Consider the following 144,179-nt stretch of genomic DNA (forward strand, 5'->3'; position numbering starts at 1 on the left):
AAGCTTGGAGTTCTTTTGGGCTCATTTTCCTCAAACATCTTACCTGCAAACTTCCAGGAAAATATGTTCGCTGTACCATTGAAATATATACAAAATTTGACCACTTCTCCTTACCTGCATTGTTGCTAAACTCGTCCAAACCACCAATTTATATGGCCTGGTTTTCTGTAATTGTTTTCTACTGTATCCCTTAGCTTCTGTCCTTGTCTACTTACAATCCTTTTTAATGCAGCAGTCAGGGCAAACTTTTAGTATCTAAGCCATATCACGTACAAGTAGAGTATTCAAAGAAGTACTAATTGTTGACTAATATAGAAGGTTACCTTACCTACCCATACAAGTGAATATAATTTGAGAAGCCTTAAGTAGGGTCTCTGACAAAAATTACGTCCTTTTACATTTTATAATTTTAAATACTATGCTTTTTAGTCCTTTTATTTCTATATAAGCACACACACTTATTATGTGTTTATTATATGTCATGCACTATGTCACCTGCTGGAAGTATAAATATATATCATATTGACTCTTTTTGAGGAAGCCATCATCTGGGTAAATACCTAATGAAGGAAGAAAATCAGCAGGAGCACCTGTTATCTGGCAGGTGCTTTGACATCTTACTTCCTCATCACAAACCGTGAAGATTTGAATTATTTCACCTACGTAACAAGAGGGGAAGGGAGTAGGAAAGTGAGGTGCAGAAAACCCAGCTAGTAAAGAGAACAGTGCAGTGATCTTAAGTCAAACATCTTGACTCTAAGACCAGAGAGTCTCCAAGGTGCTCCACACCTTTCTCCCACCCTGCCGCCTCCCTGCTTCACCACTCCCATTGGAACGATGTTACAGTGGAAAGTAATAAATGGTCACACTGTTCTGTTTAGGCATCTCATGTCAACCACACTAACAATAAAACCTCTCATGAAATGTTATATTTGTTAACTCTTTGGGACTCTGGTTTCCCACTATAGTTAATAACTCACCCTCTAAGGGAATTCCCACTGAAATAAATATTACTTCATGCATGATTTAAAAACATATCAGAGAATGTGAAAATGAGGTTTTTATGCTATCTAAGACATAAATGGCTTTCCTTCATATTTTGGGACACAATTTTAAATACACACAAGCAAGTACTGAACTGTAAAAAAGGAACCAAAGGCAAGTAAAATTTATCAAAATAGAAACATACAATGGCAGTTTTAAAAGGAAAATCAGACTATTTTTATTATTAACTAATAACACACAGTTTTTCTAGAAGTAATTCTTAGATGGCGTTCTTCAAAATTAAGTTTTAAGAAGGTAAATTATAGAGTTAATTATTTTGTCAGTATCCAGAAATACCCTCAGTCACTTCTGATTGACAATGAACTCTTTCTCATTGTCCTGGGTGAAGTGGAAAAATACCTGCCTTGATTACTGAGGTTGAAAACATTTCAAAATACCTACTAAGTACCCTGCGTTTTGTCTAAACAACAAATCTTTGATACATGTTCTCTGAGTCCTGCACACTGTCCTCAAAGGTTTAAGCAATTAGCCTGTCCAGTTATCCAAATATTTATAGAGCTTTCTTTAAACATTTCTTGTTTTTGCTTTTTGATATCAACATAAAAATTAATGACATTTTTTTCTAATATTTAGAATTCGTTGTTAATAAGATCAAGAAAATTCTGAGTAAAGTATCTCAAATCCACATTAATCCGAGAATTTATCAAACAACGTTTACTGAGATTATCCTAAAAAAATTAAGGCAAGCATTTTAAAAATGAATTTAGAAACATTTTGAATATACTAGGATTAGAGTGATCATGAAAGGGTTTGGATTTTAAGTGTTCTCACCACAAAAATGGTACCTATGTGAGGTGTGAGGTGATGCATTTGTTAATGGGCTGGATTTAACCATTGTGCAAAGTGTATAGACTTCAAAATATCTATGCTGCACATGGTTACAAAAAAGAGTTAAACAAAATTACCACAAAACCCAGTAAGAAATAAGGAAACTTGTTCACACCAAGACTTGTACCTGAGTGTTCATGCAGTATTATTTATAACCACCCCAAAATGAAAATAATTTACATGCCCATCAACTGCTGAATGGATAAATAAAATGTGGTATTACGATACAATGGAATACTATTAAGAAATGAAAGTAGAATAAATTATTGACACGTGACATCATGAGTGAACTTCAAAAACATTATCAACAAAGAAAGAAGCTAGACACAAGAAATCACATTTTATATGAATCCATTTCCATGAATTTTGCAGAAAAAAAACAAGTGTATAACAACAAAGTAGATTAGTGGGGCTTGAAATGGGGATGGGGAGTGACTATAATTAGGCATGAGGGATCTCACTGGGAGGATAAAACATACTAAAACTGAGTTATGGTGGTGGTTGCACCACTCCACTTGGCAAAGTTACACAAAAATCATTGCATTTTACACTTGAGATAGATGAATTTTATGATATGTGGAAAATGCCTCAATAAAGTTTTTTACAAATCTGGTCAATGGTTTCCAATTCTTCTTAGAATAGAGTTCTAACTCCTTCTAGTGTCTGAGAAGGCTCTTGACGTTCTGCACTTAGTCCAGGCCTTTTCCACCACGGTTTTCATTCCTTTAATGTGCAGTCTTCTTCAACCACTCAGCCTGCTTAAAGTTATTCCCTCTGCTTGGTACACTCTTCTTATTTCCTTTTCCTCATCATTTGTTCTTAGTTTGCTGAATTTTTAGGTCTCCATTTGGATGTTACTTATTGCATCTACACTTCAAGGCTTGAAATACCTAACGTGTTATTAAAGCATAGAAGATACTCAGCAAATACTTGCTGAACAAATAAATGACTGAATATATGACTCATTAGGTCATTTTAAAAGGACATGTTATACATAAAGCTCTTTCGATGATGTAGATATAAATCGTGTTTGGATATGTAAATTTGAAAATTTTACATAGTAGATAATTACACATTTTGTCCTTATTTCAGCCATCATTTTCTTTCAGGCAGATGTTGCACTGTGGTAAATATATTTATGTACAGTACCAACAATCAAACGTGTTATTTTCTTTGCATCATTACTTTTTTTGGCAGGCCTTTTTTTGTGTGTGGAAGAAGTTGCCTAAATTCAAAAAGCTTGCCTTTACATATCATGATTTAAGATGATCTCATTATGAACTGAAAAGCAATATAAGTTGAAACACAAGAAGAGCTGTTATTTTAGATCTTATCCACCAACCCCTTCAATCATGGAAGCTATTATTTCATACACTTGTTGGTTATTCATGTGTCTTCTTTAGAGGAATGTCTATTCAGCTCCTTTGCCCGTTTTTTAATAGGAATACTAGTTTTTTCCAACTGAGTTGAGTTCCTTGTATATTTTGGATATTAATCCCTTGTCAGATGCATAGTTTGCAAATATTTTCTCCTATTCTTCAGGTTGTCTCTTCACTCTGTTAATTGTTTCCTTTGCTGTGCAGAAGTTTTTAGTTTGATCTAGTCCTATTTGTTTATTTTTGCTTTTGTTGCCTGTGTTTTGAGGTCTTATTCATAAAATCTTTGCCTAGTCCTATGTCCTGGAGCATTTCCCCTGTGTTTTCTTCCAGAAGTTTTATTGTTTCATGCCTTACATTTAAGCCTTTAATCCATTTTGAATTAATTGTTGTATATGGTGAGAGGTAGGGGTCCGCTGTCATTCTTCTACAGATGTCAAGAAAGGTAAATTCTTATACATTGCTGGTGGGATTGTAAATTAGTACAGACATTTTGGAAAATAGTACAGAGGTTTCTCAAACAACTGCAGATAGAACTGCTATGTGATCCAGCAAGTCCTCTACTGGGTGTATGTCCAAAGGAATGGAAATCATCATATCGAAGGGATACGTGCTGCAGTGGATTGAATTGTGTCCCTCCAAAGTTTAATGTGTTGTAGACTTGGTCCCCACTGTGACAGGGTTAAGAGGGTGAGAAATCTTGTGATAATTGAAAGGCAGGGCTTGAAGATGTGATTAAGTTGATGGTTGAATGGTGGTTGTGGGTGTGGTTCTGAGGGTTTTAAAAGGAGAGCACACCAAGAGCTCTCTCTGCTTCACCATTTTCTGCCATGTGAAACCCCTGCAGTGCTCTAAAGCCACCACAAAAAAGACCCTCACCAGATGTGTTCCCTGGACTTTGTACTTCCTAGCCTCCAATACTGAAGCAATAAATTTTGTTTTCTTTATAAAATACCCAGTTCCACATATTTTGTTATGGGCAACAGAAACGGGCTAAATAGCTATACTTCCATGTTCATCACAGCTCTACTTACAATAGCCAAGAGTTGGAACTAACCTAAATGTCCATCATCGGATGACTGGATAAGGAAAATATGGTACATACACACAATGGAATACTACTCAGCCGTAGAAAGAATGAAATTCTGCCATTCCCAGGAACATGGATGAGCTTGGGGAAAATTATGTTAAGTGAAATAAGCCAAGCACAGAAAGACAAATACCACATGTACTGACTCCTATGTGAGAACTAAAAAATAAAATAAAACAAAACAAAACAAAAGCAAATTTATGATAACAGTAATAAGTTGAACTGTTAAAAGGAGAGAGAAGACCTGTGGTTACTAGAGGAGGGAAAGGGGAGGAGAAAGGATATAGTGAAAGGCTGGGTAATGGACACAAAATTACAACTAAATAGGAAAAGTAAGTCCTGTTGGTGTAGAGTGGACCCAAGAATCTATAATTAACAATGATATTGCATGTTATCAAAGTACTAGAAGAAAGGAGATCAAATGTTTACATTAAAGAGAGATGATTAAGTTTTTCCATGATGAATATGCTAATTATCCTGCACAGATCATCATACATTGTACACATGTATTGAAATACAACCCTGTACCCCATAAATATGTACAATCAATATGTTCCAATAAATTAAACAAACAAAAAAAACACTTGAACTCTTTATTTCTCTATCTTATTCAGTGTATAACGCTCTTATGCTGCAACTAGTCTCAGAATCTCAAAAGCCTTGACCTAAGGTCACAACACACGATCTTTAAATGGTAGGATCCCTCGACACTGAGTCGTAGACCTCAACCATTCTCATTTTACATACAGGCTGTTGATACTTTCCATACATAGTTTAAAGTCTCCATCCTTATACCATGTCATTTATTTCTGAAGCTTCAGCTCTATCTATGTATGCCTATGACTGGGAACCAATCTACAAGACAATACCTTTTCATCTAACGTCCTCTAAGGTATATCTAATTAGAAATGTCATAGGCATCTTACACTCAAATGTTTAAAGTTCAACTTTTAACCAACGCTTAACTCAAATAAAATCCTCTTCTAGAATATCCTACCTCGGGAAATAGGACCTCAAGCCACACATGGCTTTTATTCAAAGCTAGGAGTCATCTCTCACATTTCCATCTCTTCCATTACCTAACTCATTGCTGCGCACGGTGAATTCTTCCTCTCAGATAGATAATGAACCTAATCACTCTCTCTCTCTCCAGCTACTGCCTTACTTTGGACCTTCATCTTTCACCTGGACTTCTGCACCCTTCCCTCATGTCTCTCTTGAATTTATTCTTAGAATGCAGACAAAACGAGTCCCTTAAGAATCTAAACTTGTTTACCTCAGATTCTTCTAAGAACTTCTCATAGCCCTTAAGGTACAGGAAAAAGTCCTAAATATAGAAAATTGTATCAATTTACCTGTACCTACCTCAGCTATATATTTATTTATTATATTAATTTCCTCCCCTCCAATGCCTGACTACATTCTACTTATCTTTTGATTTCAGCTTTGATGTCACTTCCTCAGGGAACTGTTCTCTTACACTCCAAAGTAGGTTGTTTCCCCATGTTACATATTCTTATATTTTTCTGTAACTATCCTTCATATTGATATTCACAATTTCATTAAATATTTGTGCAATTATTCAAATTTTAAGAACATGAAAAATAGTTCCCTACTGATCATTAGTGCCTAGAGTATATTCAGCACTCAGTGAACATCTGTAGAATTTTTTTTTAAAAAAGAAATCTGTAGATGGATTCTATCTTTGGCATAGTCTTTAAAAATAACTTCCCCAGTACACAATATTAAATTCTATTTTTATTAACTTTATAATATCTTTAATTTTTTAAATTAATATGGAATATTTCTTGATACGTTATGTAAAATTGTGAATTGACTTGACTGAATTTTGTTAGCAAATGAAAACTATTTATTGAAAAGCTGAGTTCTTCCTCTCTAATATACCATGACATTTTCATCATTTTATAGTTATTTTAATGTTAAAATTTTTAAAAATATTTTTGTTCTGTTCTCTGGTGTTCATAATACATTCTTAGAATATTGTAGCTTCATAATATATTCTAATGTCTGATATGATAGACTCATTTGTCAACTTTTCTCAAAATGTTAACATATTTAATTTTAGAACTACATCATAACATTTAAACAAAATTATCCTGAGATTTTCTGGAAGTTGCATTTAATTTATATTTAAAGGAAATAGATCTATTTACTATGCAGAATATTCACGTAAAGAAACTTATTTCTCCACTGATTCATGATTTCTCTCATGCTTTTTTTTTTTTTTTTTTTGTAATTCTGAAGGCTTATTCCTGTAAGCCTCATGGATTTCTTTTTATATTTATATCCAAATGTTTTTCATTATACTATTTAACTGACTATTATTGTTTTATAAGAAAATGATTGCATTTTTTATAATTATTTTATAGCTAACTGGAGGGCTTACTGAACTCCTGTGGTTTCTAATAGCTTTTCAGTGGATTCTTTTGTCTTTCTACATGAGGTCACCAGTAAATAATTTTTTCTACCTCTAACCAATATTTTCACCATTTGTGACTTCAGATGGTTACGTTAGTTTTCATTTCTGGAATGATGATTCAAATAGTGACAGAAGGCAGCCTTGGCTTGTTTCTCATCAAGGAAGAGACTGCTATGCATTTACCAAACTCCATTTCCTTTCCTCCTGGGTGCACAGCTAGACTATATTTTCTATCTTACTTTGCATAAAGGAGGGATCATAGAATTTGAATGGATGCGGGGAGAGGTATGTACGTCATTCCCAAGCCTGCTCCCTAAAAACTTCCCAAGTGATCTTCCTTACTCTTTCTCTTTTCCCATCTGAGGTTAGGGGCCAAAAGTTCTGATTCTTTAGTGAATTTTGAGGCCAAAAAAAGGAGGAATCTTACTCTTAAGTAAACACTTAGAGGAGAACAGCCAGACCAAGAAATCTCACACGGCAAAGGTGTATGAGCAACTTTCATGGGGTGAGCACTAAATATGGGAGCTGTTTGTTACAGTAATTATCTTATCACGATTAGTGCAGTTATTTTAATGGAAATGACACTATTTCAAATCCCTAAACACAATCATGGCTGTTTATGTGAAATAGGATTTTCTAAATCATCCTTTAACTCTTATTGCAGTAATAATTTTATATAAACCTAAAATCGATCTGAAGATTTATGAAATAACTATGAAATACATCAAACTTATCATATAATTTTTAACCGTCTTATTTTGTAATAAATTATATCCATAGATTATAATGCTTAATCATACTGGGTTCTTAGAATAAAACTTTCCTGGCCATTCTCAACAATTATTTTAATATATTGTTCATTCAATCTAGATTTTGTTTTGGATTTTGAGTCTCAATTTATCAATATCAACTTATTGTTTTTTGTTTTTCCATTTTTCTCTTCTTACCTTTCCTTGATACCTATATATTTTTAGAGTATTTCTATAATGTCTCAGGGTTATATTCGCTTTGTACACTTCTTCAGAAAAACATATACAAATATATATATTTTATTTGTATGGATCATTTTCAATAGGATATGCACATTCATTCCTTGAATGTTTGAAAGAATTTTACTTTAAAGTCATCCTGATCCACTGTGGAGTGAAATAGTAGTATTTGACAACGATCTCAGTTTCCCCTATGGTCATTTTGCTATTCAAATATTCTGCCTCTTCAGTCAATTTTTAGTCATTTGTGATTTCTCTGAAAATTATCCATTTTATAATTAATATATTTATTTATAAATTCTACTGTTTTTTTCTTTTCCTTCAATTTCTAAATTTATGACCAGAAATCAAAACAATTCCACTGCCAAGTCTCAATGCCATACACAAAATCATCAAAAACAACATATTCTAAATGAAACCATGTTTAGACTTCTTTTTCCATAATAAGACAATCATAACCAGTATTCATTTGGACATTTCTCATAACAATCTGACTCCCACTCTCCTTTTCTCATTCCTCAAGGTGAGGCAATAATAAACAGAACTTGAAAATTTTCCTACTCACTGTTGGAACAGAAAACAACTAGATTACATTTCACATGGATATGAGTGAATTGGTGTCAACATAGAAGTACCAGATCTGAAAGCCAAATACTTGTCAGCTCAGTAGCTGCTCAATAAATATTTGCTGAGGAAGCAAATGAACGGAGGCCAAGATCACTCTTGCCTTCACTCTCTTGAATATATTCCTGCAGGCTGTATGCAAATTGGAGAAGAAAGTAGTTTCAGTTTGATAAACTTGAAATTATATTAAAAAGTGATAAAATATGTTTCTGTATAGAATATGCAAGTTCTAAAGTAGAAGGTCAGTTCAGATACAGTGGTTTCACTCTTTCATTCTGTCCCAAACCTAGGATTTGCTTAATAAGAATCTATTTGCTTAACTTCATTCCAATTATCAGACATGGTCTACATTTGCTTACTGATATTATGTTGTTATTTTAAAATATAATTTTAAACATATCTCCACCTTGATAAAAAACACCATTATAAGAAGTTGGGAATAGTCCAGTGGCCAAAGGAGAAAGATCTGCTAAAATCTGAAGCCAGTAATCCCTTTATACAGTTTGGAAAAACAAAAGCTTATTTAAACATAGCTTGGAAAATTAAATGGTTAGAGATAACTTGAAGAATGAAGCACAAGTCTTCAAAGCTTTTAGCAATACAAGATTTTCATTCACACTATTACATCGTTTAACACCTGTGAGGTAAGCAGACGGTGACAATTTTATGTAAGAAAATGTAATATTTTTAGCACAAAGAAACTTGTCTCAATTTTTCTTTCCAAGAGCATTCCTTTGTAATACTTCAAATGTACTGATTCTCATCAGGATCACGGTGGTGAAAAGCTTGTGGTTTCACGGGTACCCACTGATGTGTGATGTGGTTCCATTCCAATTGCTCACATTGTTGTCCCTCAGCCCAGGCAAGCAAGGTGTGCCTTTCATTGACAAAACAGAGTGCGCCAAGACTGACTTTTCTTCCATGCATTAAGGTAAAGCCAGGCTACCACACTGTCATTATGTAGGGGAGGCAATTCTCAATTTACCATGGTCAAAGCATCCTACCTCCTTTCTTTTTACACGAAGAGAAAAAGAAAGAGATTATGCCACACAAATATGCAAGTTAATGCCCAATTTTAACATATGGCTCAGCAATAACAAGAAAGCACCTGGTCCCTGCCTTTCTGAAAAATATTCAACACATTTTCTACTGTAAATTTCATGCTTCCTCTGTCAAAAAGGTAAACATTACTCCAGTGGCCACCTAAAATGTATGGATCTAATTGTTTTTTTCAAAAATCTTAAGTTTTCTTTAAGGTAATTTAAATTCAACATGTAGTTGAGACGATTTCTAAAAGTTATGAGTAATTTAGGAAAGGACAACAAATAGGCTCTGAAAGTGTATATACTTTGAAAGGCCATGCTGAGAAAGCTAAGCATGAGAGCATGTGATTTTGGCTTGAATCTGTGTGTGTTTGTGCAGTTGGTAAAAGATAGTGCAATCAGTATTTATAGTGGTCATGAGTGGAAAAAGATCTTCCAGATTCTTTTTTGGTATTCACTGATGGATAAGTGCATTTCCATGCACGATTCATTATTTAATTGAAAATTATAATAATTCTTGTATGACAATTTTCTTGAGATTAAGAATTTATAGAGTTCTATAAATTGTTTACTCTGTATTTCTTTTCTTCTTTTTTCTGCTAAATAATTGGAATTCCTGCAGAAGCTTTTGTTTGAGTATATCTCAGATAATGTTATGTTTTAAAAATCTCTTGAGCATTGACTTGCTAAAACAAATCTGGAATCTACACCAGTAAAAATGTTGTCTTGTTCTAAATAAACATTTGAACTCAATTTTACCCATTAGTAACAAAACTGCAAGTATTTGGAAAATCACATTTTCTAATATCTCTTTATCTGCTTTTCTAAGATCTTGATGGCATTTCAAAAAGCAGGTCTCATTTTGAGCATTTTCTTTTCTCTCAGTAGATAGCTTTGAAACACAAAGCAAGCCACCACACATCTCTTTTTGTTGATTTCCTCAAGCCTCAAAATGTCAATAATTTCACCAATTTGTGTGATTATTTTGAAAAGACAGTTATTATGGTACAGTTTTAGATTTACAGAAGAGTTGCAAAGATAGTACATAGAATTCTTATGTATTCTTCATTCAGCTTCCTCTAATGGTAGCTTTGTCAAAATTAAGCAATTGTCATAGGTACAATTCTATTAACTAACCTATAAACTTATTTAAATTTTACTGGTTTTCCTCTAATGTCCTTTACCTATTCCAGGTTGTTACTCAGGATACCACACTGCATTTAGTCACCATGCCTCCTTACTTCCCTCTCATCTGTGATAGTTTTGGTCTTTTCTTGTCTTTTTGATTTTGAGAATTTTGATGAGTACTAGTCAGATATTTTGTAGGATGTCCCTCTGTATTTGCATTTGTCTGATGTTTTCTCACGATTAAGTGGTATTATAGGTTTGAGAAAAAATACCATACGAGTGAAGTGCCCCTCTCATTACATCATATCAAGGGGTACATGGGTACATGATATAAACACGACTTCTCGTTGGTGATGTTAAACTTGATCACTTGGTTAAGGCGATATCTGCCAAGATTCCCTCCTGTTAAATTAGAATTTTTCCCTTTCCATGCTCTATTCTTTGGAAGTACATCACTAATTCTAGCTCACACTCAAGAAGAGGGGCATTATATTAGTTTGTTTTTGTGTTGCTGTAACAGAGTACCTGAAATGGGGTAAGTTAGAAAGAAAAGAGGTTTATATGGCTCACCATTCTGAGACAGCTACATCAGGTAAGGGCCTCAGGCTGCTTCTACTAGTGGCAGAAAGTGGCAGGCAGCCGACAGGTACAAGCAGATCACGTGGCGAGAGGAAGCAAGAGAGAGAGAGAGGAGGTGCCAGGGTCCTATAAACAAATAGCTCTCGGGGGAACTAATAGAGCGAGAACTCACTCACTACCCCCTCCCCCCCACAGAGCATTAATCCATTCATGAGGGATCTGCCCCCATGACTCAAACAGCTCTCAATGCTGCCACATTGGGGATCAGATTTCCACATGAGTTTTGGGGGGACAACACATCCAAACTCTCAGGCATTCAGCTCCACCTTCTGAAATGGTAATTATCAAAATATATTATTTGGAATTCTTTTATAAGGAAGATTTCCTCACTTTGTCTCATTTATTTATTTGTTCAATAATTAATTTATAACACTGTGGAATTCTGGACATTTATTTGATTCTTTGGGTTCAGTTCTTTAGGTCCAATACTACATTATTTACTTTGGTGCTCAAATTGTTGAGGGAGAGAGTGTTTCTTTACTTTCTCGCAAAACAAATGCTGCAAGTTCATCTTCCATTTACCCTGCCCCAGTCTTTGACATGTTATTTCTCCAAGAAGCCCTGGTTCTTTTTACTGGATTATGTTACTTAGAAAACAAAATCTATGATTGAAGACATTTTCAAATAAACATTTTATTTCAGAGCAATCATAGATTTAAAAAATCATTGTGAGGATAGTACAAAGAGTTCCTGTATATTTCATACCTAGTTTCATGTATTATTAACATCTTGTATCAGAACGATACTTTTGTTACAATTAATGAACAAATACTGATACAGTATGATTAACTAAAGTCTATACCTAATTCAGATTTCCTGAGGTTTTACCTAATATCCTTTTTCTGTTCCAGAATCCTACCTGTGATACTATATTATATTTTGTCCTCTTAGGCTCCACACTATATAGTGTTGTGACAGTTTCTCAAACTTTCCTTATTTTTGATGACCTTGATAGATTTGAGGAATACCGGTCAGGTGTTTTCAAAATGTCTTTATTTAAGATTTGTCTAATGTTTTTCTATTGATAATACTGTATGTATGGTTTTGGAAGGAAGACCATAGAGGCAAGTTGCCATTTTTATCACATTGTATCCAGAGTACCTACTTTCAGTATGATTTATCATTGTTGATGTTGACCTTAATCATCTGGCTGAGGCAACATTTGTCAGGTTTCTCCACTTTAAAGTTACTTTTTAATATTTTTTTCCATATTATATGCTCTTTGGAAGACAGTCACTATGCACGGCACACTTAAGGGGTGGGGAGTTTTGCTCCACCTCCATGAGGGCAGAGAATCCACATAAATTATTTGGAATTCTTCTCCATGAGAAATTTGTCTGCTCGCCCCCATCTATTCATTCATTTGAGCAATTACATAATTACGGATTCATAGATACTTATTTCATGAATTAAGTTACGTCCAGATCTACTTTATTTATTTTCGTGTTCAAAATGTTCTAGCTTTGGGAAAAAAAATTAACTATATTTCAGTTACATAGACACTCAGAGTTTAAAAATGGCTCCTCAAATGACTTATCCTCAGTCATAGTTAACTGCTACTGGTTGTGTCTTTCTATGAGTCAGGCACTGTAGGAAATACTCTAAACATAGTTTTAATCCTAAAAGCACTGCAAAGCATTATAAAGATGTCTAAATAGGAGCCCAGCTTACTCGTCTCTAATATTTTATGTACATGTTCAATTTCATCCGGTTATAGGAGACATGTTTCAAAACTAGATGTGGAAAGGAAAGTAATTTAATTACGTGTTATAGATTTCTTTGTATGAAACCAAACTAATAGCTGGGGAATTTCATGTCAACTTCTTTTTTTTTAGATGTTGTTAGTTTTTTAGTTTTGAAATAAATTACTAAAACTTTACGTAAATTACTGTCATGATTATGTATGTTAAACATAGACATTTCAAATTTAAATGCAATGGGGCTAAAAATTAATTTAAAAAGTGGAAAACAAATTTTATATAATGTAGTAGTTCACTGGCCCAAGTTGTGGGGCCATCGTCCACAACAAAAGTTTTTTTTTCCGATTATGCATATCTTTTAAATGTCTCGCTGGACTTTCACACAAGTGAAAAATCTGTTTATACTTATGTGAACTAGAACCTTTCTTTTTGATTGAAGCAAGAATGTTTTTGTCTAGTTTTCATATACACCAAATTTTCTAGGAATGCAACCATTAAACCAAATAGCCAAAGGTTTTGGTCAGAAATTGGCAAAGAGTTGTTTACGTTTTTTTATGGGTTTTTTTGTGTGTGTGGGAATTGATAGCTTGTTCCTTTTCGTTGCTGATTAGTATTTCACAACACTTAATTTTAACTTGAACATTTAATGGTTAAAAAATCAATGTGGTAATCCTCATTATAATAGCTAGGAGAAATAAAATGAAAGTAGTTTATAATGAAATTATGCATTTCTATTTGTAAATACTCTGCATTGACTACACTGGAAGACAAAATGAAGTAATCAGATGATTGTTGTTATAATAAAACATTTGGAATGAAGAGAATAAAGACAAGCAGAAGAAAAGTAAGAGTGTAAAGACAAATAACAACAAACCAGAGTAATTTGTATGTAATAAGAAAAAAATGGAAATAACTTTAATTGAAGTAAGACTATATTGTTCCTTGAAAGATTACTGTTGAGAGGGAGGGAACATTCCTAGGGCTACAAGTTGGAGTTGAGGGGAGAGGGGGTAGGGGAGGGAGATTGGGGGATAATTGGGAGGGGACAAAGGGAACAAAAATAATTTCTGGTCATGGATATGCCCCCAGTATGAATCTGGCCCCCACATCATGGGCAGGAAGGGGGACAATCAGCTTTGTATCTCATGAACATTCATAATAAATTAATTAAGTAAAAAAAGATTACTGTTGAAGGGGAGAAATAAGGAGGTATGCTATTCTTGCAAATAAACTGTACTTAATTTTGAAATTTAACTGTCAAACTAATTCCTGATGTCATATTATGTGACAGGCTTTTGATAGTATAATAGAAAATATTTTTTTTGTCTAAAATTACACCAGATTTCAAGGCAAACATTCAATCTCTTATTCTTAATAATAACCTAAAATCTCTACCTTCTGTATTTGATAGGAAACAGACATTGATTTAGAGCAGGATAAAATGATAAAAGAGTCTATACCAAAGTGATGTTGCAAACCTCTGGGGATCACATCAGAGAAAGATTAAAAAATAATAGACATCAAAAAAAATGTTTTAAGTATGAAAGTTTAAACTAAATTACTTACCATTGTGCTACAATACATTTAAAATATTCCATATGGCAATGATAAGAAATATTTATTAACTTCATTGATAAAATTTTATGAGGTCCTTGCATTTCACATCTTTGATAATTTAATATTTCATCCACAAAACGTAGTCTTAAATCACCATTGTTATACATATTTAGTCAGATTTATTAGTTTTGCTGCAGCTGCACTACTTCTGTGAAAGATTTTTCAGCTACTATAAAACTTGAAATGCTATAATAATTAATTATCTTCTTTCCAAAAATGTATGTATGAAAGCCTTCACCAGATTCAAATGTTTGGTAATTCAGTTTTCTTCTTGAAATTGTCTTTAGCTCAATTAACTAATTCTGCAAAAGTTGCTGGTGTGTTGTATCGCTATTTCAAATCAATTAATTTAACAATATCTGATTTTAAGTTCATATGGATTTTTACGTCCAAACAACATATCTTTTTAATAGCCTTTAAATGACAGCAAATTATTTCCTAATCAATATTTATAAACTTATCAGAACTAAAATATATATATATGAAAATTCGAAGTCAGAAAGGAAATTTTTTAAGTACAATAATTAAATTTGTTGATTAACCAATGATAAATTTTTTCACTTAAGTGACATCTATTGCATATCTTTACAAATTTGAAAAAAAGTTTGAAATTTTTAAATACATAGAAGCCTTTTTCATATCATTTTACATTTTTATTCCATTTGATATTTTTAATGAATCAAAAATCTATAAGAATATGAAATATTGAACAAAATATTATAAAAGAGGCATAGAAATTACATCACTGGTATTTCTTTCCATCATTGTACTAATAACCTCTTGTACAATTGTAATATTACATATTCTGCAATAGTGTTTGGCTCACTACCATTTATTATTAATTGTACGATTCTAGCATTGTCAAGGAGAACTTTATTTTTTTAATGAGATTTTTTTTGAATCCTCAAGTTATTGTGTTTACAATTTCAAGCTTTTCATTAAAAATCTTAGTAATGTGACATTTTTGCCAACTTTAAAACTGTGTTTCTTTATAGAATATTTACTCTTGACAGGTTCTTTGTTTTATCAGAAAAAAATGTATTGGCAGAAGAGGTACTCTGAACGATTCTTTTGTGAACTAAGTTTTAAAATCTACTCTTAAATATTCAGTTGAGTGCTTTTTATCACATTTTTGTATTTGACATTTGAAAATAATGGCTAAAGACATACAATTATATGTATACACACACGTGCATAACGTGCATACAAATATACAGAGAAATACTTTGTATTTCTTCTTGTTTTTCTTTAATCTCTCTCTTTTGTTTTGTTTTGTTTTTGAGAAACAAGGTCACAAATAGTAAACCAGGCTTAAAAGACTATTTTACATGTAGATGTAGTAAATGTAGCTAATTGAAGAAATGATTATTTTCACAACTGGAAAGAAAAAACATGTTTTGTTTAGAAAAAAACTTTGAGAGGTCACTTTGAATAAGACATTCGTTGTCGTCTAGCGTTTTTGGCCACTGGCCACACCAGGCCAAGAGCATCTTGCCCCCCTACCCCCAACCAAACCTGAAACTAAATAATTTCCCAAACCCCAAACCGTAACAAATTTCAGAAATGGTCCTCTAGAGGGCGCCAGCTTTCTCGCTATATGTTAGAGCTCTCCCAAACCCTGCATTTTGATCTTCAAGAACTAAAATTTCCTCCTGATTCTGTTTTATGACAATATATAGATAATTCGTTGTTCTGCTCTCACTCTTACGAAAACAGTGAATCAGGAACCTTTTATTTATTGTCAGAACTAGCTGAGAAGGGTCACAAAATGTCTAAAGATAAATAGCAATTATTCATGACTCAGGTAAAATTGGGGGGGTGGGGCGCACTTCCTGACTTCAGAAGGATTTAAAGTTGACACTGACAAAAGTGCTGCTAGTTTTCCTCAGCCCAATTCTAAAAGGCAGCTAAGGGTCTTCTCAGGACTGGCTGAGTTTTGTCCGTCAATGGATACCTAACTATTCTCTTACTGCTTAACCGTGGTATCTATGGCTTAAGAATACAGCCCCTGACCCCTGTTACATGGAATGAAGAAGCACGAAATGCCTTTCATGAACTTAAGCAATTGTTTGTTTCTGACCAGACTTTAGGTCAACCTAACTATCACTCATTTTTTGTACTATATTGTCATGAAATAAACGGAAATGTTTTGGGTGTACTTTCCCAATGGGCTGGTTCATATAAGACAACTGTAGGAGATTGTAGTTTGAAATGAGACCCTGCAGCACAAGGATTACCACCTTGTCTGTGAGCCTTGGCAGCAGAATCTGCTTTGCTTACAGCAGCAGAAAAATTAACTCTAGATCCTCTTGTGCAGTGTTATTGCTTTACACTAGAGCTATTTTGGAGCCTCACTATACTCAGCATTTATCTACCAGTAGATTGTCTATATAAGAATTACAATTTTTACTGTCTCCAAATGTATCTGTTGGTCTTTGAATCCCCCTTAATCCTGCCACTCTTTTACCAACTGCTGATGAACTCGAAATTGATCATAATTATATACCTTTAACTGCCTCTTTGTTGTCTCCTTGCCCAGACGTACAAGAAACTCCTTTACAGAATCTGCATTTTATTTGCTTTCCTGATGGATCTTATTTGAAACCAAAACTGGACAATATTAAGAAGGACATGGTGTAGTTTCTTTAAATGATGTAATTGAAACAAAGCTACAGCTGGATCAGCTCAGCGAGCTGAACTTTATGCCGTGTCTCAAGGTTATACTTTAGTTAAAGGAAACTCCCTAAATGTTTATACTGATGGTACATATGCCTTTGGAGCAGCCCACAACTTCGGGCTATTATGGAAACAAAGATGCCTCCTGACTTCTTCAGGAATCCCTATTTTTTAAAAAACATGTTTTTTATTGTACCTTGTAGATGCTATTTTGCAACCTTCTCAATTGGCTGTTCTTAAAAGTGACTGCCCACTCTTCTGCAGAAACAGATGAAAATAAAGGAAATAACTATGCAGATAAAACTGCCAGTGACATGGCATCCCTCTGAACCCTTAGGAATTATTTTTCCTTCCTCCATGGCTTTAGAAGAATTTATTAAGGCACAAGAAACCATGACAGAAAAGAAAAGGGAGAAATAAGGCAAACAGTGTTGTCAAATAGACGTGGAGCACAGATATCTATGGAAAGGGCCACATGGTAAACCTGTACTTCTTGACAGAATGAATCCCTCAGTATGCCAATTCAAACATGAATTAAGCCACTGGGGAACCAACAAAGGGATAAAATGGGCCCAGCAGCATTTTTGGAAACTAGCCCCAATGGTTGCCCAGACGATACATGAAAGACATCCGACCTTCCCCCTAATCCAGAAAAGCTGTACCACACTATTACAGGATAATTCTCCATTCCAGAAGGATATTTTTAATTTGGCAGATGGATTTTATCCAACTTCCCACATCATTAAATTATAAATATGTTTTATTTATTGTTGTTTTCACATTGGGTAAAAAAGATGCCTTTCCTTGTAGACAGGCAACTGGTAAAGCTGTAGAAAAATTTTATTAGAAAAAAGTATTCCATCTTGGGTCATCTCTATGCAGTTACGTAGTGATAGAGGTTTTCATACTTTACTGGAAATGTAATACACAAAGTATGCAAAGTTTGGCCTATATTTCAACATTTTCATTGTGCCTACCACCCCTAATCCTTAGGGTTGTAGAATGCACAAATAGGACAAATTATTGCTTGCAAAATATACTCAATTTTTTGAATTATTTTGGCCTAAAGTTTTACCTATATTGTTGTTCAATTTACAGTCCACGCCAACAGGAAGATCTCAGTTATCATCTCCTTTTGACAAAGTCATGGGTTGCCCTATGCGAATTATAGAAGGGCGTATCCCCTCAACATTATTAAAAGGAGAATTACTACAATACTTAAAAATTTAATTTGGGAAACAACTGAAAGGGCAAAGTTGGTTAAAGACTGTTATTTAAAGTTCCCAAATGAAGATCAAATTGATCCTCCCATTCAACCTGGTGACTTAGTATATCGGAAAAGATATCAAATAAAGATTTGTTAAAGCCCAAATGGAAAGGATCATACCTGGTACTATTGACCACTTCGTGTACTGCTAAGTGAGGGCATAGATTCATGGATTCACATTACCTGTTTAAAGAAAGCTAATAGCAAAAGCTCATGGTATACAATTCCTATTTCAGATAATAAGATAAAGATGAATTGAAACATAGTGATTACAGAGTCTCATGCCCTCGAAACCCTAAGAGATTAACTGGGATGAATCTTCTGAAGACTTTATTTTAATTTTTATGTTATTTACTTTTTTTATTTTTATTTTTTTTATTTTGGCAGCTGGCTGGTACAGGGAATGACCCCTGGGCCTTACTGTTATCAGAACCATGCTCTAACCACTTAACAAACCTGCCAGTGCATTTACTCTTTAATACATAGGAGACCATCCCCAATAGCTAACCACATACGATCGAACCTGACTTCAATTTGGACTTCTGGCTTTTTCCCTGATTAGATGTTTTTAAATGACAGGTTTTCAAATGAATTTCTTGACCAGTTGGATTCTTTTAACAGTTCTTAATTTAATGTTGAATCATAATAATGCTTGGGAAGATAATTCAATGGTTAAATTATCCGCGACAATTGCAAGAGAAAATTTAACAGATTGCTGGATTTGCTATTATCCCCTTTGTTCTCAACCTCATGTCTTTGAAAGGATAGCAATAGATGCATGCACACACCATAAGTTGTTTCTAGAGTTTAAATTATGTTCAATGGTATTGGACATGTCCCATTTATACTCCCTTGCTTTGTAAAGTTATTGTTTCATATGAATTTTCTTGTTTTATTGTTACCTGCATGGTAAATCAGACCTCTCAGAAGTTTTTTCTTGCCTTAAATAATTCTTTGCATTCCCCTTTGCATCCTTTATTCTAGGCACAGAGTGTAACACTACTGATTGTAATTATACATTTTTTTCTAGGGAAATAAAGATAAAATTCCTGTTTCTTTAGAAATTTCTCCATTAAATTATGGAAATCTAACAATATTTACCCAGAAGCACCCTGATCCATTTAGGAGGCTTTCATATTTACTCCCCAATAAATGGGGCTCATGGAAAAGTTTTTGTAAAAAATAAATTCCCACTAAGTTTGCTCCTTATTGTGATTTAAAATATCCCTGTACTGCTGGTCCTCTTTCTTATCAATGCACTTAAGGCTATTAACCATTTGCATTTTTCTAACCTCAATAATAAGACTGCTGTTATTAAGTCCTGGTGCATACTTAGGGTTATAGGCTTATCTGTGGTCACCTCAAAAGTTCTCTTCTTACCTCCTGCAGACCAGAAGGACCAGAAGGGCTTATATTAGCCTTCAAGTGTATAAATAATCCTGGATAACAGGACAATGTACCTCGGGCTTCATACACCCAGAAATCCAAATTTATAAACCCCATCCTTTTGACCAACTGCCACAACAACAAAAAAAGAGAAGCTCTCAGCTTAATAATCACACCTGTAGACCTGGCCATTGAGCCTTTCCCCCTTGAGGAGGTTTTGCTTATCATGAAGCTTCCCTTAGAAATTTAACTAAAACTTTGGAGAAACTGTCACAAAATACCACCCATGCCTTAGCTAGTCTACAAACTTCCTTAGATAGTTTAACTTCTATGGTAATAAAAAAATAGAAGAGCTTTAGATTACTTATTAGCTGAACAAGGAGTAGTATTCACTGTTATAAATACTACTAGCTACATGTGGATAAATTTCTCCATCCTAGTAGAATTAGGTGTTCAATGTATTTATGAACAAGCCACCTGGTTGCATAAATTCAATAGTCCTTCAGCTTAACAAATTTGGGATTTCATTAAGTCTTTTATGCCTTCCAAAGTTGTATTTTCTTGGCTACCAGATAAAATTGAAACTTTATTTGAAACTATACCTCAATATGGATTGATAATATTATTGGTTGGCTTGTCATGCCTTATAGAATACAAGATTATTTTAACATGTATTCATAAATGTTTAATGACTAAAAGCAAGAAAACACCATCATGATAATAACCTGAAACTCCCTATACTTTTCTCCTGGTGAAGCCTCCTATGAGGGACTGGATGGACCCCAGGCAGCATCCAAGCACCTGGGCAATCAGGGATGCAAGTAATAACTTAATTCCCCAAATTGATCTATGGCAATGCTTTGGTGTGACATTGATCAAAAGGGGGAAATGAGGAAATGAGGCCAGAATGGAGAATTGAAGAGAGAACAAAAGTAACTCCATGTTTGATTAAAGTAAATAGTTCCTCTGGGGCCTGAGAAACTGATCTTTTACTGGAATTTACTGTTTAATAAACCAACATTTCACTGGGACTTATTAACATCAAGAAACCTACTGTTTAGAGTGCAATAGATGCACACATTTATCTCAGTTCTGTAATGCAATTAACCTTGTTTTGTAGATCAAATATATCCTGAAAAAACAAAGTAATTACTAACTTGTTATGTTTTAAACAATAGTAGACTTCTGCTTATTGCTTAAAATTTCCCATTTTTGATTATAAAAACTTTTCTTCTTCTAGACTTTCAGTCAAGATGGTGGAATAGATGGTTCCCAGTGTTACTCTCTCCCACAAACCAACCAATTTACAACTATAAAAAAGCAATGACAGCCAAGCTGGGGCCACTAGATCTCAAGGGAAGAGGAGGAGAGACCTACGGAATTCATGAAGGTGGGAGAAGCCACAATAAGGGAAAGAAAAAACTGTGTGGACTGTTTTGAGCCCTGGCCACATTCAGATTGGAGCTGCTGAGCACATGGAGCAGGAGCTGGCAAAAGCCACAGCTGTACCCTTCAGGTGAAGGTGTTTGGAGGCAGCAGGGAAGGCAGGGGAGGCAGCAGGTGACCCCTTGGCCAGCAAGACCACTAACAGGGTTCGCATGGACTCACATAGGAGCAAGGAGCCAGAACAACTGAAGAAAGGAGCCACTCAGAGGCTGGTGAGTCATTGCAAGGGACCAGCACATGGCCCATCCCATGGGAAGTGTTTGCACCATGGGTAGTGGAGGAGACAGGCCCATCAGGAGAACACTGGGGCACAGCAAGGACAGCTGATCTGCACCCGCATCAGTGAAGGACCACTCAGAGGAGACTGGTCAGGAACATAGAATTGTGTGGGGTGCAGTTTGAAGAAAAGACTCAGGCCCAGACCAGAGTTTCAGATCTCTTGAGAGCCAGAAGTACCTATAAAGTCAACCATTAAAACCTGAGCTGCACAAAAATCCTTCCCTAGGGAAACAGCAGCAAAGCAGCAATTTACTCAACCACATAGCTCAAATACTGGTCCCCACAGGAAGTTCCCCCATTTTAGAAGTAAGCAAAGGACAACAAATTAGCTCCAGCTCAGAGTTTAAGTGGTGGAAACAGCAAATAATCCAACACAGAAGTGAAAGAAAAAACAAAGTCCCCGCAACCAGAGACGTTTCATATTAACTTGTAAAGATCTCATTTCACCAAAGAACACCTATAACCCATAGAAGGACCAGAAGTCTCCTGGGATACCAAGCCAGAAAAGGGGGAGGCTCAGGGGCCTCAGCAATCAATCCCAAGGGTGGGGAATGAGGGCCTTGGCCATGCCCCTCTGACATGCACAGCCAGCCCAGAAGTGACCACCCAGCCACTGCAGGAAGCATCCCGGGCTCTCCCAGCCGGGGTGGGGGTGGGGGGCCTCAGGCCTTGGCCATGCCCATCTGACACATGCAACCAGCCCAGTGACGACCACCAAGCTGCAGCAAGAAGGGCCCCAGGTTCCCGAGCTGGGATGGTGGGGGGTCAAGGGCCTTTTCACACCCCCCTGACATCTGCATCCAGCCCAGCAGTTACCACTGCTGAAAGCCCCCCAGTCTCCCCTATGGGAATGAGGGGGGGTGTGCCACAGGCCTCAATCCCACCCCTCCTCCTCCTGCCTTCTTCCACCCCATTCCCTTTCCCTTTCCCCTCTCCCCCTCCCTCCCAACTGCTCTGCAACAACATCTTAGAATGTAGAAAATAATATTAATAAAATTTCATTTTCTAAAAAAAAAAAACCCAACAAAAAAACTCTTCTTCTTTTAAGTGGGCAGACTTTCCCTTCATTTTGGGAGGTAGTCTTCCTCAGTTTGCAAATCTAATAGAGCACCTCCTTAAAATTTTCTTACAGGCTGAAGTCATTTGTTTCAACAAAGAGCAGAAAAGCATATTTTTGCTTCAGTTGATTCCTTCCCCCTCCCTCATACAATGCTTTCCAGACATTTCAAATTTCAATATGAATCATAATTATATACAAGAACAATGGTCAGAAGAATGATAGAAGTGTTCTTAGGATAAAATATGCTCAGTACAAGTAAGAATACTCGACTTAAGCCCTCAAAGATTCTATTTTAAAGCTACCCTCGAAGCTCTCAGTTTGGAGCCTTATTAATTAACTGTAATATATTTTAAATAGTTTATAATAACATTTATTTCTTTGAATGATTAAATCTACTGTAAACCAAATGGCTCACATTTATTAATACTTTTTGTTTTAAAATGCATCGATTTACCAGAAGAGGGAGCAATCTATCTAGCCTCTGTCTAAATGCTTGATCTTTCTTTCTTCAATTTGTATAAAGACAAAATCTTTGAAAACTAGCTGCAGTTATATGTGAATATGGTTGTGGCACTTTAAAGTCTTATTCTGTATTTCTAAATAAAAGGTAAGGGAAATTAAGATTTCTAAATTGTGTTAAGTAAGGGCAATAACTATTTAAGGAACCAATCACTTTTTAATTACCTCCCTTTCCTGAAGAAATTAAATGAGCTCTTGATATTGTTAAGATGAAACCATAGAAGAAAAAGAATGTATGCTCCAGGTAGTTATTATCACTAATTTCTTTTTTCCATTTCATTGATGCCATTTTTGACCATTTAACTATTAAATAATTAAGTGATATTGGATGATGTTTTTGATCTTTTGCCTCTTGATTTTACAATATCTTGATAAATATAATATGTGTAAATTGACTAACGGCCAATATACAATTATTTTGGAGTAATCACTTGCAGATTGGACCTAAGGGATAATATGACATGTAAAATTTTTTATTATAAATTATAATATACAACAAATTGTCTTAGGTATCCTCATCCAAAAATGTGTCCATGATTATTTTTACTTTACCCTTTTTTTAATTAAAGAAATTTAATATTTCTTTCCACCTGTTTTGTCTCATGCCTAGACTGTTGTCCACAGTGGTATGGTGCTTATTGAGATTATTACATTTCTCTGTATATGTCCTTTAAACAGTGAAATGCCTGACTGTATTAAATACTAGAGTTATTGAAAATATATTGTGTGTGAAATCATGAATATACAGGTGTAATATAAAATGCACCTGTTATATTTAAATACAGAATGCACTTTTCCAGAGCCTATTCCGAGGGAAGGAGAATTTTGGTGACTCTGTGGCATGAGGCCCAAGAATCAGGGACAACTGTTCTGCTGTTCACGGCTGTTCACTAGGCTCGTCTGCCTACAAAAACCATATTGCTGAACGCTCTGCCACACTGCTGAATGCAGTTCTTCAGTGTCTCCTTTGAGCAAGAAGACACTCCTCGGCTCACACAGTCCTGGGAGAGAGCCCTGGGAACAGTGGATGCAGTCCAAGGGTGTTACTGGAATTAGGGCTCCACATGGCCAGGTCAGTGTGAAGATGGTTGTGGTTTGGTTTTAAGGGTTTTTTTTTTTTAAGTTGCCTTCTCTGTGAAGCTGTCCCTAATTGAACCTCCAGTTCCTTCTTTTTTGTGACCTAGATGGAAAGGCAAAAAAGATCTGGATTTCACACTGAGCCCTATTTTCCTGTATGCCAAATGTACTCCCTGGTTATAATAATGTGTATGTTGTGTCACTCCCTTGCTGGTAACCCAGGCATGCAGTGATTCTTTAAGCCACCAGGGCTCTGTGTAGCGCATGGAAAGCTCTGTGAACGGTGACCCAGCAGGCAGTCGAATTCACGTGTGTGGCATTCACATCTCCCCCCAGTGCACGGTGTAGCAACACGGAGCTCTAATGGTGCTAGTCAGACCTTTTAGATTCAGAGGGCTGAAGCATCTTCCCACATACCTAATACATTGCCCTGAAGGAATGAAATTCTCTCCAAAGATAATAGAAGCCATTTCTATTGGGCTAAATTACTTTAAACTTCAATGAAATGGTATTTTGATTTTAATTTCTTTAACAGTGGAAGACCATGAGCTTTGGCAGGAAGGTGGTGTTCTCTCCTACAGTTTCCACTGGAGAGGAAACTTGAAATTCTTGCCAGTTTTCAGGCAGGCTTGACAACTTAGATTATTACGAGGCCAGTAGGAACTATCAGGACAGGGAAGGGTGCTCCACCTCTCCCTAACCCTTTCTTACCAACTACCTGACTTGGCCTCTCCATTGAAATATCTCAGCAGGTGGGGGACACTGGATGGAGGGCTCTGCTCAGAGGACACATAGAGGCAGATTAACCCTCAAGCTGAGGAAGATCAAGCTTCAGGACCCATCTCTTACCCAGGCCCTACCCAGGACCCCAGGAAAGGCACTAACAATATGTCCATATGGGATTATGTTTTTGTAAAATTTGCAAAATTTAATGACAGTCAGTTAAGGACTCTGAGTCTTTCCATTCTGTCTTCCCTCCAACACACTTTTCCTGTTGTCCAGTGATGTTAAAGCAATCCTAGAGATTACTGGATAAATAGAAGTTGAGTTGGGCTGTTATTCATAGAGATTAGAATTAGAGGGACCTGTTTGTGTACATCACAATTGCTAGCTTACTGCATTAGAAATGGCTTCTTTGATCAACTGTGCTGCAGGAAAAACAATATCTTTCTATGATCTCTTTGTTAAATATTACAAAATTGTTTTCTTACAGAGACAGTCAAAGACTATTCATTCAAAGACTAAAGATTAGGTGTTATAGGAATGTTTCATACAGTAATAGATAAATGTATTGTATCATTTTTCTATAGTACCCTGGGATGTTTTACTCCTTTGAAGGGTAATGGATTTTCATGGGACTTTGATAGAGAGCTGCCAGTTCTGGTTTTGACTTCTACTTTTCTATGGTCAACATCACCATCAACAAATATTTATTGAATGCTTATTAGGTGCAAGGCACTATGCTAGGCAATGGGGATTTGGGGATTGCTAATTCCTAATTAGAAGAAATTGTTTCTTTTTTCTAGAGGAATTTGTCTATAACCTTGCATTGATAAAGTTTTCTATAGTGACCATCACATTTGACCCTCACAGCACCTTTCCACGGGAGGTGTTGTTGGATCTCTTTTAGGGATCCACAAACTAAGACTCAGATAACCTCAGAGACCCTATGTGGCTTTTCTGAGTTTATGATTCTCTGTGCCACAAATGTTCCTTGCCAGTACATCCCCAGGCTCATTATTAGATGCAGCAAGTAGGATGCCTTGCCAGAAAATTTTCTTGGAGTATATGAGATCTGGGTTCTAATTCTGACTCCCTCGATTGCTAGCTTTGAGCACGTCATTTAAAATCTCCCAGTGTCTGTTTCATTGCATGTTAAGTGGAATAATAATACTTACATCAACTTGCTGTGAGCGTTTATAGAGATACGAAGAACATGAGCTCTGGGAGGAAACTGCTAAAGGGTAGGAGTAAGTAGTCTGAAGAAGGCACACTATCTAATGGTTATCCTCTTGGTTCAGATCTCTCTCTCTCTCTCTCTCTCTCTTTCTCTGTCTCTCTCTGTCTCTCTCTCTGTGTCTCTCTTTCAATTTAAAAGGGAACAGATATAGACAAAGCTTTGTAGCTGTCTTCCCTGATTACATTTCTTTATCACTCTATCATCCTTCCTAAAGGTAACCTCTACTCTAAGCTATGTATTCCTCTCATGCATGTTTTATAATTTATTTACCCATATAAAAAATTTTATCAGTCATTGTACACACTTAGCAGAGTTCCTGGCATATATCAAATTCCAATAATGTCAACATGAACATCCATCTTTTTCTACATCCTGGCTAAAAATTGATATTGCCAATGTAGTGGATTAAAAATGGTATCCATTATTTTAGTTTGCATCTCTCCTTACTGAGGTAGAGCATTTCATAAGTTTATTATCCTTGCAATTTTCTAGTTCTGTTGCTTGACCTTTTTTCCCTCTTGGGTCATTTGTATTTCTCTTAATGATTTTTAAGTGTCTTTGCTTATTCTAAATCCAAATCTTTCAATGATATGTTACAAATATCTTCTTTTAATCAGTGATTTGTCTTTTAACTTTGTTAATGGTTTCTTGTATTGTTACAAATGATTAATTTTTATCATAGCTAAACATGTCAAGTTTTCTTTTGGGTACTGTGATTTTTTGATCTTTTTAAAATTCTTTCCTTACATGACATTAAAAAGATATTTCTCTTCCATTTATTCTACAAGTTTCAGGATGTTTCCCATAAGGCATACTTAATGGAACTGATATGGTTTTTGTTTGTGGTGTGAAATAAGTATATAAACTCATTTTTGCACAATGAAGGCAATTTCTAATAGCACCATTTATTGAATGGTTCAGTCCACTTCCACACCAATTACCTACCAAGTTTCCAAATACAGTCATTCCTAAGAGATTGGTTCCAAGACCCCCCACAGATACCAAAATCTGAGGATACTCATATCCCTTATATGAAATGTCATAGTACGGTATGTGTGAGCCTTTTGTGCTCTGACCCATTGGTAAATAGTCCCTGAACCAGTGAGCATTTTCAATGACAGGTAGAGAGGACTTTGCTAATTGAATGCAACTAACAAGAGGCTCTGTAGCCAAGCATATGGAAAGTATTGTCTAGTTTTTCCTTCAGGTCACATGTGAGAGTTTTTAGCTACCTCACTTTGGTTGTGCAGAAGTCACCATAGGATGCTACCTTCAGAGTGGCTCCCAGCCAACTTAATGCTGCCTTCTTGACTTGCAGAACACTTCAATGGGTAATAAAATCCTTTAAAAAGACACACGAAAATGATCTGGCTGAGCTACCTCATCATTGATCATGGTGCTCAGTTACAGATGTGATCACTGAAGAAAGATAGTCTCAAGGGATAGAATCTTAGAAAATCTGCTGAAAATGTCCTTCACTAAAACAAATTCTACCAAGCTTTGCCACCACACTGCTCCAGCTTGTCATAGCAAGTACCACTTTTCCTAATACCTAGTCTTTTTGTGCCTTGACCAGAAAAGAAGGCTTCATTCAAGTTACCTACTTTTGTTCATGATTGAAATTGTTTTCCATTTTTATAAAACCCCAAATTTTAAAGTATTCTGAATTTGCAGCTAGAATCATTTCATCTCTTCAAGGTTTGTCCATGTCGATCCTAGAAAGGGAGAGAGTTGGTGTCTGCATAGATGTACTTTGTCCTGTTTTGGCCTCAGGAGTTAAAAAGAATATGACTTTGATATATGAGAAGAATTGAAATCCTCTTATACATTATAAAATTCTTACCCCCATAAACTAGGGTCAATAAAAACAATTAAAATTTGTCTGTAAACCTTCCATGTAGGTAGAGTACTGGGGAGGGACTCATTGGCCTCAGTTTTATAATCAGACAGTTTACCCATTAATTTCATCAGAAGCTGCATTCCCCAGTGATTTTTTCCTCACTTCTCTTTAGGCTATGAGCACCTGTGGCAAGCGAGGTATTTGGTAGTGGTAGTAGTCAAAAGGTCGTCACTTTGTCGAGACATGCTTAGAATCTCCTCTGATGAAAACTCATGGACTGACTAATCCTCAGATTTCTCTCAAAGTAGCATAACAATTCCATTGGAAGCTCAGTCAAGTGGGAGATTCTTTGATTAGAGTTCTATGTGCTCAATGTTTACACAATAAATACAAACTTGATTGGTTGGACCTAATTTGTAAACTTATTCTTCTAATAGAAAAAAAAATAATTTGGCAATGAAAACATAGGAAAGGGCATAGAAAATGTCCATGTGTGCTGAGTCTTCCATTCTTTTGAATTCATTAAATAATGTCAGTTAAACTATGATTTTATCAGACTTAAGTACAGAAGCAAATGTTATTTCTTGTATTGAAAACCTAGAAATAGCAATGAACTAAAAAGAAAGCAGTGTTAGTGCAGTTGGAAAAACAGGTGGAAATATTTTCTCAGAATATGGAACCAACATTGTTAGTTGTCCGTATCAGGCACAATGGCCTTTGGGTTTGCATATTTAATTAAATGCATATCATAATGAAATTGATGTCTTAAATATGGTTTTTCTTTTGAGATATTATCTCCAGTGGTTAAACCTCAAAACAAAACTGACCTTTGGCTTTCACTGCTCTATCACAGTCATGAAAGACATGATTCTACATTTGAGAACAGACCAATTCAAACCAAATTATGGAATTTTTCTGGCAAATGAAACCTCTTAAAAGTAGTGCAGTTTTAATTTTTTAAAACTGATGATGTTTTGTCAATAATTTGGCTTAGTAAATATATATGCATAAACACAGTAGTGAATGGTTATTTCTTTTACTTGAGCTTACTTTTCAAAATATGAATAAAGAAAATTTCCTTTTAATATGCCTTTTTACCTATCATTAAGCCAATAATAATTTGAAGTTGCTCACTTTTATAATCATCCAAGGGTATTTATCACATTGTTATAAAATGGATGAGTAAGTGAAAACTAAACTGATGGATAAAATACATTCCCAAGGGTTTGTTGAAACTCTCTGTAGGTATTTTCATGGTGTTGATTACCGATGGAAAGCAACCAAAGTCATGAATCAGTAAGGCATAATTACTGAGTTCATGAAATGCCAGGACAGAGCTTCTTCTGTCTAAGGATATTATATTCTCTCTTAGATGGCCACAGTAGTACAGTGATGCCAGGGTTATGCCACAAACTGAAGATCAATAGCAAGGTATATTTTACCTAATTAAACAGATAGCAAAATTTTTTCAGAAAATGATTTTTAGTTAAATGAATGTTTAAGATATAAACATGTTAATATTAAAAGTAAAGTGGAGCATCACAAACAAGAAGTTGTCTTTTAAAAGAGAGAGTAAAAAAATGGGGAATCATGGATAGAATAACAAAAAGGGAAACAGTAAAAGAAAGAGTATATTGTATAACTTTATTTTTCTTCGTGTTTGCATTCCTTTAATTCTACTCCTATCCCTTGGCTTAACAAAGTAAGCCGAAGGCCGACTTTAAACAAATTTGAGAAGCCAGAGTGAAACAAGAAACCTGGTTTGATAAAGTAAAGGCAATTGGTTCAACATGTGGGACCAGTGCTTTATCTTGTTAATAGATGGTCTGTGCTCTGAATTGCTACTAACAGATAAGCTATTAATTTAAATTAGAAATTAAATCCATCTTATGGGATTTGCAGAAGTAATGGTTTTTCTTACATGTTCCTTTCCAGATGTTCTTTTTATAACTACAGGCAATCTTCATTTCCAAATATTCCAGATGTATGATGAAAGTTACAGTTTCACCTCAATTTAAAGTATTAAATCTTGAATAAACTTGGGTAGACTGCTGCTTTGGCAAACTGAGAAACGTGTCTTGAATTCTTCTGATTCCGCTTCAGCCGTTCTACCTGCCATCTGGATATCAGCCACTCTTCACTTCTCAAAGCAAGCACACCTCTTTCTTCCTTCCTGGCACAAGCTTGACCCTACTTTTCAGAACACAAGTTCCTTTATATAAGATTGTTGAGGGCGGGAAGCTTTTGTACTTCATTTTTTCTTCTCTAATACCAAGAAATATACCTTACTTTGGATTTGAGCCTGCATGCTTCCTGATGTTCATTTTGTCAATCAAGTGAATATGCCTTTTTGTATCACCAGACCCTCTCAACTCAAGAATTCTGCTTGGATTGAACCATTCTTTCAAGGCTGTTTTTGATCATGTATCTTATTTCTTAAAATATGACATTAGCTTGTGATTGATTAGAACAGAAATTTATTTAAATTTTCAAATGAAGACTTTTTTTTTTTTTTTTTTAGGAAAGTGATACAATTCTTCGAAAGACGAGCAATCTCAAATCCTAGGTAATTGTGGAGTAGCATGATACAACTTTCATCCACCATCATCCTTTTATTCTTAGAAGTTGGATACATCATTACTTGTATTTATTATTTTGTTGAGATGCCAATCAAACTCAGAAATAAAGTTCTCAAATATTAAGTCACTAATGAGGGTATTTAGTCATTAGTAAGATTTAGAAACTTCAAAACAAATGCTTGGAACACATGTTTTCAATTAGTTTGCTGTTTCTTGTATACTGTCCAGTATTTCCAATGACTTTTTTGCATCTTCAAAAGATTCTATACATGTACCTGAAAAAGAAAGGAGCAGTGGGATGGGGCAGGTTGGTGGCAGGGAGGGGGAGGTTGTAGTGGGCACATTAGCTTTGAGGAAATGACTTATCACCAAATTCCGTTCAGTCTGCTTAATCTCTCTGAACCTCAGTATTTATTTCACAGCATGGTTGTAAGGTTGGTACATTAAATATAGAAGTATTTATTTACCAGTCAGTCTTTTGCTGTTATACTTTTGTGCAACAGACAACATTAAAATTTTAGGGGCTTATAGAAACATTTACTGGGTATTTATGGACCTGGCAGGTTGGCTGTGGTCTTGGCTGACCTCAGCCGGTCTAGGCTGAACTCCAGGGTTTAGGTCAATTCAGAAGTACCCAAACTAAAGGAGCAACAGCTACCTTGGCATACTCTTTTCATGGTAGAAGGCAGAAGCTTTAAGACAGCAGGTTGCAGATCACCACGCCCCCAAAGATCTCAGCTGGATATGGCCACTCTTACTTCCACCTACATTCTACTGAGCAAAGAAAGTCACAGGGTCGAGTCTAAAGTTAATGGCAAGAGAAAGAAGATTTATTTGTAGGCAAATAATTCAATCTGTCACCACGTGGAATATACTTGGTTTTCAATGAATGCTTTAAAACAAAAAAGAAAAGTCACTTTCTTAAAAAGTTACATTTTTACACCTAAATTCTAGCAAGTACATATTAAATTTAATTTTGCTTATTATGAGTTTAGATTGCTAAATATTTATTTTAAATAGAACAGTTTATATTTTAAGGATCTTAATATTTGGATCACTGGTATAACTAAAACTTCTACTAAAAGAACAGGGTCTTCTTAAGTCTAAAAAATATGTTCTCACTGTTATTCTTGGTTTTTCTTGAGTGTTTTAGGGTATATGTTGATTTTAGAGTATAGGTAAAGTATTTCTATATGGGGATGATTAGGGAAATTTCTTGAATTAGGATTTGAAAAAAAGAAGACAGAAATACCTGAAACTATTGAGACAGATGTTATAATTTGGTGAAGAATTTGGGTAAAGGACACAAAGACGGGAATATTTAGGAGACAGTGAGATGCCAAATATGGGTACCTGAGTTAAGGGCATAGCATGAAGCAAGACAGAATCAGAAGCAAAAGGCACCTTCTATGAATGATGCAGTTACATTAGTACTGAGGTTATAAATGATTCAGATTCATTTGTGAAAGCCGGTTATTTAAGCATATTTCCTATTTGTCCATGTGCTTTGCTTATTGTTTATGAAGTCATTATTTACTAAGCTTTTATTCTGTGGTTATGCCATTTTTTTTTTTTTTAGACCAAAAGCATTTCTAAAATCTGAGTTAATTCTTAAGCTTACTCTCAGAAGAATAGTTAAAGGTAACATATCTCAAATGAAAAGTTGTACAAATTTTCCGTATTTCCGGTGTTTTCCTCTCAACTTAACTAATTAAAATTGCATTTGCTTAATCCTTCCCCTGCTATCTGGTGAAATAATGTGTTTAACATTCAAACACTACATACACCTGCACATATATACAACTTTTTAATTGTGTAGCGTATGTGATTGCTGAACACCAGAGATTTTAGCTGTTTAACTTTTGTTAAATGTAATTCTTTAAAATTGCCACTAAAGGTGGATTGCAAAGTTTTTGCCAAGTATTTCTTCATGGCCCAGCTAATGACAGTTGAGAAAGCTTTCATCCTTCTTATATTAGGATGAAAAGCCCGTCCCCGACATTAATTCTGTACATGAAAGGGTGAATACTTTTCCTTTTACAATGCTCGCCTTTCAAAAGCCCCTCCTGGTAAACCTGAAAGGCAACCTCTAACCCAGGCACATTGTGAAGCACTTCTCTGCAGATCTAGAAAGAAAAATGATCATCAAAAGACGACACTGCTGCTAGATGTCTAATACCACCCTGATGTACCTCAGAAATACTTCCCTAATTTTAAAAGTTTCTTTTAGCGTTTCCTACCGTTTTGAATATTGTGATTTAAAGAAATTAAAAATACATTGATTCAACCTGGAGAGAGAGTTTTATGTCATGAATCGCTCTTTTCAGTTTTACATCTCTGACTCCTGCTGTGACTTGCAGCGCTGCAGATGCCAACACTATGCACACGCCAGATCTTCATACAAACTATACAGAGACTTGTGGAAATACAACCCATCAATAGATCAAACACACATAGTAGAAAGAACAACAGTGAAGTAGAACATAATTCTTAACCAATATTTGACTTCTCTCTCCTTACGTTAGAAAACACTTTCCTCTGGATGTTTAGAAAAAATATATTGGAAAGAATGAATGGTTTAGAACATGAATTACATTTCCTTTTTTTTTTAAAGAAAAGTTTACATACATAATTTTAATTTCAATGAATGGCTTAGGGCAGTACTCAAACTGCTTAAACACTGAAAAACTGATAATGGTAGTGGGTCTGGAGATATTTTAGAGAGCGGTTATGCCTTGCCCAGTTTTCACTTTTAAAATAATTTGAATTTCCTGTCTTCTCTATAGCATATTTGTGATGTAAATATTTGATGCAATATGCTTTTCCTCAAAAGGAAAATCTCCAGGTGAACATCATCTCTAGCATGGTGTGCTTTGTTTGTTTTGTGGATTCTCTTCTCCTGCCCATTGGCTTCTATATTCAGGGACATGTGTACTTTTCTAAGAAATGCACAATATTTTAAAAACCCAAATTCATTTGTTAATTTAATGTACATTGTAAATAATACGAAGTTCACATAAACATGATCTCTTTTCTCAAGGAGCTTCTAGCATTGTTGGAGAAATACGGCAAATATATGAAAAGCTATAATTTACAAAACAGAAAGTGATAAGATTTAGAGGAAAGTGAAATAGAGAGAAAGTCTGGCTAGATGAGCAAAAAACCTCTGTGGAGGGGAATGGTTAGGGTGCGGATATTCAGAAAAGAATGAACAGAAGAGACTTCAAGTAGTGAAAATAGTATCAAGAAAGGCACATGAGCATGAACAGAAATTACAGAATTTTTTTTTTCAGATACAAATAAGGCAGCATGGCTGGTAGTAGATGATGACAAAAATGAATCACTGCATTTAGTGGTTGAAGGTCAGTCAAACAACAAATGAACGATCCAATAGATCCTCTGCAAATCTAAAAATAAGCTTAAAATAATTTCTTTCTTATACAACAAGAAATAGGCTGTATTTCTAAGATATGGCATCAATGTGGGTCTCATCATTCATATTTTTAATCCAATTGAAGCATTGTAATAATTTTAAATTAAAAGGACAATTAAATTTCTCTACTTATTAATTCTGAAATTTGAACTTTCTCTAGAACAAATTCATGAACAGTTTTATGGTGATGACTAAAAGAAACGCTGGCTTTTTATATAATCATTGCAATCTTAATTTACTCCTTCTTCACACCATAATAGAAAAATCCACTTCAGATGGATCAAAGACCTCATTGCAAAATGCAAAATAATAAAGCTAGAAGACAACATAGGAGACTTTTCTTCACAACTTTGGGATAGGCAAACAGTTCTCCAACAGGTCACACACAGCACTAGCCATAAAGCAAAAGACTGATAAATTGGAATTCATTCAAATTAAGACATTGGGATCATCAAGAGACACAATTAAGAGAGTGAAAAAGGCAAAGAAAAGAGAGGAATAAGAAATTTACAATATACTTTATATCTAAAAAGGTCATATATCCAACACTTAAAAAATTCCTATGACTTAATAAGAACAAGGTATACAGCCCAGTTTACCTACTCAAGTTGTACATCAGCATATCCTAGGACCCAACAGTTGTCCTCTTAGCTATATAATCAATAAGAAAAAAAGTGTAAATATGTGCACGAAAAGACCTGTGCAAGAATGTTCTTATCAGCATTGTTTTTAATAGTCCTAAACTGGAAACAACCTTAATATTTGACAACAGAATGAATAAATAAATTGTGGTATGTTCATCAAAGAGAAAAAACTAATTACTGCTACATACAACAAGGATAAATGTCACAGACGTATTGAATAAGAGAAATCAGACACAAAAGAAGCCAGACAATGAAATCATCTACTTGTTGTGTTCATTTACATGATAAAAACAGGCAAAACTAATTTTGGATAAGAAATCAGAATATTAGTTGTTTTTAGGGAGAACGTATTAGGACGAAGTCACAAAGGAGGATTCTAGAGAGATGGTTGTGTTCTCCACTGAAGCTGAGTGGTTTTCACACAGGTGTGTTAACTTTGGAAAATTTCATTGAAGTATTCTTAAGAGTTTTGCATTTAATGCATGTATGTAACATTACAATAATAAAGTTTTAATAATCAATAAATAGAGTAGAAAGATTATATGTGTTATTCATTAAAATTTTGTCATATAATATAGATGTCCTAAATATTATTAAAAATAGAGCAATTTGAAATACTACATATTTTATTTATGTATATATTCATATATCTTCAGATCTTGAGTCAGAGACAAATGGCTGCTTTGGATAAGAATAAAAACTATGTCCTATGCTAAACAGAATTGAATACTATTTCAGCTGTGAGAAGAAATTCACTACAGATTGCCAAAAATATCAGATTGATTTTTATCATGTTTATAGCTAGTTACTTCTACTTAAAAGTTAAATTTTTAAACTGCACAATACTTTGATGAAAGCCCACTAAGTTTATAAAGTAACAAATATAAAGCCCCCAGTTCAGTTGTCGTAGTAATAAGAACTGAACCCTTACTGAGTAATTCCTACTAAGTCAATGTGACTTAATCCTTTTATGTCCTATAACAAGAGAAAGAGGGTAGGTGTTCCAATGATTGGTCAAAGGCAGGGATACTTGGGCACTGTCTGCCTTTTTGCTGGGCCAGGATGATAGGTCTCTGCCCTTAGGCTTGTCACTGCACATAACAGCTGCATGTTTAAATTTACAAATCTAAGCATTAGCACCTAAAGAAATATTTTTCTCTTTTTGCTTTTTATCATAAGATAAAACCCTTGCCACCCTCTTCCTCATTCCCAAGTAGACTTCCTTTCTTTCAGTAGCCAGGGCTGCACAGCATGTCCATGCTAAAACAGTCACTGGTAGCTGGGATAGATTGTAATGACCGGCTTTGACTAATCAACAGTCACCTCCAGTTTGACAGCATGTGAGAGGGTGGGCTCCCCCAGTAAATTGGAGGCTATGGACTTGGAAGGAAGAAAGGGGTGGAAGGCTGATTCTTGGTTAGACAACCAACAGTGTCTGCCACAAGAAAGTAGTAATGCTAAAAACAACCATGGCTTTACAAGTAACAGCCTTAGCCACAAACCAAAATGCCACTTTCACATAAATTCTGTGTGGAGAAGACATTTTCTTCTGTCTACACAATATTTATCAACAACAAATAAAAATGTGAACAGTACCATCTTTGAGTATTCAAGAATATTGTGTTTAATTTTACTCTTCAAAATGGCAATTCCAACATATATACTGAGTCAAGAATGACAAGACGTATTATTAAAATGTTAATGCTTAACATGGTGTATGTATAAATAATTCTTTTATATTAAAATAATACCTGCAGTACCCAAATTGGAAACCAATAGAAACACCGAGTAAAAGTATATACATAGAAAGGTTTGGAATTAAAACCTTTAAACCAAATTTTATTTTCTTTAATGTAAGCCTTTAAGTATTGGATTTGTACATTGTGTAGAAAGGTTTATAACTGAAATATTCAAGAGTTATCAATGCATTTAACTTTACTTATCATAATTCCCTTCTTCCCAATTTAAATTCTTTTAGAAAATGTTTCAAATGATGTTATTACTTTCAATGGTATTTTTAAATTCATACTTGGTATACTTTTCAGTACCACATTAAAATTGCAGCATAGAAACATGTTCTTCATTTGCTGTAACAAATGATAGTTCTTTTACCATGAACTTTGGGAGTCTTCTATCAGTTTCTAGGAGGAAAACCATTTTTCTGGAACGCTGTGCATGAGAATTATGAATAACTATTTGAAAATTACAAACTTAGTATTTTTTCGTGTGCTTAAACTGCTATAAAATTGCAAAATTACATCTTCCTTAAAAGTCTTATGTGCACCCAAATTTTGCACCTTTTACACCCTTCTGGTAGATGATGCTTCCCTTTTCTCCTTTGTGGAAGGAAGCAAGTTCTCATTCACTTTAGGCTTAGATCCGAGTTTTTAGGTTTAATAAAAACAATGTAGTTGCAGGGTGGAAAGAGACAGGTAGCAGTTGGGGATGATTTGAGTTACCACCAGAACGCTTTACTTTATTTGACCATATGCTAGATACTCGAGCATTTAAAAACTGAAATAAATAAATAAATAAATAAAATTGAGATTATGATTCACTACGGAAGGGAAGCAGAGGTAAATGAAATAAATAAGTGCTTTTTAAATGAAAAACGTGCCTTTAAGGAGAAGCACCACACTCAGTAGGGTGAGATTTTTGAATTTAAAATTAGTAATTTTCCTATGCCAGCTTACAACATGGACATCAGGAGAACTACTCTCACCACTCACGGTCTATCCTAACGCTGGAGTTTGAATTCTGTCAAAATAGCACTGATACATTAATTAAGGGTACCCTTTATATCAACCCCATCAAGGTAAGCATCATCAGGGGAAAACAAAAAGTGCTGTGGTCACCTTGAGAAGACAAAGTCTCATACTTTATGGGTGCAGTGGGGCTCTCAACTGTCAGGCAATCCCAAGTCACAGAATGCACCATCATTCTATGAACCCCCTTCCCCATCTGATCCTTAACAAGGTTTCACGGAGCCAAAGAGAACCACTTCTTCATTCTGGATACTAGTCCCTGCAAACAGACACGGACCCCGGGAGAAGATAAAGGGAAAGGCCCTTCCTTCTCCGTCCTGCCCCAGTTTCCGTGATTGAAGGTGTTAACCGCATCCCCACCCCCACCCCGTGCTCTCCGGGGCCGCTCCTTTTTCTTCAAGGCGGTTACAGGCATTTCAGCGGCTCAACAGAAAGGAGCCAGCAGGAGGATCTTTGAGAGAGGGGAGCTGGCGGGGAGGGAGGAGTTAGAGGCCCTCCTCGCACACACCTCCCACGGGGTCCAGACCTTCCCCGCCCCCGTCTCTGAAGCCGAAAGCGCGGCCGCGGAGGCCGAGCGGGCGGGCCCCGCTGCGCAGGGGGAAGCAGGGCGGGAGGCCCCCAGCCGCTCCCGCGGGCCTCGGGCCAGGCGGGGTGGAGGCGGGGTGGGCGAGGAGCGGCGCTCACGTCACGTGCGCGCGCAGGGCCCGCAATAAATGCCCGCGAGCGCGAGGGAGCGGCGGAAGCGCTCGGCGCCCGGTTCTGCGCCCCGCGGCTTTACCCGGCAGGAGCGCGAGGTCGCCGCCGGCCGTCGCCGCAGAGCACCGCTCGTGTCCCCGCCCAGCGCTCCTGCAGTTAGTGGTCAGAGACGCTCGGGCGCCCACCCTGGCAAGCTGAGGAGGCAGCTCCCCGCCCGCAGCAACTCCACGGTGTAGCTTTGGAACGCCTTGCTGGCCGCTTCTCTCCAGGTCTGGAAGGAGCCGCCGAAGCTTGCATCCCCCTGCAGGCAGCGCCCTCGTCGCCACGGACGCGCCGTGCCTGGCTCTGTCCCGAGGGGGGCTCTCTGCGGTCGCGTGTGAAGGCTGAGGCGGCTGCGGAGGCCGGCGCTCCCTTTCGGCTCAGCTCTCCTAGGGAACATCACACTGGAGAGGTAAGGGCGTTTCTAAAACGCAGCGCTGAGTGGTCAAGCCGACACTTTTCCCTATCTCCCTTTTTCTGTATCAACCCTGCTTCAAAAAAAAAAAAAAAAGCCAACTGGTAGCTTGGTGAGGCCTGGGGGAGGTGGGCTGCTCGGAAAGCAGCCATGGTGGAGATGAGCGGGACCTTGTTCTTGTAAGTGACTTTGTAGGTTTCACCTCCTCTGCCGCGCGCTTTCCATTTGGGTTGAGTGGAGAGTGTGCGCCTGCGGTGGATGGGAGAAAAAGCTTTCAGGTTGTCGGGGAGCTAGCTGCTGGCTTTCTCGGGTGCGGGCCAGAGGTTAGGAGCAGACTTTCCAGGAAATAATGATTAAGTTCTGACCCTCGCCTGGGTAACAGGAGACTCCCCTCAGTGACCAGAACCATTCATTCGCAGTAGTTCACTGGGATCCCTAGATGTACACACGGATGCATGCATTTTATAATTCTTTAAAACATTCACTCTCAATTTCAGAATGTTGTGGACATTATGAATGTCTGTGAACCAGAGATGGGACACTGGAATAAAACAGTACCTCAAATAAAAAAATACTACCTTAAAACTCTCTGTAGAGAAACATGGACATCTAGAGGGAAATAGAACATTCTAGACAGATAATGCCCTTTGCAGGCTACATGTAACACGAGGGTACTTCACACGTTTATGGAAAGATTTGTGTCAGTTTTTAATTCTATTTTTCCACGAACTTTTTGAAGTACCCTCGTATATAATCGTTTAAAGACTTGTACTTCAGACATTATTTTCAAACTTTGACTTTTCTGGGCTACTTTTGCCATTAATTTTTGACTTCATGGATATTATCTTGGAAAATATAGTTAGTTATCTATTTTATGGAAACAATGCATTGTAAAAAATACTCTGGAAGAAAAAATGGATTGGAAATAAGTTATTTCAAAAAGTGGATGTCCATTTGCTGGCATTGCATAGACGGATCAAACTGGCACACTGCCTTTGTAACTCTTGTTTTGTTTTTGTTATTAGAAAATTAGTACCTGCTAGTATTTTCATCTTAATCACATGACATGTCGTTATAGCCAAAAGGAGTGGAAGAGCCTGACTTGGAGATTTTCCCGGGGAAATCCTGAGGTCATTCATTATGAAGTGTACTGCGCAAGAGTGGCTCAGAGTAACCACAGTGCTATTTATGGCTAGAGCAATTCCAGCCATGGTGGTTCCTAATGCCACTTTATTGGAGAAACTTTTGGAAAAGTACGTGGATGAGGATGGTGAGTGGTGGACGGCCAAACAAAGAGGGAAAAGGGCCATCACAGACAATGACATGCAGAGTATCTTGGACCTTCATAATAAGTTACGAAGTCAGGTGTACCCAACTGCTTCTAATATGGAATATATGGTAAGGAAATTTTTCAAGTGGTATGTATAAAAGAAATGTTTATTGATGCTTTTAGCCACCATGGTTCAATTTCCTCCTGCTATTCTTTAGTCTTTTGTCCTGTGTGAAATAAAAAAAAAAAGATTTTAAGGGTGCCTTCCTCTGCATATCCCTTTATTAGTGTTCCTCTTGTTTATAAAAGCTCTTTGAATTTCAGAGTAGAATTAAATATGTACTAAATGCTCTAAATTCTATTCTTACCAGGAAGGTTACTATACTGAAAATGCTGAACAGCTGGTGTATTTGCTTTTAAGTAACTTAGTTGAATAATTGCTTCCTAATTCCTGATAGACTCTTCCTATGAATGGTGAACCTGAAAAATTCATAGAATAATAATTTGAAGAAGCTTTCTAGATTGCTGATATATACACAGTTTCCAATGGGCCTTTGTTTCTTAGACATATGTAAATGATATTGTAAAGGATAGAATTCTATGGTTGCTTTATGTTGAAGAGTGCTTTGGTAATGGTCTTTTTTTTTTTTTTCCTGAATTTTTTATTTGTGAACTTTGAAGTATGAAAATAAGCATGGCCAAAGGATTAAATAAAAATATACAATATATTTATATATATAGGTTTAGGTTTATGTTAATAACTTTATATTTACTCAGAGTAAATTAGCAAGTTTAGGAAACAAAATTACTTCAAGACTATTAGCTTATAACTCATTAGTATGCTACTTCATACCCTAAATATTTAGACAACTTTTCAGAAATCTATTATATTACTTATGTGGATTAGGGATGCATTAGCAAAACTTGATAATAAATAGTCACTGGTGATAGCAAAGCTTATTTAATGAGCATTGGATATGAAATTTCTCCCTTAGGTACATTGCAGGGTACAGTTAATTTTAATGCATTCTAGTTTGTTTGTTTTTTTTCCCCTGCATTTATATTAGTTTTGATGAATATTCTCCATTTAGGTAACTTTTCTGAAATATGGAAGTTCTAAGTTCCCATTTCCCATTACAGAATATGGCATTATACTATTTTAACTTTTACTGGAAAAAATATTTACCCTGGAGAAAGTAGGTAGCCCTCAAGAGAACTCATCAGATGAAGAATTGGGGTCCAGGAATCACACTGTCTGGCGTTAAATTCTGGCACTGACATCCACAGTTATGTGACTTTGGCACAGTAGTTTCTACTAAGTTTCCTTGTGTCTGTCATATGTACATGCCTCAAAGGGTTGTTGTGAGGAGTAAATGAGATTAGCTCATTATCAGGTGTATTGCAAGGTCTCAGTTAATGTTACTAAGATATACAGAACTAATTTTCTGTCTCCTCATACTACATCTTCTCAAGATTCTGTTCAGGATATGACATCTGTAACGTCTTACATTTCTGCCTCTTGTGTATTTTCGAGTGTTTGTCCAAAGTGAGAAATTCTATGACTTTATCTGTGAACCTTCAAACAGAAAGAGCCAATTATGGAGTCTTTTCAACTAGGCCACTCTGTTCTTATTTCGTGGGGATAGGTATTCAGTTCATTTTTATTTAAAATAAGGAAGAACTTGGGAATTCAAAACCACAAATAGAAATCTCAGAATATTTGTGTGTGTTTTAAGTAGTATGGAAATCATGAAAGAAAAGTTCTGTGATTCGTTTTCATGTCTGATTTCCAAAAGAAATAACTGCCTATTATATGATGGCTGGTAAGAGATGTTTATGTGAGTTTCTTTTTAGTTTCACTGGTTTCATTCTATCCTTGAAATGTAGATTTAGAAACCAGCCAGGGTTTATGTTGTGTTGCCCTTAGATACTGTTAGCACTGGAACTGTGTCTTGGCCATTAACTAGGATGCAGAGGACTTCATTGCCCAACTGTAATACTAGAACACATTTTCTAGAATATACACTTGAGGAGAAGTCTACAAGATCAATACTATTTTATTTGACATACTTTTAATTTATGTATTTTATAATAATAAAAGTATAGGCATTGATCAATCTTGTAAAAGTACAGTTTATTCACATAGTTGTTTAAAATGTATTTATTCTGAGAAAACAAAATTAAAAACTGGCCAATGAGCTGTTTTCTGTAAAATCTGCAGTGTCCTATGAATGGCATCCCTTTGGCTACTTGTACCCTATATGTCATTTCACATTTATTGTTTGAATTGCCAGTTACCCTACTTGCACTTGGTGCTTAGTCTACTTTTTGTCCTTGAACCTATGTAAGCCAAGCAACATCCACACTTATTAACATTACATCCCTACGATAATTCTTATCCTCATTTAACATGTAGTGTTAAAAATTGAGTCCTGAAAGCCATATCTTCCCTTGAAGAGCTTTTAGGTTTATTTAGAGGAAAGAATAGACATATTTGAAATTTTTCTATTAAGCAAGAAAACAAAACTCTTTATTCATGCCTACGAATAATACCAAGGGAGCACAGAATAATATAATATTACTAATTGTGAGAGTTCAGCAGCGGGGAAGATGAGTTCAATAAATGTTGTTTCTTGAAGGTGGTCAGGACCACGAATTGTAGGAAACAGTGGAGGGCATACGTCAATCAGAGGAAGTGGCGGGAATTGGCAGGCTGGTTGTAGGTAAGAATCAGACTAGGTTAATAAAGCACAGACCTATGGCAGAATGAGGAAGGAGAGAAATGAGTTATTGGTGTGGAAACCAGTAATCCTGAGGAGGGAGCATACCTACCTTTAATTTAGGGTAAATTGAGAAACTGGAGCTTTTAGGACATCAGATGAAGCTACAGTGGATAGCAGTAAAGAGACAGTGGAGATACCATGAAGAGGCAGTGGATTTTAGAACAAAAATAGTATTGGCTTTGGACCTAGATAGCAGGTTCACATTTCATCTCTCCTGCTTCCTGGTATGTGAACTCCGATAGTCAGCAACTATTCTGGGCATTGTTTTTCTCACTGGTAAAATGGGTAGAAGAATATAAACTCCACAGGTTGTAATGAGATAAAACATTTGATATTGTTCAGCATATTTGCTTTCTTCAAGCCATTCCTGCCATGAGTTTTAAGACCCCATCACTTAGATCTTTTATCACCATATTCTTGTTCCTGCTCATCTCTTGAAAGTTTGTTTCTCAGGTTTTTACTTTTGTCCTCCTTCCTTCCTATGTCGTCATCTATTTGTGGCTCCATATTCTATGTCTCCATCCGACAGCCCTGTCCTTGAGCTTCATTTTCATGTTTCCCACTGGCCGTTCGTCATCTCCATGTGTATCACTGCACGTTACTTCACGCTGAAGATGTCTTAAAAAGAGAACTCAATGTCTTATCCTTTCCCTCCACCCTCACCCGCCAACCTGCTTTCCTTCCTGGGTTTTTTCTTAGTGAATATCATCAGCATGCTCAGTCTTCTCTAAGAAACCAACCAATTAGCCAACAAGCAAAAAATGGGAAATAGGACATATCCTCAGCTCCTGCCACCCATGTCCACAGAACAAATGCACACAAACATAAATACAATCAGTCTTCAAAAAGTTCATGGAAGCATTCATATTATTCAATTATGTTTTTCCAAGAATTTTCTGAAGTATGCTAGGACACAATTACTTGCCAAATTCTGTAGATTCTGTCTCAGAAATGTCTTTTGAATCTGCCTTTTCTGTTTTATCCTTGCCTTTGCTCATTATCTCACAGCTACATGGGTACCACCGCTTCCCACCCAGCAGACTATACTGATCTGTTCCTACTTTATTTCTAATTTAGTCCACTGTCCCCACTGTTACTAAAACTGACATTTCTTTCAAACAAATTGTGCTGGTTTCTCAGCTACACAAAAGTTCTGTTGGCTCTTGGCTGCTCACAAGTTAAAGCCCACCATGATTAGCTTATAAAGGGAGGCATGTGTAGTCTGATCTTCCCCATAGCCCCCACCTCCCTTGTGTGTATCTGAACCTGTGTTCACAGTCAACTTATCGCCGTTCTTGTGATGGCCATGTGTCCTCACGCTTCTGTGCCTCTTTGCTCATTCAGTGTCCTCTGTGCCTGGAATGCCTGTGCTTCCTGTCTCCTCCTAACAAACTCTTAATGTATCCCACAAGACTAAACTCAAATAAATGTCTTTCCTATAAGGCTTTCTCTGGTGTACCTGTTCCTCTGCCCACTCCTCAAGTACTTAATTGCAGCCTATTTGTAGTATTAAAGTTCTGTTGCAATGAAATATTTACATGTCTGTTTTCCTTTCTAAGACTTTGAATTCCTAGAAGGTTAGATCATACCTTATTTATCTTTATATCCCAGTGCCTGGTGCATAGAAGAGGTACTAAGTAAATGTTCATTGATTGAATATTGTGAATGCTTGATAAATATGTGTTGAATGAAGGGGTGAATGGAAGAATAGGTAAGATTACATATGAGACAATATGTAGGACAGGTAAGAAAGAGGAATTGAAATAATAAAAGTTCTGGAAGGTAAGATATCACCAATACCAGGGATATTGACACTTCAGAGGAAGGCATAAATGCTTTAATAATTCAAGATATTTTTTTTCTATTTTTTCAAGTATTTATGGGAATATTAAGGATTGTTCTGCAGTATAGAGCGAGTGAGGTAATAGTAAAGGTGTTAAAATATTCTGGAATTTAAAAAATAAAATGAATTAATGAGTATTTACCACTTGTTACAGATTTTTGACACAGAACCACTAAAACATGATGGATTGACTTAAATCTAAAATAGTTTACTATTATACAAAGTGTACCTAAGTCTAGATAGACTTTAGCAGCCAGGGCACTTGACCTACCTAAAGAGGACATGTGACCCAATTATATAAACCATTTCCCACCATTACTGCTGTTTCCATGTCTTTTTGAGAACTGTGGGCAGACACTCTGCTGGGAGGCTTGGTGGCTATGCATGCTTACTGTCACCTCACACAGGGGTGAGGATATGGGCAGACCCTGGGCACAGCATTTTCCAAATGTAGAAGAAAATACATCTGATGACCTCTCCTTTGCTAGGTAGTCAGAGGCTATGAGCCAAACAACTGATGGTACTTCCAGTCTGTAGTGCGCATTGATGGCTGCAAACCAATGGCTTGGTTCCAGTTCGCCATTTACGTTCTTGGCCATGCTTAAAATTGGAAATCTGTTTTTTGTTTTGTTTTGTTTTTCTTTAACTTCTGTGCTTCGGTTCAGCAGATAATTCTAGAAACTGGACATGGGACAGCCTAGTTTGTTGAAGGGGGTGATGCTACTCTGGGATCTTTAGCTTGTGAGTTGCTCTGTTTACTTTCATAAACCCATATTTTCTGACATTATTTGCCATCAGCAACATATATCTAGAATAAATACAGATAAAGAAATGATGGCCTCGTAACTTGTTTACCCATAACTCAGTGTTTACACATTTCTTAATCATGCTAACAGTGTCAGGAATTCATTGCAATCAAGATTTTATTGTAGCTCTTGATTCCTAAAAAGAGTAGTTTTCTCTTTCTATACTGGTGCTTGATAATTTTCAAAAATTAAATATTTTTATCTTTTATTCATGTGCAGTATCTACATGCACTTAAAGGTGCATAAAATCTCTTGGTTCAAAGAATATCATCATTATTTAAAGTTCCTAAAATTTCTTTATTCTAAATTTAAAATAGCTTATTGATTTTTAATAGTATTGTTTAGATACAGTAAAGTTATGTTTTGTTTTAAGTATCTTTGTCTACACAATTTTATGTTTACAGAACTTTAATTTGAATAGGATTTTTAAAGACATTGACACTTCAATGTATTTTTCTTTTTGAATCACAGATGGCAATACCTGTAGGAAGAAAAGTGACATTATAACCCAGTTCTGTTGAACTTAATAATTACCCTGGAGTTCTAGGAGACAAAAGAATCCCCTTTAAATGTCAGCAACATATCTAGGGATTTAGAAAGTCAAGAGAAGAAAAGTAGTTTCAATGGGAGAATCCAAAGCCAGAAGTGTACTGTTATACATTTTTTCCTTCAGCATATATTGGGAGTTTACGACGTGCTAGGCACTATCTAGGGCCTAGCAGTGAACACAACACACATTCTTCCTTGCATGGAATAAGTGTGAAGGCCTTAAATCTCCAGGTGGCTGACAATGTGAGCATGGAAGTGTTGTAGGACATGAGGCTGGAGATTTAATTGGGGAGGACAGATGTAAAGACCGCAACTTTTAATTTGAGTGGTAAGAAGCTGTTTGAGGCATTTGAACAGAGGAGTAGCATGATTTTACTCACCCTTACTCAGGATCCTTCTGGTTTTGTTGACTTTAGGCAGTGGGAGGAGGGGCACGGCTGTGAGCAGGGAGACTAGGCAGCTACAGTAATCCGTCCAGGAGTAGATGGTGGCTAGGAGTAGGGTGGTCGCTGTGAAGGTGGTGACAAGTGGCAGGAGTATGAATATAATCTTCTTTGTAACCGTAACATTAATCTTGAAAGTCAATGAGGCCTTATTATAAGGCGAATGAAATTGACTTGGCTCTCCAGGCAACCAGTAGGCTGGGATTTCCTGTATCTGGTACAGGATCTAAATCCATCCAAGCCTTGACTGCAGTTTTTGAAAACTGATGGCAATTTCTAATCTGGTTTAAATATGAATGGAAAAGATTGTGGATCGTGTCACCTTGTAGGGACTTCCGGAATGGCTGCAGAGATTCCAGAAATTGCAGGTTACTTGTTACTCATTTTCCTAACACAACCCCGAGAGATAGAGGAGGTGGAACCCAACTTCTGCCTCCTCATTTCCCAGGATAAAGATGCCTGCTCTTTTCCTACCTGGTCTGCCCTCCCCTCCCATAACCCAATTTCTTCCTTCTCTCCCTGCAACAGAAGGTAAGAACTTTAGCATGAGAAGCAGAACAAGACAGTGGTCCAGTTCTGTTCAGTAATCACCAATTGCACTTTCCTGGGGTATATCATTGGGATTTTATTTCATTTTTGAGGTAGCATGGACAGATTTTGGATACGGAGTATGGCTGTACAGTTTTTGCCTGAAAAAACGGAACATTGGAGCTGCCATTTTCTAAGATGGGGAAGAATGTGGATAGACCAGCTTTTGGTACAGAAAGTCAGAACTAAATTTTGGACATACTAAACTTGAGATTTAGTTTAGATATCCAAGTGAATTTGTCAAGTATGCAATTAGACATAGCGCGATGAGATATATGTGGTCCAATCTCCAACATGAAGTTAAGATTCATCAGCATTTTGATGGTATTTAAAGTTATAAGGAGAGGTTAGATTGTCAGGGGAATGAGTATAGATAGAGAGTTTCAAGAAGTGAGCCCCTGACACACTCTGAAGTGTAGGTGTGGGGGGAGTGTGAGGAGGAACACTGAGGGGAATTAAGAATTAGGTGGAAAACCAGGGGGGCGTGATGGCCTGGAAGCCAAGTGAAGGAAGGCAGAAAGGATGGTCAACTCCATCAGATGATGCTGATAAAGCTCAAGTAAAGTGTGGATATGACAGTTTTATAATATACCTAACAATATGTATGGCCCTGAAGATCTGCTAAAGCAGTTACAATGGCCCGGGACTGATTCAGGGAAGAGTGGGATGGGAGAAACTAGCAGATTATTCATTACCTGTGCATCAAGTATGCAGCGTCTCCTATAGGCCAGGTGTCCACAGTCTTAACTCTTTTTTAACCAAAAGTTTTCAACTTAGTTTTAGAAGAGATAATGTACTTAGGGAACATATTTCAAACTTTATGATGGTCAATAAGAAAATGTAATTTCTTTGTATTTTTTCTTTCTTTGCTGAATGTCTTCACTGAATGCCTTCATTAAAAACTGAAAATATTCACTTTTAATCACATATAACCACAGTTAAGTGTGATGTTTAGTTCAGAAACATTCTCTCTTTGCTGCTGTTCAGACTGTATTCTCTCACATATTCCTTATGGGAATTTATACAACCAAATAATTACGTACGACTTAAAATTTAAGTTCTCATTTTTAATGATTTTAATAACTTAATTAAAGACAAGTCTTTATAAAAATGGTAATACGTCATTATTTATGTATATAGTATGGAAAAAAAATATATATATGAGGGTACTTCAAAAAGTTCATGAAAAAATAGAATTGAAAGATAATACGAATCTTTCCATGAACTTTTTGAGGCACCTCTCATATATATAAAATATCTAGTTTATAGGAAGGAAAATGTGAAAATTCAAGTGGTAATGAATTGGAGAAAGTATTACAGTCAGTATGCTAAGTAACCCTGTCCTTATTTTTCTGAATATTTGTTGCCTTTAGAGAATGATTGGCAGTTGGGGATGGCTTCACTGTGTTGGTGGCTTTTGAGCTGAGTGCTGAATTACAGCGGAGTCAGCTAAACAGATACAGAGACCTGTCATTCTAGGGGGAAAGGATACCAGGCACAACGTCTTTAAGTCAGGAACAAAGTTGGATTTTCACAGAGAAGGCTAGTGTGACTGAATTTTATTCAGTAATGGGGGAAGTCATAGAAAATAAAGTAGACATATAAGCACAGGTCAGAATCTTTTGGGGCCTTATAGATGAAGAGAAGTTTGGATTTTAGTCTGAGCGAGATGAAAAGCCATTGGGCAGTTTCTTGCAAGGGACTGACCTGGTTTTACTTCTTTTTTCAGTTTCATAAAATTACTCTGACTACCTATAGAGAATGGTCTAAAGGAGGCCATGGCTGGAAGCAGAGAGACAGTTAGGGAACTATTATATTCTGAGTGAGAGGTGATGGTGACTTGGACCAGGGTGATAGTGTTAAATGGAGAGAGGTGGGTAGTTTCAGAGTATGTTTTGATGGTATTGCTGACTGGTTTTGCTGATAGCTTTAATGCAAAGGTTATAGGTTAAGGAGGAATCTGTGATGTTAGCTTTTTCCAGTCCCTTGATGGGTAGTTGATGCATTTGCTGAGACAGGAGGAGAAACCAACAGGAGAAGGTGAGGATGAAGTCGGGAGGGGTTTATTTTTGGCTGAGAGTGTGAGGCTGTGCCATCCTCAGTTGCCTTGCATGGTCAATTGGAGACGTGGGACTCAAGATGAAAATGTGGAAATCATGTGGATATGATTAGGAGCCAGCAGAACTGAATGGTCTGTATCACTTCATCCAAGAAAAAGATTTTTGTGGACAAGGGTTGGATGCCTTCAGTTGAGCCCTGGGCACGGCACTCTGTGGAGATTGAGCAGAAAGGAGAAGCTGGCAAAGAAGCTGAGAAGTAGTCAGCAAGGTTGGTGGAAAAGATGGGATAGATTGGTGTCCAGAAGCCTGCAGAAGAGTGTTCAACAAGGGTGAAGTCATTTTTTTCCAAAACTTGTGAGAAGCTGCGTGAGATGAGGAAGAAAACTCAACAGTGGCTTTGTCAATACAGATTCGTTGGAGACCTTTAGAAGAGTAATTTCAATGGTGGGGCATGACCAGAAGTCTTATTAAAGAGGTCAGAAGAGAAGGCGGCTGGGGGACGGGGGGGCGCATGGAGAAATACCTTTAACGCCTCAAGATAACATTGCTGTGAAGGAATCAGAGAAATGGGATAATCAGCTACAGAGGAATGTGAGAAAGCATTTTATTTTTTTATTTTTCATTTATTTTTTTTTTGGCAGTTGTCTGGTACTCGAATCCTGGACCACGCTCTAACCAACTGAGCAAACCAGTCATCCCTGTTTTTGTTTTTTTAGAGAAAAAGTTTATAGGTTGATAGGAATTACCAAGTTGAAAAAGCACTTGACATAGGAGGGAGAAAATATAACTTCAAAGTCAGTTTATTTATTCTGACAGGCAAGGCCGAGACTATGGTACAGAAGCAGGTGACATAAAACTGTACTTTATAGTGCTGAAGACACAGCAAATCCATATGTGAAATACTGAATGAGTGACTGAGATCAGATGTTGTCCAGAGAAGGGAAACTGAAATGACAGAAGTGTTCGGGGAGGGGTAGCTCTCGACTGGAATGGAAGAAGAGCATCGAAACTTTGGTCTAGAAAGGAAAGGCCAAGAAATCTGTTAGATCAAGAGTGCTGTGAACAAAGCAAGTACAACCTGAACAGACAGAAAGCAGTGCTGTTTCACACACACACCCATGCTTTTCTTCCATCTGCCTTGGATTTTTTTGATGCTGACTGAATCTTGCCAGGTGCACTGGGCTCTGCAGACGTCAGAATGCCTTATGCCCTTTTTGTTTTCTCTCTAATGAATTTCTACTCTTCCTTCAAGACTCACCTGAAACATAATGTGCTTTTGTCTGAAACCCTCCCATGCAGAGCCAGGTGCTGCCCCCACCCCAGTTCCTTGGCTTCCATTATCTCTTTCACGTGCCCCTACTGTTTATGTTCTTTTATCTTTCTCTAGTCTTACATTCTTTTGTGGGAAAGGAGTGTGCTGTAGTAATCTTTGCATTCCCCAGCTGAGCAGCTGACACATGCTCTAAGCTCAGTTTGTGCTAATTGGAGGGAAAAAATGGAATGAATGAAAAGATGACTAGATTTTCAGCAGTGATTGAAAGTGGTCAGAGTGAAAACAGATTTGATTAATTCTGTTTTGACGAGATAGTGCTATTAGAAAATGGCAAAAGCATTATTTTCAGATAAGTATTATGTTTACATTTCACTTAAGTTTATATTTTTAAGTACAGTGGCTTTTTGGTTAGGGCAAAATCATTCTTTAGTAATCATGACACATGGTTAAATAGTTACTGGATTTCAGTGACTTTAAGAATTACGTTGGGTTACTGACAGCTCTGTCTTATGGGGTGGGGATGGCCAGAACCTCTCTGAAGAGAGGGATAGATCTTCCATGAGGTACAATGATCAGAATGTTGAGGCTCTTGCTGGAGAACTGTTTTCAAGATGTAAATTGCAATGTGGTAAGAAGTACAAATTAATATATTTAAAACTGTAAAATAAATCATAAAGAAATTCAGATTAAAGCAGTGGTCATGGCATGTCTCTTAGGTGGAGGTATATTTTGAAATAGTATTTGAAGTAGGTTATAGTCATTATGTGGTGGTCAGTAAGTTATTGATAAGGAAATGTGTGTGCAGTTGATTCAAAGGGGAGTCATGATCTGTGTGAACTGATCCAAACCTGTGTTCTGGAGATATTTAAGGACACGTTTTCTCAAATGGTGAAAAGAACCTTGTTGTAGTATAAATTATGACAGACTTAAGCAGCACAGCATTATTCATTTTTCATTTCTCTGTTCTCAGCATGCTTACAAAGAAACATTTTATTTGAGGTAACTTGGCCATATTAGTTTGACTTTTTCAAGGGAAACAGTTATTGTAAATTATTCCCAAACTTTGGGTTTATTAACACTTTTAAAATATTCATATATATATATAGGTGCTACCTAAATTTCAGGGGTAGTTGGAGGCTTCAGTGGAAATGTCATCTCGGAAATTTAATGCCAAAAAGGTGTTAAATTAGTCATTGGCAAGAGATTCCAAGCAAAGGTAGGAATAACTTATTCTAAACTTTGGCTTATAATTAATATTGTCTGAAAATTCACATTCTAAGAGGATTATTTACCTTTCATTTGGAACTTTAAGTGGCAGTGATTATCTTGTTTTTCAGTCATTCAGAAAATTGAATTTGAATTTGTACCTTAGTCACATGAATACCAGCAGTGTTCCAAAGCGAATAAAAAGGCTACATTAATCTCAGCAAATTAAGGAGATTCTTAGAGGAAGAGGGGAAGAAGGGCACATTTATTAAGATCTAGTATGTGTCAAGTAATGTGTTAGGCAGTTTGCTAGTAAAAATTCTGTGCGATTTTTATTCTCAGCTACTTATTTATCAGCAGAAAACAAATGCCTCAGTAACAAGGTCTATATGCAGAGTTGTAGACAAGGTTAAGGTAAGCCACAAGGGATGTTGGGGTCCCAGGTTGAAATAGTGTCACAGCCTGGGGAGGGCTGGACCCTGGAAGCGGAGCTGTGTGAGAGGACATAATCACCATCATGGTGAGGCAGAGAGGACTCGGGGTAATATATACTTAAATTCACCTGCTACTCTCTGACTTCCTGTCTGCATCTTCCATTGGCCAAATCCACCCAGAAGCCAGTGGGCAAGACAGCCTGATATAATTCAGAGTTGGGAGCAGCAGGGGGCTGAGATGGCTATGTGGGACAAATGAAGAGGAGATAGCACAAGGTTCTTTGTCAGATTTTCCAATAAGGACTTTTGAAAACCATATTTTAAAAAAAAATTATCATCTTAGAGATTGTTTAAATTTTGAGGAAGATAATGCTAAAAGCATATTCCTGAAGAATGCCTAAAAATCTGATTGAGAATATTAAGGTTATTAATCTAGCTTTGAGCCTCCTAACCATCAAAGAAAACAGGAAACTGGTTTACATAGCTTTCACTGACTGTTTGGAAGTTTATCACTTTATTATTCTTGAAGCAGTCATTATTAGTGAAAACACAAATTTCGGTACAGCAGTATATGAACAATGAGCTTCGTAATATACAGTTTCATTAAACATATATATACATGCACTGAATGTTAAAGTTTTGGTATTAAATTGGAGGTTTCAGTTTCTGTGTCTATAAACTTTCTCTTTTAGTAATTTGTTCAAAAGAAGTTTTTCATTTATCAATCCATCTTTTTTATTTTTGAAGATTTATTCGCAAGTACAATAAATCATTTTTTATTTACTTTTATAATCTAAGTTACTGTCATTTTGATATTTAAATTTAAAAAATAAACTAATGCATGAGTAAGTGATTTATTATGAGATTCATCTTTCCTATCATGCATTTTTCTATGTTTGGATTTTAAATCAATCCTACATCTATCTGAAATTTACTGGGCTATAAATCAACTATACACAGGTATTTATTTTTATAAATGGACAGCATCCATAGATCAAGACTTACAGAACTGATTAAATTAGATGGTGTCTTTCAATTACTAAAAGATTTCCTTAAATACTCAAGTCCCCTCAAACATCCACAACATAGTCTTGAAGATTAAACTACTCCCTCTTAAATGACTATAAAAATAATGAAGCCATTGATACCAGAGGAGAGGATCTGGGGAGGCCCAATGGCCAGGCGCAACCCACTCTGTCCTCTTAACAAGTTCTTGATTCTGCAATAGGAAAGAATTCAAGAGCAGAGTCACAGTAGAAAGTGAGAACAAATTTAATATAACAAATAAAAGATACAGATTTCACAGGGTAAGTGCAGCCTAGCTCCAGAGACTGAGCAGGGCCCACACCAGTTTAATAAAATAGCTTAATACAAATGCAAATGAAATGCACTGTCACAAAGTGCAGGCTGACTCTAGAGTGAGCAGCAGGCTTTCGAGTCAACAGTAGCCTGCCAAAGGCAAGTTTGATACAAAAAGAAAGAAATACACACCTCAGGCAAAGTGCTCGTTGGCTCTAGGAGAGTGAGCAACAGCCGCACCTTCAACCAGGATTCCACTTTTATAGTTTTGCTATCTAATACATCTTCATGCTATATAATGAATATTCAGCTAAGTGGGTGGTTCCCAGTTTTGTAAACCAGTCTTGCACATACTCAGTTGGTTTCCTTTAGAGCATGCTTATTGGTCAAATTCTATCACATGCACTAAATATGTATCAGTTATATTTGGTGCTCTCTAGTGCCTCCAGTAGGAGGTTATTCAAGGGATAAGCTACTTTTTACTGAGCATTCTTGGTCAGTGAGCTGCCCCCCTACATCTCAGCCTCCAGTTGCTGGTGCCAAAAATAGGTGCTATAGACTACCATAGCTCAGGACTTAGGGGCAGAGCTAGAGTCCTAGGGGATTGGTTTGAGACTTAAAGGAGTGGCCTGAAATCTGATCCCTTGGGACTGAGTACCTCCTATTTCAGCATCATAGTCTTGGTTTTATCACAAAGTCAGTAAAAAGATGATATCTGCAAAAACAATCCAAGTTCATCTTTTCAGGAGTTTAAAACAAACATTTCATTTAAGAGCATGATGTATTCTCTCCTCCTGAATTTGTATCACCCATGTATGTTTGAGGCACCAAACTTACGTTCTTGTATTTCTGACTTAACTTAATTACCCATTCCTAGGCCAGCTATGAGACAGGAAATACTCAGTGAGTACATGTTGGTGAATTGTTATAAGCCAGGTGTTATATTAGGTGCCATGGAAAACACACACAAAAAGTATGGCACAGTTTTTATTTAAAATTCTGGTTTAGGGATTAAGACCCAAAGCAACAGAGACAGAGCCAGGAGAATATGTAATAACTGGTAAATTATGTGTAAAGAGATTCAGAGAAGGGTGAGATAAACGCAGTATTGTAGTTGGAATGACTTCCAAGAGGAGAGAGAATGTGAAAGGACTTTGGTGAAAGGATAATGTTTATGTAACTAAGGAAGAGAGGAGAGAATGAACGGCCCTGACAGGGAAAGTATCAGAGGGACTCAATGGCTGGGAAATGTGAATGGACAGGTGCTAGAACCTTGCGACTCAGAGAGTTGTTTGGTGTATAGTCCTGGCACCAGGTGTTAGAGATGTGGTAGGTTGGATTTCTCTCCTGACCCACTGAATCAGAATCTACATTTCAGTAAGATCTCCTGGTAATTTATAAGCACTTTAAAGTTTGAGAGAGTCAACTGTAGAGGGCCCATGTAGAGAAGGGGTGGGATATAAGTGAGGTAGGTAAGCTATGGCCAGACTTGGTGGGTGGGGGCTTGACGGTGAGATGGGATGAGATTAATCAGTAGAAATTCTTTTTAAAAAACATTTATTTTAATTAATTTATTTTTATTGTACATATTTATGGGGTACAGTTTGTAGTTTCAATACAAGCATATATTGTCTGATCTAATCAGAATAGTTAACATATCTATCACCTAAACATTTATCATTTCTTTGTGGTTGTATCATTCAAGATCCTCTTTTCTGTCTATCTTGAAATGTGCAATACAGTATTATTGGCTGTTGTTACCTTAGGGCATCAGAACTTATTCTTCCTATCTAACTGTAGCTTTGTAACTTTTTACCTACCTACCAGCATTTCCCTGGCCACTCCTCCCTTTCCCTGCCTCTGGTAACCACTGTTCTACTCTGTTTCTTTTTACCCTCTCTTTTTATTTTTCTTAATTGACCTGTGGTAATTATATATATTTATGGAGTACAGTATGATATTTGGGTGCATTCATACTGTGTGCAGTGATCACATCAGGGTGCTTAGTGTATCCATCACCTCAAATATTGATCACTTCTTTGTGTTAGGAATGTTCAACATCAATTCAACTAGCTAGTCAGTCAGTAGTTATATCTGTGTGGCATTTAAAGGGGTCAGACCATGCCAGTCAGTTTTCCATTAAATTTTCTCTATTTGCTAATTTATTTATTTTCTTCACTGGTGAATCTAAAGAACTCTGTAAATAAACTGCTTAACCACTTCAGTGTCATCTGGGGTATTCTCTTTGGTAGACTAATTATACCTTCTCTAATAAGTACTTATCAATAACTTTGCTGATGAATGGATGCCCATTACTTCCACCCTCACCACTGATCTTTAGGGTAATTTGTGTGTGAAGAGTCTAATTACACAAATTTGCATCAATCACACAGTCTCACAGAACTTTACTCTATATCCTTTAATATAATCTAAGACTAAATGCTGATCAATGGAAAAGTTCTTTAACATTAGATATTCTGTGTGAAATTAATGTTTCATTTTTACTTGAGAAATAGTCCACCTTCTCCTTCAGTTTTTTATTAACATTCTCAAAGCCTGCCTCAATGATCAACTCATCTTCAGACAAATTCTTAGTGCCTTATTAACATTGGTCTCCAACTCTTTTTAATGTACTACAATAATGATTTTGAAGTTATAAAGAGTAAACAATTCCCAGGACATGAATTTTCAAATTTTGTAAATGTGGAAAGAGCTATAAATTTACTATGGTGAGGAAGATATATTTGAAAATACTTAATCCTTTTTAAGAGAAAAATGTATTTTCAATATCAAAGAGAAAGAAAAAGTTATATCTAATGACCATTTTGGCCTAAGGTACAGTTATACATCTGACAGGTAAGCTAGCTGTATTAATTGTAAAAACTACATTTTTGAATGATGTCCACCTGTCATTGACTGCCTATTTTACTAGAGTAGAGCAGGATAGCAGATATTGTGGTAGGAATGTGAATTGTATATGCTCACTCGTATTTCACAAGGGATAACAGTCAATTAAATTTTCATATATGTCTAGATAGCTACATCATTTCCAATTTCTACAAGCACAGTATTTTAGTACTAAAGTTACTGTATACTACTAGTTTACTTTTGAAAGTCCTTTGTCAAGATTTACAACTTCTTACACACACATATTCACACTCGAAGTGAGAAAGCCTCCATGTTGAACTGGCTTAAAAATATCATTGAGACAAAGTGTCAGTAGTATTGTAAATGTTTGTTTTAATAATAAAACTTCATTGAAAATTTTGCTATATTCTAAGAATGAACAACTTACAGATGTAGTAGGAAAAGAGAGTTGATTTTATTTCTACACACCTCAAATACCCATTTTATAACGAAGTAGTAATTTTAGTGTGGTGTGGCTTTAAATGAGTGCTGGGTGAATAGTTCAGAGAGAAAAAAGCAGCTCTCTAGGCCATCTTGATTTCATTTACAAGCCTGAATTTAAATAGGAATGTGTAGAGACTAACCTACATTTAAATGGGATTCCTATGAATTATTGGCGGTCTTAAAACCTGAAATATTATGTTGTAGCATAAAAATATACGTACCGTACTTTTGTCATGTCATGGTAATGTTTCTTCCAGGACAGCTATAGTTTCAATGATTTTTTTTTTAAAGGATATTCACGATTTGTATTATTGAACTTGACCTAACATCTACGCTTGATGAGATTCTTTAAATAGGTAATTACTTTTGAAATTGTCAATAATTAATATTTATTAAACATTGATAAAGAACTAAGTTTTAGTTGCATTCCCCTCTGCTTCAGTTCTTACATTAAAATAATATATACCATTATTTTAGCAATATTATAGTTTATTTCATATGCTTTCTTCCTATTTTTATTGGATTAAAAAATTGTCATACCTTAAAAACAGCTTATCTGTAGTATGTACTCAACTTTTGAATTTTAGTCCTTGAAGTGGTTTGAGTTACATTTTATTTCAGCTGATATATTTTACAAATAAGAAAACTTAGCTAAAAGCATTTGAATGATATGTTTTAGGTTTTATTCCAATTTCTACACAACAGAAATATAAACAAAATTTTGAAATATAACAGATGTATGAGTTTGGAACCAGTTGTATATATCCTCTCTAAAAGGGATGCATCTTCAATTTCATAAGAAGAATAGACATCTAAGATTATAGACTCGTGTGTAAAACAAGAGTAAATTGACCTTGAGTCTTAAGGACTCTTTCTAAGGGCTCAGCTGGGGTGGTCCTAGCTCGGGATCTTACATGCTTATCATGATCTCAGCTGCCATCATCTGAAGGTTTGCAAAATTAAGGTCTCCTGCCTGGGCTGGGGAAATGCAAACCACCGGAGCAACTCCTGCATTCCTCTTTCTCTGTGTGGTCTCTTTGTTTTGTCTTTCCAGCCTCTTCCCAGTAGCTGGACTTGTAATTTGTTGGCTTAGGTCTGTCAAGGTGTGTCTTAAAGGAGAGAGAGAGAGAGACAAAAAAAACAAAAAACAAAAACAAAAAAACAGAAGCTGTATTTCCTAACCTAGCCTCGGAAGTCTTACTGCCTCATTCTATTATTAGAAGTGAGTCATTATCAAGCATAATTTGAAGGGGAGAAGAGGGGATTTGACTCCACCTTTTGTGGGAAGGGTATTTTAAAACCATCACAATGGTTTCAAGGCGTTTTTTTTTTTTTTTTTTTTTTTTGAGCCATCTAGGAACAGATAGTTCCTAAATAAATAAATAATGTTCTTCTTGTGGTTCCTGGCTGCTCTTTGAATATGAGGTTGCTAGGTTCGAAACCTATGCGAAAGGAACGTGCTCTGCAAGAATCTGATTTCCAGGATTGAAGACAAGAATTTGTCTCATAAGGACAATCTGCTTTCCATGGAACTCTACCTGGAAACCTGCTTGCTTTTGAGAGATGATTATTTCTCTAAATTTCTAGACACAAAAGAAAATCAGCATTTTACCCAAATTTATTGTTTCTTACGTAATTTTTGTTTGGACAAATAATGACAAGAACTTGAATTATATCATCTTTGTATAATAAATTAAATATGTAATTATAAAATTAAATAAAGTTAATTAATAGTATGCCCATAATTGGCAAATAAAGTGCTTGAGTGATAGTTATGTATAAGCATAAGTTTCTGATGTCTGTATCATAAAACTGGTCATCTTGAATATTCAACATTAATTCAAAGTAAAATTAAAGCTTTTATGAAAATCAACTATGTTTGCTGCTCTTAATTTTTTAAGTTGCTTCTAAGTACACTTTGGTATTTTTGTTAGATAATAAAGATGTACTGTAATAAGAATATTCTTACTCTAATCATGTAGCAACTTTGTGTCTTTGAAAGCATGATTTTCCATATTTCAAATCCACAATGGAATGGAGAGGAATGTTTATTTATGAAAAATTATATGAATTAAGAAACTTCTCTCCAGAAACTTTTTTTTTTTCCATGCCTCTTTGTCCCTAGTGTCCTATTTTTTTTTTTTTTGGTGTCTCATCATGGTTAGGTTTCTTTCATTCTTTACAAATCAAAGCAAGCAAACACATTCTCCTAGACCCTAACATCTTATCTAGCTTCTGCCCTATCTCTCTTCTTCCTTTCCAAAGTATTGGGAAAGTAAGCTACACTTGCTTTCTCTACTTTTTCTTTCCATTCACTTATTCGCCCTCTGTTCTGATTTCTCCACCTGTCATTGATCTGAAATTGCACTTAATCATGAATTAGTATTTAGAAAATCTTATCTTTCTCTGTGGCATTTGACCTCTTTCCCATTCTCTACTCCTGAAATCTCTCGTTTCATTGCTTCTATAATTTAATCCTCTTAGTTTCACTTTACCTTTCTGATCCCATTTTTCCTGGCTTCTTTCACTGTCTCATTGTTTTTCTTCTCCCCTTTGATTTTTATAACTAGGGATTTTCTTTTTATTCCTCTTTTCACTTATATATCATATTCCCGTAGACATCTATCTGTGGGTGAATAACTTCAAAATTCATATGTTAAGAGCATGCTATTTTCCTCTGGAACCCATCCAGTTATATACCATCACATTTTACTTGGCACATATACTGCATGTATCACAGATACTTCATAGATCTCTCCTGAGATACACATAGAAATACATGGACACACTTCTATTACAGTAATCTATTTCTCTTTCCGTATTTTTTTTCTCCCAATTTGGTAACCTTATTAGTCTTCAACATTTCTTTCCCTCACCATCTATCTCCAGTCGTCCATCAACTTCTCGGAATTTAAATTCCTAAACATGATTTTATTCCATCTGCTCCTTTATTGCCATCACCTTAGGTCATGTCCTCATTTTCCATTTCTAAGACCATTTTTCTGTCTTCTTAACATACTCATAGTCCTGTAATCGTAGTGCCAAAATTGAATCCAGTTCTATCTGACTCTGTTTTTACCACTGTACTTACTATAAGGCCCGTTTTTCAATAACAAGCTAAATACTAAACCAGGGACTGGCAAAATTATTTCAGTAATTATTTCACTGAAATAATTTATTCGGTAATTTTTTCTTAATAAATTATTTTGAAAGTATGAATTATTCACTCATATTGAATTTGACGTATGAAAATAATACATGTTTTTATAGAGATGTATTAACCATTCATGTATTTAACAAACCTTTACTCATCACCTTATTTATATGAGAGATACAGAAAATAGGCCAAAGATACCAGCATAGGTTAAATAATTTTGCTCCCACGCAACTCAGTCTCATGAAAGAGGTAGACATGTAGAGAAATACTAACATTGTAATGTCAGAGGTGCTAAACAAAGGAGTGTAACAAAGCTTTAACAGCCCCAAGGAGGGAAAAGCTTACATCTAAGGGAATTGAGAAGGTGTCACAGAAAAAGTATTTTATAAAGCTGGATTATGAAGACAGAGTAGAGATCTGTCTGACAAGTAATTGGGAGAAGGATGTTTAGGCAGTGGGAATAATGTCAGCAGGAGCAAGGAATAAGCTGTCTAATGACAGGGAACTGTGGGACCAGGAACTTTATGCATATGGGGATTTGTTGAATGTGTTTAGACAGACATATCATTTAGGTGTATTTGTGTTCACTTAGGTAATGTAAACACTTACGGGAACAAACAGGAGGGGTAAGAGATGGAAACGAGATTGATTTGGAGGCTAGTGCAAAAATCAAGGTGACTTTTGAGTCTGGTAAGAACCTAGACTAAGGTATTGATTTTACAAAGAAGTAGGAAGGAAGAAAACACAAAAACTGAGCAGCAGTGTATTTTGAGGAAATGTCTAAACTCTACATATGTGCATTTTGTTTTTGTTTTAAATTGTAGACTTGGGATGTAGAGCTGGAAAGATCTGCTGAATCGTGGGCTGAAACTTGCTTGTGGGAACATGGACCTGCAAACTTGCTTCCATCAATTGGACAGAATTTGGGAGCACATTGGGGAAGGTATCTTAAAGCCCAGCTTTTTGTTTCTGAAAACATGAGTGATTGAAATGAAATGCTTATTAATTCATCATTGCAAATTTTCGAAGATTTAGTGTCTAAAAGAAAAGTGATGAAAAGACAAATAACAAAAAGCAAATAACATATCGGAACAATCAGCAGTTTTTTAAACTTATTTTTGTTTTTAATCATTGGTATATTAATAATGTAATGGGCATAGGTATTTAAGATTAATGACTTACACAAAAATATTTTTTTACCAAATCTTATCAATCTGTGTCATGTTATTTGGTTTTACATTTTCTCCAACTTTACTCATTCTTTGTGATTATTTTCTTTTTTCTTTTTTTTTTTTTTTAATTTTATTTTGTCGATATACATTGTGGCTGATTATTGCTCCCCATCACCACAACCTCCCTCCCTTCTCCCTCCCCCCTCCCCCCCAACAATGTCCTTTCTGTTTGCTTGTCGTATCAACTTCAAATAATTGTGGTTGTTATATCTTCTTCCCCCCCCCCGTTTGTGTGTGTGTGTGTGTGTGTGTGTGTGTGTGAATTTCTATATTAATTTTTAGCTCCCACCAATAAGTGAGAACATGTGGTATTTCTCTTTCTGTGCCTGACTTGTTTCACTTAATATAATTCTCTCAAGGTCCATCCATGTTGTTGCAAATGGCAGTATTTCATTCGTTTTTATAGCTGAGTAGTATTCCATTGTGTAGATGTACCACATTTTCCGTATCCACTCATCCGATGATTATTTTCTTTCTAACAGATATAGGCCCCCGACGTTTCATGTACAAGCATGGTATGATGAAGTAAGAGACTTCAGCTACCCATATGAACATGAATGCAACCCGTATTGTCCATTCAGGTGTTCTGGTCCTGTATGTACTCACTATACACAGGTATGTTTTGGTTGTGTTTATACTCTCTTCATTTAAACTGAGTATAACTATGGGAGAACTTAGGCTGCTGAACTTGTGTCTTTCTGATGTCATTTGGTATGGTTAAAAATAAAACAAAACGTAGATGGCTATTGATTATGTGGGGTAGCCTTACAAATTTCTATGAACACTAAAAGTAATTATCACCGAAAAATGTCCAAACATCTACTTAAAAGACATTATTTCAATGTTTTCACGTACAAAATGTTTTTAATATGGACCCAATAATTGTATATGGAGAGAAATTTACCATCTTCAGTCAAAGTTTTAATTCAAAGAATAAAAATACGGTTTTATTTATCAGTGACATTCAATATTTATATGTGTGTAGCATTTTTTTTTATATTTAGTGTTTATATTTGGTATTGGATATATTCTAAACTTCTAAATCAGACAACTAAAGGCAGATTCAGTTAGCTAAAGCTCACCAGTTATCTGTGTTTCTATGACCTATTGTAAGTGAACATAAAGCAGACTGATGGTTCTGTATGACTTTGTGTGTGACAAAATTAAAGCATCATCAAACTACTTAATAAGTACAGTGAAAAGATTGTGTTATATAAGAAATCTGAACACTTAAATTTTCAGTACTTTCTGTTTAGGATATGAAATTCTGTCCCTTTTTAGGCAAGTTTCTTCCTAGAAATATTAATATGACATTTAGGTTTGTGAGTTACTAAAATAACTTCTGAGTTATTTAGTAATTTTGCATTTGAAAATGTTTACATTTTATAGCCAGATGTGGTTATTTACTTGTAGATATCTTTTTAAAATTAGGTTCTACCCAAAGTCTCAGGGGAAATATCCTATTTGCTTTTGCTTTTTATTTTGAATGATAAATGTTGGTTCTCAAGTTCAGCTTTTTTACATTTTTCTCTGTTACGTTGTTTTATTTCATCTCAGCCTGCTTTTTCTGAAACTTTCTTTTTTCTCATGTAGGTGGTATGGGCCACAAGTAGCAGAATAGGCTGTGCCATTAATTTATGCCATAACATGAACATCTGGGGACAGATATGGCCCAAAGCTCTCTACTTGGTATGCAATTATTCCCCAAAGTAAGTAGACAAACTACTTTTGCATGTAAGTTTTTCTTAACAACCTGAAAGTACCTGTATATTCCTGATTTTTCTTATTTTCAGTGTGTGTTATTGAGAAAAGAGTATTGTATTATTTCAGTTTATATAATATGACAATTATAGTTGCCTAATGCATAAAATCAGTGCCTAAAGTGAATATGTAATTTGAAAATATGATCTTTGCGAGGACAGGAATCATATTTTTATCTTCAGTTTTATTCGCCAAGTCATTATATTCCATACATATTTAATAATTTTGATTTTTCGGAGATTAACACCTATAGATGAATGGAGAAATGCATTGATTTTCATCTGTATAAAAACCATTTGAATGATTACACTGAAAATATAACACAACTGTACTTAGTGTCAAATTTAAGTCTAAGATCTGTTTTTATCAAAACAAAATAGAATAGAGGTAAATATCCCCTAGCAAAGTTTGGTTTTCTGCAGAAGTTTGATTTTGTAATTCTTAACACTATATATAGCAAATTACTTTGAAAATTTCAAAAAAATTAGGCAGTAACTATTTAAACATATTAACAAAAAGATTCTACTAAGCTATATAAATGTCTTAAAGCTACACACCAAAATTATTACTTAGAATATTCTTATTATAGTAATGTTTGCAATGTCTTATAAATTATGCAGTTAGACTACCTTTTAATAGAGTGGATCATGTCTTTAAGGGGAAACTGGTGGGGCCATGCCCCTTACAAACATGGACGGCCCTGTTCTGCTTGCCCACCTAGTTTTGGAGGGGGCTGTAGAGAAAATCTGTGCTACAAAGGTAAGTGCTATTGTGTTGTAACATTCAATTTTATTTCTATTTTAATCCAGCTTATACATTAGCTTGTGTATAAAAAAAAAAAAAAGCCAAAAGTACATTTACTACATGAAAAGTTTCCAGAACTCTACTTCAAATATTTTGAATAAACCATTTTAAAATATTTATGTTATTGATAAGTCTGTTACACCAACATATATTTAAAGTTTCATGATTATTTCAGATAACCATTTCAAATTCTACTTTGAAATCATCCCAAAGTGATAGAATATTTATATTCTTAACAGCCAACTTTATATATTGTTGACAATATGTATGTGTGTGTATATATGTATATTTCCATAACTTATCATTTTTGAAGGATTTAGCAATTTAACGCAGTGTATTTTCAGCGCTTTAAAAGTTTATATCAAAATACTTCTCTGTATCTTATTGAACCATGCTTATGAATTATAGGTATTCTATACTTTTCACTGCAGACTATACAATTTGTCATACCAAAATAACAAAAAAAAAAAGTTCTGCAAAACTTACGAAAGTAGTGCTCTCAAATGCATTTGATATTCTAAAAAAGTGAATATAAGCATGGAATCCTGTTTATTGCGCATGAAAAGTGTATATGATAAAGCTTTGTGAAAATTCATGCTCTTGGGCATGCAGATGAACATTTTTTACTGCCTTGTACATTTTTCTTAATGATGATTAATGAAGGTTAATGTAGACTATGTGTACTAGAAAATATTTCAGTAAATGCAGGTTTTTTTTCAGTGCTCATAAAGAAATGTCTTTCTTTCCCTTAATGACTGAATACTCATTAGCTATAATGAGCAGACAAGATGCAGCTATGTATGTCACTCTACCCCCCAAATTCTAGCCTATTTGCCTCTTCACCAATGACCACTATATTTTACTTAGAACTGACTTTCCTCTGACTTCACACTTCCTTCAAGTTCTTGGACACTCATGAAAACAATGCACCTCTCCAGAACATGCCATTTTCAAGCTCTTTATGTAGGCCAATGTGGGGTAAAGAAATTAAATTCAGAGTTTGAAATTATTATCTTTTGTCAAATTTAAATTTCTGCCCCTTGGATTTCCTCTTAAAAGAGAAAAACTTTCACATGGAAATGGGTATTGTAGTAAATAGCAAGGGTATGCCAATTGTTCTTTAGACTGAATTTCCACTTGGGGGAATTCTAAATGTGATCCTCCTGAAAATATTAAGAGTATGTTTTCATTTGGGAAAACAAATTCAAATTTACCAAGCCCTGACTTGTTAGATCACCGTGTAGATTTCATGTGTCATTATGAAAACCAAACACTGATAACGTTGAAATACAAGTAAAGTTTAAAAGTAAATCCATTGAGTATTAGCCAAACACAAGCATAAGTGAATCAAGTGCCTAAAGGCTTATGTGTATACTTCAGTTACCTCAATGCAGTACATAAGATCACCACTTTAAGCCAAAACCTGTGTCAAAAAACTACTGATTTTTCTAGTTTTAAATGTTAATAGGCATATAAAGGTTTATCATTATTTAATAACTTGTGCACATATAAAATGGGACTCATGTTTTGTAAATCCATTCTCTCTAACAGAAGGGTCAGACAGGTATTATCCTGCTCGAGAAGAAGAAACAAATGAAATTGAACGGGAGCAGTCACAAGTCCATGATACCCACGTTTGGACAAGATCAGATGATAGTAATAGAAACGAAGTCATAAGTACACAGCAAATGTGTAAGTCCTCTGCATTATTTATAAAAATTTTAAAGTTTCCATAGATGGCATATCCACCTATATTTTATTAATTTGAACATTTTTAGAATGGATAAAACTTGTCATTAGGCTGTATATTACAAATTAGCAGGTTTTACATTATCTAATATTTTTATTTCGTTTTGTTTTGCTTCTAGCCCAGATTGTTTCTTGTGAAGTAAGACTAAGAGATCAGTGCAAAGGAACAACCTGCAATAGGTAATATTTATTATTATTCTCAAAATTATCTGATGAAGCATAAGAAATATTTTCATTTCGTATTGACATTGAGAAGAACTGAATTTTGTTCCCGATTACTTTCATTTAGGTATGAATGCCCTGCTGGCTGTTTGGATAGTAAAGCTAAAGTTATTGGCAGTGTACATTATGAAATGGTGAGTATCGAAAGTGTAATTATATGGGAATATAGTCCTTCCATATGATATTTGATTTTTTAATGTGAAAAATAACTTTTTTATTAGTATAAATATTTTGCTCAGAAATGTTTATATAATTTAGTGTCAATTAAGTAGGAGGTAGTAGTGTCCTATGCTGAACTCTAATATTTTAACATCCTTTTATTTCCTTTTTTCCCCCAAGCAATCCAGCATCTGTAGAGCTGCAATTCATTATGGTATAATAGACAATGATGGTGGTTGGGTAGATATCACTAGACAAGGAAGAAAACATTATTTCATCAAATCCAATAGAAATGGTGTTCAAACCATTGGGTAAGTACCCAAATGGAATGATCTTTTGGACCTTATGATATTATAACAGTGAGCTAACACATTGTTTTAGAGCAAAGTGTAGAAGAATTTAACTTACAAAGTTGCTAATTTCCAAAGTTCATTCAGCTGTGTAATATCTAAGGCAAAAAGAATAAAAAGCATCTAAATTCAAAGTTGAGCTCTTTTGCTTCAAAAACTCTAAAACTCCAAAACTCCAAAATTTGAGTTTCATTAAGAATGTATAAATTTATAGTTAATTCCCATTGTAAAGCAATAAATTTTTTAGCTGTGACAGAAAATACCCCAGAGAAGCCTAATTAATTTGCATATTCTTCCTGCCCTGTTTAGGGAAAATGTCTTATTTTATGCAGCCATAACTTTATTAATAAGATAAGTTAGATTAATAGGTAAAAGAGCATTTTGAAAAGTTCTCTAGATATGTAATAAACTATGTCATCTTCTTTTGTCCATTTAAATGTATTTTAATCCAACATAAAAGCATCGATTAACTTTTGAAATGTTTCTCATTTTAAGTATTCTAAATACCTTATTTTAAAACACTGCCTTTTTATATATACTCTGTAGAAAGTAGAAAAATGTTGGCTTTTGAAATATCTTTGTAGTGTCTTTTTTCTTCTGAGTATAAAACTGGACTTTATTGAACCTCATAAAGAATGCCTTTTCTTAGGTAATATGATAAAGTCTCTTTCCTTGTAACTATACAGTCGCACGAAACTCCACAGTAGGGTTAAGTGAGAATTCATAATTATAAAAAATAATTTATTAAAAACTCTTGCAGATTTGCAGAATGACCTCCTATGTATACAATTTTGTCCAAAGGCTTGATATGTGGTTTTCAGCCATTAGCAATAAGTCTCCTTTGTAAAGTTTTTATAGAAATATTTATTTATATTTATTATTATAAGTATTTATTCAGCAAAAGGTATTGACTACCTTCATTAAATAATAAATATTAATGATTAGCTTTGGTAAACCAAACACTGTGTGATGACTTAAAGAACACTTACCTTATTATTTATGTTTTTTCTTTTAAATTTATTTAAAGATTATTTAAGGATTATTGAAATTTTATGCCTTTAGTCCTGAGCTAATGTATTCAGATGATGTACCATGTTAAATTGCCATCACAAGCCTTACCTTTAGCAAGAGATGTTTTTCTGAAAATCTGTATATCCATAGACCAATTAAAATTTTGATACATAATGGTGTACCTAGCCTTATATTACTATTTTTTTTAATAATGTACATAATGAGAAGCAATTCATTTATTTATTATAGACATTTTACTCTATAGATAGTAAGGGAAACAAAAAATGAAGAATGCCTACTCCCTCGAGGCACTTACTATTTTCTAGTCTTTTTACAACACTGCCTTGTATTTACTATCGTGAAGGATTAAATAGTTTGTGGTTCTGCAGAGACAAGGAATTAATATTTAAGAGTTTTAATTTTGATAAGAAACAGATATGTAGATACAATGTGTATTGCTTTATGCTATTATCTGTAGGTTTTTGAAATTGATAATGAAAGGAGACCACCCTCTAATATTAAGAATGGTATTGATTTGGTTGATACATGAAGGTAATATGGATTTAGCATAAAATAGATGATGTATTCCGACGTCACTAGTTATCTACCTATTTTAATCAAAATGGTTAAAAAGAAATAAAATACCTGTAGACCTTAAATCTATCAGGAATTATGCTGATACTGATGCCTGTAAGAAAATGATTGACATTTCTATCTTTTTGTCTTCAGCAAATATCAGTCGGCTAATTCCTTTACAGTCTCTAAAGTAACAGGTTAGCACAATTTTTTCATCTTATTTTCTTACTACTATGTAGCATGGCATTGCTTCCAAAAGATGTGCTTATTGTTTTGTGTTTTACTTCTTCAGTTCAGGCTGTGACTTGTGAAACAACTGTGGAACAACTCTGTCCATTTCATAAGCCTGCTTCACATTGCCCAAGGTAATTTTTGCTAAATTTCCTCATTTTTTTTTTTTTTTTTTAAACAGCAAATATATGCAGGGCTTTGATCCTGTGATAACTTTCCTTTTGCCTAAAATTCTGGTGTCTCTAGGATTCAGAGTGTGTGATCTTGAACTGCTAAGCAGGAGGGAGCAGTGGAACATCACAGATTATGTGTGGTCCAGGTCTGCTGGTGGACTCTCTCCACATGCAGAAGTTCTTCCTGCTATTCCAAACTGAGGGGCTGGCTGATTTGGTTCCTGATGAGGACTGTTTTCCTGGCTTGCAGAAGGCCACTTTCTCTTTGTGTCTTTACATGTGGAAGAAGAAAGAGAATGCACTTCCTTGTGTCCCTTCTTATAAGGACACTAATCCTATGAGATAAGGTCCCCTCCCTTCTGACCTCATTTAACCTTAATTACCTCAATAAAGACCCTGTCTTCAAATACAGTCACAGTAGGGGTTGGGATTCAGCAGATGAATTTTGAGGGACAAAAACATTCCGTCCACAACAAATCCTTTCAACAGAAACTAAAATATGTAATTCTTATTTTTTAACATTGTTATCCAGTTCCTAAATTAGATCAGTCTACTTGCAGTTGATAAGTCAAGAAGCCCATCTTTACCTTTCTTTTATTTTTGTTTTGTGTACGCTCTTTTAAAAAATTATAATGGAATTTATCTACTATGAAATAATGAGAAAAATGCTTCATTTGTCTTAGCCAACCTAAGATGAAAACTGGTAGAAGTGCTGTGGCCATAAGCCATATTCAGTACATAGGAAAAGTGAAGTATGTCCCTACACATCGAGTCTTAGTTCTATCTACACTATTTCTAAAAACTACAAATGAGATTTAGAGGTATAATTGTAATTTGACAAAATATATTTACTAAAAAATTAAAGGAGCTTAATTTTTATGGAAAAGTTTATTTACTTTGGAAAAACCTCATTACTTACCCTTTTAACACTGAAGCAGTATTTTACTTTAAAGAATGGGATTGTTTATTTACAAGATAACAGAAGAATATGATGTTGATATAACAATTGAGAACTTCATTTTCTGTCAGTAGGGAGTTCCTCAATTGCAGTTGTGATATAAACAATCTGTTCTTTCACATGTGAATAACTAACTTGTTTCCTCTTAAAAAACAGATCTTTTTGTGTATAATATGAGAATACTGTTATTAACTTGGTACATGTTGATTTGAGAATTTTCAAATTCTTCAGCACATGTGTTACTGAAATCATCAGATTATAAAGTGTGCAGGATGATTTCACGGTCCCTTACTGTGTGAAGTAAATCATATACTTTTTTACCATTGGACCACAAATTAATTATGTGACACCTTGTTTTTGTTATAAAGGTATATTCTACTGTTACTAGAACTTCACGAATTATACTCTTAAAGGCTCAGAGATTTGATTAAATCATGGTTTGTTTTGAAATTTGAAAAATTTTATAGTATTTTTCTTTCAGATTTCTCAAGAATCTATACTTACAGATTGTAGTTTTATAGGGAGAAAGAGACATATTTCTAGGTGAAGTGGTAAATCTTAGCATCATGATATGTGAAAAAAGCAGAAATTTTAAATTATACATTTATAAATATGTATTAAATGCCTACTGTATATACCAGTATTATGCTAGGCCTTATGGCAGCCACGTGACTGGGTTTATAAAGCCAAATAATAAGGATAATCTCTGTGAAGCATTCCACCATAAAGCTTCCCTCTACTAGATGCTTAATAAATGGTAATTTTGTATCTCTAAAATAATTTATATTAATTGTATTAGTCCATTTTTGTTGCTTATGACAAAATACTTGGAACTGGGTAATTTATAGAGAAAATGAAATTTATTGCTTATAGTTTCTGATGCTGGGAAGTGCAAAGTCCATCTGGTGGTGGCAGCAGTGACCCAGGGTCTCACATTGCAAGATGGTGGAAGCAGAGAGAGCAGAGAGAGAGAGAGACAGACTCTCCTCTCCTTTTAAAGCCCTGAGAACCATGCCCCTGACCACCATTTGTAATCCATTCACTACTGCTTGGTTGTACAATCCAGTCATCTCTTCAGGGCTCCATCTTTCAGTTACCATAATAGGACTTCCCACCCTCTTAACAGTCACAGTGGGGGCTAAGTTTCTAATACATAAAACTTGGGGGACACAATTCAAGCTTCAGTAGTTTTGAGGGGACATGATTCAATCTACTACATCAATATTGTTCCAAAAGAGAAAAGTCATTCAAGTAAAATATTAATAAACATGTTCCCTATTTCTTGGCTTGTTCCAGGAAGGTGAACATCCAAAAAAGGAAAATCATATAAATTTTAAAAGTTTAGTTTTTGCTTTTAATGTCACCAATAAAATAAATGTATGTAAATAATAATTTATACATAATTTTGACCTTAAGTGGTCTGGAAAGCCCCTCTCCCCTTTGTGAAACAAAGGTTTTTTTTTTTTCTTATATAAAATTTTTAATAGCTTGATAAATTAGGCCATAATGATACTGCTTTTATGACAGTATATAACTTTCAGGAAACCATATGGCTGGTACATCTTTTTTAGTATTTCACATCTCTTAAATAGGTTCAAACAAAGATTATTCTGGAGAAAAAATGGCAAGGGCAAATAAATGAAAGGAAATTAGCTCAAAAAGATCATGAAGAAACAAGATATACCTTCATAGTCATATTCTCAAGAGGTTCCATATCTGGCAGGACAACCCAGAACAACCGTGTCTAACAATTATTTAGTGCCATAATCTTGTAGAAATTGTGTGTGTGTGTGTGTGTGTGTGTGTGTGTGTTAGTGGAAATTTTATCTTGCATATATAATATGTATAAATATATATATATATATATATATATATATATATATATATATAAATACTTAGGTGTTTAAAATCTGCTGGGTGCTCAAGATGTAAATGTAGGTGTCATTAAAGTGTGTTGGCATTTTTATTCAAAGTTTACAGGCAGATTGTAAGTAAAGGAATGTTTACTAGATCACTGCCTACCTTGTCAGTAGTATGTAACAAGGAGTTAAAACCAGAGATTAGAACACAAACAAGCAAAACCCTTCTCCTGTCTCTTGTTTACCTGAACTTATCTAGGGTAGAAACTAACATAACTTGGAGCTGCTGACCTTGGCCTTCTGCAAACCAAGTGCTAAATATGGGCAAGACAGAGATTGTACAGCATGGTCCTAAGGGCAGGACCAGTAGTTTTACAACCAGAGGATAGGCAGTGAACGCCCAGCAGTTCTCAAACTATGAGATCATTTTCCAGTCAATAAGACACCCTTCCTCCTGCAGAAACCCCAGACAGCATCTTTTATAACCATGAACCTTTTAATTCAGTTATAAAAACTCCAATTCATTTATTACATATATTTAAATGGTTTAGGTGTTTAGATGTTATATGAAGTATATATACTCTAGAGAGTAGAATGTTCTACAGATTTTAGAAATAAGAACTGTGGCAGTTTCTTAAAAGCTATCTTGAAGAACATCTGCTTCAATTGGCAAAGATAGTTTCCTCAATTGAAGTATGTTTAGAATGCTTTTAGGAAAATCATTGATGCCATCATCCACCAATGATTTTCATGTGGTTATTGTATTGAGAGTCTCATTTAATAGGTAAAATAAATTGTTTTTTCCAGTTTTCGTTTGTATTTCTTTTCAGAGTGTGTGTGTTTGTGTGAATTCAGAAAATTCAGTTGATTTTTTATAAAGTGCCACTTGACAGGTTCTTGACCTCTGGGAATGGATTTTTTTTTTTTTTTAGTATCGTGTGGTTTGATTAAACACATATCTGGCCTTATTTTAAAATAAAAAAGCTTTTAAAAACTTCATTTAAATGAGCTAAGCCAATCAGATATCAGTAAGGCAATGGGACATCTAATGAAAAAATATTCAAGGCAGAGAGAAAGAAAAGTGCCAAGGCCCTGATGCAAGAGCCTGTTGTTTTTGTTTGAGGAATAATCATTAGGCCGGTGTGACTGGAGCAGGGTAAGAAAGTGAAAAATGAATGGGGTATAAAGTCAGAGAGGTAATGGGGGGACAGAATAGGCAGGGTTATTGACTATTCTAAGGATCTTGTCATTTATTCTGAATGAGATAGAAAGCCACCAGAATATTAGGAGCAGAAAAATGACATGTTTGAATTTGTGTGTTTGAAAATAATTGTGTGAAAATAGATTGGAAAGGGTCACATTGAAAGTAGGAGATCGTAGGAGAGCTATTGCAGTAGTCAGACAACCGATAATAGAATCCACAGTTGTGGTGCTTGATGTGCTTAGGGATGCCCTGATGGGTTGGTTGTAAGGTGTGAGATAAAGAGAGGGATTAAGGATAGAATAAAGTTTTCTGTCCTGATCACCTGGAATAAAGGAGGTGCCATTTATTGCAATGGGGAGCCTACAGAAAGAACAGACCTTGGGGACAAGAGGACGAGATGAGGAATTTGCTTTCATATGTGCTGAGTTTGAGATGTTATTAGATCTACTTGGAGAGGTCGAATAAGCATTAGGATATACAGATTTGAAATTAAGAAAAGTAGCCTCAACTGGAGATGTAAATGTGGGAATCAACTTTTTATAGGTGATAATTAAAGCCACAAAAATGGATGAGATACCAAAGTTGTGAACATAGAGAAGAGAGACTACTAAATGTGTGGGGCAGATAATGATTCATTTTCCAAGTTATCTGTTTACTCAGTTCTACAGACATATTGGGTACCAAATTCTCAGGTACAAAGAGGTGCTTCCTGATGCTCCTTTCCATTTTGAATCCCCAAATTAGAAGGCTTCTTGACCAAATTTTTTTTAAAAATCACATTTGTGCCAAAAGAGGGAAATAGATAAAGTAAACAGGAGTAATTGTATCTGCTGCCTGGATTGTACAATTGACCTATTTCAGGAGAAAAAAAGAGAGGGGTTTAGAATGTTGAGTTTACTTTTGTATATGCATGTCTGTGGTTTCACTAATAAGAAAGACTGAAGAAACCAGCTTACTTTATATATGTGTTTGTTTTTCAGAGTATACTGTCCTCGTAACTGTATGCAAGCGAATCCACATTATGCTCGTGTAATTGGAACTCGAATTTATTCTGATGTAAGTATCCTAATTTATACAGCTGTCAACATTCATTATATATAAAAACAAATACACACATTTTGATGTATATGTGGACATTTATATACTGAGCAAGGAAACAAATTTTGTGTTGATGCATATATTCTCAGAAAAGATAACCATCAATATCAGTGAAACATTTATATCCACATGCAAAAATGAGTGCATAATCATTTATTTTGACTGAATTTTTCTTCATATCCTCCCCATGTGTCTTTTGTCTGGTACTTAATGTCTGGAGACATTCTTGTGAAAGAAAATGCATTTTGCTTTTCTTTAATCTTCCTTTAGGTTCTCCGGTATTTGGAGACTAAATTGGACATTAAGAATTTGTCAAACGTATAAACAATATCTTCACTGCCAAAAGGGCATTTGAAAAGTACCATAGAATCAAAAACAGGTGCTACCTGAAAATATGTAGAAGAGGAAGGTAGTTGAGGGGATGTCGTAACGACTTCAGTCGGATTGGACAAGGAATCTTGGTTGTGATGGCTTCAGTGTGGCCGCATGCTTCTTGAGCCAGGTTTGAAGGGTGGGTTGGTCAAGAGGGTTAGAGGACACATTCTAGGCAGGTGAGTGGCCTCTACAAAGACAGACACGGAGAGGAGAGTAATCATGCTGCATGTGGCATACCCAACAGCTTTGCTCATTTCTGAGCTGGTGACAATTGTAGCTAAAGGGGGCTGCAGCCAATTTACTCTGAATGACAGAGGCATCCAGTTCTGGAAACATGCAGATGGAGAGTCTGAAAGTACATGCTGATGAGTTTAGATTTTATGCAGCATACATTTAGAAACCATTACAGATTTCTGAGTCAGAGTTCAAACAAAAGCAAATGTAGGCACTATCTTCTTGATGCACATATTCAGTAGAAAACTATGAGAATTTGATTACATACAGAGGCCTGAAATATGTACATTACTACTTTATTTATTGGTGAGTTGATTTAGGTCCAGGTTTTTTTTTCAATTCAGCTTTCCCTTTGAAATTATTCTCCAATTCTAAGTCTCTCTCAGGCTCCAGATTTGCATTATTATCTGCAGCTTAAGTTTCCTGCTGGTATCTTTAATTCTCCAGTACTCACATTTGTGCTTTTATTCTTGTCTCTTTAAAATGCATCCTTTTCAAAATTTTTCTATCTGCCAAAATCATGGTCATTCTTCACATCCTAAATTATTGCCACTTTCTGGTGAGGTATATATATATAGCTGAATCTCCTAACTCAAGTATTAAGTTGTCCTCCTTTCAACCTTTGTAACCTTGCTTTTTCCTTTTAGCACTTAGCATATTTTATTAGATATTATGATTATCATCCTCTTTTATTTTAGTTTGTAAGTTTCTTGAAGGCAGCAGCTGGGTAATTCATTCATCATTTTTCATCACTAATTTTGATGTCTGCCAAGCTCTGAACAAGACAGGCTTGCTCCTGCCTTAACAGAACTTAGAGCATTACAATGACAACAGACATTTAGTGTCTACCTTGCACATAAATTTTTGTTGAGAAAATAAATAAGCTTATGAAGATTTCCAAAGAAATTATTCTTCTCAGATTTTCCCTTTAAGCACCAGAACTTTTCATTTTAATCATGCCAGATGAAAGTCTTTCAAAAGATCCTATGTACTTCTATACCTATAAACCATCTCTTACTAGAGTTAAGGTTTTGTTAGAACTTATATTCTGAGGTCATTTTATCTTCCTACCTCAGTGAAATGGGTAGATATTATGTATCATTACATAATCCTTTGAAGAGTAAACTGGAAACATGAAGATTATTATCACATGGTAAGTACAGAGTCAGAGATTTAGTCATTAATTGTCAGTCTTCTCAGCCCCTGCAGAATATATTCTCTTTGAATAAGGTTGATACAAAAAGGTGAAAACCAATCAACCAAGCTTCCTCCCTCCCTCCTTCCCTTCCCTTCCTTCCCCTCCCCTCCCTCTCTCTCTGTGTTCATTTATAGAGTTAGAATTTATACATTCTGTTGTTTTGAGCTTCTATTTATAGTTTGTTTCAGATTAATTTCTGCATTCTTTAAAAAATTTTATTGTTTTCACAGATAAATTATTCTTTCTTTGTACAATACATTAATTCTTATAAAGTGTGGGTATGAAAAGAAAATGTCTCCTGATTTTTGAACTCAGATAGGAATGCCTGCTGACTGCATAGTTGTAGGCAAAACAATAGTCTCGAAACATATTAAGTGCTTGGATTTAGTGAATGTTATATGTAAGCACTTTTGTTGCCTTGGGAAAAAATGCTGATAATACACTTTTAACAGAACAGGATAAATATGGAAATGTATATAGAATTATTTTTAATTCCATCCGTTATGAACAATATTGGGTGCAAAATTAATGCAATGTGGGACTTTAAATGATGAATAAAATGCTTCCTCAGAGTAAGGATTCGAGGTTTCAGATGAATGGTATTTTGTGATATAGCAAAAGCATGAACAGGATTAAACAGCTTGGCATTCAGGCTCTGTGATCTAATAAATGCTGACTGATGGCACAGAGTTCAGAGCACAGTAATAAAGCAAGGTCGTGTAAGATATTCATGCTTATGTGAACTTAAAAAAGCGTAAAAATCAGCCACATGTGCATAGAGATAAGAAAATAACACACCAGGGGGATCAAGAAGGACCCAGAGGGCTAGGAGGTAGATTGCTTTATACTGAAACAGTTCAAGTATTTCGTTTTGTGGGATTTCTTCATGCTATACTCAGTTATTGACAAATTTTGGTAGAGCATTTGGATTAAAGCAAATGTTAAAAATCTAGAGAAGACGTTAATGAGCCAAAAGAAATTATTTGACTTTTAGGAATAAGTAGTCTTAAAAATTTGAAAGTATTAGACCTGAAACACTAATTTTTTTTTTCTCCATAGAAATCCCATTCAATTCAGATTATAACTGGTACAATATAATCATAGAACTTTCCTAGTACTTCATTTCAGAATATTCAAACTAGAGTGATAGGTAGGCACTGCAAAACTAGGTAGAAATTATGATTGTCCTTCATTTTTTTCTTCTTAGGGTTATTCTTCCAGGCAGAATTTCTCTGTGTAGATTATATTATTTGATAGGAAAAAGCTCCCCACTTAATATATACCTTTATTATGGAAAAGGGGCCATAGAGATGTATAGAACTTTGGTTGAGTTGTGTATAAGTAAAAACTGAACATAAACAAGGTACAAATAATCCAGCTTGGGAACATTTAGCCCAAGTGACTCCAGTGTAGGCTAGCAAAGGCTAACATTTAAGAATGACAAATAGGCCTTGGCAGAAATAAAGGGAGCTAATTTGCTTTTTATTGCTTTGACACTATAAAAGCCTGTTTTTGTTTTTGTTTTTAATTTCTTTGCAAGTCAGAAAGCCTGCTGTCTGGACAGGACAAGTGTTCACTAGATTAGGTGTTGGAGGGCTCTTGCCATTGCAGCCACCCTTAAGTTCTGCCCTTAGACTTGCTCAGAACTGGCTTGACATTGTGACTTTTGAAACATTCCTTCATGCACAAGACATCATTCTGTAACTGCTCATGGGCTATCCACACAGAGGCAAATGTCAGCGACTTTAGTGCAATAGAGGAGTAGGCAGGGCAAGGTCAGCAGGAATTTCCTAATAATGGAAGGTTTTTTCCTTGCCTCTTCAGCTGTCCAGTATCTGCAGAGCTGCAGTACATGCTGGGGTGGTTCGAAATCATGGTGGTTATGTTGACGTTATGCCTGTGGACAAAAGAAAGATGTACATTGCTTCTTTTCAGAATGGAATCTTCTCGGAAAGGTAAAAACAAAGCGTGTGTGTGTGTGTGTGTGTGTGTGTGTGTGTGTGTGTGTGTGTGTGTGTGTGTGTGTGTGTGTGTGTGTGTGTGTGTGTGTGTGTGTGTGTGTGTGTGTGTGTGTGTGTGTGTGTGTGTGTGTGTGTGTGTGTGCCTTTGTATACCATCTACCACTTTATTTGTGATTGCTTTACAACGCACCCACTTTTATATGGGTTTGAAGTCAAGTGGCCGAGTGACTGTGTTTTCTTAGCACACTTGTGTAACAGTTGGTCTTCCAGGGATGGGAGAAGCTGCAGTACCAGAAGTGCCTGTCTCCTGCAGGCTTATAAAAATCAACATGAAAATCAGCTTACGGGTCAGAACCACTCTTTTGTTAATTGATCTTATAATTAGGAAATTTCTTTCATCCTGTTTGGATTTTCTAGATTAGTTTTTGTATTTAATTCTTTCTAGGTGAGCAAGGCACTGAATATTTCTCTAATCCTGTTATCTGACAAAGTATTTGACAAAAACAATGAGTCTGATTTTCCCTAGAACCAAATTCTTCTTTTGATTGGAAGTTGGATGCCTAGAATGATGTAAATGAACGCCTTTAGGTCATCTCATACTATGTAGCCCTCTAGTGTTATATATTTTAGTGATTTGAGAAAATTCGTATGACTTATTTTACCAACTATTAATAAACATTAAGAAAAATGAATCTATAGTTATTTTTAAAATTATTGGTACTTATGGAAGTAATACTAAGTTCCATTTAATTGTATAGATACAGAAAAATTCCTAACTTTTAGGTATTTCCTGAGTTCTTCAAAATTACCAATGGAGGGTCTATATATAGTAATTTCTGTAAAGGACACGAAAGTATGTGCTTTGCTGGATGTCTAGATTGCCTTCCATATAACCATCTGGGTGTCATACCTGTAAAAAGACAGACCTATATTTAACATCTATTTTCACATGGGACTACATCAAGAGACCATTGTTGAGAAGGTGACTTCTGTCTGTACAACCTGGTTCATGGCCTCCTTAAGCATATTGTATGTAAAATGGATTCTTGAGTTATAGAATCTGATATGCAGTTTTTATAAGCTAAACTGAGTAATGTGGTTTCATTTACTTTCTCATATTTTGTAGATTTATTTTACACCTAAAGAAGATATTCTAGTAAAAATGAGAATAATAGTTGTTTCTGAGTACCTACTATGAATATTCCAGATGCTAAACGTTACTGGGCACTCTAAGTATGTTAGCTCAGTTCCACCAATAGCCCTGTAATGTCAATTCTGTAAACCGTAATGTACATGTGTTTTAACCAGAGAGGTTAAATGATGTGCTGAAAGCCAAATAATTTGTAGATCTCAGAGCTCAGGATCAGCACTAAATCTGTAGGCTCAAAGATATGCATTTTTCCAGTACATCACTATATACAAAGAAACACATCAAATATGTCCACTTCCTAGGGCACTTAGTCAATCTGTTTCCTATAAATAAAAATGGCTTTACATTGGCCATAGGTTTTGTAAAAAACCTAGCGCACCTGCATGTTTGTGTTGGTTGTGTGTTCACACCTGTGATGTCTTTATTCTTTCCTCACTCTAAAGCTCTCTCACATGAATAAATATGTGAAGGGAATTGCACTTTGTCTCTTTCTTAACATTTATTGTGTTATCTCTAAAAGTCTTTTTTAATCATTAAGAAAATATAACTATGTACGAAAATGTAAAAGCTTCAGAAGTTTATAGTTGATTAGGATAAATAATGATTAATGGCATTATCAATGTTCTAACTTCTAGACATTTAAACCAAAATATACCTTGATTGACATTGCCAAATAAAATATAAACAACACAGAGTAAAATTTATGATTCTGCATTACTTTTAACTTCTGTTTTGAAAGTTCCTAAAGAATGAGATTAGATGCTCTGTATGTGTATGTATTTTTACATCTCAGCAAAGAAATTCTTAGATCCTTTCAGAATTGACCATTAAATTTCTTCACTAACATTTTCTTAAAACTATAGATGTTGAGCATTAATCTGTCAGATTTAGGAAATGATAATAAACTAGTCCTCTAGAGCACTGCCTAAGCATAAGCCATCTTTTTAACCTATAGTTAAAATTTTTAACCATGCAAATTAGTTGTAAATTTGAGTCTTAATATTCCCCCAGTAAAATGAAGTAACAGCTGCCTAACTCTGCTTTTTTAGAATCTAAGGAGGTAATATATAAAAATATGATCTAGAATCTGTGAAGCTCTAGAAACTACTATTGTTATCCTTACACATCTTAAATTTCTTGGTACACTTGCAGTCCAGCACACAACCAAGACTTTCAAAATTACATCATTCTCACTCAGGCTTTCCAATAACTATAAATTATAGTAGCCTAAGAAAGTTGACCATCTGGATTCATAGAGCTGCTTTCTAGACTGTCATAAGAAAGCATGATTTATTAAAAGGATTATATGTGGAGATGACTTCAATATATTTTTGTACTTTTTGCAGTTTACAAAATCCTCCAGGAGGAAAGGCATTCCGAGTATTTGCTGTTGTGTGAAATGAAACACTTGGAAGAGGATCATAAAGACTATTCCAAATGCCATATTTCTAAAGTTTGTATAAAACTGTAACATTACTGTACAGAAGATAATCAAGATAATCAACTATTTTCAGTCCAAAATAAGTGCCAAATGCATATAAGTCTTGATAAGTCTATAAAAGTAAACATGGGACATTAGTTTTGGGAAAATATTGAATATTGTAATGGTTTTGGAAATCCTGTGTTAAATATTGCTATATTTTCTTAGCAGTTATTTCTACAGTTAATTACATAGTCATGATTGTTATACATTTCATATATTATATGGTGCTTTGTATATGCCACTAATAAAATGAATCTAAACAATGAATGTGAATGGCCTTCAGAAAATCATCTGGTGCGTTTAAAAATGATCAACTCTAAAACTAAAACCTTTTTATCCCATTTTCCCCAGTCCATTGCTATGCCATTACCTGTTCCAAATAATGTCAAAATTTTTTCCACTATTACCTGTACAGTTTTTTTGTTCTATTAAGTTTAGGAATATAGAGTATTAAATCCTGATATTGCACTTCTTATTTTGTATAAAATAACCATTTAATATCCAAATGAATTTGTTAAAATGTTTGATTTCTTGGGCATGGACAATATTAAATGAAATAAAGTTAGAATAGTGGTATGAAAACATTCCTAGTGATCATATAATAAATATAGGATTAAGCATGAGCAGCCAGAGCTTTCTATGTATTGTTAAAATTGAGGTCACACATTTTCTTTTGTATCCTGGCAAATACTCCTGCAGGCCAGGAAGTATAATAGCAAAAAGTTTAACAAAGTTGAACTAATGTACTACATCGCCATTGCCACTGGTTTTCTTAATGGTAAATGACCTTGTGTATAAATGTTGCCTTATTATGGTACCTATAACAGTGATGAATTTGTTTCTATGAAAATGTATTGTGCTTTGAGACTAAAAATCTGTAAAATGTTACTTTTGGTAATTTCTTTTCCTGCTGGTGAATTTATTCTTTTCCTATAAACATATTAAAATTAATCATGTTTCAAAATACTATTTTCAGTTCCCTTTGCATGCTTATTTTGATTTAGAAATCATTTTAAGGCAAATTAACAAAACTATTATGTCTTCTAAATTTGGTTTATTGACATTAGTGTAAATAACATAATACCAGAAGTCTGCGAAATCAACCTGTTTAGGTCTTTGTGTGTGAAAGAGAAAATAGACACAGACAATCATATAATTAGAAGCATTATGGTAAGGGAGAATTTAGATAAACTGACAGAAATGAATTTGTAAAGTAGAAGGAATTAATCTGAAAAATAAAAAGTGATTATAAAAGAATTGACAAGACAATAAATACTTCAAGTATTTTTAGAAAGTAAATGAGGAGGAGTTTAGGAGCAGATAAAAAGGAGATAAATTACAAGCAGGGATCCGGGAAAGTAAGAAAGTTGAATAATACAAAAGAAAGAAAGAAAGGCAGGCTCACATAAACAGGTGCTGGAGAGCAAATTAGGAAGACACCAACATTTCATTATCATCTTCAAGCATTAGCAGGGAGTTAAATGGTTCAAAAAACAGGTAATCAAAACAATGACTTATGCATTCAAATTTTTAAAACTTAAAGCAGATTTTGAGGGAACAGTTTTTTCAAAAGATACACTACCACCTTCTTAAGTAGTGTGACTTTACTGAGATTCATCTTCTATTCCTCACTGCTCCCCTCCAATAGGAAAGCCCCATCAATTTCATCAGTATTAGGGTTCTTGCATTTGTTTCTAGTTTAGATCTCCTTCATCAGTTTCCTGTACTATTGCAATGTCTCAAACTGGAGCCTCCTCTTTGTGTCACTCTCCATTTGTTTTCAATGCATCCTTTTACATATATATATATATATATATATATATTTTTTTTTTTTTTTTTTTTTTACTGGAATTACTACCTTCCATGAGTTTCCATTGCTTAAGCAAACTAAACTCCCTTTTAAAAGTGTTCAAGAACCTCCATAGTCTTGTTCATATTGTTTACCTGTCTTCTACACAGGGTGTGGTGTTGGGCAAGCTGTTTAACTTTCTATGTTTCAACTACCTCACCTGTAAAACGGGACAAATCATATCTCAGAAGGATTGTCCTAAGAATTGAGACATTATGTATAATGTACTTCAAAGAATATTAAACACATGGTATGTGGTCAATAAGTGTTTTTATTATCATATAATTATTATTTTTGTCATTTGCCTTGGAGAAACTCTGCATCTGTCATACTACACTATTGGTTCTTCAGCACTTAACTAAATGTGAAATCCTTCAGTAATTTTTCTGTAATTCTCCTGGTAAGACTTAAACTCTCTTTGGTATGACATTCTTTTAGTATGACCATATTAATTATTTAATTTGCTTTATATTTAGTTCTTTAAACTTAAGGATAAGCTCTTTGAGAAAGGTAATATGCTTATCCATCTCTCTACCCAAGAGCACCATTATCTTAGTGATTTTTACCTTCTTGCACTCTATAAATAGTGGGTCAACAATTGTTGAATGAGTATTCCAACAATTCCTAATTCTTGATGATGTAAGTGAATAATTTTGCACGTTATCATAGAGGAACCTCAACACGAAGATAAAGTATTATAGCTAATTAAAATAGTTTATTGATGGACATTCCATATGTGGATTTAAAATAGGTCAATGCTTATAGAATAATGTTAACATCATTTTGGCATTTAATATTTACCAGACTGTTAGTTACTTTAATGATCCTCATTGATTAAAAATAATCTGTGTATTTCAAGCAAAGTAGAGTAATATAAATATTAATTTCTCTCCTGATCTGTTAGATACCTTGCATATTACAGTGTCCACTTTTCTATTCAATACTGTGGTTTAAAATCTTGACTGTTCTCTAGCATTTCTAAAATGTTTTTAAAAGAAAAGTAAACTCTTCTCAATAGCATGGTGAGCTAAGCAAAGAAATGGAACTATCATTTTTGTAAACATACCAGACTTCAGATTTGGAGTTTAAGCTAATTTATCACACAAAGAATTACATTGTTTAGGTTGATTTAAAAAATTTACCTGAGATGATATGTCTACCCTAGCACTATAATATTCAGGAGTTGAGGAAGTAGTTTAGTGAAATAATCTGATCCTCTTTCATTAGTTTGAGTTTTAAAAAATGCAGGCAAACTCTTTAGAACTCTGCTATTCTTAGCAATTAGATATTCTCTATTTCTTTTTATACTCCAATCTTTATGTCACATTACACGAAATAATCAGAGCGTAGAACAGTGCTGCTGTTAAGCAAACATCCTTGCATTAGACCATTACATTATGGAGACTAATTTTTCAATGATTACTAAAAAATATTTTCTAATTAAAACCATATTGAATTGCCAATTGCATTTATGAATATGTTCATGAAGATGAAAAGCAGAGGGCCTACACAAAACTGTATCAAACTCAATTTTAAAAGGAAACATATACAGAAGATGAAGTGAAAATAAAGGATAAATATTTAAAAGGCATGAATTGATTTAAAATATCATTAGAAATGCTAAAACCCAGCCTGATTGGGTCTTTTACTTATGCTAAAACAGATAGTTTTTTAGAAACTATATGAAAACAGCATGGCTAGGAATATAATGAAAAACAAATGAATAATGACCCCTCTTGAAGCTTTCTGCTTTCATTCATTCAAAAAATACTGAATTCCTACAATCTACTATGGACTGTGCTGATCAGTAGATATAAGCAAATTGCCCTCAGGAAATCAGAACCTAGTAAGGGAGGCAGATATTAATTATATAATTAAATAAGAAAATATGTGATTATAAACCAAGAAGTTTGTAGAACTGCATAACCACTGAGAAAATATTTATAGTATCGTGAGAATATTGAAAAGTGTGACTTGACCTGGGGAAGTGAGTGAAGATGACTTTCCCGAGGAATTGACATTAAAGCTTAAATCTTAAGGCTCAGTAGGAGTAGCTACGGAGGTGAAGAATTCCTTAAAAAAAAAACAAACGTGCAAATACCATATTGCAGGAACATTCTAGAAACAACACAAAGCCAAGGTCAGCAGGTCTTGAGGGCAGAGAACAAGAGCTTTTGAAAAGTATGAGACATGTGAGTCTGGTTGAGTAAGTGGGACAGCAGAGAAGGCTGGACACAATCTCTTTACGGTTAAAATGCACTGTTGGAGCTCAAAGAAATGCCCAGGCTGAATAATACTACGAGATAACACATATCAGTGTGCTCAAAAGGCACTCAGGTATTCACAGTTTGAATAAAGCAAAAATATTGAATGCATTCTCTCATAATGTCAACCTTAGAATTTTGTAGCATTTTATAATAAAGGACTTTATGAATATTCCTGGGATCTAAAGAGTTTGAGTCTATATGATGAACATGTCTATAAGCAATGGGTTTGCAGATGATTGTCTGAGAGGAGGGGATGGCATGTATTGAGCACCAACTATGTGTTAGAAACACTGCTGTACTTTTTATATATGTTGCTTGATTCTCACAACAAACCTGTGTGACAAGACTACTTTCCATTCTTCTATATTAGAATGCAGACTCTGAAAAGTTAAGCAACATTGTCTAGGGTCCTGAGTTTGAGAAATGTAATTCATGTCCCCATCTCTCCTAATCTAAAGTCTCTGCTCTTGATACTTGTTCACCCTGTTGTACATTTTCATGGGGACTGTGAAAAACTCCACTAGTTCTTCCCACACCAGATTTAGAAATACTCCCATACAAAATCTTATAATCCCTGAATATGCCATACATTTTCTAGATGTAGGAAGATCTGTAGAAGAGAAATAGAGATTTAGCTTTCTTTAGATGTGGCCTATAAAAAACGATAAAAAAGAATATTAGCTCAGAGAACACCAGAAAAAGATGTGGTTTGTGTTCCATAGATGTCAAATTAGTGGACTACTTTTTCAAGGTAATAGACTCAATTACTTCCCCTCCCCCTAGTCATAAAAAAGGAAAATAAAAAAAGGAAAAACATTCTGTTCATAAACACATGGATATCCTGAAAGTGGAGGGCATTTGGAATCATATAGATGATTAGAATTAATTCAGAACACATGAAGCCCCAGCTCAGAGCCATGCAAGAGAATGCCGCAGTTGAGAAGAGGGCTTTTCTTCCTGGCAGAGCCACAAACCAAAGTGATTGAAGAATCTGCTTTCTTACTGCCATTCAGGTGTCCTCCTGATTTCATTCCTTACTTTCCAACCTCTCCACCCCCGACCACATACCTCCTGCGAATCCAACCAATCAAAATGCCACCGCACACAAAGAACTTTGTGTCAGACCTCTTTCATCCAGGCAACAGGTTGACAATAAGAGATGTTAACCGGCCTATGTTAACCCAGCTCTTCAAACATATATATGAACAGACAAAAAGGATCATCAGACATAAACACAAATAAGCAAATACCGTATCAATTGAACCAGAAAAAAGACATTTCTGAGAAAAAGAGCACCTCTAAAAATATCATTAATATCCTCAAGGGGAGTTTAGAAGACGGTATTCCCATAAAACAAGAACAGGCTAGTATGGAAAAGAAACAGTTGGGGAACAAGAAAAGTACCAGATTTTGGAAGACATTGGAGTAGTTAAGACTCAGCTATTGGACTCCAGGAAGTGCAAATAAAGACACACTTGGAAGTTGTGATATGGTCTAAAGGTAGGTGAAGAGAGATATAAAAGTAAAAAACATAACGGAAAATTTCTTGTTAAAGATAATATAAAATGTGTGTAGCTATCTACATACATGATAATATTAGATACTATCAATAATCATGTAAAATTAGGTATAAGCTGTGATTTAACACTGAATTTGTAGTGAAAACCTTTGTTTTTATAACAGCTTTGCCTTTTTCTTGTTGAATGATGCCACACAGGTTTTATTAAACTTCTCTTAGATATAGTTTGCTCATATGTAATACTGTAATTATGATAACTTCCTCACAGAGTTGATGTGAGAATTAAAGAACATACCTGAAATTCCCTAGCACTTGCTGAACACTAAATGATAGTTACGTGTGTGTGTGTGTGTGTGTGTGTGTACACATACATAAATATTGCATTCTCTCAGAGGGTGCATGGATATTCAGATTTTTATGGACTATATGCAATCATTTTAAATCAAATTTATTGAGGTAAAATTTAGATACAAAAAAATGTATGCTTTAAATTATCCATTTTGGTAAATTGCATTAATTTCCTAGGGCTGCTGTAATAAAGTACCACAGACTGCGTGGCTGAAACAACAGAAATTTATTGTCTCACAGTTCTGGAGGCTAGAAGTTGGAGATCAAGGTGTTGGCAGGGCCGTGTTCCCTCAGAAGGTCCTAGGAAAGAATCTATTCCATGTCTTTTTCCTATCTTTTGTTGGTTTGCTGGCAGTTTTCTGAATTTCTTGGCTTGTGTCGTAATTCCAATTTTCACATGGCATTCTCCGTGTGTGTGTCTATGTCAGAATTTCCCCTTTTTATCAGGACACCAGTAGGGTGGTTAGGGACCCACCCCACTCCAAAATGACCTCATCTTTACTAATTAAATAAGCAATGTCCCTATTTCCAAATAAGGTCACATTCTGAGGTACTGAGGTTTAGGACTTAAACATGAATTTGGGGGAAACAATTCAAACCGTAAGTGTTGACAAATTTACCGATTCATATATGCCCCCACCAAAATCAAGATGTAAAACATTTCCATAAGCCCTCCAAAATTCTGGCACTTATTCCCAGTCAATCTCCTAAATTTCCTCAGACTCAGGTAACCACTATTGTACCTTTTGTCACTATTAATTAGATTGATTTTTTCTAAGGTTTCATATAAATATAACAATGGTAGGTACTATGTTGTGCCTGGCTTCTTTTGCTCAGCATAATGTTTTTGAGATTTATTAAAGCTGTTACATTTGTCAGTAATTTTCTCTTTTTATCATGGAATAGTATTTCATCATATGGATATCCATCAATTTGCTTATCTACCTGTGACAGACGTTAAAGTTTTTCTACATTCAGGCCGGCCCCGTGGCTCAGCACTGGTAGTGCTGAGGCCGCGGGTTCGGATCCTATGTAGGGGTAGCCGGTGCGCCCATGGTGCCGAGAGTTGCGATCCCCTTACCGGTCAAAAAAAAAAAAAAGCTTTTCTATGTTCTAGCCAATATGAATAAAGCAGCTATAAACATTCATGTGCAAGTCTTCAGGTATACACAAATTTTGATTTCTTTTGGGTACATAAGTAGAATTGCTGGGTCATATGGCAAATATACAATTAACTTTAAAGACTTTGCTGAAGTGTTTTTCAAAGTGGCTGTGCCAGTTTTCATTCCCACAGTAGTGTATGAGAGCTCTCAAGTTGCTCCACACATTTGGCAAACTTGGTATTTTTAATCTTTCTAATTTTAGTCATTCAATGTGCATCTAATGCTATGCTATTGTGGTTTTATTTTGCATTTGCTTGGTAAATAATACCACTAAGCATCTTTTCATGTGCAATTTGAGTATCTACTATGGGAAGTGTCTGTTCAAATCTTTTGCCCATTTATTAATTGTATGGGTTGTCTTTTTATTATTGAGTTGTAACAGTAAAAGTTACTTATGTATCCTGATATAAGATCTTTGTCAGATATATAAAATTCAAATATTTTCTTCCAGTCAGTGGCTTATCTTTCTCTCTTTCTTTTTTTAATGGTGTCTTTTGAAGAGAAATTTTAAATTTTGATGAAGTCCAATTTATTAATTTTTTTCTGTTTTGTAGTTTTTGCTTTTTGTGTCATATCTGTGAAATATTTGCCAACATCAGGTTGAAAAGATTTTCTCCCATGGTTTCTTTTACAAGCTTTATATTTAAAGTCTATAATCTATTTGAGTTAATTTTTGTGCATTGTGTGAAGGGGAGGAGTTTATTTTTTCCATATAGATATTTAATTTCCCATGTACCATTTGTTGAAAAGACTAGTCTTTCCTATTGAATTGCAATAATACTTCTGTTGGAAAAAAATCAACTGATCACACATATATGGATCTATTTCTGGACATGCTATTCCAGCACTATCCAATGTAAATTTAATATGAGCCACATATATGATCTTAATTTGTCTAATAACCACATTAATAAAAGTTTATTTTAATAATACATTTTATTTAATCTAATGTATCCAAAATGTTATTGTTTGATATGTAACCTATATAAAATATTTGGGAGTGATGTCATCAACATGGCAGAATAGGTGATTCCCAGCATTGCTCCTCCTCACAAGTAACCAATTTGCAGCTATTAAAAAACAAAGACTGCCTACCTGGGACCGCTGGAGCTGGAGGAAAAGGAGGAGAGACCCACGGAGTTCGTGAAGGTGCAAGAGGCCATAGCAAGAGGGTATAGTGATGGTGCCTATTGTTCTAAGCCCTGAACACTTCTGAGCCACCCTGGTCACCTCTGAGCCACCCTGGTAGAGGGCAAGGAGTGGCTGCTGAACATGGATTGATGCTGGGAAAAGAAATGGAGTCAATTAAAAAAAATAGAAATTCTAGAAATAAAGAACACATTATCTGAATCAGATATCTCAACAGAAAGCTTCAACTGCAGATTTAATCAAATGGAGGAAAGAATCAGTGAGCTCAAAGATGAAAAACATGAAATTATCCAATCAGAGGAGCAAAAAATAAAAAACAATTAAAAAAAGTGAAGCAGAAATACAGCAAATATGGGACTCCTTCATGTGAAATAAATTCCGAATAATTGGTATACCAGAAGGAAAAGAAAAAGGAAAAGACTTAGAAACCATATTCAAGGACATAATGACTGAAAATTTCCCAAGTATGGAGAAAGATAACAGCATTCAGATACAGGAAGATCAGAGGCCTCCAATCAAATTCAGTCCAAAGAGGAACACCCCAAGACACATCATAGTCAAATTATTAAAAATCAAAGACAAAGAAAAAAGTAAAGCAGCGAGAGAAAAGAAACACATAACACTCAATGGAGCCCCAATTCGTCTCTCAGAGGATTTCTCAGTAGAAACCCTACAGGCAAGAAGAGAATGGGATGATATGTTCAAAGTGCTGAAGGAAAAAGACTGTCGGCCAAGATTTCTGTATCTGGCCAAAGTAACCTTCAAATATGAGGGAGAAATAAAGTCTTTCCCCAGAAAAACAAAACCTAAGGGAATTCGCCAACACTAGACCTGCCCTGCGAGTAAGCTAAAGGGAGCTCTTTAATCTGAAAGAAAAGAATGCTAAAGAGTAAGAAGAAAACATCTGAAGGTACATAACTTACTAGTAAAGTAAATATACAGACAACCTCAGAATACAGTCAAGTTGTAAGTGTGGTGAATAAACCACTTACATCCTTAGTATAAAGTCTAAAGACAAACCTGACAAGAGAATAACATATACAACAACCATATAAAAGATAGGCAATATTAAAAAATGTAAGTTGCAACAAGATATCAAAAAGTGGGGGGCAATGATGCCAAAGCATAAAACTGACTTTGTTTTTTTTTCTTTTTTCTTAGATGTCAAAATGAAGTTGTTATTAGTCTAAAATAATTTGTTATAGTATAGCATGTTTTATTTTGTTTTGTTTGTAAGCCTCATAGTAACCATAACATAAAAACTTATGAGACATACTGAAAATGAACAGTGAGAAATCAAAATGTAGAGCTAGAGAAAACCACTGAACTACAAAGGAAGCTAATATCCAGAATATATAAGGAACTTATGCAACTCATCAACAAAGAAACAAATAGCCCAATTAAAAATTGTGAAAAAGACCTGAACAGACATTTCTTAAGAGATGGCATACAAATGGCACATGAAAAAATGCTCAACACACTAATCAGGGAAAGGCAAATTAAAACCAGAATGAGATATAATCTTGCAGTGAGATATCATGAGTGAGATGAAAAAAATAGTGAGGATGGGAGAAAGAGGAACTCTTCTACACTGCTGTTGGGAGTGTAAATTGGTACAGTCACTGTGAAAAACAGTGTGGAGGTTCCTCAGAGAACTAAAAATAGATCTACCTTATGAGCCAGATATCCCACTACCAGGCATATACCCAAAGTAAATGAAATCAGTATGTCAGAAAGACACCTGCACTTCAATAGCCAAGAGATGAAATCAACCTAGATGTCCATCAACAGATGAATGGATAAAAAAGCTGATATATATACACAGTGGAACACTATTCAGCTATACACACACACACACACACACACACACACACAAATGATATCATTATCATTTACAGCAACATGGGTGGAACCGGAAACCATAATGTTAAGTGAAGTAAGTCAGGCACGGAAAGACTAATACTGTATGATATCACCCATATGTGGAATCTTTAAAAAAACAACAAAAAAGTGGTTCCCATAGAAGTAGAAAGTAGAATAATGGTTACCAGAGGCCAGAGGTGGGGTGGGTGGTGGGAAGGAAGGAAAAGTGGTAGACTAATGGGTACAAAACTATACTAACTGCCCTAAATGAATCATTGTGCAGTATATGCATATATAGAAACAACACACTGTACCCCACCACTGTGTACAAGTAAATGTTAAAATACTTTGAATTAAAAAAATAAAAAGTGAAAAATCTTCCTCACAGAAGAGTTGTAAATAGTAAATGTAGAGGGAATAAGTAAAACAGAAAATCACCATTGGAATACTACATTAATAATTCCTGCTGGTAAGATCTACAAGCAAATGCTAAAGATAGTGAGCAAGACTCCAAGAAGAACCAGGATATTTGCACAGAATCAAAGTATTTCCTCCAAAATATTATTAATTACTGTACTGTCTATAACAAATTCTTTAATTCTCTTCCCTCTAGGATGGGGAGCTTAATTGCTTTCAGCTAGTGACTGGCTTCTAGCAAGAAGATTATGGAAAGGGAAAAATAATGGGAAAGACTGTCAGACCTCACCTTAACCAAATGAACAAGATTAATGTCATCAATATTAAATCTTGTTGATATCATGAACTTCTTTATACGATATGATGAGGAGGGCACTTTGCCTCAGTAGCTTTCATCCCCACAACCTATAACTCCACTGTAATCATGAGAAGACATCACACATACCCAAATTGAGAAATATTCTATGAAATACTTGACCAGAATTCAAGTACTCTTCAAAAGTCAAGGTCATGAAAAATAAGAAAAAACTGAGATACCACCACTGATTGGAGGTGTCGAAGGAGTCATGATGACTACATTGTGGTATCTTGGGCCGGATTCTGGAACAGAAGTTGCATTAGTGGAACAACTAGTGAAATCCAAATAAAGTCTGCAGTTTATTTAATAATGTTATGCAAGTGATAATTTCTCAGTTTTAGTAAATGGTTACATAAGACATTAGCATGAAGGGAAGCTGTGCTGCCTATACTACCTTTATAATTCTTCTGCAAATCTAAAATTATTTCAAAGTAAAAGTTAAAAAATACATCCACGTATGAAAAATGCATTAATGTATACATATGTGAGCAGGCAACAAGATAGTATAATGGATAAGCATATAGATTAAAAAATTTTTGAAATGAAAAATATAATTCTTATAATAAAAACCAATTGGGCACAGAAGAAGAAAGAATTAGAGAATTGAGAGTTCATAAACTACCAAAGGTACAACACCGAGAAACAAGTAGAGGAAAAACATAAAGGAAGCACTAATTAAGATCTCTCTCTGTGAGTGTAATCAGATCCTCAAAAATGTAGAATAGAAAGAATGAAGGGAATAAAATATTTAAAGAGATAATGGCTATGAAATATTTAGAACTACTGAAAAACATGATATCAGATATCTAGGAGCAAAAATGTTACCAAGCAGGGTAAATAAAAATGAAATCATATCTAGACACATCTTAGTAAAACTTGAAGATACCAAAGACAAAGATAAGATTTCAAAGACAGCCAGATAAAAAGGTTGAGTCACCTATGAAGGACTGACAGAAAGACAGCAGACCTCAACTGCAACAAGAGAAGTCAGAAGGTAGTGAATACAAGCTTGCAAATGCTGATAGAAAATAATTGTGAACCTGGAATTATGAACCCTGTGAAACTATCTTTCAAGATTAAGGATGTTAAAAATTGGGAGTTTATTATCAAGAAACCTGTGCTAAAGGAAGGAAAAATTGATCCCAGAAGAGCAATCTAAGATACAAGATGAAAGAGGGAATGTTGAGTAAATAAATGAAAATAATGTACTTAAATCCAAACATTGTCTTTAAAATAATAGTAATTTTTCTTGATATAATCAAATTGCTCTACTGAGAGGTTGTACCAGTTTACAGTCACTAGCAACATAAGAAACTACCCAATTCTCCCCATATCACTATAAGCTACTATCAGACTTTATGATTTTTACTGATCTAATAGGTGAAAATGGTACCTCGGTGAGTTTTTATATTTCTCTTAGTATGAATCTGTTGATATGTTACAATTATTCTTTCTTAATTTTTTGTCTTTGTCTTTGATTATGATATTGTTTGCCATAGTGAATTTGTTTACATAGTGAATTTTCTTTTTTTCTTTGAAGGCTTCTGGGTATTGTACTGTACTTAGAAGTGCCTTTTCAGCACCAAAATTATTTTTTAATTCTTCCATGGCTTCTTCAGTATTTTGTGGTATCATCCTTTAACATTTATGTATTTGGTCCGTCAGAGAATTATTTTGGTATAAACTACAAGGTATTCGCTATAACTATTTTTTTCCCAATGAGTGTCCCATTTGTCTAGCAATTTTTTATTGAATAGTTTGGCTTTCCTCTGCTAATCTGGAATTTCAACTTTATCATATACTAAATTCCCTTGTATTTGCATCGATTTCTATACTTTCCATTCTATTCCATTGATTTGTTTATTCATGTGTACCACACTGATTTAATTATTATAGTTCTATAAGAAAAAATGCTTTAATATTTGACAAATTTGGTCTCTTTCATTTGTCCTGGATATTTTTATTTGTTTGGTTATAAAAACAAAATCTTCTTGGTATTTTTATCGGACTCTTGTTAAATTTATGTATCAACAGGTTAAATAAACTTTCTAAAAATGTAATATCTTTACATACGTTCAGCTCATCTTTTGTATCCCTTAGTAGGATTTTAAAGTTTAATTTACAAATATATTGCATATATCTAAAATAAATAATAATAAAAAATAAAATATTTAGAAATAATTTTGTTCTGAAGACTATTTGATAATATCACTCGATTTTTATGAGTGCTTGAATGATAGATTTCCATCCATCCACTTACTTTTTTTGAAACCTAATTTTCATGCATTTTAGTGTATACATTACATAACTTTTACTGTACTATTCTCTGACTATTGGCAAATACATGCAGTTGTGTAACAAACAACACAATTAAGATACAGAACAGTTCTATCAACTCCCCCCAAATTTTGGTGCCCCTTTGTAGTCAATCCTGTCCCCCATTCTCAGTTCTTGTAGTCACTGTTCTGTTTTCCGTCACTATAGTTTTACCTTTTCCAGAATTTAATATAAATGAAATCAGTGTAATTTTTTGAGTCTGGCTTCTTTCACTTAGCATAACGAACTTGAGATTTATCCATGCTTTTGTACTCTTCAGTGGTCTGCTGCATTCTTTTGCTGAGTAGTATTCCATTATGGGATGTACCGTACCAGTTAAAGAACATTTAAATGGTTTCCAGATTTTAGTGTTCATAAATAAAGCTTTGTAGCGATTGCTTTGTAAGGTGCATTGTATGCCTGACTTTATTTTTTAAAAAATATCAATTTTCCACAGTGGCTAAACAATTTTGCATCCCTCCAGAAATGTATGACAGTTGTCTAATATCCCCACTGACAAGTGATATTTCCAGTTTACAAAATTTTAGCCATTCTAATAGGTGTGTAGTGGAATCTCATTATTATAGACTTATTTTTAATCTATCCTTTATGTTTAATGTTTATATTTTATGTGGTTTTATTGTAGGTAGCATATGGTTGGGTCTTTTTTTTATATCCAGCCAGACAATTTCTTCTGTTAAACTGAATAATTAGGTCATTTACATTAAATATAATTATTGATATGGTCAGGTTTAAATCTGTCAGCTTGTAATTTGGTTTTTACTTGCCTATCTTGTTTTACCTCTTCCCTGTCTTCTTTAGAATTAATTGAAAGTTTTTAATATTCCATTTTATCTTCATTAATGGTTTATTTGCAAAGCCTCTTTGTTTCATTTTTTTAGTGGTTTCTCTAGAGCTTACCATTGGCATCTCTAAATTTTCAGTTATTTTGCAAAAAATATTATTCTACTTGTATGTGATGTAAAAAACTTACAGCAAAATACTTCCATTTGCCCCTTCCCATTCTTTGTGCTGTTTGTGTCATAATTTTACTTCTACATTTTTATAAGTTCCACAATACATTATTATGTTTGTTTAAAAGTCAAATATATCATAAAAATTTTTTAAATAAGAAAAAATTTTTATATTCACACACAGGTTTATTATTACAGGTGTTCACACAGGTTTATTATTACAGGTGTTCTCCAGAAGTTTTTATTTTGCTTTCATTTTTGAGAAATATTTTCACTGGATACGGAATTCTAGGTTGACAGTTGTTTGCTTTTAATATTTTGAAGATGTCATTTCATTGTCTTCTGACTTACATCTTTTGTGAATGTACATCTGAAGTCATTCTTCTATGTAGATGTGCTTCTTTTTCCTTTGGTAACTTTTAAGGGTTTTTTTTGTTGTTGTTGTTGTTGTTTTAATACAGTCTAGAGATTGCTTAGCCTCATACTAAGCTTCAGTTCATCTGAGGGAGGTCTCTATTCTCTGTTCCAGGTGATAAGTGAGGAATCTCCCCTCTGGTTGATCAGAGCTTGATTCTAGTCTGGAGGGAGCTTTGGAAATGATTCTGTTTTTTCTTCTCTGACTGCTCTTTGTCAGTCCCCTGGGGTTTTGCATATGCAGAAGTAGTTTGGTATTCAGCAAAAACTCAAGGTGATCTCAAGAAAATTTTTGGACCCCGTTCTTTGCGTCGCTTTCTCTTTTTCAGAACACTGCTCTGCAACTGCCGAAAGTCTCACCCTCCGTGAACTGAATTCTATGTCTGCTCAACTCAGACAATGGTGCTCTTCTAAGGAACTTTCTCCCTGGACGACAGGTAGAATGTTCCTCAAGGGACAGAGCTGGGGTGATCACAGGTATCCCTTTGACTGTTTCCATTCTCTCAGTTACTCCAAATATTGCCTGATGACCAATGTCTGAAAACAGCTATTTTATGTATTTTTCTTCCTTTCTACGTATGAGGGGTTTTCAAAAAGTTCATGAAAAATGTATATTATGCAAAAACTATGCATGGATTTTAAAATGTTTTAGTACTAAAATAAAAATGTCTGAACAGGCTCTGGTGTTTGGCACTAATAAGTATAAGACATCAGTTTGAAAAGAGCCTCTATCAGAGCCCCATGAATTCAGCCAAAATTGAAGCAAGAACAAACATCAAATTTATTGTGAACCTTGGGTAAAAGAATGGTGAAATCAATGATGTTTTACACAAAGCTTACACGGACAATGCCCCAATGAAATCCACAGTTTACAAATGGATAACTCATTTTAAGAAGGGACTAAATGACATTGAAGATGAAGCCCACAGCAGCAGACCACCTACATCAATTTGTGAGAAAAAAATTAATCTTGTTTGTGCCCTAATTGAAGAGTATCAATGATTAACAGCAGAAACAATAGCCAACACCACAGGCATCTCAAATGGTTCAGCTTACACAATTCTGACTGAAAAATTACAGTTGAGCAAAATTTCTGCTCAATGGATGCCAAAACTTTTGAGTCCAGATCAGCTGCAGACAAGAGCAGAGTTCTCAATGAAAAATTTTTTTAAAATGGGGTCAATATCCTGGAGCATTTCTTCAAAGAATTGTAACAAGAGATGAAATACAGCTTTACTAATATGATCCTGAAGGAAAAGCACAATCAAAGCCATGGTTTTCAAGAGGTGGCAGTGGTCCAATCAAAGCTAAAGTGGACCTGTCAAGAGCAAAGGTCATGACAACAGTTTTCTGGGACCCTGGAAGTTTCACCAGAGACAATGCCCCTGCTCATTCCTCTCATCCAACACGGAGAATTTTATGAGAATTTTGATGGGAAATCATTACGCATCTACCTTACAATCCTGATTTGGCTCCTTCTGACTTCTCTTTGCTTCCTAATCTTAAAAAAACCTTTAAAAGGTAGCCACTCTTTTTCAGTTAATAACGTAAAAAAGACTGCATTAACATGATTAAATTCCCAGGATTTTCAGTTCTTCAGAGATAGACTAAATGGCTGGTATCATTGTTTACAAAAGTGTCTTGAACTTGATGGAGCTTATGTTGAAAGACACAGTCTATATTTTTAATTTTTATATTATAATTCCATTTCCCCATGAACTTTTTGAACTGTCCTTGTACTTAGGGAAAGAGGAGTCTGTTCTCTGTTACATTATAATAAGAAGCAGAAATACTTTTTTTAAAGAAAGTTGATCTAAGAGAAAACTCTCTTCTATTACTTTTCACTTCAATTTGATTAAAAGATTTAAATAATGGTTGCCAGTTTATTTTTTAAAAATTGTATGATTTGCAAAAAGCTGTGGTATTCTTTCAAATACACAGATTTATAATTTTACTCAAACATTAGTGGCTTCTCACAGAAATCACAAGGTTATCAGATTAAAAATTGGACTAGAAAGGCAGAAACGCTCGTTAGAGGCTTACTGGAGCTTGGAGGAATACAGAAAGTGTACTCAGCATGACAATTTGCTGTCTAAACAATCAGAAATGATGCCTTTCAAATAAGATGAAGGCATAAACTGAGAACTGCAAATGCCTTGAAACATTATAATCCTGAAATGGAAAAAGTGCAAAAGGCAAAAGTAAAAATAGCTAAAATATACTAGAGAGGGTTATTTTAAGAGCTTAGAAGTTGGTCTTATTTCTTTAATGTTTTTGAAATTTACAGTATGTTACTACTCTTATAACACACTGTCTTGAACCTTTGATATTATAGATACCTTAGTGTCTTAGTCAAGTAACATTGACAATGCAACTTTTTTGTATACTTGTATAAATTTACCCAATTTTAGGTTTTTTATTTTTTTATTCTTTATAAATAGCATCAGAATGAATAAACTCATGATCTAATATCTAAGATATAATAGAACATTTAATATGTCACAGATGAGTTATTTTTGCCAACAGGAATTTTCTTTTATGAAATGGAAAATATCTCTAAGTAATGAATTTCTCTACCTCTCATGAAAAGGTTCATTTTTCAAGAATGCCCTCCCACATAAATAGAAAAAAGAAACCACAGCAAATACCCTTTCAAATCCTGCATAATTCAAGTTTTCTATAAGTGCCTAGTAATAACATTATATCGATAGAATAATAATAGTGCAAAAATTCACAATTGTCTATCCATTAGAAACATAGATCAAATCAGCTAGTTTATATAAATAACTTTGGCAAACCTGAAAATGTCATACAATCCAAACAAATTTCTTCCAGTTTCTTAAAAAAGCATCTTCTTGTGGTTTATCTTGATTACATTGGAAAGGACTGATTATCAAGCTGTGATTCAGCTAGATTGTTAGGGGAGAACAAAGACCAAGTTCTTTCTGGCTGATTCTGTTCATGCTCATGACTACTACCTAGCCCATGAGGACATCTTAATCTAGGTTTCTGGCCAAGATCTTTAATAACCAGGTACATAAGTAAAACTACCTACTGTATATCTTCAGATAACTGTACTTCAGGCATCTCAAAGTCAACAAAGCCAATATATTATTCGCTCCCCTAACAAATATGAATGGTAACACCTTCCCTCAGCCCCAAACTTGAGCTATGTCTGAATCTTTTTCCTTTACTATGTTTAATCCATCAAAAAACCTCACTGACTGTATATAATTTATATCTCTTCTCTACATTATCACTGCTGCTATCTGACTTCAAGTCCTCAGGCTCTCTTGCTTGGATTATAGTAACACCCACCTAACTGATCTTCAGATCAGTTTTGCCACTTTCAAATTAATTCTTTATGATATCACAAGAGTTTTTTTTAACACCTGTATCTTATGTAATTTTCATGCCAGAAATCCATTAATGGTGCTCTAATATCTATAGGACAAGAATTTAAGTTGCTTAGAAAGATAAAGTATTTGCTTACCTGGACCCAGAATATCCCTGTAATCTCATCCCTCATCAGTCCTGTGCTACCTGTGTTCTGGAACTCTATGCCCACTAAACACATCGTTTCTATCCATGTTGTGCCTTTGTACCACTATTTCCTCTACCAGGAATACTATTTCCTTCTTTTTCAACTTGCCAACTGCAATTTTCCCTTCGAGGCTCAATATAGAACTTTCACTTCTGGCTGTAATTGTGAGGCATATGGCAGACCAAAATATTCACCAAGAGTTCGAATCGTCGGGTAACACTTTTAACAATAATAAATAAAAATACATCTGTCTGAAGACATGTGAGAGCTACTAAGGCAGCCAGGACTTAAAGGGCCAGATTCTAGAGGAAAAGAAAGACACTGAAGTAAGCCTAACCTTACACATGGTCCTCTTTACCACTGGGCATGTGCCAATTTTGGTGTTGGATACAAAACTGGAAAGCTAGGGAGAGAGTGGCCGTTGAGAGGCAGAGACACCAGCAATGCTCTGTGCAGACTCAAGGAATTGCGGGGAGAAAATTTCAAGTTTAGAGATGCTAAGGCAGCCAAAATTCGAAGGGCTATGTTTCAGAGAGAAAAGAGCCACTTTGTAATCCCTGAATAGTTTTCACAGTGAGGTCAGGGCTTCTGCTGTTTTATGTTTCTTTTAGACTTAATTATTCCATTTATTTTTTTCATTAAATTCTTAGATCTATATTCTTTTGTTTTTCCTTATGGTGGTAATTTCTGGAGTCTGTAATACACATTTTTTTATATATTACTGTCTATCTTAAATTAGCACATTCGTCACTTCCAACAAAAGCACCTTCAAATAGTTTAACTGAGTTTCCTTTTGTGCTTTTGTCTCAAATTTTACTTCTACTTTTGTAATATGCCTTATAAGACATTATTATTTTATTATTGCTCATTGAATTAGTCAATATTCACTCATCTTTACCTTTTAAATGTTCATCTTTATTTCTAAAGTTTTATGTTTCCAAATAAGGTCATATTTATTTAATCTGATGAACTCTTGTAATTTCTTTCATTGCTGGCCTATGGAATTGGTTTTTGCTAAATTTTTAGTTATTTGAACCAATTTTGCTTCAGCTTTATTTTTAAAGGATATTTTTGCTAGAGAGAGAATTCTAGATGAACTTTTTGTTTGTTCCTTTGTTTGTTTCTGGTTATTTTACAAATATCCTAATGTCTTCTGCCTTCTATAGTAAAGACAACCATTAAGCTGTAAGTCTTACTTATTCTTGCTCCTTTGGAAACAAAGTTTCCTTTTCTTTGCTGAGTGATAACTAACTGGTATCTAAAATATTTAACTCACCTGTAGATTTCTTTTTATTTTTTAAATTTTTTCTCAATTTTTGACCATTTGTTTATTTATTATTATTATTTTTTTTTTTTTTTGCATGCCTCATATGTTTGGATTCAATGAAAAATCGTAGAGATTCTAAAAGATGTTAAGTTCCTCCAGGTGGGCTAAAGCACCAGTGTATCACCTTGATTCTATTATCCTGCTATCTCTGCTTTAGCATTTAAAATTTTCAGATGCTATTTCTACTGTTTTTTTTTTTTAATCTTTTTTTAAATCTCATTTTATTTTGAGTTTTTAGCCTTAACACTGTGAGTGGACAGTTTAATAGTCAGCTAATGATTTAAGGGAGATTTGTACACTAATTTTTGGACTCCGTCTCTGAGGTTTCTTTCTCCACTGGTATTTTCCCTTAAGTCCCAGTTGGTGTGGCGGCCCCCACATCTGACCTCGGTCTTTTCAGCACAGCACAACTTACACTTCCTGCTTGTGCTCCATTGTCCTCATCTGAGATTTGGAAAATGACTTCAGTAAAAGGCCAGGAAGAATGAGAGCTCTCATCACACACTTCCTTTCTCTCACGGATTACAGCCCTTCAACACCTGCCAACATTCCTTGATTTCCAAAACCTTCAAAATACATGTTTTATAAAATTTTCCAGCTTTTATAGTTGTTTTGTGCTAGAGGGTTAGTCCAAATCAAGCTATTCTACTATGGCTGGAACCAGAGGTTCCAAATGTTTATTCGTATAAACTGTATTTTGTACATAAAAGGTGATATAATCCATGACAGTAAAAAACCAAAAAGTGCAAAGAATATATGATGGAAAGTAAGTCATAGAATTACCCTGAATCCCACTTTCCCTTTAGAAATTCAACTAAGCTTTGTATACATTTACAGTCTCGGATATGCATTTCTTTGTGTGTGCTTATGGAAGTGTACATGCATACCATTATGCTGCTCTATCTAATTAAAAAATTGACATTTCCTTTTCATTTTTTAAGTTTGTATATTTATATTGTTAAATCTGTTATAAGTTTTCCTTAATGATTTCTGAATATTGTGTCTTGCTTAGGACAATTCTTACTCCAAGCGTATGTTAAAATATGATCTTCAAAGTTTTCTTCAAGCACTTTAAAGTGTTCATTTGACATGTTCAAATGTTGGCTCCATCTAAAATCTATTTTGGTATAAGGACTTAGGGAAGAAGAAATTAAACGGCAATTTTCCAAAAACCATCCATTTTTTCCTAACCTTGTTTTTTGAATAATTTATCTTTTCCATACATTTGAAAATGCTGCCTTATTTGAGCTAAATTTCCATAAATATTTGATATAATTATCGGATCTATTTTCTGATTCATCAACCTATCTAGTTATCATATAAGCCAGTAATAATGTATTTCATTAATTTGCTTTGTAATATATTTTAACATTTGATGTGGCTTATTACTCTATTTCTAAGAAATTTTCCACTAGTCTCATATGCTTATATTTCCATAAGAAGTGTAAAGTCATTTTTTGTCAGTTAAATAGTCCAGTTTGAGATACACAGGTATGATATTGGAATGATATTGGGTGCCCTATGCTTTTCCTTTTGGTTAGAATTATAGATTCTGCTACCACAGTTTCTATATTTTTCATTAAACCAGATCGTTGGTATCTCTGGTGCTTATTATAGCAGTTTCAGACATTAGAGGCCAGGAATACCTTGTCGTATGCCTTAGAGGGACTACCTTTATGAAGAAAAACCTGTTTTACTAAATATCCCAGAACATTTACTGAAGGCCTCAGATAATAATTTCAAACCTCTGGGCCTATGACCCTTGGAGGAGAGCAGAATTTCCACAGCGGTTTGTGAATCATTATGTGTCTGAGTGAGGAATCTGTTTCTCTTGTTTAGCCACATTCAATCATTCCTCTCCTGATCAGGACATCTTGGTTTTATGTGGGGGAATTACACTTCCTGTGCTTTCAGTCCACTTTATTCATCTGGAGCTGAACCTACCCTCAGAATCCCAGGGTGGGCTGTGATTCAGGCCTGGAACAAAGCATTTGCAAACTCTCTGGCCAAAGTAAATGTTTCATGATAGAAGCATGAGAAAAATTCTGCTCATCTCTTGTTTTTAACTAGTTTGAAAAAGGAATATAGTTTGAAAAACTTCTTTGAAAACAATTTTTTTTTTCCTGTAGAGATTACTAAAGACAATTTGTTGGATCTGCTTGATGCCACCATGTCACATGACCCTGTCTGGTAACCAGCACAGGAGAAAGAAGAGCTGGTGGGTGCACAGATGACTTGCTGAGGTTGTTTGAGCCATGAGGCCCAGCCAAGCCTGACACTTGAGAAACACCTCAGATTTTTCTTTTTTATACTCCAATGTATTTCTCCTTTTTGCATAAGCCAATTTGAATTTTTTTGTCATACATGTATCTACCAATTCAACAAGTATTTATTGAGCTGGGGATATAGCAGTAAAAAAAAATGTGTTAAGCATTCTTTTTGATTGAATAAATATCTTACATTGACTTATATATAACTGTAATTTCAATTTATGCAGACATGTCTGAAATAAATTAACTACAGGTTTAAAGTGCTTTTGAACTCACATTAGCTTTTCATCAATAGGTTCTACATGTGAAAAGGTTTCACATGGATCACTATGAAATTTCTTTATTAAAAAGTGGTCCACAAACTCTGAGAGAATGGAAAATACCGGCCTAGTGTAAATGAATTAAAAGAAAAAAGAAAAAGGCCCTTGATCCTGAGAGAAAAAAGGAAATACATTATTTTCTATTCAGCTGGTCCTTAAACATAAAGAGAAATAAATACTGCCCTTTTGATTCTCCTGGAACCAAGAGTAAATCAGATTAAAATATGTCTTATCTACATGTCCCATGTCAGAATCCCTAGCAGTTATCCTTTGCCTTAAAAATACTGCAGCTCATGATGGCATAACAGGACACATTCAATGAAGCAAGTCCTAAGTTGAGTAGAGAATACCTTGCCTTCCCGTTAGAATTGAATAGGCTCTTAGAAATTCCACCAGCTCTTCAGATAACTGGACAGCTATGAACCAGCAGTCAATCTTAGTGAGCAGCAGAAAATCTAGGGTTGCACTGTCCAGAATGGTAGCCACTAGCCAAGTCTGGCTATTAAGTGCTTGAAATGTAGCCAGCTTGACTGAGAAAATAAATTTTAAATTTTGAAAGAATTCATAAACAGAAGTTGTATTTGTCTTGTTACTTGTAACAAAACAAAATTTACTGCTTTCAGTTTCAGAGGCTGTTTAGAAGTCCAGTCCAGGGAACACATCTGGTGAGGGTCTTCTTTGGTTGTGGCTTTACAGCAATGCAGGGGTCTTACATGGCAGAAAATGGCAGAGCAGAGAGAGGGAGAGAGAAAAATTATCATGTGTTCTCCTTCTAAAGCTCTCAGAACCATGCCCCAAGCACTATATTAATCCATTTAATATAGCATGGTCCTACAATATAATCACCTCTTCAAGGCCCCTCCTTTCAATCACCGCAACAGGATTTCCCACCCTCAAGAATTACAGTGGGAATTAAGCTTCTAATATATGAATTTGGGGGATACAATTCAATCAATCCATAGCAGAAGTCAAAATGTTCTTGTACATATCATTTTATTGGGAAAATAAGTCAGTACGAATAACCCAGCTTCAACAGGAGTAGCAGGAGGTGAGCAACCTATCAGGAGTTCGTCATTACATGAACTATAGTAAAGAATTTTTAGTAAATTTTTGGCTTTGGTCCAGGTTAGATAACTGTTTTAAAGTCTATATCCTACAAATATTGAATTTAAAACACTTCACATCTTTTGTATTTTTTGTAATTGAAAGAGATATATAGGGATGTGTGTTACTTCGTATGTTGAAAGAACTGCCCTGACTGAGTTGTGAAGACAATATCTTACCCATGGCTCATTTGAAACTTCTGCCATAAGTGGCTTCAAAGCAAATATACAAAATCACAAGCTGGTTTGTTAATTTTTTTAACTGTTCTATACAAATAAGGTAAACTATGCAATGTTTCTTCAATGGTTTCAGCAATGGTTTTCTAGAAACCATTTCTAGAAAATAGAATATATAAGCAAACCAATACTTTAAGTATTATACTAGAAAATAATTATATTTTTTCTGTCATGTAGTTGCTTGAAATTTTCTCAAGATTTTGGAGGAAAAGCTTTAAGATTCTAATTTAATAATAATGAATATAGCATAAGAAATGTTACCCCCGTAATAAAGTGAAACAAGAGTGACAGGTTAAAGTCACTTTTTGCATAAATATTTTAAGTGAAGCTCTAATTTATTGTTTACAGTTCAAACAGGTCATCTAGGTTAAATAAAGTCAAATTTGCAATACATAGTAATTGCTAATAGTAATTCATCATACAATTCTGAATATACATAACCTCAAAAACTCTGTGGCTCACATATTTTTTAAATTATGAGTTCAACCTATATTTTCTGAAAGCAATGCCATAAAATTCATTTTATATTAACACATAATAATTCCTGAAATGTCAGTAAATGTCTTACAATTTACAAACGTTTACCATGTATAGTATTTAATTTGAGTTTGACAAAAACCCCATGAAGTAGGTGTTTCTATTCACATTTTTACAACCTGGCAAAGCAGCATACAGAGATATTAAATGATTTGTTTTAGACTCAAATTCTACTTACTATACTCCAAAATGATTTGAAAATGATACACTTGATTTAAATATAAGTGCTATTTTTTATCTTAAAATTAACTTATGAAGGGAATTTAGAAATGTAAATAATTCTCCCATCATAACTGAAATAGTGAAATGACATAACAATTATTTTATCTATTACTGATATTGGAATATAGTCATGTGCTTTGTAATGACTTTTTGGTCAACCTCTGACCACTCCAGTTGTGGTTGGAGCAACAGGCTATACTGTAGAGAGAGAACCTACGTGTGTAGTAGGCTGTATCATCTAGGTTTGTGTAAATACACTCTATGATTTTCAGACAATGACAAAGTTGCCTAGGACACTTTTCTCAGAACATATCCCCATTGTTAAGCGGCACTTGAATGTATTTTATTATCACAGGAGGTTCAAAAATATTACTTTGTTTTCCAATCTGGAGACTGTGAAATTTTTCATATTAAAAGGATAAACCATCAATAAATACAAAGACATAGAAAAGTGTTACAGTTGCACATTCCAATAGAGGAAACTAAATCTCTCTTTTACTACTATATTGAAAGGTCAAACAACTTAATAAAGAGAACTGTCTAACACATAATTTTAAAAACTGATGCTGGACTTTGGATAAGATCTTTAGTCATGACTCATGTACCAAAAAATATTATGTAGCTTAAGGGTTTATATCAAATTCTAGTTCAAATTTTATTTTATGCTTACTGTATAATCTAAAGTCATTAGAAATGTTTCACCCAGAAATGGTTAAATGAAATATGATGGATGAAAAATGAGTGGAAGGCAACTTTGGAGAAAAGAGAGGGAAAGAGAATTAGAAGATATTACTTTTATAAATGATCTAAAGACAAAGGACTCTTGGTATATCTAGTTTTTCTCAGAGTAAACAGATTTGTAATAGAGACTACTTTAAATGCCTTTCTATGCTTGGAGGATAATCCTCCATTTGTTTGGTGGATGCCAAACTGAAACACTGAGTTACTGCAGACACCTAGCTAGGGCAGACACATAGAACCAAAATCAGTGAGTCAGTCATCAAGGTTTGCTGACAACAGGCTAAGAGGTGGGAGCTTTCATGGTTGCAGGACACTGGGGGAATCCAAGATCTGGAAGATAAAAATATGGTGGAAATAAGTTCTTGGTTTACAAATTAGGCTAAAGTCTGGAATACTTAAAATTAATAGAGCATGATAAACACAACAGAAAAATAAAAGCAATAAGAATGCAGAAGGGATTAAGAGTCTGGACAGGTTTATTTGTCTGTAATGTCAAAGAGAAATCTAACAGGTGTATCTAAAGTAAAGGTGTTAATGTACACTTTGTGTATATTACTCTAGGAGAGTTTATCGCTGTACCCTTCCTTTGTTGTAATAGTATAATTGACTGAAATGCCTGACTTTCTAACTGCTTTCAATAAAAAAAGAGGTAAAAATCCATGTGGTTTAGTATGGAGTCCTCCTAAGGTTGTCTAAGGGTTGGTCAATTGCAATGCAAGATCAACTTTGAACTTGTTACAGCTTTTAAGGGTCTCATTGCATTTATAAACAAGGGTTTTTTTGACTACTGATGTATTTTAATGATCTATATTTTTATTCATAAGATATTATTCATAAATACTTGTGCATTCTGTGATTTAAGCACAAAAATACACATGCACAGAATATATACATGTTAAGAACCATTTATGTATCAGCACCACACTCTCCCGAGTGAGCCACAGGCCGGCCCGGGAACCATTTATGTATGAACACAAGGCAAATAATTTATTTCTTACATATGCATTATTTTTTTTTTACTTTGCACATGCTCTATTCCCTTGCAATACCACAGATGAGTATTATAATGAAATTTATAGCATTTGTCACATAATGCAATAAGTGGGAGAATTTTGCAAACATTTAAATACTGGAATATGAATTAGTAGTCCTTTATGTGCTCTTTTCTACAGGTATACTAAATAATAAACTTTACTGCATATGTTGAATTGTCTTTTCTTCTTTATACAAGTCATTTTGTTTAAACCATTTAAACATTTTCATCATGTCAATTGGAGAATTATAACAATCCTAAAAGGAAAGAAGGAATATTCCTTCACAGTGAAAAAAAAAAAAAAAAAAAATAGACCAACCCACAGATAATTTCCTCTGGTTCTAATGGCTCTTCCCCAGGTCTTTTGGTCAATATGACATTCTGTTTGACAGTAGCCTTCAGTGTAGCACTGCCAGAGAAAGCTAGGCTGGGCATGCACCAGCCAAATACTCCTCCACGTCCTCACACGCTGAGTAAATCTTTGCTTACTGGCAGCCTTGCCCACTGGTTGGAGCACTCAACTGGAAAGGAGAAACAGATATAGATGCAAAAATCTGAGCTAGGGTGAAAGAGGAGAAATGGAAAAGTTCAGACAAACACAAGGAAAGGGATTTGAGAATTCTTTTCCTTAAAAATAAAAAAAAAATGTAATATTTAGAATGATGAATTAAAGAAATGCTCATAAATAATTCATAGCCACCCAACCAGTGCTCCCATGAGTTTTTAAAACAAAACAATATAATGAAAATAGTATTTAGATAAAAATGTCAACAGTATTGACTTGTTACAAGTTCTTTACACTTAGAAGAAACATAGTTTTCAATGTAAGAGCAATATATAAGGGTTTACTTTCAGGGAAAATGCCACTTTAATAGACAAGAAAGTGCTGTCTTTGTTCTCATTATTTTTGAGCCAGAGTTTAGCAGATATGTTCATATCCTTCTGAGTCTTTCTCAAATGGCTACAGATAAATGTAACTATCATTTCCAGTTATCTCTATATAAGAATCAAGTTAGTCAAAGAATTGATAGTTCAAGAAATGCTGGAGTGTGTATATATATATATATATATATATATATATATATATATATATATATATATATATATATATATACACTTTAATTTCTAAAGCCCTGATACAGAAAAAAATGAAAGAAAAATATGTATTGATTAAAAAATAAGGATTTAAATTTGTCTGCATTGAGAACATGTAATTACAGAGTAATAACCTAAATAAAGTATAATTGAATTCCTAGGAGTAATATAGCCATAAATAACATAACAGAAAAATTCTAATTATAAATAAAATTTATTGAGTATTTGTTACATCTAGATGCATGTAATTTATTCTATACTATATGTAATGAAATAGCTAAAAGCTAAAATATTTAGTTTTTGGAACGAGAACAGTTGAGGATCAGGAACAAATAAGTCCTTGCAAGAAAAATACATTTTAAGAACACCACTGAAAATAACTTCAAATAAATGTTAAAATATTTATACTGCCATCATATTTCTTGTTCTACAGTCACTTTTAAGGAAACTTTTTTACCTTCTATAGAGGTAAAATCTGTATAGGTAATAGAATTACTTGATGATAGAACAAGAAACCACTGTATCATGCAGTATTGACAGATGGTTAGATATCTGTGAATGAGAATGCATCAAAAACTTACTGATAATAGCCCTTCAACCAGAATTTTCTATAAAGATGTTAAATAGGAGAGGATTGCTATATAATTTTTGTAAGCATCAGTTGTACAAGAAAATGTTTGGATATTTGGAATAGGTGGATGTGTCATATAAAAGATTAAGACAAAACATAACAGGAAGAAATTAGGATTAATAGAACAATAAAGCATAAAATGAGAGAATGCCCATAATGTAGGTAAGTTATACTGCAGGGAGAACAGACATGGAAAGCAAATAACAATAGTACTGGTTACAGATCATAATCTGAGATAGCGTCACCAAGACATAAATGTAGGATGGATGCAGCTGAAGAGTAAATGAGCTGAGAGAGCCAATTAGGGAACTCTTCCAGAAAAAAGCAAACTAATATAAAGCTACAGAAAACATAAAAGAAAGGCTAAGAGATAATGAGACCAGAAATAGAAGTATGTAAATCCATATAGAAGTTCCAGAAAGAGAAAAAATCGAAACTACAAAGAAAGGGATATTTGAGGAAACAATTGACAAAATTTCCCAGGATTAGAAAAATCCCTAGACAGGGCTGCAGAAGCCTCCAACCAGAATCAGGCAGGGGTACAGACTAAAAAAAGCTCCAAGAAAAATGTCTGTTCCCCTTCGCTAAGGGATCAGGAAAAGGAGAGCTTAATAGTAAAAAAATGTTTGGGGGAATAGCTCCCCTACTCCCGCAAACACCAACAGAACAATTTCGTCCACCCCCATGGTTTTAGTGAGGTGGAGGGGGAAGCTGACCTTCCATCCCACACCTGACTCCCAGAAGCAGGTGATGCTCTGATTCCCCCACCTGGGTGCTGGCAGGACCAGGCAAGAAGCTGACCTCTCATCCTCAACCAGCTGAGGCGGGGTGGCTTCAATTCCCTTGCTGGGCCAGCAACAGTGGCGCTGAGCAGGGAGGTGCTCTCCATTCCCCACCTGTAGAAGCAGGCAGTACTTCTATCCCTCTCCACTGTCTCACCTCCACCCAGGTGGGGTGAGCATCCACCCCTACCTGACATCAAGAGATTGAACAAGATGGCATGAAGTAGGTGACTCCCCTTTCTCCAGCATTAATAGGGACCAACGGGGAACCTAACCTCTATCCCCACTTGGCAGAAAGAGGTGGCCCCCTAGCCTCAGGGGAAGCTGGGAAATATAATTTTTATCTGGATGTTCATATGGCTAGCTAAGCCTCTATTATTATGTGTGACAGAGACTGGCTAGCTGTTCAACAAACCCATCTCCCAACCTTTGCTAATTCACTATGGAAGAGGGGAAAACAGATTGGAGGTACAGAGCAAGCAGTAGTCTGAAATGCCTTCCATTATTCAATGTTGGGTTGGATATAAAAGCAAATTCTGTCTACGAGAGACCTACTCTAAATATAAACACACAAAATATTAAAGTAAAAGGATGAAAGATGATATGTCATGTAAATGCTAATTAAAAGGTAATTAAAATGGCCTCAGTAATATCAGATAGTAAAGCCTTGAACAAGGACTATCAGTATTTACATAGCATAAAAGAGACAATTCATACTGATGAAGGGGTCAGTTCATGAAGAGAATATAGGAATCTTAAATATGTATTCACCTAATAAAAGAGCTCCAAAACATGTGAAGCAAAAACTGATCTAATTGTAAAAAAAAAATACAAATCCAAAATTATATTTCATTAAAAAATGCATCCTTTCTCCTATGGTCAGGAGCAAGGCGATGATATCTTCTCTTACTACATCTATTAAACATTGTAGAATATAGAAGACATATCTGGAGAGGAAGAATTAAAACTTTATTTACAGGAGTCATTATCTCTCATGTAAAAAACAAAGCTAATATAATGGATAAGCTTCTTAATCTCCAATGCACTTAAAAACTACACAAAATATTGCTGAGGGAAATTAAAGACTTAAGTAAATGGAGAGATGCACCCGCTCGGCCACGTCTCTGTGGTCCTCATCTGGACCCAGGCTTACAAAGCAGTGTAAGGAACATAGTTGCTGACTCACTCCTGCTCACAGTTCACTGGCCAAAGCCACCGGCCAAGTTTATTTTCAAGGATGCAAGGAAATATAATCTTTCCCCAGGAAGGGGCACCAGATATTGTTGAACAATAATACAGTCTACCTCACCAGCCAAGTTACTGATTAAAATAAAAAGGGGAAACTGCCCTGGGATTTAAGGGTTGGAGTTTTGGCACTGTAAACTAGTAAACTGTGTTTTCGTTTTGGAGGGAAAAATCCTCTATGTTGACTTTAAATGCGGTGCAGCCAAGCAAGGTCCTTCTCCTAATTAAAATGCAGAAGTCATTTCACAGATTAGAACAAATCCCCAAGGAGTTCCTTTATTTTTCCTGCAGATCACAAGACATTCTGTCAGCTTTTAACTCTTTTATTTAATTCTACCTTTCCAGTTACACAAGGATTCTTTTCCTCTGAAAATCCGCGTGTTACAAAGTGACTTCTTGGTTCTTTGATTACTTCAGGTTCTTAAATATGCACATATTTATTTTCAGTCTATGATTTTATTACTAATTATTTTAGAATGCAAGTTCCATGAGGACAGAGAATTTTGTAATTTGTTTGCTGATATTTGCTGGACGAATAAAAAAGCTGAGTGAATAATTGCAACAAGTTTAAATGATAAACTATTGTAGGGCTGTTCAAAAAATCCACAAAATTTTACTGTCCTTTATGGAAAATCTAATTTTTTTTCTCTAAGAAGATACTAAGAAATTTATACAACTGTTACAGATTGGAGGAGACTAAGGAGACATGATAACTAAATGCAATGTGATGTAAAGGATTAGATCCTGGAACAGAAAACTGACATTGGTGGAAAAATTGGGGAAATCCAAATGAAGTCTAGAGTTCAGTTAATAGTATTTTTCCAATGTAAATTTATTAGTTTTTATAATTGCACCATGGTTATGTAAGATATTAACACTAGAGGAAGCTATGTAAAAACTAGACAGGAACTTTGCTGTCCCATCTTTGCAACATTTCTGTAAATCTAAGATTATTTTAAAGTTAAAAATCAAAGAAATTTTTTGTGGCCATTAGGAAATGTTGCACAAGAATTGTTATACTTACATATTTTTGATATGTGATTTTTCAATGCAATGAAAGTATTGTTAGATTTTTGAATATCTTCACTTGTTATAAAAAAAACCCAAAATACTTAAGAATGGAAAGTCATGATTTTTAATTTTTTAAAAAATACACACACAAAAAATGGTGAGTGAATAGATAAAAAAAAATTGGCAAAACATAAAAAATTATCAAAGTTGGTAGCTTGATACTGGGGGGGGTCATTGATTCATTCACTTTACTGTTAATATGTTTGAATTTTCCATAATAAGACATTTTAGAAAAGAAATTGAAAAATACATGATGTTTATCTTTATTTTCTGATAGCCTATGTTTCATAAATACTCTGCCATGTGATGCTATTGGGCCTGCCCAGTAGTGCTTCCTCATTAGCTTATAGAACTCAAATTTTTCAGGAGCTTATGGTCAGGAAACACAGATCCATCCCTGCTCCCCAAGGGATGAAGCCTTACTATATGAACCAAGTATAGTTAACCACATTTCACTCTGCCACAGATTTGGTAGGGTTAGGAAGGTGATCCACTTGTGAACAAAGATATTAAAGATATGCTTTGGGGCAGGCTGGTACCAGCAATGATTCTGCTCCATGGATAAAATAAAGAGATAACAGAATAGGTAACCTTTTACCTTGAACAAAGTTCATTATGTGACCCAGAAGTGACAAGCACTTATTTTAATGAAACTAATCTACTGAAGACAGTACAATGGGACACAGGAAGAATTTAGGACTTTAATAAATTTGCAGAGTTATGGCATCAGGCCTAAGACTTTCTATTTCAAAAGTTTCTAAAAGCCTTTATTTCAAAAACCACCATTATTCAAGTGTTCTATTTCTCGCAGTCAAAAGCATTTACATTAGTACAATTACACAAATATTACTGATGATGGTTTCACGATCACCTCTGAATATTCCTTCATTTTCATAAAACCTAATGCTTTGGGCCCAGACTCTTGAACTAACTTTACAGGGCTAGGTCCTTTCAGTGATTTTTACTTATCTCAGGCTATGATTTCCTCTTATCACCTTTTCTACCTGCTCAGCTAAAGAAATTGAAAGAAAACAGTGTTTGAACAGTTCTGCCTTCTGTTTGATCTTCCTTCAACCTGTGGGTATTTTCTCTTGTTTTTCTTATTTCTTAGGACATGATTTAAAAGCTCTCTTTTGTATAGGAAATTTTTAAAATTTATCTTAGCTGATTCTGTGTTTGATTTAGTTCACAGTATTCTTATGTGTTCATGATTTCTTTTTTCAGGTTATCACAGTTTGAAGGTTCTTCTTTCTACCTTTTGAATGCTTTGAACCACATTCTTTTCCCATTTTATTTTCTGGCTTTCTCAATTGTCAATCTATAACATTTTGCTACAATAAAAATTCACTTTCTATTCAAAATTTAGAAAACTAAAACAAATGATTGTTCAACTACTGAATTTATAGGGTATGAAGTGCCCCAAAGGCTCTTTTTAAAAGTTGGGGGGGGTTGGCAAGAAAGCCCCATGCAAAGCAATTCTTTCTTCCTGGAAAACTGTGGGTATTAGCAATTTTTGGTGTTTTTACTAGTTAAAAGAAAATACCAAAGTCATCCTTCTGTGGTTTTGTCTTTTTAACTTGAATCCGAGTTTCCATTTGTCTAGGCAGCAGTTTCTTACTCCTGGGTACTTTACACTGGCAGGGATGCTAGGCCTCTGAGGAAACTTTTGAATGAAACTGCTTGGGTATCAGATAACTAGAGGGTTGCTAATCCTGTCAGTAAGCTGATTCATGAGTGGATTTTTTAACTATGTTTCTGATCCCATCATAGCCATGCTATCCACAATACCAAGTAGTTTTACCAAGTCATAAATTTGATCTATCACTTTCCTGCTTAAAAACCTATGTCTCTCTATTGCCTACAGAGTGAACCACGTTCCTTCTCAATCCATACAAAGCTTTCTGTCTCCAGGAAATGGGTTCTCCTTTCCAGTGAGCCTCAGCACTTGCCAAACTCTGGCCTCAGAATTTATGGTTCCATCACACCAAGATACCTGTAGATCTCTGCAATGTGCATGTTGCTTTTCACCTCTGTACCTCTGCCCGTCGGTTAGGAAGTTTCTCCTATTGGAATATTAAACACACACACGCACACGTATATTAATGGAAGTCATCCATTTAAAACTACATTGACTCAAGTTCACAGATCTATAGTTCTGTTTCAGTGTGTGTGAGGTGGGGGCAGTGTTTTAGTGTTTTCCCTTAGATTACTGTGCATTCCTGGGGTCTTCTTTTTTATGGTGACACTGGATCCATTTCCTGGTTCTATTGAACGCTCAGCCTCACTTCCTGGGACTGTTCTTTTCTCTTTGCTCCATACCAATACAGACAGAGAATAAAATCACTTTACTTAAGTTTTCTAAAACCCAAGTGTCTGTGCATACAGCAGATCTTATTGTAGTCGAGGATAATGGAAAACATTTAAATTGAAACACCATAAATAATTAAAATGTAATTGTCAGTTCCTGTTATTTAGCAGCCTTTTAGGCATCCCATCACTTGAACTTCCCAAATGCATCTTTTTCCCCCATGAACTTCAACACCAGCCATTTGCTTTACATTCTTTACTCCTCATTATGGCATTAGTCCCTTTTCCAGACTCTACTCCACCCAGGCTCTACCAGAAAACTCACATACTCTCACATTATAATGTAAAGCCATTTCCACATAATTCTTGACTCAAAAATGGCTTTTATTTATATAAAAAAATGGACTTAGAGGATTTGAAGTTTAGCCTCATTTTTTTCCTTTGACAAATCTATGTATATGTAAGTAGAGATGTATATATTCCATTTGCTATGAATTAGCTAACTCTCATAGAAATGTGGAGGAGAAACAGTACAGTTAGGATTTAGAATCACTCTTCTAACCCCCCCTTTAAACAGATGCCCTCCCTCACTATGCTCATACCCTGAAACATCTCTCAGCAGGATGGGAAACTCTCTGAAGGCAGGGAGTTCTATCTGTTTTGACTGTTTTGTTCACCATGTTTCAAGCAAATGATTATTGTCTGATACATAGTGGCATTCAATAAATATTATTTAAATTAAACTAAATTTTAACTACTTGCTGCATTTTCCTGAAATGTTTGCTTCTTAGGGTCATCCAAAAACTTGTTGTTTCATGGCTACTTAATAATATTATTGACTATACGATCTTTTATTTATATAGTACTTTAAAGTTCTAAAAGCACTCTAATGTAAATTATTTTTGCTTAATAGTTAATATTATTTCTGTTTTGCAGATGAGGATACTGAGATGCAAAGATATTATTGTTTTTCTAAGACTAGTAAGTTTGGACACAAAACTTAAATCAATTTCTTTGTCTAAACTTTTTTCTAATAATAAAGCATATATGCAAATGAAATTTTTGTTAAACTGGAATGTCTATTTTTTTTTCTATATTGCTCTGGTAGACGAAGAAATAATAAACAGAGCTGTTTTTATGAGTTGATCAAGTTTTTAAATTTGAGTTGAAAATCATGTAAAGTAAAGTTAAGCATGTTAAAGTGAACAATTCAATGACATTTAGTACATTTACAATGTTCTGAAATCACCACCTCTAATTCCGAAACATTTCCATCACTTTAAAATAAGACCCTGTAAACATTAAACCATTTTTCCACATTCTCCCTTACACACACACACACACACACACACACACACACACACACACACACCCCTACAAGGTTACTTCAAAATTTCATGGAAAGGTTTTATTTTTCAATTCTATTTTGTCTGAAAATTTCGAAGCACCCGTGTAGGGCGGTGTGTGTGTGTGTGTGTGTGTGTGTGTGTGTGTGCATGCGAGCATGTGTGTATGCTACAATTTATGGACTTATTTAACCATTGATGGACATTTGGGTTTCCATCTTTCAGCTGTTTTGATAGTGTTGCTATGAACAGATGTGTAAATGTATTTGTTTGACTACCTGTTTTCAGGAGCATATACTTTGGAGCACGTACCACCTAAGAGGGGAATTTATGAGTTAAATGGTCTTTTTGTGTATAACTCTTTGAGGAACTGGCGAAGTATCTTCCCCAGTAGCTGTACCATTTTACATTCCCACCAGCAATGCACAAGGGTTCCAATTTCTCACATCCTTGCCAACCTCGCTATTTTTTGTTTTTCTGACTGTAGCCATTCTATTGAGTGTGAAGTGGTACCTCATTGTGGTTTTGAGTTACATTTTCCTAATGACCAATGGTGCTGAGCATCTTCTCATGTCCTCGTGGGCCATTCATATACCTTCTTTGGAAAAAACCTCTTTTCAAGTCTTTTGACCATATTTCAGTTGGGTTGTTTGTATTTTGGTTGTTGAGTTGTAAGAGTTCTTTATGTATTCTGGATGCTAGACCCTTATTAAATATATGATTTGCCAGTACTGTCTCACATTCTGTAGATTGTTTTTTCACTTTCTTGATAATGTTTTTGATAAACAAAAGTTTTAAATTTCAATTAAGTCCAATTTGTCTATTCTTCCTTCTGTTGTTTTTGTTTTTGGTAATACATGTATTTACATGTATATTTATTTGTATGTGTATCAGTCTTTGTATTAAACATGCTTCATTGTGTATTTATGAATGTGCATCTTGGAAGAAATTATTTAAATTTAAAGAGACAGTTGATTCCACAACATAAAAAACACTAGCTAACAGTAGAAGCATAACTTCTTCAAACGCCTCAATATTGGAAAGGAGAAAGACTTGTGAATCATAGTTTGAAGAACAACTGGCTTACTTCGCTGAATTGTACAGAACCTCTCTGAGACTGCAATAAAAGAGACTCTTAAAACTTGCTTTTTAATTTTTAACTTTTACTACCACTTAAGTTAAAAAATGATAGTAAAATATCAAAATCATTCTGTTTCAGCATTACATTAATGGGAAAATTTAGCTAAAAAAAATCGGGAATGATTGGCTGTCTTCTGATTAAGATTTATTTTTGGTTAGAGTAAGCCAGATATTTGAGGCTGTGTTCAATCTGGAAGCTTTTAAGTCTATAAAACTACATGAAATCTTGTACAAATTAGCCACTTTGAGAAGGAAAGAATCCACAGATTACTGCCTCCTGCTGCTTCACAGACATCAATCAGGTTATATCTTTGTATTAATAATTCATTAATTTCATGAAAGGCACAAGACAATTCATAACAAACGTGTTGCTAAAAATCCATCATTCTAAAGTCAAGCACTCCAACTCGCATGAAAGTGTTTGTTGTGTAATTACTATGTATAGGCACTACCCTATTTCCTGTAAATACATAAAAGTTCCTTATTCTCCTTTTGCTCTCATTCTAATTATAAAAGACAAACAAAAAGAAATTAATAAAATATCTAAAGTAGAGAAGAAAAAATTAATACATATGGAAAGTGTTCTATAAGTGTTTGAAAAAAAAATTTTGAATGAATATTCAACTGGTTTCATTTTGAGGGGAAAGCTGTAAGACCCCCAATTCAAGCCACAGTTTAGCAAATTGATGGTTAACGGCTTTTAATACATAACTTGTTTTTGGGATAAACCTCTTAACACGGAGTTGAAACCACTTGACCAGCTAAGCTAAGGTGTGACATTATCACAAGCACAAAGACAACAGCACTAATTTTGTGTTTCATCCCAGTGACTGGTACTTCTGGACAAGGGAGTGACATGTGCCACTTAGAAATGAATTATCTATTGTCAGGCTAGGAAGGAAAGTACTAGTGCAGCCAGGAGTTCCTCCAGGCAGACGTCATTCGGGTTCTCTAATTTAATAGGGTGCAAATAGATCCTAAAATTAAAAACCCCAGTCTTCTGTTTATTTCTTCTGTTTGGGAAGCAGTCAATAAGCTCCACAAAACATGAGCTCTGTGCTGTGTTTCCAATGTCAGCTGCCCCTGTGGCCAACTTTCACTTGCTATGAAAGGATTCCATTGACTTTCACCAACCAAAAACACAGGAGACTAACTATCCAGGAACCCCACTTTATTTTCAGTTATGGCTTCTTCTGTTTCCATATTTAAAAACAAAAAGTCTTTCTTACCTCTGGTTTTCGGTTTAAGTAGGTCTTCAATTTTACTAACAATAGTGTGTCTATATAGTGTTTCAACCCAGAGAAAGCCCCAATTCCTTACTTGAATATGTACACAGTCTTCCCTCTTTTCTTTAACTTCCCATTCCCCAGCCCTGTATATACACAAATCATATCATTCCTGAAATATGACCTCTCCAGGGTGGAGTATGCTAGAAGCTGAAACAGTGTATAACCTTGGGTAATGTAACTGACTTCATATGGGGCTGCAGGAAGACCAGAGGGCAGGGAGGAAACAAACAGTAGAAAAAAAGAAAAAGAAAAAACTGTTGGAAACAGAACCAGCCAAGGAACTAAAGAGAAATATACGTTTTTCCAGTTCAGGATTCAAAGAGAAAATTGTTAGCTAAGGGTTGAGGGAAACAATGCAAAGAGGAAATCACCTCATTGATTGGCATAATAAACGGCATAAAAACTATACTTTTATAATCGTGATAGGCAATACAAAATTTTGAGAAAATACATTTTATCATGAACTATTTCCTGGAATCTCAGATTAAGGAGATGATTAGTGTGTCCTATGGCTACCAGAGTAATTGAATAAGATTCTAATTAGAATTCTAAAAATATGAAGGAGAGCAATTAGTAAGAGAGAGAATAAAAATTGAACAAAGCAAATTTTAACCGTTAACAGAGAATCATAGTGGATTCCTAATTATAACACTGATCTTGTATTCTTGTGGCAAAGGAATACAAGTTCTTAGGGTCCAACATAGAGATATACACACATGCACAAACACAAATTGATATTGAGCACACTTCCTTTAAAAAGTGACAAAGCTATAATGAGGCCATTCCTTTGCACCTCCATGCTCACCAGCAATGACAAAATAAAATGGATCTGCATCAAAAGAAACAAAGGTGGAAAGAAATTTGGATTTGTCTTCCTTAAGTACAACTCCAGTAACATCCATATGCTTCATCAGAAAACATCAGCGACTACTTAGTGTGTATTAAATTGAATAAGACCTTTCAATCTAGCATTCGTTTCCTCATATTATGGCATAATTTATTTTTCTTGTACTATCTCCTACTCTTTTTGATATCCTTCATGACATTAAAAAGAAAAAAAAAAAAAATCTTACCCTGAATGCTGGTAAAACAAATCACAACAATTTTACTCACTTTACACACTTCGTTTTTAATAAGTTGTTCTGTCTTATAATCCACTTTTGCATTTTGCATCTATTCTGTTATAGCTTTAGCTAAAACTTTTATATTAGCATTTTAACATTTAACAGAAAACCACAGGCTCATGGCGCCTTAGTTCTTTCGTTGTCTACTAGAGCTTAGAAGGCATTAAGTTCAACTTCCTTGTATTTTAGATGACTAAGGTCCAGAGAGGGCAAAGAATTTTCCCAAGTTAACACAGTGAGTTATGGGGACAGAATAAGTACTAAACCAGATTTTCTGTCTTCCTATTCCTGGCTGTTTGCCATACACACTTGATATACCCCATCATTTTTTTCTTTTGTTAGATATTTGTTGAGAACCCAAACAATATGAGGACCTAACAAACCCATAGGAAGATATGTTGTGATTTATAAACTAGCCTATGTAATGTACGCTCATGTGTTTTCATACGAAAATTTATATTCTCTGAACTGAATACAATAAATAATTTATAATTGAAAAATGTAGTAAGAAATTTTTTCTTCTTTAGACTCTTCTGTGTTTCTGAAATATTCTATCCCAGACCATTATTACTTTTTTATCTGAAAAAAAATAGAATGTTTAAAATGACATTTTATTTTTTCTGTAATATGGGAAAAATAGCTAATAGAAACACTAAATCTTGTTTGCTGATGGAAGAAATAATTTATTTTTAGACATTCTATTTGGTGTGGATATTTTCAAAATCTGTGTGTTCTTGGCTTCGGGTCTTAACAGTAGGCCAACAAAAATAGGGGAAATAATCTGTTTCCCGAGCACAGGAGGAGCTTCATATGGTATAGGGTTGACTCTCAAAGAAGCAGCAAAATGTCCAAATCATAATATACATGAGACTGTGGTAAACTCCAGTTGGAACAGGGCTGGGATTGATAGCCACTGGTTCCTAATTTTGTTTAGAGTAGCAGCAGTTCTCAGCTGAGGTGACACTAATAATTACATGGTTAACACAGCTTTGACTTCAGGCAAGTCTCTCTGGGTTAAAGCCGGACCTAAACCCGTGACTTGTAGGCGAGGTAGGCAATGGAATCCATCCTAGAAAAAAGGAAGAGGAAGTAAGAATGAGATAATGAAAGATATGGAGATGGCTAGCCTTGCTCCTCCCTTATTCCAAGCCCTCCATCAGCACAAATCAGAGATGTAGGGCAGGCCTCCAACCCCAGAGGGTAGAGCAGTACAAATGTTTGGGCAAACATTGCAATGTGTAGGGGAAATGGAGGTGGGGAGTGCGAAGAGGCAAACAGGGAGAAAAGGGTTTGAAGGACTGAAAAATTGGGAGAAAATTCCAGGCCAAGGAGCCTCACCAACTTGCCAGGAGGTAGACTTCAGCACCAGACCACACCTGTCTGAGAGTATGCAGGTCCTTTTGTATTGGCAGGCTGGGTTATTTTGGCTCATGTCCTGAGCAGATCTTTGCCTACAGGTTGAAAAATTTCAGTTCCTGTAGTGTGACAGAAATGAAGAGGTAGAGACTTACAGACACAGTGGGATTGTTTCCAAAATGCAAAGGGGCAGGCTAACTAGCGACTAGATGTTTTTTTCATTATATATATAAAAATAGAACATGAGATGGAAGAGCTTTCTTAATTTACTCAATTCCTGTTGTGTACATCTCCTTAGAGTATTCTGTGGATAAAGGAATAAATGTGTCCATGTGATGAAACATGAATTCACCCAAAAGCCATTATTTTTAGGAAAGTTGTTCCTGTTTGAAGAAGTAAAAGAAACAGTTAATAAAACTAATATTTAATCTGGAAAGAAAGCTTTCAGTCTAAGAAGTGTTATGTTATAAGCAAAATCATATTGAGTATATCATAAGCAAGATTAAATTAGCTAACATTTGTACTATTGTAACATTTATTATATACATTTGCATATATTAACTTAGTAAATCTTGGCAAATATCCTAAAAAGTAATTATTAGTACTGTCATTTTGTAAGTGAGAAAACTTACATTTAAAGTTGATCAAGATCATTCAGTTAGTCTAACTTGCATTTTGATTTTCATCCAAGTTCTCTTGCCCCAAATAACAATTTAATAAAACAAATCAATCTTTCTAGATATACAGTCCTTCCTAGCTACTATCTTCTCTTCTATTCCAGATAGAATCATCCATTTAAAAAATCAATAGATGAAAACATGTTTAAGTAAATACAAGTATATTTCCATCTTTGCTTAGTTCTTAAATCTCAAACATGTTATTCAAAGAAAACAAATTTAACCTGAATATGGTGAAACCTCACCAAGTTGTGGGTACAAATGAGCCTCTCTACACAAATTTTCTTGTTCATTATCCCTTGGTATTCAGTTTACCAAGCAAACTCATCCATCTCCATCCTGAAATTTCTAAGATGTCCTTGAAATATATTCATGAACAAAGTCCTGCATATTTGGTGCAGCTATGTATGCTCTTCCCTGAGCTTCTGCACTCTGCACAGAAATGAGGACAGTTATTGTTCTCATGTCCTCATTATTCTCAGCGTAGGCTCAGCTTAGGTCACCCCGCTATGCATTTTTATAATAGTATTCTTTGTACTTTCTTAAATTTGAGATACAGACTTAACTCCCAGGCAGCAACAAAGCAAAAGCATATAGTGAAAGAGAGTAACACTTGAAATCAGAACATCTAGACAAATTTACCACATTTTCCCTACAAGATCTTAAGCAAGGTATTTTATCTCTTTGAGCTTCCGTTTCTTTATCTTTAAAATTGGAATAAAAATACTGCCAGTAACAAGGGATAATTTGGGAATTCAAAAGATATAATGTATATGATAAAACTTAGTTTACTACACACTCTAATGTAGGTTTGTTGCATTAGATGGGGCTCTGTTGGCTCCAAGTGACAGAATACATTTCCCTCTAACTGAAACAAAATGTCCATTGGAAGTCCAGATGTGGCACATCTGGGTCTGATGCTTGCTTTTATCCTGTTTCTTGGTGCATCTCGCCTCTCTTGTCGGCTATGTACTCTCCTGCTTCACAAATGCTCTCCCTATGTGGAGGACAAGGTAGTGCAGTGACGAGGAAAACTGAGCTGACAGGCTGACAGCTTGAGATCTAAAAGGAAGAAAAAGTCTCTCTCACTTCTGTCCATGTGGTACATTTCAAGAAAAGGTTCTCATTGGCTGTAGTTAAGTGTCCAATTCTTTGACTGACTTCTGCACACAGCTTGAGACACGTGGTTAGGGCTTAGAGAGGTATCCCCAAATCACACGGGATGAGGGAAGGTCAGTTCTGCTCTGGAAAGAGGTTGCTGGGCAAAGAAGAAACAATTGCCCACAATTATACTTTGCATCCTTAAAGACTCAGCTTAAAATTCACATCTACCTCATAGCTTTTCCTTACTTCTAACCCTCCTCGTTTTCCTTCCCCACTGATGCCATTTTTTTCTCCTTAGGAAAATGAGCTAATCACTGACAGGAATAGAATGGCTTATGAAACAGAGGGTCGGTTTTCCTGGAGAGATTTTCAGATTCGACCAAGTTTTCATTTTTTTTTTCCACCTAAGCATTCTTAGTTCTACTCTACTAGTGCCATTTTAACCAATTTAAGAACCCACAGCCATTCTTACACCCCCAAAGATATGCCTCTTCTAAACCACCCCTTCAACTAAAAAATAAAATCTGAATTTTGCCAACTACTTCGGTCAAACTTTTTTCATAAAAATATATTAACTTAGGAAAATAACATCATGTAGCTATGCCATGCCAGTAAAAATACCATCACCATTTCCAGAAAACACACTCGTGGGTGGCTTGATTTGCCTAGAACACCTAATTAAATTTTCTACTCCCTCCTCCAATGACATGTTCACATTCACTGATTGGTTGCTGGTTATATATGTGTCTCCAAAACCACTGAGCTCTGACTTAATTCACATGCAAGACTTAGATGAAAGAAAAACAATACTGATTATGAGTGACTCCAGACTCAATTCTTTTTCTCTGTGTGTGTTTATTTGCCTACGTATGGTATGAGTGGTCTTAGATATATGCATACACAGGTTGACCAGAATATTTATTCTTAATATTAGGAGTATTTTTATGTTTAAATATATCAATTGACTCACCCCCCACATGAGGTTGGAGGGATAGAGATGTTTTCCTCTGTCAGTGTGACATAATTTTCACTTTTTTTTTTTTTTGATTTTTGGATATGAGAACGGAATGAGCAATAATGATATGCCATCTCTGGAAACTGGTGGCATTTGCATTTTCCAGGCCTGTTTTACCAGTTCCAATTCTAATCCTGTGAAGTTTGTTTTGTGTATTTATTTTTCATACAAAGGAATATGGACAGAGAGTCATTGACTACAAGAAGTCAGTGGTAGAAAATCTTTTTTTCAAATCCTCATTCAGGTCAATTATGGTTGAGATATTCTTGGAAATGTTAAACAGGATTATGTAAATATATGTATTTCTGTTCTTTGGGGAAAATACGTGATCCAGTGGTCTTTACGTGGCTGGGGCATGGGAATAGAGTGATGTCAACCTCTTTGGTATGAACATAAGGGAAGCCAAAAAGATAAAGCAATGTGTCCGTGCTAAGGAAAGGCATAATGTACATGGCCCCAGAGTCTAAAACAAGACAAGCAAAATGGCAGGTTCTATGGCAAGTAGACAGCCTTAGATTCAGGACAAAACCTGGTGAGATACTCTGGGTGTTAATAAGGAGAACCATGCCCTTTGTCTTAGGTTGCCTAGGGTGGGTCTCTGACTCGAGAGGATGTCGTTAAGAACACTCTGACAGTACAGAACTTGTTTTATAAACTGGGTGGAGTCAGATTCCCCAGGCTGATGAATTCTTCTAATACAGTTGGCTTCATGCTTGAGACAGAAAGCCTGTTAGCACAACTGTGTCTGTGGGCCTGGCCCTTCCCAGTGGGATAAGCAACAGGCCAGCCACAGACTCATAGGATGTTTTACAGAGGTTCCCTCAATTTGACCTCCCGGAAAGGCTAGCTGTATTCACAGTGAAGAGTAGGGCCTCTGTGGACTGAGAACAAAAGGAGGAGTTGAAATATCTAGCAGATTCCCTTGAATGGAGGTTTTGGAAGTTAGAAAACTATGTCAGAATGTCCCTGATCACAGCAAAAAAGCCTGGAGAGCCATTCTCTTGCTTCTCACTTGTTGGATTATACATGTAATGCAAAGAGGGTCAGGTGGCACCTTCCATCTAGATGCATTTGTATAGGCCTTGTGCCAAAAAATGTGCTTACCATATGGCGTTTGCCCCTAACCCTACTCATCTTCCAAAAATAATTATGAATGACCTATATTTTGCTTGGGTTTTGACTAGCTGCCAGTGTTTTAGGGCTCCTGGGAAAGTAGCATGGAATAGAAACCATCGGTGCTATTAAATTGGGATATTTTTGGTGGAGAAGAGAAATCTAGGGTAAAAGGTGAAAGGATTGTGGCACTGATAGGAAAAGTGTTCTTTCAGGATGGTGATGAAGCTTTCTGTTTAGACATCTTTCTGTGAATTGTGGGCAATGCAAAATGAACATGCACTAGGAGGATACGAACTTCTTCCAAATCCAGGAGCCTACTGGAATCCATGGTTGTGGGATTAGTGAATATAGGAGTGGTTGGTGTCCCAAACAGGGACTGTGTGAGTTTATAGTATTCTTCTCAGAAGGATGGCTCATGAACCTTCACTTAAGTTTGTGTCTTGGCTTGAAACTTGGAAAGAAAATGTGCCTGCTTTGGGAGCATGCAGGCACCAGACTCTTGGAGCCAATTTAATTGCAGTCTTCCTCACACAAATATATAATATTTCTTGGCACACAGATATTTGCTGAATTCTACTAAAATCAAATTTAAACCCAGACATTTTACTCTAAATCTTATGTTTATTCCAGCACCAAATCTAGAGGCTCAAAGGATGCTTTTAACCACTCTTTCCATCCATCTCCTATGTTTACCTGTTTATGAAGCTCCCTATAAGTTGCCCTAATTCCCTTTAATTATCCTGTAGCTGGGTAAAATGTCAGCAAGCAACTCCAGGCTTATTCTTTTCAGTATATTGGCCTCAAGATAAAGAGAGCCTTTCCTACTCTCTCTAACAGAAAAGTTCAGGGGTGATCACTAGTTGGATAGACTTGGGTCAATGGCCATTTCTGAGTTAGGATACCCTGATTGGCCAGATCTAGGTAATCTGCCCATTTCCATGACTGCTGGGGAATGGAGGACATGGTACTGTGATTGGCAGCTCCATTTAAACCTCATGGAACAGGGAGGACTTCTCCAAAAGAAAGAGGTTATTGTTTCCTGAAGAGGCAAATGACAGGGCATTCTGGGGAGATAAAACAAAAGCCACCGTAGTCAACTACATACAAGGGTACTTCAAAAAGTTTGTGGAAAAATAGAATTAAAAGTTAACACTAATTTTCCATGAACTTTTTGAAGTACTCTCATATGTATTATATCTTAAAACTGGAAAATTTCTATTTAGAGTAAATAAAAAGAAGTTCAGAAGTTCTCTTTATGCTCAATTCTAGTATAAGCAAATTTACTGTTGTTTATTTCACCACAGCCATTATAAGCAATTGGCAATCAGTCCTTTTCAAGATAATTTAAATTGGACTAGAAAGAAAGGAGATGAAGCCAAAGTTGAGAGAAAATTATAGGAAGATGGAAAATTTTGACAGAAATTATGGAAAGTAAACTCAGTCTTTGCAATTGTACCATAATAAGACCCAGGATCTGATACTTCAAAAGGTACAATGGAAGAGTTGTAAATCAGGAAAGGAAGCCTAGTGGACAGCAGTATTATAATGTCCAGTATTATGGCAGGAGGAAAGAGTCAAAAAACTCTGAGTCCAAACTGGCCCTAGTTAAAGCTCTAATTATTAATCACTTTGATAGTGGAAATAGAGTTCTAATTAGTTTCCTTGTCTCCAGTTTGTCCCTGGTCCAATCAGCCTTTCACTGTAAACATTGCTATCTCCCAAGTACAAATGTATAATCATTGTATTATCTTGCAATTCTGTGGGGATAGAAACATGAACCATAGTGGGAAACATCAAAGTGGTTTGGGTAGACAGTAACTCCGAAGGGTAGAGGAGTGATGTAAGAGCATGGGATTGAGATAAATGGGGGCAGACAACAAGTAGGCAAGTAGATGGCATAAGGCAGGACCACAAGAGACAGCAGTGTGCCCCAATAATGAGATAAAGATGCCAATGGGGAATACCGAAACAAGGACACCGGAAGTGTGTGCCAGCAGGTATCAAGCATCATAATCTTACAGCAAGGTGAACGTTAGATAGTAGAGGTTTATGGAGAGACCTGGGGGAGCCCATGAAAAATGGCATGCAGTATTTAATGCATATGTGGTCCATACCTCCCACCAGTTTTTTAATGCTCCATATAACCCCCCAAATGTTCACACTGAAAACAAACTTTTTATTCTATTTGCTCTTAATGTATAGAATATACTTACTTTTGAAATATTTAGAAAAAAGTGATTGAAATTACAGACATAATACTTGTTCAATATTTACATATATTTTTTAACTTATATTAAATTTATGAAATTTTATATTTCAGTTTGAGTCCCAATAATAATTTAATGCTATGATTTTTCCACTCTATATTTTATTTTTTATTCTCTAATTTAGGTTTGTTTGGAAAAATAAATATTTTGTAAAATGCATGATTAATTCCATTTGGAAGCTTTTATTTTTGAATTTTTTTCTCTCATACAGCTTACAGCAAAAACATTTGAAAGTACTTATTTTTTTCTAATGATAATGAGATAGTATAGAGAAATGCGTGGCTCTTTTAACTTTGAATTTGTTCCCATTGCTAGTCACTTTTTCATGGCAGGGATAATAGATTCATCTTTGTGCTTTCACAGTCTGGTGGCTAGCACAATGGCTGGTATATAGTAGCTGTTTAATAAATATTTGTTGAACTGAATTTAAATGAGTCAAGTTGTAAATATTTTCTGGTCACATGAGTTTAATTAATATGCATACAATTTTTCTTGGCTGAATTTAAGAGCTATTCTAACACTAATAATGAAACATTTTCCTTGGAACCATGAGGCACTATCTGGAAAACAGATGAATTTTTATTTATATTGTATAATGTTGAATACGCTATTTATGCTGACTTGAGCATCACATATTACATGCATATATTGATATTCAACTCTGTACTCCACAGATATGTACAATCAACTATGTTTCAAAAATAATAATAATAATAATAAATCTTTACCTAAAAAAATTTAAATGAAAATGTTGTACTCTATGGTGTATCAAAGGTTATTCTATAGACTTTACCCTAACGAGAACAGAGCTCTCCTCAAAGAGCATTTAACTCATTTGTGTAAATTCCATATTTAATAAGCAGCCTTAAGTTTACTTATTTTGTTTCCTAGGCATTTAACTGATGCTGGGAAGAAATATCTTTCATTATGGAAATAAATGTCCTGATCTTTACTATGGTATCATAAATGAGGAAATTAAAATTCTGTCATTTCATTAGTTTACTGTTAGAATGGTATATAAATCTGATCACCTGAGCTGTGATGTCTTATTTGGAAAAAAGATGAAATCTTTATAGCTGAGGGTCAGATTCTAGACCAGTAGTAATCCTCCCGAGACAAAATTACTTGGAGAAACAGAATTTGAAGAAGCTGATATCCTCTCTTGAAATTTCTGTCTACACTTAACATGGGAGAATTTGGAATGAGCCTTTCTCTTGAGAGCTGTTGAAAAGGTAAGGCCAAAATCTTAGGTTATATTGTCACTTAAACCTTCTTTTAGATGAAAAATTTAATCACGACCTGTCAAAAGAGCACACATGTCTTTAACTTTTCTATATTCACAACATAAACAGCCATACAGTCTAAGCTGAGTGCTTATCCTATTCAATCACTGAACTTAATACACCTCATATGTAAAAAAAGTTCATTTGTTTACATGGGGAAAAGAGTAGAGCAAGCTAATACAAAATTATAGAATGGAAACCTTGTAATAGCTTCAGCTTTATACCCAACATATTGGCATGAGCGCAGCTTTGCTTATTATGATTGGCTCCAGCCATAAACTGGCAAGTTAGCCTAGTGAGGCTGGGGTAAATCTAACTGTTTACATCATTAATTTTTGAATGATGGCATATTTTTATTTGTTTCTGCCAAATTTACCTTTGACAAATAATTCTCAGGATCAAAAATTTGTTAGCTGTGACAATCAGGAGTTAATCCAGAGAAACTAATTCCATATTATTTATTTTACATCCTATGCTCACGCTCTCCTAGGGGGATCTCTGAGTTATTAGTGTGCATTAAAAGCAAAAAATGAATACAGTAGATTTCCAGTGAGCACTGAGTTCACTCCAAAAGCTTATATAAATGTTCTCATTAGGTTGCAGCTCTACTGCCCTGTTAGAGAACTGTTTTATTTCATTCCAAGGCAACTTTTCCAAAGGTTGGCATATCTATCCCTGGGCTGAGGCCTTAAGGTCAATTTTACACCTTTAGAGACAGAATCAAAAGTATAAAATAAAATTCTCCCTTCCTCTAAAAATCATTAATTAAAACAATCAGTTCTGGAGCAACTGTGGGCTGGATTGGTATCCCAAGGTGAGTTTTACCAAAGAGAGAACTGCAAAATGGCCTAATATTCACAAATCTGACTGAAAAAAAATGTTAGCCTTAAAATCAGATAAATGGAGGTTTTATTCCGAGCCCTGCTACTTCTTGGCTGTGTGATTTTGGACAAATTACTTATTCACTATGAGGCTCAGTTTCCACTTTCCAATGTTATTCTGAGTATAAGTAAAATTGAGTATGAAATTGCCTAATAAAGAACATGGCAAAGTGTAGGTATTTTGTTTTGTTTACTGTCTGACCCTCACTATAATAATGTGATTTATTTGAGGACAGAGATTTTCATATTTCTGATTAAATGCTGTAACAGAAAGCTATAAATATTCTGGTGAATAGAAATGCTGAGTTAAGTACTGAACAGAATAAGTCTCAGTTTCTTCCTCACTAAAACAGAAGGAGAAAATAATTTGTACATGTATTCTTATTTAAAGCTAAATCATAACTATTTTTTACCTATTATGGGCCATTTATTTTGTTTCTAAAATTTTAGGATGTGTTTGTATGTGCATAATTTGTGACATGAACTTTTAAATTCTGTTTCAGCTGTTTACCTAAATACAAATTAATTTCTGTAGAATGACTGCATCAAAATAAATCAATATTTTGAAGCTCTTGATACTTGAAACAAAATGTTTTTCCAAAAAAGTTGTATCAATTTATGACCTTAAAATAGTGCATGAGAATACCTGTTTAACCACACTCTCATCAGAAATAAGTATTCTCATTTTAAAAAATTTTTGCTAATTTTAAGACAAAATTTCATTGTCTCTAGATATCTTTGATTATATAAAATAACTATGCAGTCTTACAAAGAAGTTTTCCTAGCTAACTCATGAGTTTTGACCACTTGCAACTGGAAAATCCTTAACAATCCAATCAGTGCTCAGTAAGCAGTGACTGAAATGGGTGGGTGAACAAAGTATTACCCCCAATCCTCCAGTTTTGTGTAACTGTGAACCCCCCGATTTTTCGCACATAATCTTCTCCAATTAGACACAGTTGTTGCTTTGCACACCCTCCCACCCCACCCTTAATCCCTCCACCCCCGACATACCCCCCCCCCACAAATATTTCTCATAAAGATGGATCTTGATAAATACTATCCTAGTAATGTAAACAAAACAGCCTGATATGGGAACAAGGAAAGGCCTAAGAGGATCTGGATCTTTAAATAACTGTGGTAAAAATATTCAATAGTAGAGGAAAGGACTTTCTGACAGATAAAACAAATATGTTAGATTAGAAGCAATTTATAAAAGATTAAACTATTAGACTACACATATAGTTTTTATTTTTTAAAAACATGAATAACATTAGTTATTTCGTTACCATGTGGACTTTACCATTTAACGATTTTCCAAAGCTAACCCTGACAGGGCAGCAGTGTATAGAAAGATGTAGGACTAGCAGTTGTTAAGGTGAAAGCCTGAATATGCAGATGTGATACAGAGGTGGATTTCAGCGGGCTCACTAAAGTTAAGGAAGTCTTTTCTATCTTAAAACAACCCTCCCTTGCCCATATCCTCCTCCACCTCTGTCCTTATGTCTCCCTTCTATTCACAGCAAACCCCTTGGAAGATTTGCTCACGTGACCCGTTTTCGTTTCTTCACTTCTCTCTCATTCTTTAGTCTATTCCAATTCTCATCAGTCTACCAAAGAATCTGCCAAATGGCTAAGCTCCCATGATATTCAAGTTGCTAAATGCAGTGAAGTGTTTTTCATTCCTTCTCTTATGTGTTATCTCAACATTAGATGCTACTCATCCTTCTTGAAATACTTTCTTCCTTTGGTTTCTGTAATACTATATTTTTTTCTGGGTCTCCCCCACCTTTCTGACTGCTCTATCTTGGTCTCTGTACTGGATTTACTCTTCTTAAACGAGGGTCAATTTTCAAGGTCCTCAAAGTTTACTACTGGACCGTCCTCTTTTTCCCTCTCTTCCTAGGGCAATCCAGCCTTTATATCTTCAATTGCTGTCCTTATGCATCTGACACTCACATTTACAACTTTGGCCTTGAGCATTCCTCTGAGTTGCAACCTATATTTTCAAATGCTAGCTTGACATAAATTCCTGGATGTCCGAAGATACATTAAAATTTACACTTTCCAAGCTGAACTTATGTCTCCCTCCCTCTTTTCCCACTGAATATGGTTCTCTTCATGTCCCCTCTCCTCAAGTTCATGAACCACCAGCCAACCAGCTGCTCATGGCTAACCCAAGAGTCTGGAAGACATTCTTCATACCTCCTTCTCCTTTAACACTTACGTCTAATCTCGAATCTACCAATACTTTTTGTCAATTTTATCTTCTAAATACTCTCATAATGGGCCATTTCTTTTCATCTCCATATGAAATATATGACATTTATAAAATAACTTTTATTGAGTCATTCAGATGAATTAACTAGCTTTGCCTCTTTCATATCTTTGAAAACTTATCAGTTTACAGTATGTTAGGTTGTTTTAAAAACTTTGCCAAAATGAACGAAAAACTTCGTAGTTAGCCTCAAAAAAAGATAGTCATGATTAATAAATATGAATTCTGTACATCTGTTGGCTTTTTTATTGTTTATGAATGTAATTCTATGATTAAAAATTGCTATTGCTGTTCCTATTATTTAGAATGTTCTCCTCTACTAAGGATGAAAAACATAACACTTAATCCTATTCCACCTATTCCAGAAAACTCAATAAAAATTAAACTACTATTTATCCTTCTTTGTGTTATTTTATTTTATCACTTAAATTATTTATTTTGATCACCCCTGTGTTAGTAAAACAACAACAACAACAACAACAAAAAACTGACTTTATTACTTTAGTTTTATTTATTTATTTATTTATTTATTTATTGAAACACAATAAAGGATCTTAATCATGTCATATCTTCTAGTCATACTTGCATTCATGTGATGATATAATGCAGAGGTTACTGGAGTTGATTAGCTGCCCTTAATCTGCAAGAATATTTGTAAACAATATGCAAATACTTAATTCTTATATCGCTATAAAGTTAGAGGGTATACTGAATTTGTACCTGGATTAGCATACAGAAAATACATGATTTAAGCTTTCCATCACAACCTTTGCATTTTGTAACAAATATCAGCTTAATCACTCATTTATTTTCTCCTTTGATAACAACAAAAAAACCCTTCCAAATCCCATAAATATGGGAGTTTTATAAAATTTATCTAAGAAGTTGTGTGGTATACTTTCTTACATTTTACCATTCATGTCATAAAAATAATTTTTAAAAATTCCCTAAAGTTCCATATTCCAAACCCTCATCACTCTGTCCTGATCTTTCCCTATGTCTTGTCAAAGTATATTTTATGTATTCAACTGTCTATGTAGTTAAAAGTGTATAAGAAGGAGTAAATTTCAATAACGTCATTTTTGGGGGAAATCATTTTAAGCAAGTTTACTGTACATGACTGTATAAACATAAAAGCAGGATACATACTGCTGTACAAAAACATATTTTGTTAGCTTGTAGGGTGGCCACACAGGCTGACCTGCCTTAAATGAGTGGAAAATAGAGCCTTCTTGTTTTGAACTGATCTACCCTGGTTTAGGCCAATATACATTAATAATACTGAAAAACTGAATAAACTTTACAATTTATCACCTAACCTGACTTAGAGTTTTCATTCTTCTTTAGTTTTAATCTCTTGGGAGAGTAACTTTCTCTTTGTTGTATGCAAGTCCCTTACTTTCAAATATGCGAGGATAAGGACATTTCTGTACTGCCTTTTAAATAAGGATTCCCATGAGTCTGAGGCCAAATACTCATAGGCATCTTTTATAGTAGAGGAAATGCAGACGGTTAAGGAAATTGCTCAGAGACTTTCAATGAGCTGGGGTCAGAGCCAGGAATAGTAAACAGGCCTTCTCACTGTAAGTTCTTAGCACAACTGTCAGATTTCAGCATCTCTCTGATGGAGACAGAATGAGCCATCCTGGCATGATCCATTAGTCTTCATCATTCAATTAATCTTGCTGCTTAAGAAAGCAAGTGTATAACAATGGGCTGATAAGCTTTACGTAAAAAAGAAAGTCCAGAGCAGAAGGTCCTAGTAAACTTAAATTTAATTCTTACCTTTCACCAATCTCTTTTCCTGGTCTCATTCATCTGTTACAGGAATTAAACGTGAAGAGTTAATTTAAGGGACAATTAGAAATGGTGAAGGAGGAACAGCAAGAGTAGTTACTGCACTGGTATTGTTATTTTATTCGATTCAGTTTAACACGTATGACTGAAACATTTACCCTTTCCAGGAACTCCATGAAAGCTGTAAGCATGATTTAGACATTATACCTACCTTTGAGGAGCTGACAGTCTAGCAGGATAGATAGACCTATAAATGCATATGGGTCAATAAAGTCTGTGAAGTGCTAATATAGAGCATTAGAGAAGTTCAAAGAAGGGGTTCAGAATTTAAAGTAAGATGTGAGTTCAGAGAATGCTCTCTAAGGGAAAGGTGTCTCAGGAGGAGCTTTGAAGTATTCTAGTTTTAGTTAAAGAAAAATTCAGAAGAGAATTACAAGCAAAAGGAATAATACTCATGAATGCAAAGAGACGTGACTTGCAAGTTTTATGCAAGGAATAATCTGAGATTATTCTAATAATCTGAGTTTGCAGAGGAAAGGGCTTGTGAGAGCAGAAACCAGAGAGGTAGGAAGAGGGTTCTAAAGACTTTGTATAATATGTTTAATATCTTGCTGTGTAATATGCTAAATATCTTTTAGAAAGGGGAGTCAGAGTAGATTTTAAGCAGTTGTATAGGGTGATTTGCTTGTTAGATTATCCTGGCTGCAGGGTGGAGGATGAGTTTAAAGAGGGAAAAATTAAGTGGATAATGCAATAGTCCAGAACGAACTGATGAGGTCATGGCTAAGAGGCTAGATTGTGAAGAGATACAATCATGAGGAGATGGTGACTGGTTGGCTACGCAGTGAGGTAAAGGTTTCTGGATTAGATAACTGCATAGACTACGGTGCTCCTAACTGTGTTCAAGAATATGGGACAAAAAGTGTTGGGGAAGATCCAAAGTAAATTTGAATTTTTGGCTGTATTCTTCAGGCAGCTCAGGATATGACTCAGAAAATAAGTCAGAGCTGGAAAAATGCAGATTTCAAACTTCTGCACATATAGATGGCAGTTAAAATCTTGAGAATAGACGAGATATGCCAAGAAATGGGACTGAGGAAAAAGAAAAATGAACCTGGACTAAATCTTGAGATACACCGGAGATTAAAGTTTTGGCAGAAAAAAGAAAAGTAAAAGAGACAAAGAAAGAATGGTAAGAGAAGTATATAAATTAAATAACCACTTAAATAACATAATAATGTCTAATGTTTGTCTAGTGATTTCTTTTTCAAAATAATTTACTTATTGAAAACTTTACTTGCATCTCAAATTGAGCATCACACTTCTTACAGGTCCTTTTATTAATTGAGAAATCAATCATTTCTTTACAATCTCCTTCACATCCTTTTTATTTAGCTCAACTTTAAATGACAGTATCACCTTCTTTTTCGCTTTCTACATGATTCCTAAATTGTGATCATCTCTTCTAACTGTTTCCATTTTGTTGATATATTGCTCACCCCTGTGTCATTCTCCTTAGTATAAATATTGGCATTTTCAACTCTTCACTGAACATCTTCATCTGGATATTCCATAAACGTTTCCTACTGGATTTTCATCTCTGTCGATGTCATCTGTCATTGTTAATCCAATTAACAAAGTCAGAAACTAAGAAGTCACCCTTGGCTTTCTCCGCCCTGCCTTCACATCTAACCGATCACCAAGCCTATCACTTTTCCCTCCTACCTTTCAAGTCTTTCTACTCTTTTCCATTCCTTTTAGCAGTGTCTTTAGATTAGGACACCATTTTCTCTTCCATAACCCATTATAACCATTTCCTGATTTGCCACTCTACTTTTAGTCTTTCCCCTTATTTACTTCAGTGCCAACATTGCTTATCATTTCTCGCTGCTTAGAACCGTCCACTACCCATGCCCTAAGGATGAATTCCATGGCATATGAGATACTTCAAGTTCTTTTCAATCTAACTCTTCTAAATTCATAACCATCTTTTATATTTTATGTTCCCTTTACACTAAAGCACTTGCACATCTCTGAACAAATATGTTCACCCTCTCTCTGCAGGAGACTTCTATTCTATTTGCCTGTCATGCCCTTACTCTTTTCTCATTTACAACTCCAGTGCACATACTCTACTAGTAGATAAACACTGGTGCTTCTTCCAAATTTTCTCTTTGGAGGTACTCACCAGTCTTTCTTCTCATGTAACTCTTTTCCACAAAGCCTGTTTCCAGGCAGCCCGATCTGAGACACAGTTTGCCTTTGCATGTGAAGTTATAGATCAATTTCTTTGGAAGCTTCCCATGATTAACCAAGACTCAGTGATCCTGCCTGAGATACTTACAGATCCTATAATTAGCTTTATCTGGTATTTACAGTTTTTACAATCTGGTATTTTCATTTGTGTTGCTTACCAAGCAGTAAGCAACTCAAGGCAGATTTTGTCTCTCGTAATATTCCCAATACTACTATTCTAGCACTAGCACTCAGACACGTGATAATTATTTTTTTGAATGGATCAACAGTTTTCCCAAGGCTGTTTAAATATTTGGTAACTTACAGATACCTAAAATCCGGGTCTTTTGAGAATAAATCTTAGTGTAGTCACCAGAAAACCACATAACACTTGTTACTCAATAATATATGGAAGAAAAAGCACTGGGAAGTATTTATTTGTTGCAATTTTTTATTCCTTTATCAGATGTTGCTAAATTCTTAGACAGAAATTCAAATTTTTGAAAAGAGAATAAAAACACACTTATAAAATTAAACATGAGAAAGGTGACACTAGAGATCCTTTCTCTTTCAAAAAAATTCATAATATTATGATACTAACTAGTTACAGAGACAAATCAGAGATGGCATAAAGACTGTGTTAGAATCCTAGAATGTTACAGGTTTAATCCTATAAACAGTAAAAGGAAATTGGATAATAGATTTTCTTTCAAGAACTATCTGTTCTCTGGCATAGAAGTCATTGTCTGAAATTGAATCTGAGCATGCCTTGTACTTCATGTCTACATATGAGTAAATATATACTTTTAACTCATATTGGTTTATCTAAGATCAGACAGGGGGAGTCACTGAGAATTGAAAGTTAAAATTTGCAGTCCTATGTTTTCTGTCTATACGCTGCAAAATTATTACTATGTTAAAAAAATAAGTTTTGTTGGGCTTGCTGCATATAAAATAAAAGCAATATGATACAAGAAAATTGCCTGTCAAAATAAAAATTCAAGTAGAAATGTGAAAGTTTGGGAGGAATGTGCTGAAATAATGTAGTAATTCAAACTAGAGAAAGGCCAACTAACATGAATGCAGTTAAAAAGAGAGTCATTACTTTCAGTTTTTGTTCTATTTAATGTTCTCTCCACTTAAAATTTGTCTTTGACAATTTTTTATACATGTGTGATATTGCTTGAAAATCTCAACATTAAAATGATTTCTAAAACTTGTATACATATGAAAAACATATTTTTGTTTCATTTTTGACTATAGTTTCTGTTTTTATAGGCGTGATGATAACACTAACTTCTTTCATAATTGCTCGATGTAGTTAAGTTATTAACAAAAAAGCTGGATATACCATGTGTGGTAATTTGGTTTAAAGAAATTTTTGGAACTTATATTATAGACCTTATTTAGTCTGAAGCTTCGTTATATGTTGCCAACTATCTCACTGCCCATTGTCCAAAGACATGTCAATCTCATTTCCACTTTGGACACTATTTTCTAACTTTCCTTTTAACTATCAGTTTTTTGGTAATATTATTGTTTCAAGTATATATAGTTAGACTGTAATTGATTTCTTTTAAAAAAGTTATTCTTTTTGTATTTGCCTCTGTGTTTGGCTTAATTTATTTGGATATGCCCAATAGCTGTTAAAGCATACTTGTTAAAATAATATGTGAAATAGCCTATTTGAAGGCAGCATTGTGTAAAAAAAAAAAAAAAAAAAAAAAGATTGACATAGTTGAGATATAGAATACTTTCCAATGTCCAATGATGAATTAAAACTTAAATTAAAGTTATTTTCCAGTGACAGTCTGGTGATGTGGTGATGTGGCAAGGCAATGGTTCTCAATTGGTAAGTTGCTTGAGATTCAAATTCTCAAGACCTATCCTGGTCTACTGAATCAGAGATTCTGGGGCTGGGGCTGAGCAATCCATGTTTTGACAAGCCCTACAGATGGTACAGTTGTATGTAAAGTTTGAGAACCACTGTCTTAAATTATTCATCATTATAAATCTGTGGAGGCTTTAAAAACTCTACATTGGAAGTGGGGGTTATTCATTTATTTAGACTTAGAATAATACCGCACTGTTATGCTCACACTGAAAGTTACTCAAGTGCCTTCCTGCATTAATATCTTCTACATCTAATTAATAGTATGAGCCATTCTGATGAGTTTTAGCTATTTTTCATGACAAACAAAGGTTTTCCTTTGTCTTGCTGGCAGATTGATTCTTTCATCATTATTATACCTCTTTGTCTCTAATAATTTTCTTTGCTATGAAGTCTACTTTATCTGATATCAATATCTTTTTTTTTTTGGTTCATATTTGCTTAGTACATCTTTTTCCACCCTTTTTTACTTTCAACCTAGCTATCCATTGTGTCATATTTGAAGTAAGTTTCTTGTAGACAGCATTTTTTTTGGATCATTTTTAAAAATCTCCTCTGCCACTCTCTGTTTTTAAACTGGTGTGGATGATTTAGAATTTTAAAAAAGTCTTTGAAATTGTTGATTTAAGGTGTAAATCTGCTATTTTATCTCCTTGTATAGCTTTCTCACTGGTTGCTCCAAGCCTTACAATATAAAGTCTGCTGGTATCTATTTTTTGCCATATTGAGTGGAGGTAGAAGTCTACTTCCATTTAGGCCTTTTTTACTCTTCCCACTTTTTAATTACAATTGTCTGAAGTATATATCTTGGGCACTATATTAGGTGGTATTATAATTTTTTGTTTCAACAATCAAGTGTTACTTACCAAACACATGAAAAGTGGTATAATCTGTTACATTTGCTACCTTTACCATTCCTTTCTGAAGTTCTAAACCTTCTGTTATAATTTCCCTTTAAGAGTAGATTTGCTAGCCACAAATTCTCTTAGGGTTTTTGTTTGTTTGTTTGTTTGCTTGCTTTTTGGTAGCCTCTCTTTGGAAATAATTTCATGAGGAAATTAGAAGTATAGCTTGATATTAAGCAGAATTCAGAAACTTAAATTAGCATGAGACAAAGAATTTTAAAGCCAGATTTGAAAGGCATCTGGAGCCAGACTGCCTGGTGTTTAAATCCAGCTCCAGCATTCGCTTGTTATGTGACCTGTGGCAAATGATTTAATTTCCATGTGCATCAGCTTTCTTATCTTTAAAGTACACTAGTGGTACCTGCCTCAAAAGGATTAACTGAGCTAAAAATGTAAAGTACATAGAAGAGTGGTTAGCATGTGTGAGATGTGAATGTCAGCCATTGTTGTTATTAGTGATTATAGAGCTAGATGCATGCCCCCGAATTGGAATTATTCCATTCCCTCTGTTCTGATTCCAGGCTGACATACAATTTTGGCTTATATAGAGAACTAACAAATTACTCATAATGTATGAATCATGTGGGAATACATATTTGAAGGTAGTAGAATGTAATTATTATTGAGAGTTTTGCTCAATTTCAAGTTCATCCCTCAAAAGAACTTTGGCAAGCTTCCTAAGTTCTCAAGCCTGGCCATCTTCACCACTAAATGGGTATGATAATGCTTAGCTCTTAGGGTTAATGTGAGAATTAAATAAGATAATGCATATAGGTTGCTTAGCCCAGAGCCTGAAACATGGTGACCGTCCAACAAAAAGGAAGCCTTTTTTCCATTACTATGGCTTAGGACATCCTAGTTTAAAACTCTGATGATTCTAAATATTCTGAGTTAAGCATCCAAATCCAGTCAACTCTAGGAAACTGGAAAGATAAAATTTCTTGATCTGCACAGTTAAGAACTAGATCACAGATGTTTAAACCTTGGTACCATCTTTATTTTTCTAGTCACTGGACACTTCCCTGTCCTGCTGAAGATGAGAGATTGGAAACTAGACTCTACCAGCAGGGTTCCAATTAGATTTCACAAATGGGAGACACTCTTGGGAACTGATAGAGAAACCATAATTCCCTGGCAGCAGCTGTAGGCAGGAATGTGCAGGCTGACAGATAACAAAAGTGCCAGCAGTTTCCAAATTTCTCCCGAGAGTCACTAGTTTGGTGTTAGAGTCAGCCACGATTATTGGTGGTGGCTCCTATGTGATTTCTTTCCTTCTGAATTTTCTCAAAGCATATTTCCTGATCTCGTTTTCCTAGTTCTTTCAGTAGTTTGTAAGCCATAAATTTCCTGTTTTACTCTACTACTCATTCAAAATGTCTTCTGCTTATTGTAACTAAACCTATCTGATACACCTAACCACGAGCCCTCGTGGTAGAGACTATCATGACTTTCTGATTATACAAACTTTGCATAGTGATCCACCAAACTACAACAATAGTAATTCCAATGTAAGAATATTTCCATCAGCAGCATGGATGTGATACTATGGGGGAAAAGAGCATATTATTCTGAACCTGGGATTTTCACAGCTGCTACCAAACTGACACATGTGTCTGTATGTGCACTATATCATCTCACCCTGTCCTCTTTCTCATGGTCACAAGAGAAAGGCTGCTTTTCTTCCTATCCAAGGTCAATCCATCTTTCGAATTTTTTTTCACATCTCCTTTTGCTTTGTCAAGAAACTTTTATCTATAATAGTCTTTTCTTACTTTTTTATTCATCAAATGTTCAATTGAATCTTTCTACTACCTTTAAAAAAAGTATAATTTACACTCAAGAAAATCCTTCAATTTAAAGTTAAATCCATTTAATATATTTTGACAAATGCACACTATCATAGAAACTACTACCACAATCAAGATTAGGAAATTTCCATCATCCCAAAGAGGTTCTACTGTGTCCCTTTGCAGATGATTCCCTCCTCTGCATTAACCACTGACATTTCTGACATTGTAGTTTACCTTTTCTAGAATGTCCTGTGATTGGAATCATATAATATGCAATCTTTTTGTGTCCCACTGCTTCAACTTTAGCATAATGCTCTCAAGACTCATTTATGTTACTGGATGTATTGTATTTTCTCTTTTTTGCGTCGATTAGTATTCTATTGTATGAATGTACCACAATCTGTTTACCCAATCACTAGTCTATCAATATTTGGTTTGTTTCATGTTTTGGCTATTAAGGAAAAACTTGCTCTGAATATTTGCATACAACTTTTTGTATGAATATATGTTTTGATATTGATAGTTAAATACCTACATAATGTAATGGTAGCTTGCACACTATTTGTATATTTAAAATTTTAAGAAAATGCCAGACTTTTCCAAAATTAGCTATACTATTTCACAGTTTCACCAGCAATGCATGAGTTCCAACTGCTTCAAATCCTCACCAACACTTGTTAATATTAGCCACTTTAGTGAAGGTATATATAGTACTTTGCTGTAGTGGAAATTCTAATTTCTCTGCTGATGTCATATACCTTTTTGTTTGCTTATTGAACATTTGTAATCTTTTTTGATTAAGTGTTCAAATTGAAGTCCCATTTTATTTTTATTGGGTTGTTTGTCTTTTCACTGTTGTGCTCTAATAATTCTTTATATATTCTGTAAACAAGTTCTTTATCAGATTTGTGTTTAGAAAATATTTTATTCCAAACTCTGGTTTATCTTTTCATTTTCTTAAAAGTGTTTTTCAAAGAGCAGATTTTAATTTTTATGTCAATTCAGTCTGTTGTTAAGCTGGGCTTGAATTATTGTGGATTTAGTCACTATGGGTGACCCACAGGCTTCAAAATCTTCTGGTATTGGACTGAAGCCACCTTGTGCTCATTGTGAGGGCTGCAGTGCCAGAGCACATTCTGCAGTGTTCTTGCTCTATCCTCACCTCTACCTAGGCTCTGCCACCTGCGCCACATAGGGGTCTCTGCCATTTTCTCCCTCTCCCACTGGCAGGCAGCTGTGGCTTGTTATTTGGTTTAGGGCTAGTGTTGAGGCAGATAGGTTTTCTCAGCTCTGCTGGTCCAGTTTCTTTCTTAGGCAGGCCCTGTGTCTATCAGCCTCGGAGTGCGTCTTTTTCAGTGTTCCTGTCCTTCCACCAGCAGTGGAAATTTCTTCTTTCTCTTCAGTGTAGGGTCTAGGATGTCACGGCAGCTGAACTCTGCTCTGAACTGATCGGTTTCTGGAGAGCAAAGGATTTTCTGGCCTCTACCCCAGTAGCAGCAGACTTCTGCTTCCTGTCAGCTGACAAAAAAAAAGTTTGTAAAGGTCTTGCAAACAATAAAAGGCAACTTTGCTTATCACTGTTAGAATAATCACTGAACTAGATTCCATCAGAAGTAACCATAGTAAAACCAGGGAACAGACCTCCTACTTTCTTTTACTGTTTCCTTGACCCCAATCAGAACAGGGCTCAGTTTGGGGAACGGGATATAGCAAAAGAAAAACTGCTTGACCAAGCGAATAGGCTGCATTTCTCAGATAATCCAGTACAAGTGACAATAAGAATAAAGTTAGTTAAACATATATTTTCCTTAGGCTGAAACTTGATTTGAGGATCAGGATGTTTTTTACTTAACTGAATGTCTTATGGCTTAAGATAACATCTATAATGTCAATCTTTAGTTAGTTCTGCAGACTACCGGCAACTGCAAACCTGCTCTGAAGCACACATACCCTGAACACTAAGAGGCACCATGGAAAATACCAGTTAAGATACCAGGAAGAGTTCTGTTGACTTCACCCCTAACCAATCAGCTTCCCACATAAATCCCAGGATATCCCCCTCATGTTTCTGCTGTATAAATGCTTGTGAATCTAAACTATTGGGGAGTCTGAAGTTTTGAAGCTCTTTTAGCTGCCACAGGCTCCTTTGACTTGGCACTCGAATAAACACTGATCTTTACCACTACAAACTTTGGCATGAGAGACTCTTTAGTCATTTAGGGGTGGCAGACGATAAACCCCCTCTTGGTTTGGTAACAAATCCCAGAACATTAAATCATTTTTTAAAAGAAAATATTTTATTACCACTTGTACATATCATTAGACTGAAATGTAGCAGTGCAGGAAAAATTAAGATCAAACCAAAATATATGATTACACTTGATCTTTATAATAACACATCATCAGATATGATTGGGAAAATACTAACCTCATGAAAATACATGGGCTCCAATATTCACACTGATAAAAGAAGTGTACTTTTTAAGAAAAAGTTTTGTTCATGCATCTAAAGATGTAAAGGATATATTTCAAAAAGAAAATGGAAAAATGTATACAATGAAAGAATTCCTGAAGAAAAAAAAAATTTTTTTTTTGGAGTTAAAAGATAACCAAACTATCTCTGGGAACAATGCTCAATATGTAATAACAAATGAAAATTTCATTTTTATAATCCATTCAGAATTTTAAGGTTTGATTTTGGGCATTTTCAAATGTTTATTAAGAAGGGAAATTTTTAAACATCAGCTTTTTGTTTTTTAATAGTCATTACTATTTCAATTGGCAAAAGAGACTAGTTTTTCCTTTTTTCCTAGCAGCTAAATCTGGTTTCCAAACTCTAGTCCAGAGGATTATTTTAGGCACAAATTCCTGTAACATTTACTTTATTTTTTAATAAAATAGTACCAAAACAAATTTTAGAAAGCTAGAATAAAACATTTATATTTAGATTTTACATGTAAATTCTAACAGATATCTCTAAGCTTCTAAACTGTTAACCAAAATAGCTCTCAGTTTAGAGATGATTAACTTCATTTATGGAAATGATTATGTCTGTCAAACTTGAATGAAAATTATAGTTTACTACAGTTTATTGTAGAATAAAAATAATTACATATAAATTTTTGCCTGCAGAGTCTAAGAAGAATTTGGGTTCATTATATTTCCATAATGTCAAATTAGAAACTATAGTTCAAATTAAATACATTTCTTAAATGAATAAGACTATTCATATATGTATGACTTGTCATACTCTTCTCCTCATTTAATCATTTTAAATAATTAGTGGTTAAACATCACCCCAATGTAAAGTTTTATATGGCATATTAAATGAAGCAGTTTCCTCCTTTACTGAGAAATGTCATAATATCATAAAATAAAATTTCAAAACAGATTATTTTATATTTCATATTTTTCTTGCTACTTTTTTCCAGTTTATTGAGGTATAATTGACAAAAATTGTATATATTTAAGATGTACAACTTGATGATTAAATGTATGTATACAAATTAACTAACTGATCTATCATTTCACATAATTACCATCAATTAATTAATTTAATTTTTGTAACAAAAGCACTTAAGATCTACTCTCTTAGCAAATTTTAAGTATACAATACAGTTCTAGTAACCAAAGTCATGCTGTACATTAAGCCTTCAGAAATTATTCCTCTTATAACTGAATATTTGTACCTTTTGACCAATATCTCCTCATTTTCCTTTCCCCTTACCCCCAGCGCTGGCAACCACTATTCTATTCTCGGCTTCTTTGAGTTCAATGTTTTCACATTGCCCATGTAAGTGAGATCATGCAGTATTTGTATTTCTGCCTGGCTTACTTCACTTAACATAATGCCTTCTAGGTTCACCCATGCTGTTACAAATGGCAGAATTTCTTTTTCTAATGGCTGAATTCATATACATATATACTTAATTTTCTATATTATATGGATATGGATATGTACATATATATATGTAGACATACATACCACATTTATATATGTATGCAGGTTTATTTATATACACATATCACATTTGTATGTATACATATCACATTTATATGTGTGTGTGTGTGTATGTGTGTTTATACACATACCATATTTTCTTTATCCATTCATCCATAGATGGACACTTAGGTTGATTCCATTGTGAGTAATGCTGCAATTAACATGGGAGTGCAGATATCCTGCTTTCATTTTCTTTGGATATATACCCAGAAGTGGGACTTTTTGAGGAAACTCCATACAGTTTTCCATAGTGGCTGTAACAGTTTACATTCCCACCAGCAGTGTACCAGGGTTCTCTTTTCTCCATACCGTCACCGTCACTTGGTATTTTTTGTCCGTTTGCTAATAGCCATTCTAAAAGGAGTGGGGTGATATTTCATTATGGTTTTGATTTGCATTTCCCTGGTGATTAGTGATGCTGAACACTTTTTATATGCCTATTACCCACTTATTCGTAAGTCTTCTTTGAAAAAATGTTTAGGCAGATTCTTTACCCATTTTAAAATCAGGTTATTTGTTTTGTTGCTATTGAGTTGAATGAGTTCCTTATATATTTTGGATATGACTTCCTTATCAGATTTCTCTCATTCCACAGGTTGCCTTTTCATTTTTGTTGATTGTTTGCTTTACTATGCTGAAGCTTTTTAGTTTGATGTAGTCTCAATTGTTCATTTTGTTTCTGTTGCATGTTTTGGTGTCATATACAAAAAATCATTGCCAAGACCAATGTCCAAGAGCTTTTCCCTATGTTTTCTTCTAGTAGTTTTACAGTCTCAGGTCTTATACTTAATTCTTTCATGCATTTAGAGTTAGTGTTCATAAGATAAGGGTCCAGTTTCATTCATTTGCTTGTGGATATCCAGTTTGTCCAACACCATTTCTTGAAGAGACAATCGTTTCCCATTATTTATTCTTGGCATCCTTGTCAAAGATTAATTGACTATATGCATGGATTTATACCTGGGCTCTCTATTCTCTTTCAATGGTCTATGTGTATGTATTTATGCTAGTACCATATGGCTTTGATTAATTTAGCTTTGTAATATAGTTTGAGATTAGAAAGTGTGATGTTTCTAGCTTTACTCTTTCTCAAGTTTGCTTAGACTATTCAAAGTATTTTATGGTAACAAAAATTTTAGCATTATTTTTCTATTTCTGTGAGAAATGCACTGGAATTTTGATAAAAATTACATTGAATCTGTAAATTGCTTTGAGTAGAATGGACATTTTAACAATATTGATTATTTTAATTTATGAACACAAAATATCTTTTTTATTTTTGTTTTCTTTAGTTTCTTTTGTTAATGTCATATAGCTTTAGGTGTACAAATATTTCACCTCCTTAGTTAAATATATTCTTAAGTATTTTATTCTTTTTGATGCTGTGTAAATGGGATTGTTATTCTTAGGTTTTTTTGGATAGTTTCTTGCTAGTTATAGAAATAACTGATTTTTGTATGTTGATTTTGTATTCTGCAACTTTACTGAATTTGTTTATTGGTTCTAACAGGTTTTATTTGGTGGAGTCTTTAAGATTTTCTATATACAAGATCATGTCATCTGCAAGTAGAGACAACTTAAATTTTTCCTTCATGATTTGGATGTCTTTTATTTATTTTTCCCTGCCTAATTATTCTGCTAGGATTTTTATTACTATTTGAATAAAAGTAGTGAGAGTGGGCACCTATTTCATGTTCTTATCTTAGAGAGAAAGCTTTCAGCTTTTCACCACTGAGCATAATGTTAGTGGTGGGCTTACAGTGTATAGCCTCTTTTAGGTTGAAATACATTCCTTTACCTAATTTGTTATGAGTTTCATTATCAGAAAAGATGATAAATTTTGTCACATGCTTTTTATGTATCTATTTAGATTATCATATGATTTTTTTCCTTTCTGTTAGTATGGTGTATTTGCATTTATTGATTTGCTTATGTTGGATCTTCCTTGCATTCCAGGGATAATCCCACTTGATTGTGGTATTATCCTTTTAAGGTGCTCTTGAATTTGGTTTGCTAGTATTTTCTTGAAGGTTTTTGCACCTATACTCATCAGAAATATTGGCCCGTAATCTTCTTTATTTGTTGTATCCTTTCGTGGCTTTTGTATGAG

General features: G+C 34.9%; 1 protein-coding gene across 2 annotated transcripts; it reads left to right on the top strand.

The window, feature by feature from the left end:
- The first annotated feature begins 39,760 nt into the window (after window positions 1–39,760).
- CRISPLD1 (cysteine rich secretory protein LCCL domain containing 1) lies at window positions 39,761–79,385 on the top strand. Of its 2 annotated transcripts, XM_063079955.1 has the most exons (14): window positions 39,761–40,018; window positions 60,507–60,625; window positions 61,397–61,529; window positions 62,508–62,623; window positions 63,334–63,434; window positions 65,031–65,171; window positions 65,348–65,408; window positions 65,518–65,584; window positions 65,790–65,920; window positions 67,700–67,743; window positions 67,839–67,911; window positions 72,952–73,027; window positions 76,701–76,831; window positions 79,334–79,385. In XM_063079955.1, the coding sequence occupies exons 1-14, from the start codon at window positions 39,761–39,763 to the stop codon at window positions 79,383–79,385; spliced, it is 1,503 nt and encodes a 500-aa protein (XP_062936025.1). The 2 variants fall into 2 exon arrangements, with proteins under 2 accessions (XP_062936025.1, XP_062936026.1); XM_063079956.1 differs by lacking the exons at window positions 39,761–40,018; window positions 60,507–60,625; window positions 62,508–62,623 and having other exon boundaries at window positions 61,462–61,529.
- The last annotated feature ends 64,794 nt before the right edge of the window (window positions 79,386–144,179 follow it).

The sequence above is a fragment of the Cynocephalus volans genome, chromosome 15, assembly GCF_027409185.1.
Source record: "Cynocephalus volans isolate mCynVol1 chromosome 15, mCynVol1.pri, whole genome shotgun sequence".
Classification (NCBI taxonomy): Eukaryota; Metazoa; Chordata; class Mammalia; order Dermoptera; family Cynocephalidae; genus Cynocephalus; species Cynocephalus volans.

Excerpts from the sequence above, each read along its gene's own strand:
- CRISPLD1 (XM_063079955.1), top strand. The coding sequence starts at position 39,761 with ATGAAGTGTACTGCGCAAGAGTGGCTCAGAGTAACCACAGTGCTATTT. Across the intron at positions 60,626-61,396 it reads TTGGGAGCACATTGGGGAAG|ATATAGGCCCCCGACGTTTC; the intron begins GTATCTTAAAGC and ends TCTTTCTAACAG. Across the intron at positions 67,912-72,951 it reads CCTGCTTCACATTGCCCAAG|AGTATACTGTCCTCGTAACT; the intron begins GTAATTTTTGCT and ends TTTGTTTTTCAG.